General features: G+C 45.5%; 2 protein-coding genes and 1 pseudogene across 2 annotated transcripts; all 3 read left to right on the plus strand.

Annotated features, from left to right (window-relative positions):
• Positions 1–12,026: 12,026 nt before the first annotated feature.
• Positions 12,027–49,263, plus strand: POLRMT (RNA polymerase mitochondrial). Its single transcript, XM_066635971.1, has 21 exons — positions 12,027–12,065; positions 12,887–12,982; positions 13,863–14,542; positions 16,101–16,231; positions 16,893–17,082; positions 17,332–17,481; positions 19,647–19,808; positions 20,586–20,756; positions 22,790–23,029; positions 24,150–24,932; positions 28,067–28,189; positions 29,091–29,213; positions 30,365–30,544; positions 31,256–31,342; positions 33,859–33,972; positions 36,082–36,134; positions 38,016–38,114; positions 38,587–38,659; positions 40,089–40,180; positions 41,583–41,656; positions 46,580–49,263. Exons 1-21 carry the CDS (start codon positions 12,029–12,031, stop codon positions 46,627–46,629), a joined length of 3,708 nt encoding a protein of 1,235 aa, XP_066492068.1. The 5' UTR covers positions 12,027–12,028; the 3' UTR covers positions 46,630–49,263.
• Positions 44,067–44,182, plus strand: LOC136659658 (5S ribosomal RNA; annotated as a pseudogene).
• An 11,089-nt stretch (positions 49,264–60,352) lies between the features above and the next one.
• HCN2 (hyperpolarization activated cyclic nucleotide gated potassium and sodium channel 2) lies at positions 60,353–117,398 on the plus strand. The gene is made up of 8 exons (XM_066636403.1): positions 60,353–60,699; positions 91,657–92,080; positions 105,913–106,074; positions 110,212–110,430; positions 112,719–112,865; positions 113,488–113,728; positions 115,371–115,535; positions 116,350–117,398. Exons 1-8 carry the CDS (start codon positions 60,353–60,355, stop codon positions 117,396–117,398), a joined length of 2,754 nt encoding a protein of 917 aa, XP_066492500.1.
• The last annotated feature ends 20,458 nt before the right edge of the window (positions 117,399–137,856 follow it).

Raw genomic sequence — 137,856 nt, forward strand, 5'->3', positions numbered from 1 at the left:
TCCCAGGTGAGTGTGGATAGGATTGCAGTGAGGATAAAAGCAAGAGAATCATGTGTGTTATGCTGACGCACATACTCGGATATATAGGCAATTCACCTTCCTCTGTTGGCTCATGTTTGGTTTCTCTTGGCTTGGGACAGAGGCCTGTTTTCTCAGTCTTTGTAAAGCATCATGTACAATGATGGCAATAATAATAATAACATATATTCGCAGTGTAGCTACTGTAAGCACTGGAACAATGAGAGAAGCTGTGCCTGGCAAAATTCTCCCTCCCAAGCTCCTCTCAAATGATGCCAGAGCCCGAGACTATATGGAATGTGGCAGTTCCAGTCTGCTGTGCTACAGTCATCTCAGGCTATGACGAACCAATTTGCTCCCAGAAAGATGAGAAAGCCACAGGGGGGGGGGTAGAAACAACCCCCAGGCTGTGTTTGCAAACATTTCTGGGAGGGAAAACCCTCTGTAAGAGGTGCTGGCTTGAGGACTTGATGCAGTTCCGTTCATTTTATTGCAGTTTCTGAAGCATCATGACACACTGTCATGGAATGGTAGTTTGGCAGATGCTGGGAATCTAGCGAGACCAGAAGAACTTCAGGCAAGTCCTGCTGGATCAGGCCAGAGGTCCATCTAACCCAGTATCCTGCTTCCATTAGTGGTCAGCTAAAGGCCTCTGGGAAGTCCACAAGCTCTCCTGTTTGTTTGTCCCTAGTATGAGGTTATCAGAGCTAGACTGACGTATAACTGGGAGGTTCTATTTTTAGCTTCCATTGCTGGTAGGCATTGATAGAACTTCTGGTAGGCATTGATAGACCTTCTGTTAGATAGAATATTGGTCTGATCCAGATAGGCTGTTCTTCTAACAGCCTATCTGGATCAGACCAATATTCTATCTAGCCCAGTGTTCTGTTTCCAACAGTGTCCAACTAGATAGCTCTGGGAAGCTCACACACATAGCATGAAGACAATAGGAACTCTCCTATTGTTGGTCCTTTGTCTTCAGAGATAGACTGCTTCTAGACTTGGAGGTTCCATTTAACCATCAGCGCTAACAGCTGTTGACAGAAATCCTGTCTTCTTTTAAAGCCAGTGGTCATTGCCATAAGTTGTGGCACAGAGTTCCACAAATCAGTCACACATTGTTTTGAAGTACTTTCACACCCTCCAACATCGATGCTCTTGCTTATATCCCATGAGTTATTTTCTAGAAGCAGCCCTGTCTAGTCTAGTTTTTTTTTCCCCCTTGGTGAGTTTTTTTCTTTTCTTTTAAAATATCTCTTTGTATTTGTATTTGTGATTCAAATGAAACACCTTTCATGACTTTGGGAGTGGCTTAGTATGAAACAAGCTCACCTAGATTGGGCGCTGGGAACTGTTTTCAGTGCTGCCATGCTCTGCTTGCAGAATCAAAGTGCCTCTGAGTGTGCACCAAAGTCCTTTCCCCTCCTTCCTACATAACCACTCTGCCTTGCTATTCTTTCCTCCTCCACACTTCTTCTGACATTCTAGCCCACCACTCTCTTCTCCACTTCCTCTCCTGCTCCATTCCCCTCTTCTTTTTTGAATCCGGGAAGTGGAGGCTGGAGAAACAACAACAGCAGTGCCTGGTGTATTGCTACATAAGGGGGGGGGGGAGTAAACCATTTGGTGCAACACCTCAGGCTCTGGCACATCCTGAGCTAGCCCTGCATGACATGTATTCACCAAGACATTGGTGATGTATTCACCATCTCGGGAAAACAACACAAAAAATTACCAACTATTAGGCAACAGCACAGAACGGTTCACCTTCTATTTATAGCTACCTCATTGCAGTTCACCTTTCTGGAATTTGCTCTCATCACTGATTCAGTCCTGTTCAACCCATATTCATCCCCCAAATGTTGTAACAGGCATTCAGGTTTCATTGCAGCCTGTTATGAGGCACTTTTGTGTATCAGGAAGCAGCTGGTTCATTGTAATTTGTCCCTTTCCCCTCATACTGATCTTACTGGATCCAGCAATGAAGGGCCACACTAGGTGTGACTTTGGAGAACCATAATTGCAGCACTTGATTTTGGGAGGGGGCACTAAAATCAGGTATTGGGGTCTTGCTGTGGCATGAGGGAAGATGTTTTTTAAATCCTTTCTTCCCACCTTGACTCCTCACTGCAAGTTGAATGAAATCGGCCCTAGACCAGAAACGCACTATCATCATCATCATCATCATACCAGTATCTATATACCACTTTTCTTGTCATTGAATTTCTCCTCTGACTTTATTCGAGGCAGTTTACATAGGCAGGCTTACTAAATCCCCATAGGGATTTTTACAGTAACAAGTTCTGTCTTTCAAGAATGCCTTCATTCCAGGTGGAGTCCCTCATGGTCTGGTCTCCCTCTGGCTGTGTTTGCCTCCTCCGCATAGCTGATGGCACTCCACTCCACTCTTGGGGGGGGGGGGGGTCATCCTTCGCTTCTCTCACCAGCTGGGATGACTCATCTCGTCTGCACTTTCAGCAGTTCTTGGACACTTCTGGCTGTTTTGAACTGCATTCCCAGCTGTTCTTCCGGCTTCACAGGTGGCAGCTCTACCACTCAGCCAGACCTCCTGCCCTTACGCTGTGATAAGTGTGTTTAGTCCCTCCAGATTCTTTGTCATTTTTCCTGCAACAGACTAATGGGGCTATCCTCTGGAATCCATTGGCATGGAAGTATTAGGAGAGCAGGGCTGGACCCAGGACTGGCAGGACCAATGCAGGGCACTCACACAGGGCCCCCCATTCACCAGGCAGCTGTGGCAGCCAGAAGCTTGTGGTGCTGTGCATGGCACCCAGAAATAGTTGGTGGTGAATGATAATGTCACCACCAACTACTTCTGGGAGGCCCATTTCAGGCCAGTCCCAGGGAAGAGCAAGCAAGTCCACACTCCACTTGCTGTGCTGCCCTCCCAGGCTGCCAGATGCTGGTTGCATCAGTGGGAGATCTGCCCGCCACCCCAGACAGGCCCAACGTCACGGCATAAGCCCCATTGTCCTAAGGCCAGCTCTGTATGAGAGCATAAGGAATGGTTCCTTTGATCCACTCTTTCCTAACAACAGCTTTTGAGCTATATTCAGGAGAGTTCAACAAGGAGATAATGTAATGTAAGTTCAACAAGGAGATAATGTAATGTTCAACAATGAGTTCAACAAGGAGATAATGTAATGTAAAGTGTCCCTGAAAGACAGCACACCCATTGCTACAGACACAAGGGAGTGCTGAGTGAGTTTTAGAGCAGTGGTTCCCAAATGTTTTAGCACCGGGACCCACTTCTTAAAACCACACTGTCTCGGGACTCACCTAACTTTACGAGCCTTAAAAAAGTGTTTCACTTTACCAGCCACTCAAGTTTGTTTGTATTCTTTCTACTATAGTGTGGGGGGGGGGGGAGGTGCCTTCTGGAGCATTTGTTGAGCTCCATGTTCATTCCCCCTTGCATTCCCCCTCACCTGGCATTTGATAAGAGCAGAGGCACCTTCACCTTAAGGCTGCAGACGCCTGATATATGAATGCCAAGTGGTGTGGGTATAATAGTGATTTGGAAGCAGTGCTCTCCCAAGTAGCAGCTTGTTTAAGCCTTGATGCACATAGCCTAATCTGCCTTGTCAGTTCCATGACCCACCAAAAATTGGATCCCGACCCACAGTATGGGAACCACCGCTTTAGAGGGTAATCTCATAAGAACATCCCTGTTGATAAGATCCAGAAAACCAGCTAACCTAGCATCCTGTTTACCGCAATGGCCAGCCAGATGCCTTGAGACAGGCTTCCACCACTGTTGTTCCCCAGTAATTGGTAGCCAGAGATAGACTGCCTCTAAACATGGGGGTTCTGTGTCACCATCATGCCTAATACCTTTCACAGACTTCTTTTCCTTCACAGACTTGACTAATCTCTCTTTAAAGCCATCTAAGTTGGGCCATCACCACATCCTAGTGGCAGTCAGTTCCAGAATTAATTTATTCATTGTGTGAAGTCTCTATTTGGGGGAGGTTATCCTGCATCTCTGGTCATTCAGTTTCATTGTGTGACTCCCTGCATGCTAGAAAGAAAAGGGGGAAAAATATCTCCATACACTTGGTACAGACTTCGTAACCATTGTACAGACTTCTATCATGTCTCTCCCTTTTGAGTTGTTTCCAAACTTGGAAGGCCCCATATGCTTGACCTCTTCTCATACAGAAGATGCTCCAACCTTCTGATCTTTTTGGCTACTTTTTCTGTATCCTTCACAGCTCTACAGTCTCCATACAGGCCAGTGAACCTTAGGTCTGGTGCATGCCTGAGGTGTTATTTTCCATGCCGTCCCTTAATCATTCCTAACCGTTCTTGGGAGGGAGAGGAACTAGCCTCTACGAAAACAGGTATTTGCATATTTTTCCAGCTCATTCAGCTAAAGCCAGGTTTATAAACAGGAAGTGTCTTCCACTTCCACCTTTCTTTGCATAACAATTGGATAGGCAGGAATCCAGGGCAACAGTCAAAATGAGCTCATGTGTATTTGCTTTTCTCCCTGTAATTAAATCTTTTGCAGCCTCAGGCCTGCCTCTTCAATATGAGGATGGGATTTACAAAACATTTTCTCATGTCATCAGATCCCTGCCCCAATGAGCTTACAGTGTGGCAAACAGAACAATGTGATCACAGGAGATGGCATGCAGCCTAAACAGAGTGACTAATAAAGGTTCCTTAGGCCTTGCCTCAGATCTTGCATTAGCATCCATTTTGCATCTTGCCTGCTCTCTGAATTGTGTTGTATTCAGGTACAGTGTCTTGACCCTTTAAGAATCCAGGCTCCAGACTTGGCCTTCCTTCTCTTCCTTCAGGTTAGCAGGAAACCTGCTGCAGGTCTGTGTTAAAACCCATTTTTGCCCGGTCCACAGGTGTACACATTTGGTCCCTGTTGCCTATATGCAACGTTGAGCAAAAATGGCTTAAGCATCAGATAGGATTTCGAAAAGGATTTTCACCAATTGATCACTGTGCTGTTTTAGCTTATTTGATTGACAAGTACACAAGGCTAAAAAATCAAAAATTACATGTTGCTTTTCTGGATCTTAAAGGAGCCTTTGACTGTGTTAAAAGATCGCTGTTATGGGACAAATTAGTTAAACTTAATATAGACCCCAGTCTTCTGATTCTTATTCAGAAACTTTATAGAGGCACCACCTGTCAAATTAAATTTACATCTTCGGGGAAATTGACCCCCAAAATTCAGGTCGAAAGGGGAGTGAAACAGGGGTGCATTTTAGCACCCACCCTTTTAAATCTTTTTCTATACGATTTTACCCCCTTTTAGCTTCAGATAGACGGACATATTCCTAAACTAGGTTCACTGCATATTCCAGCATTGCTTTATGCGAATGATGCAGTGCTAGTTTCCTGTACACCTATTGGATTTAAGCAACTTTTAAATAGAACTTCTGACTATCTGAAATGTAACAAACTCGAACTCTCAGAAAACCAAAGTTATGGTCTTTTCAAAATCATGGAGCCCAGGCACTTGGTCTATTAGAGGGGAGAAACCAGTACAGGTCAAAATCTTTAAATATCTTGGAATTCACTTCCACTACAATCTTTGCTGGGGTACTCATCAAAAATTGGTTATAAACTTAGCCTGTGTTACTCTGCAGAGCACCAATTGATTCTTTTTTAGTCAGGGCAATCGTTATATACCAGCTGCTCTCAAGGTATTTAATGCCACGGTATCGGCACAGCTCCTGTACGGGTGCCCTATCTGGATTAGCGCTATAAATCACACTTTGAGAGTATCCAAGCTAAATTTTGGAGGGCTATCTTGGGTTTACCTAAATCTGTACCATACTCTGCATTATGTTTGGAGACCGGACAATCGCTCTTAGGAGGTCTGGTCTAGAGGGTAGAGCCTCCGTCTGCCTGAAGATAACACCCACAAGGTCACTAGTTCGAGGCCACCGGCACCGTGCGACCTTGAAGCAGCTGACAAGCTGAAGCCGAGCTATTCCATCTGCTCTGAGCGTGGGAGGATGGAGGCCAGAATGTGAAGCCAGATCGGAATGAAACACCTTGAATGTAGTCGTTCTTGAAAGAAAGAACCTTCTTTGAAATTGTAAAAATCCCTATTTAATAAGGGATTTAATAAAGCCTGCCTATGTAAACCGCCTTGAATAAAGTCTTGAATAAAGACCAAGAAAGGCGGTATATAAATACCTGTTGTTGTTGTTGTTGTTGTTATCATCATCAGTGCTCTTTTTGTAAAAAAAGGTGCAGGAACTCACGACTTGTTAATCTTTTATTTATTTATTTATTTATTTTCAAATTTATTTAAAATAAAATAAAATATTTTATATATATATATATATATATATATATATATATATATATATATATATATATATATATATATATATAATATTTTATTTTATAAATAAATTTTATAAATTTATATATATAAATTTAATATATATAATATGTATATATAAATATATAAAATATTTTTTTATTTAAAATAAAATAAATCTTTTATTTATTTATTTATTTATTTATTTATTTATTCATCTCATTTCTCTCTCTTTAAATCCCCATTCCCCAACTACTTAAGAACTAGAAAATGAGGGGAGATCTTCAAGAGAGAAGAACAAAAAGAGACGGACCACCTCGGGAGCGCACACCAAGGATTATATCATGGCTTGTTGCATGTATTTGCAAATATGTAACAACCAAAAAAATTAATTAAAACTTTTAAAACATTTAATAAATATTGGTTAAAACAATTGATGAAGGCAAAATATAAAAAATGATTACATTACATCACTCTACAGATTTGTTTGAACCCAAATCAATTGGCACACAGGGGAGAGGGGGCACAAAAGATGGGTTAATTAATTGATTAATAAACAAGTTATGGATCAAAAATCATGTGGTCACATACCCTCTATTGGCTCAAGACATTGAAACATGATTGGTGCAAAAAAAGAGAGAAATATGTGTTCAGATAACAATGAATGCGCAATATAAGCACACAAGGGGGGGAGCAGAAGAATAAACACAAAAGATGAATTGTAAAATAGATAAACGGGATTAGGACTGATTATGTTTGCTTTTATGGTTTCTTTATCTATGCCTAATAAAGGTTTATTCATTCATTCAAAATGGCTTAAGCACCCCACCAGGGATGTGTATATATCACTGTAATTCAACCTGTTATGTTATGTTGCCAAACACTTGTGTTAATCCTGGATTCTGTGGCCAAGGTCACTGGATGATGTATCAACCAGGCTCAGAAATCTCACTAAACTATAATTTAGCATTACTGTCACAAACCTGAGGCTGGCTCATTCCTCTCTCCCCTTTGCACACAAACAGGAAGATATTTGCAGAGGCTATTCTTTGTTTAAAACAAACAAGGACTTGTTGCATCTGAATCGGGCAGATCCCAGCTTGTTCTACCACAATTTGTGAACCATGGTTTGTGTACAATTATGGTTTTGTATACTGACTTTTTAGCAAACTGTGGTTGGAACAAGTTGGGAGATTCCAGATGTGGATACAATGATAAATCCTGGTTTGTTTTACTTGCTGCTCTTACACCCCAAAATGTTGCTTTGAGAATAAGTTTTTTTCCCTTAACTTAGAGCCTCAAACCCAAGTATGCTCCAGTCTTAGGACCACATTACACCAGCTTGGGTGGGATGCCAACACATGGCATTGATTCATTTATTCACTCATCTAAGTTCTGTCTCTAATTTATTTATTTAAATTTTATATTTAAGTTTTTTTTCCAGCCCTCAACACCATGTCAGATATTTGATGCGGCACTCTGGCCAAAAAGTTTGGAGACCCCTGCTCTAAGTAATGGGAGAAAGAAGGAGCACCCTAAGTCCCTCAAGATACATACTAGCTGCATTCCAGAGGTTTGTCTGGAAGTTGGAACGTACGTACAGCAAGTCCTCACTTAAAGTAATTCCATTTTAAGTCGTTTTGTTATAAAATTGATGAGGGAAAAAATGATTCCTGGCTGGGACCACTGTCTGTGTGCACATTCCTCTGATGTCTGCATGAGTTTTCTCCAACCAGGAAAGCTCACATTTAGTTCATTGTTTAATATTAGAAGTGTTTGGGGTCTTTATTTAGAAGTTTGGTGATGTTTTCGTGACCAGAAATATGCTGTAGGAACATAACTCTTGTTTACGTGTATCAATTAACCAATAATAAAATTGGTATCGTTATATGTTGTTTCACTTAAAGTTGCAGTTTCCAAGAAACTATTGAAAACTTTGAGGACTTGCTGTATGTCAAACCCAGAGCAATTGCACATGCACAAAAGTAACTCAGATGTCCATAAAATTAGATAGAATTTGGCCCCAAGATGGCTAACAATCAATCCCTTTTAAATTTAAAACAATACACAATTTAAAACAATTTAAATTTGTTTACAATTTAAAACAATAAATTTGAAACAATTTTACAATTTACAATTTAAATTTACAATTTACAATTTAAATTTAAATTGTAAACAATTTAAATTTAAATTTACAATTTAAAACAATTTAAAACAATAAAACAATTTAAACAATTGTTTAAATTTAAAACAATAAATTTAAAACAATTTAAATTTAAAACACAATTTAAAACAATTTAAAACAATAAAATACAACAACAAAATACAATAATATAAAAATATAAAAAATAACATGATAATCTAACAACAGAAGTAGCAAAAATAACAATTTATTCTAAAAATATCTGTAGGATTGGGCTGTGAACTATCTTCAGTGTGTGGGCTGAATAGCAGAATATTTTATGTAGCAAGAAAGTAACTAAAAATAGATGAAAGAAAGCAAAGCAGATCTGGGTTGCTGTTCTTTGTCGACTGGTTTATTCCAACCCACTCTGAATTCCCTCTTGTTCAAGGTAGGATAATGCTGTTACTGTAGTACCAAGTGACAAGGTATCAAACAGTGAGTTTTAGAATCCTATAGGACTCTTTATCAGACTCGACAGTAAGCAAAAGATAAGTGGTGGGAAAAATAGTGAGGACATGTTGTCATTTCCCCAGCAGGTTTATAAAATCAGAAGGTGCAGTTTAGGTAGTTTATATGCAGGAAGCAAGGAGAGAATGATATCTCTATAGTCTGGAGATATAAGTGAGGCTGTAAGGCTATACATACTCTCATTGGAGTAAGCCCCCTTGGACATAGTGGGACTTCTGAGTGGATCTGTCTGGGATTGCTCTGTAAGGTAGCCCAGTCAAGTGCCACCCTGAGGCTTGCCTTCCAAGGCAGACATAGATAAGGAAAAAAAAAAAGCAGAACAAGGTGAACTTTAGATCATCAAAGTAGGAGATACATTTAGGCTGCAATTCTACACACACTTAGCTAGGAGTAAGCCCCATTGAACACAGTGGGACTTACTTTTAGTAGACATTTATAGGATTGCACAGTCACACTAGGCTGGAAGTCAATGCAAATCAAATTGGGAGCATGTAATGTCGGTAGGGTTTTTGGGGGGGCATGCCTCAAAATCCTAGAAGATTTCAATGCTTCCTGTTTGACACCTTGTGGTTGGTTTTGGGTAGCTGGTCCTAATGAAGTTTTGGTTGGTCCTAATAAAGGCATGTCCCTATTTTGAATTGCGGGGCTTTCCCACAATGGACCACATACGATTTTATGTACTTATTTTTGTAGTGTTTCTTTTTTTCTGTCTCGTCCATTCTTTTGCACCTCCTGACCCACTGACAGTATTCGGCAACCGTAAATCAGGGGTGGGCAAACTTTCAACTTTAGGGATCCTGAACCTTTAACGATTGTATAGAAATGGGAATTTCAGCAGGTGCAGCTTCTCCTCTCAAAGATAACAAGCTGTACCTGCTGGAATTCTCTCTCCTGCACAATTGTTAAAGGTCCAGGATGCCTAAAGTTGAAAGTTTGCCCACCCCTGCCATAAATGATAGATCGATTCAATTGGAAACAAACAGATGATGTACAGAAAAGACTTTGGTCGCTGTTGAATTCCCACCTCTTGCCACTAGAGGGGGCTCAATCCATACAGTTCTATTCACAGCTCTCAGCTTCTTTGCATTGTCTTCTGGGAACAAGTCCCCAACACATAGAGAGAGAAAAAGGCTAGAAACTTTGTGAACCACTCACCCACATTCTGACCCCCCCCCATCCAACCAGCAATGTTAACAGTAGGCACGTGTGGTGGGTAGAGAGGCAGGTGAGGCAGAGCCTCCCTACTGGAGTCCTTTGAAAAGCAGTGCTGCTGCCATGTGAGGTGTGCAAGCACTCCATGCGCAGAGCGCAGAACGCTCCAGTAGGGAGGCTCTGCTTCACCTGCCTCTCCACCTGCTGCATCATCATGTTGGCAACCTTCAGTCTTGAAAGACTATGGTATCGCGCTCTGAATGGTGGTTCTGGAACAGCGTCTAGTGTGGCTGAAAAGGCCAATTCGGGAGTGACAATCCCTTCCACACTGGGAGCAAGTGCAGTCTGTCCCTGGTCTGTCTCCCTGGCTATGGGCCTTCCTTCTTTGCCTCTTTGCCTCAGACTGCTGGCCAAGTGTCTCTTCAAACTGGGAAAGGCCATGCTGCACAGCTTGCCTCCAAGCGGGCCGCTCAGAGGCCAGGGTTTCTCACTTGTTGAGGTCCACTCCTAAGGCCTTCAGATCCCTCTTGCAGCTGTCCTTGTATCGCAGCTGTGGTCTACCTGTAGGGCGCTTTCCTTGCACGAGTTCTCCATAGAGGAGATCCTTTGGGATCCGGCCATCATCCAATCTCACAACATGACCAAGCCAACGCAGACGTCTCTGTTTCAGCAGTGCATACATGCTAGGGATTCCAGCATGTTCCAGGACTGTGTTGTTTGGAACTTTGTCCTGCCAGGTGATGCCAAGAATGCGTCAGAGGCAGCGCATGTGGAAAGTGTTCAGTTTCCTCTCCTGTTGTGAGTGAAGAGTCCATGACGTCCCTGTTTAACAATGGACTACTTTGCAGGGTTGACATAAATCACTCTCCATTCTCATCTTCAGTTGGTCCACCACCTGCATTATGGAGATAATAGATTGTGTTGGCATTGAAAGGGCTAGTTAATTAAATGTCAGTTAAATAAAATGAAGTAAAATCACCCTTTAAAAATAAAAAATAAAAATGACTGACCAGGGTCAGAAACAGCAGAGATTCCTGTGGATTGCAGCTCTCTGGGGGAGGGGGGGTGGAATAGGAGGCAAACAGTATTGAAACAATCACAGGGATCTGTCTTCCAATGCTTTGTAAAGCGCCATGCTGTTTAAACGTTGTTAATTATAACAACAATGACAATAGCAACAACAATGTAAGAACTATTGTAGTAACTACTTTGAATTTTTCTATAAATTCCTGTGGCACCTGATTCCACTGTTTTGTGGGCACGCTTACAAAATTATTTCTCTAATAATGCAATGTTTCTCAAACTGTGGGTTGGGACCCACAAGGTGGATCACGAGCTGATTCCAGGTGGGTCCCCATTCATTTCAATGTTTTATTTTTAATATATGAGACTTGATGCTACCATGGTATGTGACTGTGTTTGGGGACTTGTTAACAGATCTATCTATCTATCTATCTATCTAGGCAGCCTGTTCTTTTAACAGGCTACTCTTATTCTCCCTCTCTCTCTCTCTCTCTAGAGAGCGAGAGCTTATACATAGATATATGTGCGTGCACGCACACACATATACACACACATATATGTGTCATGACATTGCTTCTGGTTGGTCCTGGCAGATTCTCATTCTAAAAAGCGAGCGCTGGTGCTAAAAGTTTGAGAACCACTTCTCTAATGACAACCAGGAACTTCCCCTAACAGACTAGGACATGAAGCCCTGTAGTCAGTTTCCAGACTCTGGCCTTGCGCAGTGCATTGTGGGAATGGTGGTTTTTATAGGAAAGCGAGTGAGAACGCGCATGCGTGGTGGCGAACACGGCCAATGTGGGATCCAGGTGCAGGAGCTGAGATGAGAGGGGCTTAGTGGGCATAGGAGGGAGGGGGATGTCATGCTGAAGCTGCGGGGGGCGCTGCTGCGGGGCACAGGTAGGCACTCTAACGAGGGGGGAAGGGAAATTTGTACCCCCCATTTGGAGGGGGGCTGAGTCTCCCCCCTTTTGACTGGGGGAGGAGTCCTTGGTGTGGAATGAGGGTCTGCCTGGGTCCTCAGGTCACAGAGCCCTGGAGGCTCTGGCAGAACCTCCAGGGTGGCATCCAGTAAGCACCTTGTTCAGATTCCTGGCAGGGACCTGCAGCGGGTGGGGAGGCAGTGCCTCCCCACCGGAGTGCTTTGAAAGGTGCTGCTGCCATGTGAAGTGACCAAGCACCCGCAACCCACTCGAGCTCGTGGGCTGTGCAAGCATGTGGGTTGTGGGTGCTTGGGCACCTCATGCGGTGGCGGCACTTTTCAAAAGACTCTGGTGGGGAGGCACTGCCTCACCTGTCTCCCCACCCACCACATGTCTCTGATTCCTGGAGAGTTCAGTCCAGTCCTGGAGGGTTTGCAGTTCGATTTGGGACTCAGTCCCCTCACTTCTACTTTCACTTAATTTGGGGTCACCCCCCCATCTCTTAACTGTGTGTGCATGTGCGTGCATGCTCCTTCCCTCTCCGAAATGCAGAGAGGATGAGATGTTCCTTCAGGCTGTTTCTAATTACAGTTTATTTGCCTCCTTTTTAAATGGGATCTGAATCCACAACTGGGGAGGGTATTAGACCCTTCCTCCTAAATTAGTGGGAGTGGGGTTCAGTCTTCTCCATTCCAGTTGTGGGGAGAGCGCTCTCTCTCTCTCTCTCTCTCTCTCTCTCTCTCTGTGTATCTTTCATACACACTCACTCAACTTTGGATTTCGTCTTTTGCACTGCAGAAAGCCTATGGATTGGAGTGCGGTGTTATTCCTCAGCCAGGACGAAGGAGGAAGCCAGGAAAAGATGGACATGTGAGCAGATGGAACTTTTAGAGGGTAACTTTTTTTTAAGTCTTCTTTATACAGTTGGGGGAAAAAATGACTCAAGGAAGTCTGCTTGCTCTTCCTCTTTGTAAGAATTTTTATATCTTGCACGAAGGATACAAAGGACATACATGGGCATAGTTTCTCTCTCTCTCTCTCTCTTTTTTTTTTTTTTTGCATAATTTCTTCTTTGCTTGTTGTTTTGTAAGCATGGCTGACTGGATTGGTCTTTCACTTCCCATCTGAAGTAATTTATAATCAGAGTTAAAATGACCAAGACAACAATCTGGGTCAAAGCTTAAATGCCAGGCATGGTAACAAAAAATAGCAGAATGGAAGAGTAAACAATCTAAGATATGTTGGAACAAAAGATCTGACTTTTTGCTGTTTGTTTTCGGTGTTGAAAATTTTTTAAAGTTAGTTTTAGTTAGTTAAAAAAAGTTTTAGTATGTTCTGCTTTTCTTGTGTATGATCCAAAATGAATTACCAGCAAGGGATAAAAAAAGCACGGGAAACAAACAGTAGTCCTCTAAAACAGATGCCAGTGTCTTAGTTTGACACCGAAATGTGTACCACATAGGGGTCATCTAGCTTCTTAATTTAATCATACTATTCATGTTTATAGTCTGCTCTTTTTCCAAAGAGCTTAGGGCCATGTACATAATTCTCCTCCTATTTTATCGTCACAACAGTCCTGTAAAGTAGGTTAGGATAAGGGTAACTAACCTAAGGTGAGCTTTGTGGCAGCGGGTGGATTTGAACCCAGGTCTTCCTGTCCTAGTCTCACACCACTACACCAAAGGAGCTTCCACTTGCAATAAGTTTGTGACTGTGATTTTCAGGACTTGGCTTGTGATTCCCTGCTTATCTCTTAACTCCCCCCCCCCCCCAGTGCTGGAGGCCAGGGTGAAACAGCTGCAAGCTGACAATGTATCAGAGTTGCTGATCAACAAGGTTCAGCTGACTGTATTGCGAAGAAGTGGGCTCCCGCAATCAACTCTACGGAAAGCTGCTGTGCCTAGGAAAGAACACATCCTGAAGCATGGTGAAAGGACTGCTATGCCGTCCAGCCGCTGGATGGAGAAGCTGTCCAAAGAGAAATCGATCAAACATAAGCGGCTCTTAAGACTGGAGGCCAAGCTCTCTGCATCTGTCTCGGGCCCCAGGACAAAGCCTATTCCCGATCAGAGTGGGAAGACCCAGGCTGACACCTCTAAACGCCAAGCAAAAGGCTCCAAAGCAGCTAAGAGCTCCAAAGCAGCCAAAGTCAAGGTTCCCTCTGCTGCAGAGGCTCCCGTTCCTTTGGAAAGCAGTCCTGGTCCCCCTGAAGCATTGGGAGAGCAGGTTCTGGCCTTGGAAGATACCACTGAGAACCTTCCCCTGGAAGGGGATGATGGAATCCAGCATGGGAACATCCAGCTTAGCATTCTGTCCTACCTGGACTGTTGTGTCTTTCTCCAGCAGCCTGAGAGAGCTCAGCAATGCCTGATGTTCTATCACCGCTCCCTTTCCCGGAAGAAACTGCTGGACGTCCGGATGTACAATCTGGTCATGCATGGATATGCCAAGAAGGTATGATATTTGTAGCCTGCCAGGAGTCTCAGGGCAGGCCCAAGACAACCTTATGAGGGAGGCTAGATTGAGGCATGTCCACTCACTCCCACATGCACGCACACGCGCTCGGGGATCTGCCTGAAGCTGCTCACCCCAGTAGCTGTATGGCTGAGGATATGGTTCCCCCAACCCAACAGTGCCTGCCAAACTGAGGCATAGTTGGTCCAGGGTCGGAATTCAAGGCAAAAGATTAGTTGCTGCTGTTCAGAGGTGCAGAGAGGGAGGAAGAGATGCGCTCTCTTTTTGTTTTCCGGCACAGCAGCTGTTGGCACAGGGGAGGATGGTTCAGATTGAGATGCAGCGTTGGGGGGGAGGGGGGATTGAGCCCTTTTCCCCCCAATGGCAGCTTCCTGCTCAGACAAATAGGCACAGTCAGTGCTCCACTGAATTGTCCTGATGATGCTGTCTCACTAGCAAAGGACTGTAGAAAAGGGGGGGGGGGGCTGACAGCCCAATCCTAGGGGCCCTGGAAAGCAGCAGAATGTGCTTTCTGTTGCTGGCCACTGCTGAAAAGGGGCCGGAAAGCATTTTATACCCTTGTCGCTGGAGTTCCAGCCACCCACAGGAGCAGGTAAGTCACTGTGGGGGGTGGAAAAGGGCAGGATGTGATGGGGCGGAGAGGCTGCAGGAAGGGGTGGATCTGGTGGTAATAGGGTGTGCTGGTTAGGGTGCCCTTCATTTCACTGCCTCCCTGCCACCTTTCTCTCCACGGACTAGCGCTAGCAAAATTGCTAGTGCAGTTCTGAGTAGACCAATTGCAGGTCAGGAAACTTATGTGAGGGAGTAAGAGGTTTAAATCTCCTTTGCCTGCTGAAGCCTCCTGATCCACCCTCCTCCCACTGGATACATTGCACCTGTTTTTGGCACTGCTGCACCAGCGGGGGCGGGAGGGTAGGATTGGGCTCTGAGGACTGTGAGGAAGGTAGGCTGATTGCAGGGAAGAGGAGAGTAAATTCATCTTTTGTTATCCATCTCTCTTCTCATTTTTATCCCCCCTATCATTCAGCAGCCCAAGCTGCCAACCCTTTGGAGGACTTACATGCAAGTTTTCCCTAGTGCAGTTGGTTGCGGTGTTTTGTAATTCCCTTTTATAGCTGTTTCAAGTGATACAGGCAGTTAGAAGTTGTGTGCATGTGGAGGGGCGCCATCCTGTGCAACAGATGGGCAGAAGATTTCAGACAGAGATGCTAACCTGTGGGACTCACTGCCACAAGATATGCCAACATCCAATAGCTTAGGTGGCTTCAAAAAGGTATTTGATGTGTTGATGGAAACAGCAGCAGCTTTTAACTGTGGCAGCTAAACAGACCCTCCATATTGCAAGGCAGTATATCACTGGGGAGCAATAGCAGGGAGGGGTCTGTTCATAGGCTTTCTAAGGGCCTCTGGTTGGCCTCCGTGGGATATAGGATGCTGGACGGACTAGCTGAATATTGGTTTGATCTGGCCTAGCTGTTCCATTGTTCCTGGTCCAAGAACTGAATATTACTAACTCTGAGTTTTGTCCTTCGCTTAGGGTGCCTTGAATCAGGTTGGTCGGCTCTTCCACCTGCTGGAGGAGGCCGGACTGAAGCCCAATCTGGACTCTTATGTTGCTGCGCTGCAGTGCATGGGCCGATCCTATGTCCACCCCCAAGTCATTGCCAGGTAGTCCATTCATTTGGGAATAGTGATAATGGGACCAAAACAAGAAAGGTGCAAGGCTGTGGGTGCCTTGCCTGTTGGGAAACAAGGAAGGTGTTGACATCTGATGGGGCAAAATGTCATCCTGTCTAAACAAATGCCTGTTATCAATTCTGATAGCCATGATGGCTTTGTTGAACCTCCATCTGATGTGCTGCATGCTACAGAATGAAATCCCTATTCACTGTCGGCACATCTCTGAATATCAGTTGCTGCCTTCCTGCCATGCTTATGGACTTTTGGTGACATCTGGTTGGCTGCTGTAGGAAATGGGATATAGGAAACCTTCAAATGGTGGACCATTAATTTTACCCAACAAAACTCTTCTAATTTTGTTGATTGAAATTCAGTCCACTTCACCTGGACTGCACCCATATACATGGGCAGTCTACTACAGATTGCTGTATGTTGGGGACAAGCAATGGGGAAGGGCTCTTGCCATTATGTCCTGCTTGTGAACTTCTTGGAAACATATGGTAGGCCACTGTGGGATGCAGGTTGCAGGATTAGATGGACCTTTGATCTGATCCAGCAAGGTGTTGCTTATATTCTTCACTGCCTTGAAGCCACCATGTGGTCTCTTAATCCACACGACGGTTTTGGTGCTTTCTCTTCTGTTCCACAGATGCCTCCGACAGCTGCAGGATGATGGCTTCTGCCTGGACGACCTCTTCTCCAACTCTGTGTATGAGGAAGATGAAGTTGAGAAGGCAGTGAAGGCCATCCGGAGGGTGGTGCCTGACTTCCAGCCACCGCCACCTCTTCACCAAGCTGAGGCCTGCACAATCCCCCTGCTCCAGAACTTTTATGCGCAAGTAAGATGCAACTGCTCAAGTGTGCCTTTAGGGCCTGTCAGTGACATGATACACCCTACAGAAGGAGACCCCCTTGCAAATGTTGAAAGTTCTTTTGAAAACTGCCTCCCCCTGAAGTGGCTCCATAGTTTGTGTCTTGCTCATACAGCCTGAATGCTTCTTGGTCTAATCTGCATGCACTGGGCCTTGTTGATGCTTCTTTCGCACAGTGGTTGTCTTTGTCATTGCTTCTCTTTCATCATACCGCAGGAGAGACCCAGTTCTTATCCCAAGCTGGATTTGACAGCAGAAGACCTGCGGGGCCGGTTTCGGAAGCAGCTGGAGTTGGAGGCATCTGACACGGTCACCATTGACTCAGTGGAGATAGCCAAGCCCCTGACGGATCGAGCAGTCAAAGCGGTAACAGTCACATGTACATTAGTGCTGTGAACACCTCATCCTCCATGATGGGTCGTGATCTGATGCTCAGTGCTTTTCCCACAAAACCTTTCTGGGGGCTCCAGGAAGTCACTTCTGGGTTTTGCCGGCCTGCAATCCACTCCATTGGCCTTTGCAGGTCCAGAACACCTCCTGGGAGCAACCGGAAGTTGTGGATGCAAACTGGAAGTAAAGCAGAAGTAACTTCTGATCGCTTCCAGGAGGCATTCTGGACCCGCAGAGGCCAATGCAGTGGATCATGGGCCAGCACAACCCAGAAGTGGCTTCCAGGAGCTCCCAGAAAGGCTTTGCGGGCAAAGCATTGAGCATTGGGTCGCAACCCACCACACATTAGGTTGTGACCCACAATGTGGAAAACACTGGTTTAGTGGTTGGTCATCAACAGAGTTCACTCACTTCACAACCTTTATTGGCATATAACAAATAAACAGGATAAACAAAACAAAATTATAACAATCACTAGATAAAAATATAGTGAGGCAGGGAAGAGGAAAGTGGTCCCTGGTTTAGTGTATAAGATCCCTTTCATGTACCTTATCTCAGTAATCCTATAAGACAGTGTTGTTGCTTCTCTTTGGCAGGCTAGGGGCTGAAGTGTGGGAAGGGCTTCTGCTTTTGCATGCAGAAGGTCCCCAGTTCAATCTCCAGGTGGGATAGAGAAAATCCCTGGGAAACCTTGAAGAGCTGCTGCCAGTTAGTGTCTGATAGTACTGAGCTAGATTGATTAAAGGTCTGACTTGGTCTAGCAATACCTTGTCTTTCATTGCTTTGCTACTTCAGCTGTTTTCATTTACAACCACATTTCAAATTTTGTCCACATGCTTTCCTCTTTTATCTGGTTTCATCCATCCTTCCATGATGTTCTAATGTATATTTTTCTTTTATTTTTGTTTGCAGGTGGGGCCTTGTTATCTGTGGGGGATCCATTTTTGGACCCCCCACAGATACAGAAAACCATGGATAATGAAATCTGCTGTTTTCTCCCTTTTTTGCCCTCTGGAGGTTACCAAAACTGTTCTCCAGTTGTGTCCGGAGGGCTTTCTGAAGCTCCCAGAGGCCATGCATGTCTGCCTGTAGCCTCTGCAGTCTTCAGAATGAACGTTTTGGCCAAAAACATTACTTTTATTATTATTAATTATTATTAACAGTATTTATTTACCGCTTTTCAACTAAAAGTTCACAAAGCGGTTTACAGAGAAAAATCAAATAACTAATGGCTCCCTGTCCCAAAAGGGCTCACAGTCTGAAAAGATGCAAAAAAATACCAGCATACAGCCACTAGAACAGACAGTGCTGGGGTGAGGTGGGCCACTTACTCTCCCCTGCTAAAAAGAGGAGCACCCACTTGAAAAAGTGCCTCTTACCCAATTAGCAGGGCTACTTTTGGTTTCCCAAGGAAAACTGGAAGTGATGTTTTTATGCCATATAAGGAATTCTGAGGCTCAGGGAAGCCCTCTGCTCACATTGGGCCAAGTCTGGCTCAACGCAGGTCCGGAGACCCACGTTGGGCCAGATACGTGGATGCACAATGCATGGATATGGAAGCCCACCTGTATTTAGGTTTTGCATGCAGTTACATGTGTTATATACTTATTTATATTTTTTTCAAGCTAGTTAATGCTGACATTTATCTGTTTTTGGCTTTCATCCATGCGCTGGTCCCTAACTAGATGAAAATGCAGGGTACTGCTGCACAAGGCAGCTTCCTATGTGTCTTTGAATCCCTGTGGGGGATGTGCCGCAGTGAGAATTGGCCATACTTTCTCTTTTTTGAAGAATATTTCATTCATCATTCTGCAAAAGGCAACATTTCCGAAAGAGATTTTCCCAAGAAAATTCTGTCTTTTCCATTGTGAAAAATAGTTTTTTGGGAACTGTTCCAACTTGCCTAGGCCTTCTCATCTCTAGCACGTCCTTTTGATCTGACATTTTCTCCGCTTTTGAAATCATGCCATTATGACATTGCAAGGAAACCCCAAACTCCTAGACTTTGCCAATCAATCCTTATTGCTTTTGACCAAAGGCCTTTGCAAAACCAAGCATAGGACTCTCCCATTTCCAAGAACATACAATTGCTGTCAAGGTGCTAGTTAGTTAATTTGCTGTTTGTTTTTGCTTTTGTTCAGCAAGAGCTCCTGACCGCTCTTCGATCTCGCTGGCGGACATCCCTCCTTCAGAGCCTCCGGGAGTCCAGGCTCCACATGGATCAGAGGAAATCGCCACAGCTAAACCTATACCCTTTCCTTTGTGTGCTGAAGGATGCAGAGTATGTGGATATTTTGCTGCAGGTAAGAGAGATTGGGAATTGCCTGGGGATGGGAGGCTGCAAATATAAGCCAGCATAATTGTTCTGTTTCTTAAACTGTGGTGTCAGATCTTGGTCTACTAATCACACTAAGAAAAAACCACAGTTTTCAGAGTACAGCTATAGCAGTAAACTGGTTTATTCAAAAGTGGAAGGTCTATTTGCCTCCCTTTCTCTCTGGGGGAAGAGGAGAGAACTTGTTAGCCCCCCAGTGGCTTATTGCCCAGAACTTGCCCCCCAAGTTCTCTCTGGGGGAAGAGGAGAGAACTTGTTAGCCCTCCAGTGGCTTATTCACAGTCATCTGAATCTATGGTCTGTCTGAACTGACCCTTAGCTGGTATAGCTTAGTGGGGAAGAAACTGAGCTGTGCTGAAGGACTTCCCTGGTTCAGATTCCAACTCTGTTGCACTCACAAACTGGCCTTAGCAAGCTGCTTCTTCTGAGCCTCATTCTTTCCTATCTGTGATATGGGGATAATAATATTGACCTTGCAGGGTTGTTGTAAAGTTCGTAATAAGAATATTCATATGAAGTTCTTTGCATACTCTAAAAGCACTACAGATGCTCAGTATTTTTGTTAAGAGTTGTTAATTTAAGCCTTAACACAAACTGGAGAAAGACATCTCTGCATGTCCCACCTGTTCTGGTTTCTCTCCCTCCCCTCCCCACTGGAATGTCATGTTCATTTTTTTTTAAAGCTCCAGCTGGTTGTGTCTTGCACTCCTGAGATATTATTTGCCCCTCTCCCTTCTCTTTTCAGAGCCTCTCCATCCTCCCTCCACAAGGGGAGTCCCTCCTGATCCTGGCCAGGGAGCTGGGCATCAAAGTGTACAACAAGTACATCATCCAGAGGAGATCCCGGAGCCGTTCAGTGCAGAGAATCCAACGGCTCTACGAGGGATATGTCCAGTTACTTGCAAAGGACACTCAGGTAATCATAGCTGTCGCAGAAGGGCACTAGTCTAACCATTGGCCCAAACCTCTCAGGTTTCTTGTGGAATTCCCCCCTCCCAACTCCATCTTTGGAGGTAGGTGCTGGTTTTGGGGATTTAACCTAAAGTTTCAGTGTTTGAGTTGCTTCTTTTTCTTCCATCTCCTGGGAAGGAATTGGGAAGGAGTTAAGTCGGGGGGGGGGGCTATTTTCTGCTAGGCACAAGAGTTTTTGCTGTTAATTTCACCTCCATGCCTATCGGACCTCATCCCTATGCTCTGCCCCACTCCACTAGGCTTCACCCATGATTGACACATGACTCATGATTCACTAAACACAATGCTTGTGATTTCAGGTACTACTGCCTGAATCTGGTGTGTGTGTGTGTGTGTGTGTGTGTGTGTGTGAGAAAACTGTATGTGGAGGGGTCTCTGCTTCCTCATTCTTGCAGCTGTAACTTACCCACTCTAATTGACTATATTCATTCAGAAGCCTCACACCCACATACCCCCTCCGGAGAGGAAATAATTGAAACCCTTGTGGTTTTCATGTGGAATTAGGCATCTCTCTATTATGTTAAAGGCCTCTTTAGACAGCCCTGCAACACCCAGACTCACCTGAATCAATCTGTATACTATGAAGAATATGATTCAGACAACAGTGTCCCTGTCAATAGGATCTTGACCTCTGCATCAGTGTACCGGGTTGCAAGTAACCATAGCATACTGAAACCCAACCCAACCCAAGCTGAAAGTCAACTGAACCTGAACCCAAGACTGGTTCAGGGAGGCTTTTCAGTGATTTGGAAATGACCCTGAGACTAAAATTTCCCCATTGCTTGGAATTAGAACCAAATTCATAAGCACACCAAGTGGTAGCAGATTCAAAATGAACAGTTCATTAATTGGCCTCTCTGCCTGCAGTAAAATTAGTGCTTATTTTCTTGAGGGTTTTGTTTGTCTTTTTTATTTTGCTCATGCATATATAGCAGTGTTTCTCAAACTGTGGATCGGGACCCACTAGGTGGGTTGTGAGCCAATTTCAGTTGGGTCCCCGTTCTTTTCAATATTTTATTTTTAATATGTTAGACTTGATGCTACCCTAGTATATGACTGCATTTGGGGAAATGTTACAGACTTGTACTTTTAACAAGCTACTATATATATTATTTTAACAGTGGTAGTAAATGGGACTTACTCCTGGGTAAGTGTGAGAAGGATTGCAGCCTAGGATTGTTAAAAATGTTCCTGCTTGATGATGTCACTTTCCGGTCATGACATCACTTCCGGTGGGTCCTGACAGATTCTGACAGATAAAAAGTGGGTCCCGTTGCTAAATGTGTGAGAACCACTGATATATAGTATTTTGTTTGTCAAAATATCTCAAAGCTGAAAAATTACTACAGATACTCAAGTATAAGTCAATTTCACAGATAAGGTGAGGGCAGGTTTGAGCCACAAATAATGGAATTTTTATGACTGGATAAGTCGGGTTTGTTTTTTTTAAGTGGGGGTGTCTGACTATAATTTTGTCTAATTTTACCTAAGGCCAGATCCTGAAAAATAACCTACCAGTAATAATTGCCTAAGAAGTGTACAGTCTCAGATTTATTAAAAATATAGTAAAAGATCATAAGATACATTTTTATTCATTAACATTTTATTCATTAACTTTTACATTCTGGTAAAAAGAAGATCCCAGGTTCAAGCCCTTGCAGTGGCCCCAGGTAGGGCTGGGAAAGACCTCTGTTGCAAACTCGGGGGAGCTGCTTGCATTCAGTGCTGATGATATTGAGCTAGGGAAGCCAAGGGACTGGCTCAGTAGACGGCAACTTCCTTTGTCCTAACCAGAAGCGATCCCAGTTGTTTCTGGAGCCCGGTTTTTAATAGTTCAGCTTTTTGATCATGAAGCAAGACTGTGTGGAACTCCAGGAAGGTGCCTGGTGTGCATTTATGGCTGGGCCAACCCTTCCTTTAAGCAAGCAAAGGAGTGGCTGGTTTTCATGACACTTGAGTCTTTTGTCTTGTCTGCAGCCGGACAATTACCTGCCGAGGGAGTACTGGGAGAAGCTGGAGGCGGAAGCAAGCTATGGCCCTTCTCTGGTCAGCAAAGAGTGCACCTGGTCTCACTCACTCCTGGTGCAGCTGGGCCTCCACTTGGTTGAGTTGCTTGTCCAGGTTCTCAAGATGGAGAGCAACCTCCTGACCCCGGGCTTGGAGCAGAAACTCATCCCTGTCCTTTATCATGTTTACTCCTTCCGTAGCGGCCGTCAGGTGAGGAACACTGTGCCAGGCTGGCCCATCCATGAAGTGCATGATGCCATTTTTATTGGCAGCTGCTGTGGGGGGGGGCAGTGAACAGACACCCGCTGCTTCCCCTCAGACCCCTGTGGATGGAGCTGGCCCCTTTCCATGCCTCTTCCTCTACACAGGCTCTTTAATGAAAGCAGGAAATGCAGAGTGGGCTGGGATTGTGCTCCACAATTACAGCTTCATTTAAAGAGGACCCCATCCATTGAGGGAGTGATCCTGCCTATTTTCTTGTCTTTCTCCCATGGCTGTTGAAACAGGATTGCTCCCAGCATGCTCAGTATCTCCTGTGGTTTAACAAGTTCTGTGGAGGAAGGAGCAAGATCACCCCATCCTCCTTGCAGGCTCTAAGAACAAAGCAGGAAGTGTGGAATGTTTGGGGAGTGATCCTAGCATTTCCTGCTTTGATTCAAGAGCCCTTGTGGAGGAAAGAACCAGGTGAGGGGTTGCACAGGAGTAGCATCAGCAGAATGGGGAGCAGCACTGTTGCAGTATGTGTGTAATAATAATTCTGGGTGCACAAGTGCAGCCCCCAGTAATTTAAGCAAATTTATTCAGAAATAATCAATTTCCATAATTTCTGTTGCTTGTCCTGATGCAGAACTTGGACTTGTTTTAAAGCACAAAAGATGCAAATGCTCTTGAGATGTTTGGGAAAACTTAACTGAGCTGTGGGGAGGGATTTCTGGAGCCATGCAGCAGCGCCTGAGAATGCCATTCTCTGCCCTCTTGCTGTACAAAGATAAGGCACAGGTGAGAACGTTAAGAGAGAGCCCTGTGAGCTGCTGGCAGCTGCTGTTCTGCAGAAGGGTTGACTACATAATTCAGTACTACCTGAGAAATTTGCCTGTTTCCCCGATCAGCAAAACTGATCTGGTGTGCTTATCTGGTGTGCTCCCTGGGGCATTTGGTGGGCCGCTGTGAGATACAGGAAGCTGGACTAGATGGGCCTATGGCCTGATCCAGTGGGGCTGTTCTTATGTTCTGATACCAGTTGGAGAATTGAATGCCTTTTTGGTACAGATGGGAAGATGGAGGACAAGTATGGTTTGAACCTGAGCTGAGTCTTTCTCTCCTCCTGCAGATTGGGTTCATCAGACCTCACCCCATCCTGACCCGGCTTCTCTTGGAAGCTTCAGAGACCACTCTAACCTTTGACTCCTTTGTCATTCCCATGCTGTGCCCACCAGTGCCCTGGGTCTCGCCCAACTTTGGCTCCTACATCCTCACCCCCACCAAGCTGATGCGGTGTGTGGATGGGGCCGTCCAACATCAGTTACTGCTGGAGAGGTGCCCCCACAGCAACCTCTACGCCGTCATGGACTCCCTAAACCAGTTGGGGAACTGCCCTTGGAAGGTCAACCAAGCTGTCCTGGACATTGTCATCTCCATCTTCAATGACAAGGGCAATGAGAAACTGGACATCCCTCCGCCACCTTCGGAGGCCCCCCAGCCTGTCAAGCACTTTCCCGAAGGGAACCCCCTGACCAAGGTGGCGCTGAAGCGCGAGATGGCCCGTTGCCGCAAAAAGGCAGTGGAAATGTACAGCCTACGCATGGATGTGCTCTACAAGCTCTCCATCGCTAAGCACATGGGGGACCGGGTCTTTTGGTTCCCCCACAACATGGACTTCCGTGGAAGAACATACCCTTGCCCTCCTCACTTCAACCACCTGGGCAGTGACCTCACGCGGGGCATCCTCCTTTTCGCTGAGGGGAAGCCTCTTGGTTCCCATGGCCTTGACTGGCTGAAGATCCATCTCATCAACCTCACTGGGCTGAAGAAGAAGAACTCCCTGCAGGAGAGGCTGGCCTATGCCAATGAGATCATGGCTGACATCTTGGATTCAGCAGACTATCCACTGACGGTGAGTGTCGGATTGTCTATACATCGAAAATGTGCTGCCTCCTGCTGTTGTTAAACTAAATCAGAATACCCTCCCCCCACATTGTGGTGAAAACCTCTGATTTTCTCCTTCTTTTCCACCCATTTTTGGTCCATCTTAGCCTTAGGAAGGTTTATGGGTTGCCTCAGTATCCTGAAGGGGCTACTAAGTCATTTGGATAAAGCGTTTTGTTTATTTTAAAAGATTTATATCCCACCTTTCTCTACACTTCAAGGCAGCTCACAACCTAATTTCAACCACAGTAAAAATTGCAATAAGAATCCTAAGAATTTTTTTAAAAAACCGTGTGCACTATCAATCACCACATCAGGAGCAATTAAAAGAGAGAAGGAAATATCATTGCCTCCAATCAAACATGACCAATGAAGTCCAGCTGAAACAAATATATTTTCAGTCTTCTCTGAGAAAGCAAGAGAGAGGGAGCAAAGCAAACCTCCCACAGGGGAGAATTTCACAGGGAGGGGACCACTACTGAATCTGTATTAGTCTGTATCTCCACAAGCCCCACCTCCGGCAAAGGGATGGGCAAGAGGGTCTCCCCAAACAATCTTAAGTGCAGGTAGACTTATATGGAGGAAGGCTGTCTGTCCAGTATTTTGGTCCCAAGCTACGTAAGGCTTTAAAGGTAAGAACCAGCACTTTGAATCCCAGACAGAAGCCAACCAATAGCTAGGACAGCCAGAAGAACAGAGGAATACCCTGATTATAAAGAACATCTTACTCTGTTCATCCTTTCTTGGCTTCATTGTGCGCCTACTGAAGCTTCCGAAAGATCTTCAAGGGCAGCTTCACGTAATGCATGTTGAGGTCATCCAAACAAGAGGTGGCTAAGGAGTGGATAACCAAAGCCAGAGCTGATTGAGCCAGAAATAGGCACAGCTGATGCAGCAACCAGGGCTGGGCAGGAACACCCCTGGCCACAGCTATCAGCTGGACGTCCCGGAGCAAGGCTGGGTCCAGAAGTACACCCAACCCGTGCTCCTGGTCTTTCAAGGGGAGTGCAAGGCTGTCCAGAACAGGGACACGCCACGGTTGTATCAGCAGATCTCCTGTATTTCCCCTGTTGTGATCTCTGCCCACCCCCTCCTCCCCCCTCCCCTCCAATGGCTGGTACAACAACTTTGATTTTGGAACCAGCTCATTGGACCACAAAGCACCCCTGATTCCCAGGAGTGGCAGAGTCAAGGGCTCAAGGGACCCTCTGCTATCCAATGCCACAGGTAAAACGTGGTTAATGCCCACAAGTTATACGAAGTGGGATTACACAGCCTCTTTTTGTGCTTTTGTCCTAGTTGCTTATCTATGCATCAGATGCATCTGCAGGGGTTGCCTGTCTGCCCGCTTTGGTGTGGATGTAAGGAACATGTTCTTGGACTAGTGTGAATACTTAGGGTAGGGAAATATCCTAAGCTGTCTTACTGTCTTACTTCAGCTTGCTTTTTTAGCCTCTGTGCCTGTTGTCTATTCCTTGAACGTGTCTTGTTCTCTCCTTTTTGTTCTTCTCCCCGTGATTTGTTTTCAACCCCTTTTAAAAAACTTCTTTTATTTTTACGTTTCACCTGTCTGGTCTCAGTTCTCTTGGGCAGGAACTGTTCTACACTGTCTTCCAAGACTGCCCATCTTCACTACTGTCTGACTTTTAAAGGGTCATCTAGGGATTTGGTGGATCTCCATTATACTGGGAGGGAGATTTCCCCAAGACAGTCTCCTTCGGTCTGGTTTCTCCTGGCCTTGTACAGTGGCAGCAATCTACTGTCCCAGTTTAAATCCCATTTCTGAATGAGACAGACTGAACATGAGTGCCAGTTGCTAGATGTTGATCCTGTCCATCTGCTACCACATGGTGGCACAATGATGGTATCTGATGCTCTGACAGCAGTTTCGTTTTCAAATTGTGGCAGGTTCATGTTCTTCGATGTTGATGTTTTTTTTCAGGGAAGGTGCATGAAGGGCATGTAAAAGACTAGAATTAAAAGCAAGCCACCTTTTGTTTTATTTCAGTTCTTTGGGGTTGGCGGGATAGCGAAGCTAGATAGGGAGAAAAGAACAGCACTCTCTGTGTGTTCCTGAGGGGCAGCAAAACCATATTAGAGATTCCACCACCCTCTGGATCTGAGTTTGGCAAGGTGCAACTCTAGATCACAAATAAATGAACCCAGTAACATGGAGGGGTCTGCCTCACCAGGTTTGGACTCCAGCAGCAGTGAGCAGGGCCCAATAACTCCAAACAGCTCAAACACTAACTAGAATGGAAGTATCCTGGAGCAGGAGGAAGAACAGCAAGAAACTGAAAGAGAGGAGTAGAAACAAAGACTGTGACATCCAGAAGGGGGGTTGTATGTGAAACACTTGGGGCCCCAACTTAGTGGAGCCTTCGTTTTAAATTTTAAACAGCCCCACACTGATTGAATTGTCTAAAATCAGACCACCCTCACATAAGATGTACATTTCTGGGGATTCACCAGACTCCAGAAGTTTAAAAACTTTTTTAAAAAGTTCTGGACTCCAGAACTTTAAAAAAAAAAATTCCGAAGGAGGCAAATAAGCCCCCAGATATTTTCCTGAGGAGGCTAAAGGAGGATCTAAGGCATCTTTATTTTTCAAGAAAGACCCATTCACACCATTGAGATGGCAGATGTGCATATTGCAATATTTTGTTGTGAGATCCTTTCATCAATACAATAGTAGGAAACGCATTATGACAACTCAGTATGATTGACAGCTATATAACAGTAAGCATTCAGCTCTCTCTCTCTGTCTCATTTTTGAAATAAGCACACTCAATAAAGAACAACTTACTGGTAATAGAATTTGAAATAGAGTGAGAAGGCAGTCAAAACCATTTTGCTCCCAAAGCAGAACACAGGTCAGCTGAATTCTGTTCTAGTATAAAATATAAGGACTGTATGAGCAAATGGAAAATGTAACACTGGGTTAGGAAAGTGAGATAATATGCTGCTGACATTTTAATAAGTTGTGCCTCAAGGACCCATTTAAAGATCTGCAGCAACCAACTATGATTTATCAGCATATCAGAAAATATGAATATAAATGAAATGCTTCATTTTAAATGTTACTCTTTTCTTTTTCTCCAGGGCAGGAAATGGTGGATGAGCACAGATGAGCCATGGCAAGCACTGGCATGTTGCATGGAGATTGCCAAGGCCATGCGGGCACCAGACCCTGCTGCGTACATCTCCCATTTTCCCGTCCATCAGGTGGGTGGGGGGGATGGTCGCCCCCCCATAGCTTCCTTTTCCTCCATTTTGTGTGTTGGTGATTGGAGTAAAGCAAATGCTTCTAGCAAGATCTGAAGAAATTCAAGGGTTTTAATTGTGGTCTATGGAAATCTTGGCAACCAAGCGCCGATTCTACTGGGGTCAGCTGGGGCTTGAATGTAGCTTTACAAAAATCTGCCTACTTGTGCCCTGAGCAATCAGCATCTCAGAGCCACAGAATGGAAGAAAAAGGGGGAGAATCTTGAGCCTATAGCGTGATTGATTAAAGAATGTTAAGCATGTTTTACACTATGATCTAAATCTACATAAATTTGCAGGTAAAAGAAAAACAGTTGCTATAATTTTATCTTGAAGACTCATGCCTCTGTCACAGCTTGTGCAGGCCACCAGAGGTCTTGCTGTTGAAAGAAAACAATACATTTGCATCATTATGTAATGACAGAGTAAAACAATAATTGTCAAACTCTGCATGTGCCTTTGTGCATACACACAGGTGTTTCCATCCATGCGAATGTATTTTTGGATGATATCTCAAGTTTTAAAAAAAGAGAACATTCCCTGCAAGACGAAAGCTAGCCAGGTCATCAGGAAGATAGACTTCAGCTCAGCCCATTTCCTACTGTGCTACTTGTAGAGAGATCTTTACATAGTGTGATCTCTTTCTACACCTGCAATGAAGTGTTGCAGCTCATCCTATTGCCCACTGCATGCATAGGCAGGGACTTGAGACATGGCAGTGAGGACCACGGGAAAGGTGATTCCCAAGGGCAGCAGCATGGGAGAAGGGAAGGAGATGGTCCAGAATCTCAAACTGGCCACTTTTTTTAAAAAAAAACATTTCGCCCCAGTCAATTTTTCTTGTGGCCTTTTCTCTTCCCAGGATGGTTCTTGCAACGGGCTCCAACACTATGCTGCGCTTGGGCGTGATGTTGTCGGCGCTGTCTCAGTGAACCTCACACCGTGTGACGTTCCTCAGGATGTCTACAGTGGGGTGGCTCAGCAGGTGAAGAAGGAGCGGTGGGAGGGTGTAGGTGCTGCTGAGGACTTGCAAGTTGTTGGTGTCCTTCCCCCAGCCCTGCAAAAAAAAAAAATTTTTTTCAGTGGAATTCCTGTGTTCAATAGCAGCCCACCTCAGAGTGCTGAATGCTGGGGGAAAATGGGGGGCAGCTTTTGCTAAACATCCTTTGGCTGCTGTCAAGAGCAGATCACTGGGCTAGGTTGACCTGATTAACAATTACTGGGCAAGTTCTTGAAAATGTGTTCACTTTGAGATCAGCACAAGTAATCAGCTTTGCTGTTGGTTTATTCATCGGAGTTTTCTAAGATCCTGATGGCCAGGCCAAAGTTTTATCTAGTACAGAATCTTGCTTCCCAATGTGGTCAACCAGCTGTCTTCAGGGTGTTCACATGAAGGCAATACTGCTGTTACTCATCACTTGCAACTGGTTTTCAGAGATGGACTGGAGGATTCCATGTACCCACCATGACTAATAGCTGATGATGGATCTCTCTTCCTCCCTGGAAGTGTCTAATACCTTCTTAAAGCCATCAAAGCCAGTGACCATCACTGTCTCTTGTGGCAGTGAATTCCATGAATGAATTCTGTGTTGTGTGAAAAAGAATTTTTGCCTGTCTGTCCTGAATCTCCCACCCATCAGTTCCTCGGGGCAGCTCCCAGCTCTGATATCATAAGAGAGGGAGAGAAAATGCCCCTTATTCACTTTCTTTACACTGTGCATTATTTTATAAACTCTCCAGTTAGTCATCTTTTTTTTCTCAACGAAAAGATCCCAAATGCTTCATCTTTTTCTCTCAAGGAAAGAACATCAACATCTTGCCCATTTTGGTTCTCCTTTTCTGTGGTCTCCTTTTTTGATTATCAGAGCTGCATACAATACTCCCAGTGTGGCTGCACCCTAAGTTTGGACCAGGGAATTGCAGTACTGGAAATCTCATTTTCGGTTCTCTTTTCTAATCACCCCTTGCATGAAATTTGCCATTTTCACAACTGCCGCCTGCAGCACCCAGAGTTGGTATTTTCTTTTAAGTTCTCTGCCACATTCCCATACTGCTGCCATCCGGGACAGGCACCCCTTGGCAAAACGTAGGAGGGGAGCACAAGTCTTTCTATCCCTTTCTGTTTGCCTACTGCAGGTAGAGGTGTTTCGGAAACAAGATGCCGAGCAGGGGGTCAGAATTGCTCAGTTATTGGAGGGCTTCATTGGGCGTAAGGTGGTGAAGCAGACAGTCATGACGGTGGTGTATGGAGTCACCCGGTATGGGGGGCGCCTCCAGATTGAGAAGCGCCTCAAGGAGATGGATGACTTCCCACAGGTTGGTAGTACCCCTTCTAGTGAATTCCTTTCTCTCTGCTATACTTTAGCGTTGTGGCTGGAGACAACATTCTGGAGTAGCAGTCAATGGCTATCCAGTCCATTGCATACAGCTTTCAACCACCAAGCCAGGGTATCAGAATGAGCAACGTCTATGACTGTGGGACTTGACTTCAGATCAATTTGGGGAGTGGAAACTATGCTGGGCCATCATGGCTGCTGCTGACAAAGGTCCTGAATTCCTCCATTATTTCCTGTGAGCAGCTGGCATTGGGATGTAGAGACACTCCCCCCTCCCCAAAAGTAGCTAAGAACCCTAATCCCCAGTCAATGGAACTAAAAATTTGCATTTTTATATGCTGAATCATCTGGCTCTTTCCCAGGGTTCCTAAGGTCTGACCTGCCCCAACACCCACAATTCCTCAGTGCCTTTAACTCTGCATTAGATGATACGGACAGGCTACAGTGCCAGGGAGAAGGTTTCAATCTAGCTGTTTTGCTGCCATATTGTTTTTCAAAGTGCAGGAGGATTCTTTGTGCAGGAATATTGAAATATGAGATTCCCCTGTGCAGAAGGTGTACAACCCTGAAATATATTTTCCCATTTTAATTCTACTGCTTGCCTAAAATGACTGAACAAAGTGATGTTGGGGATCTGAGATGCCCCACTTCTTTCCCTAACTGGATCTGTTTCATCTTCCTTCTGTTTTAGGAATGTGTCTGGGAAGCTTCTCATTATCTTGTCCAGCAGGTCTTCAACAGCCTCAAAGAAATGTTCTCTGGGACTCGAGAAATCCAGGTAAGTGGTATACTGTTATTAAAAAAAGAGTTGGTGCCATTTGGACTCCAGTGTGCCAGTTGTAACATCTCTTGGAGAAGGCAGATCTGGCCATGGTAATTCATGCCTTGGTCACATCCGTTAAAGTTCTAAATGGGTCTGTTCTTGAAAAGCATTAGAAAACTTCATCCAGCACAGGATGCTGTTTGTAAGATGGCTAGACGGTGACATTGTATACCTGTACAAAATGTGGAAATAAAAGGTGAAAGAAACAGAGATTGTTATGAACTATGATTGCTCACTTCCGGGGACGTGCCAGAGCCACAGTCTCTTGTTGAGGAGTCCCCACCCCCTTGACTCATGTTCGAGTCGTAAAGGGTGGCCTTGACGACTCATCCGGAGCCTTTTTTTGGACTTGTTTTGACTTGAGTCAGAGTGTTTGAGATAAACAAGTCAAGTCATGTTTTCTGGCTGCCGCTACCTTCCTCTGATTCCTCACCCAGCCTTGTTCAGCCTTCCTCTCTCCTTCCCTCCCCCCAGCTTTGCCTCCTGGAGCCAGTCCACCCTCCTCTCACCTGGTCCCAATCCAATGAACTCAAGCCCCAAAAACAATAAATGTATTTATTTATAAATGTGTTTAACTCTATGGAAAGCGAAACTGAGCTACACAGTTGTGTTTACTCATGAGTAAGAAATGTTTAATGGTTCCTTAGTTACCCCCCCCCGCACTTTAAAACCAGTTTGTTTCCATAGTAATTCAATGCTGTGTTCAATTCTGTTGGTCCGAGTTGCTATCTTCCCAATGTTTTAATTTGTTTGTGTTTGATAACGATAGGTTCATTGACACGCGTGAGATGTGTTTTATGCCTGTTTTATTCCTATGACTATGCCTGCTGACAGCCACAGACAAAAACATATATACAACCTGTATGACAGTAATTACACTTGATAAAAATGCTTCAAAATTGATTAAAACATTAATTTGGAATAAAAATACATAACACTGCTTTCAGCCCCTTTTTAGGATAACACCACCATCCATGAATAAATAAAACCATTTTAGACTGCCTCTACTAATCTGAAATCCAAAACGCCCCAAAATCCGAAACTTTTTTTAAGTGCAGTCATGTCACAAGTGGAAAATTCCACACCGGATGTGACGGGTCACTGTCTAAATGCAGGCACACAACAAACAGTTTATTCAGCATCCCCAAGGGAAAAGAAAGACCCTCCCAGCCCCACTTCAGCTGAAATATATCTTTTTCGTGGATGCCCCATCCCTAAGATATCTCATTATGTTATGCAAATATTCCAAAACTGAAAAAAATTCAAAACACTTTTGGTCCCAAACATTTCCCGTAAGGGATACTCAGCCTGTACATATACATTACATCAGGGTTTCTCAAACTGTGGGTCGGGACCCACTAGGTGGGTCGCTAGTCAATTTCAGGCAGATCCCCATTCATTTCAATATTCTATTTTTAATATCTTAGACTTGATACTACCATGGAATGAGACTACATTTGGGGAAATGTTACAGACCTGTACTTTTAACAAGCTACTATGTATACTTTAATAATGATAGTAAATGGTACTTACTCCTGGGTAAGTGTGGGTAGGATTGCAGTCTAGAATGGTTAAAAATGTTCCTGCCTGATTATGTCACTTCTGGTCATGACATCACTTCCGGTAGGTCTGGACAGATTCTCATTCTAAAAAGTGGGTCCCGGTGCTAAATGGTGAGGACCACTGCATTACATATTTGTATATGCACTGTAAATTTTTTAAGCTTTATTTTGTAAGCTGCTTTGAGTTGGCTGTCAGGGTTAGAAAAGCAGGTTGTAAATACTTCAACTAAAAGTAATGAGAAGGAAAAACAAAGCAGAACAAAAAAACCAGAAGTTATTCCTAATGCATTTGGAGACAAGAGCAGGCAATGCAGACATCCAGGAGAGAAATTCAAATGAAGGGAATTTTGGGGTCGTCCATAAGAGGACACTTTCAATGCTCTGCTCTTTGTCTCTGTTGTTAGCAGGACCGACTAATGTTTGGAGATCAATGCAAATGTACTTATTTGCCCATAGATACATAGATATATTTATCCATAGATACATGGATACATCTTTCTTTTTGTGTTGAAACTGTACTCTTTAATAAGTGTAGATTGTTTAAGATTTGATAACTAATTTTTGGTATGATTTTGTAGTAGACCAAAGAAATGTAGTTTGAGATCTCCACAGTTGCCACACAACTTGTAATATCTTTACTTTTTAATGTTTTTATTTGCTTTTAATAAAACAAAAAAAGTAATGTCAAAAAAAATTATCTATAACTTGAGTCCCCCAGATTTTGGAGGCAGAATCTGTTTTATTTTTTTAAGCTGCCTACAGCTCAGGCTACAGCTGTCAAGGAAGGCTTTTGACAGGAGAAATGCAGACATTACTTCTGGGCTGGAAGACTTTGCTGTTGAAAAATAGGATTCAAATCCCCCCCCCCCCCGATTGCTGTGTTCACCTCCCCTGCCTTCTTTCCCATAGAGCTGGCTGACTGAAAGTGCCCGGCTCATTGCCAAGTCTGGACGGACAGTGGAGTGGGTGACACCCTTGGGGCTCCCCATTGTTCAGCCTTACCATCGCTCCAAGATCATGTTGGTAAGCTGGGATTGGGAAGGACAGTGGCATTTGGGACCAGAAAATATGCACTTCAGAATTACATGGGCAGCTGTCAAGAAGGTGGAGTTATGTAGCTTGCGTACATACCTCCTTGCTTATTATTGGGACATGGTGATGTTCAGTTTGAGGGACCTCTTTTAGTTCAGGGGATGGGGTCAATGACTTATTGTACCCTGTGAGTCATACACTGCAATAAGTGTACCCTGTGAGAACAAGTCTGTATCTGAGATACTAAAGATCTGCAATTCTAACAGCCTAGGGGAGGGGAGTCCGAGGGGAGGGGAACAGTTTAGGGGAGGGGAGTCCTTTTGTTGTTGCTTTTTTTAAACCACTGAAAGTCAAAAGCCCTTAAACAACTGTAAATAATCTAGCAGACTACGAGTAGTTCCTGATGGCCAGTACCATACATTCTGGCAGTGAGTTCCACAAGCCTAGAGGGTGTGTGTGTGTGTGTGTGTGTGTGTGTGTGTGTGTGTGTGTACTGCAGTTCTGAATTATCTATCAATCTCACATTTTTATCCTGCCCTTCCTCTTAGGCACTCAGGGGTGGTGCACATGATCTTCATCCACCCACCCTTTCCTCACAACAGTAGGTTAGTCTGAGAGAGAGAGAGAGAGAGAGAGAGAGAGAGAGACTAATTCAAGGCTGCTAATGAGCATTGTAATTGAGTGGGGATTTGAACCTTGGTCCCTGGGTCCAGTGCTCTGATCAAACTAATTCTCTGCTTGATTGAGTGACCCTGAGTAGTCATCTTGTGCTCTAGTATTACACTAGAAGGAGATAAATTCTTTCTCTTACCACTTACCAATTGTATTGGCCTCTAGGCTCTATTTGACCACAGCTGTAGAAGAGGTAACAAGCACGATGATTCCCAGGCATCTGTTAGCAATGTATTCCTCTCTCTTGCAACCCTTTCAAGTTTTTTAGTTCCTGCAGCTGTTCCCAGGAGACAAGCTCCAGAACCTCACAACTCAAATTTACTTTAAAAAATGCCGCTCCATTTCAACCAAAATTCATGGAGGACCAATTTGTGGCTGTTCATTGTTGCCGCTGCAGACTTCTGCATTGTCTTCTGTGTGTCAAGATTTTTGTGGGCAGACAATTAACTTTTCTTGCTTTCCTGCCAATTTATGAGGTTAATGATCTTCCTCCTGCTGGGGAAGCCAGGCAGGCACAAGTCAAAAAGAGGTTAAGAAATGCTGCGATTCATACCTGTCTCTTTCACCCTTTTCCATTCTACTTGGGACTTTAGTTGGCTTCCTTCTGAGTAGCTTCCCTGCCATTCTCTGTTCTTCCAGGCTCACCAGTTAGCCAAAAAGGGGGGAAGGAATGAAAGTTCTTGCGGGGGGGGGGGGAAGTGTACACACACACACACTCTTTATAGAATCAGGGAGGCTGAGGACACTTGGTAGTGACTCAGCATTTTGCAGTGGCAAAAGCATGAGTCAGCAGCTGGAGCACAGTGAGTCAGTCAGCCAAAGGGAACTCAAGGTGACATTTGTTGAGAATAGTAATGAGATGCTTGCCGTGATTACCGTTGCCTAGCAGGAGAAGGCAGATCAAGCCCAAAATTCACCCCAGCCCCAATATGAGACTTCGATCATCTCCTCAAATAAATATGGTTGTGTTTTTTAAAAATAAATGAAATGTAAGCATTTGTAGGTCATATCCAGGGCTGGCTGCGTGCCACCATTTTGTTGAAGTGCAGGATATGGGCTGGGTCTAGGATCCAGCTTCCTGGGAATCTCTGATTTTTGCTTCTTCATTTTTAGCAAAATGACAATTGAGTAAGCGAGTATGAATGCTTTCTGATAGCGAGATGCTTTCATGAGTGTGAGGGAGCACTGAATAAGATTTCCAGGGGGGAGTTGATTGTGAGAGACTTTAGGGTGGAATTTATTAATAGAGTATGATTGTATCTCAGAGGTTGAGCAACAATTCTTAGTGCAAGAAAGCACCTGTCGCCATTCCTAGTTCTATCATGATTTCATGTTTTGCACCAAAGTTTTCAGATTCCTATCCCATTTTCAGTGATCTTGGTCCTCCAGTTTGGCCCCCCATAATTTGTTCTCTTCCTCAACACGCAGATTAGCAGCAGCATGCAGACAGTGAATTTGAAGTCGCGCCATGATGTCAGCCAGTGAGTATCAAATTTGGGGAATGCCTTTCCTCTTATACAGATAATTAATTTCCTCTGAGATAATTAGCACGATCACCTGATGAATGGAACTTCAGTCAATTTAATCAAAGTACTTTCAGTGTTTGTTTCAGCCACTGAGTCTACATTTGTTTGCATTACTAAAGCAATAATTTTGAAGAAAAATGCAGACTTCATTTTCTAATGCTGCACATGCTGTTTTAGAGTGAAGTTGCTGCATTTCCTCTTGTGTAAGAGTAAAAGTAGAAATGCCTCTTCCCAGCTGGTAGCATTCTATCTTGGGTGACAATGAAGTGGGAATGCCTCTTCCCAGCTGGTGCCTGCCATCAGCTGTTGGGACTGGATTTGAACAGCCCATTTAGCTTCTGACTTTATTTGCTTTTCTGTTCCATTTTTATCCCATTTTATTTCCACAAAGGAGCTGAGAATAGCATGGGTGGCTCTTCTCCCTCTCCCTCTTTTATCCTTCAAGATAAAAGTAGGTTAGACTGAGAACAACTTACTGACCAGAGATCTCCCAGGGAGCCTTGTGGTAAGGCTTGGGGATTTGAACTTGGGTCTCCCAGTTTGAAGTCCATCATTCTAACTACTACACCATGCTGGTTTTTGAATTGGCCTCTATGCGTAAATATGGAAGTCTTGTAATAAGTGGCTGATCTGATTGGCTGTCCTTCCACTTACATCAGTTTTAGATGGTTTGCTCCTTGGAGGTGAGAACCTGTCTTAGGGCCCAATCCTAAGGAGTGTGCACTGGCGTGCATTGTCGCAAACATGTCACTTTTGCGGGCCCTAGCACCGGTGCTAGCCCAGCGCTGTGGGGGCGCCAGAGCTCTGCCGCTCAGTGTGTGCACTGCTGGCGTGCATTGTTGCAAACATATCATTTTTGCAGGCCCTAGCACCGGTGCTCCACTGGTGCTAGCCTAGCACTGGAGGGGCACTGGAGCTCTACTGCTCAGCAGTCACACAGACTGCCTAGCAGTGCAGAGGTAGGAGAGGGCATTGGGGGGAGGGTAGGGAGGAGGCATTCTGGGGGAGGGAGCGGGGCAGGAGGGAAGTGGGACCTTTGGAGGATTCAGAGCCTCCATGTGTGGCTGGCCACCTGACGTGGAGGCTCTTGATTCTACTGTGACATTCAGGTCACTGTTGAATGAAGTAGCCCCATTGTGGGGCTACTCGGTTTATACAGCGGAAGGGGACAAAAGTCCCCTTCTACTGAGGAGAAGGTGGCAGCTGCCTGGAGCATGCCTGGAGCGTGCAGCCCTGGATTGGGCTGTTAATTTCTTGTAAGGCTCTGTGCATGTAGATGACCCTGTATTAATAATAATAATAAAATACTGTCACTATCAGGCATTGATATAAATAGATATGCTTTTTTAAGTTGCTCCCCCATTTATCTTTGCAGCAAGTAGCCCCTCCATTAGCTACTGCAATGGTTCTCAAACTGCTGGGTTGGGACCGACCAGCCTGAGAACCCCTGCCCTTTCTCCTTTAAGGGCTGGGGCAGGGAGATACAGCAACACAATCCCCAGGATTGTGCCACTGCGGGGGGGGGGGGCTGTTTCTTACCTTACTTACTTACTGCCAGGGTCTGGGGAGGTACAGGGACCCCTGCAGAGCCCTCTACAGGGCTCCTCCTGGCTTGTAGAATGTTTAAAAAAAAAAAAAAAAGATTGTCTGAGGGATCGCGTTGCTGCTTTCCACCCTGCCCCCTGCAATGACTTACCCTGGTTCTCAAACTCCCAGAGAGTTTGAAAACCAGTGAGCTATTGAATAAGTTGGATCTGGGATGTGAATTCAGGCCACTTTCAGACCACTAGTAGTCACTGTCTCTGTCTTGTCTCAGAATAATATATCTCCCCACAGAAAGCCTGACACAGTGAAGCAGAAAAATGCCTTCCCCCCAAACTTCATCCATTCTTTGGACTCCACCCATATGATGCTGACAGCTCTGCACTGCCACAGGTATGAACATGGGCAAAGGTGTCTTATATTCACCCAGAAACATTGGTTTGCTCTCTCTCAATGTGGGACTGGCATCATCTAAAAGAGCCATTTCCTAGACAGTTAATAGGCAAGTTCCACCTTTTATGCCCAACATAGCTGTAAAATTTTTGGATATTTTACACTGCAGTCAGCTGCTTCCACAGTTGGCCCAGTAAGGTTCAGTTTTTCTGCCACTCTCCTCTGTATGGACAGCCTTTGCCACTGGGTGGTGCCTCCACCCAAGGGATTAGGTTAGGCTGTTGAATCAGCTTGGAGTCTTCTTGGGAGAGACTCAAGTCTGACCCTCTAGAGGTGAAGAAAAAAACCTGGGGGACTTTGGAGGTTGGGTTACGCAAGGCTTTAAAAAGGTAAATTTTTGATGCTTCCTTGAAGGGGAGGCAGAGGTCGGAGATTCTGAGAATACAACTCCACCTGTTTCTGTATTTCCCAGGCGAGGGCTGACATTTGTCTCTGTGCATGACTGCTACTGGACTCATGCGCTCACTGTTGATGTAATGAATCAGGTAAGATCACTTCCCTTTCCTGAGGACACCTGTGTGTACATGTGACTATTTTTGCCTGGGCTGTGTAGGGGGGTCACAAGTGGAAGGAGCCTGGTCTGAACTGTTCTTGGCTAGCAGGGGATTCTCCCGCAGATTCTGCTGAGTCAGAGCTGGGCTTGCAAAGCTGTGCACTGCCCCACAGAAGCTGTTGCAGTAGCAGGGAACAGTGAGGGACAGATGGTGTTAAAGTGGGCCTCTTCCTGGGCTCCCCCTCTTTCTGGATTTTCTCAGATCTAGAGCATACATGGAGCTTCCTTCTCCCTCTGCCCCTCATATAAGCCAGATAGAGGGGAGGCCTCAAGCTGTCAAATAGGCCAAGAGTTGCCAGACCTGAGATTCTGCACGGGTCAGCATCGTCATGACTCTTGAGGTCCTGGGGGCGAGGTGGGAGGGCCCGGAGCTTGCAGGGTGAGGAGGTCCCAACAAGGAGTATAGGGTTCCTTGGAGTTGGAGCCAGTATCCTCATTCCCACTCATCTGTGGATTGTGACAATAAGGCACTCCTGTGGGCAGCACTTCAAAGGTCCTGAGCAGGGGATGGCCATGGCTCAGTGGCAGAGAAAATCTTCGCAAGCTCACACGCACCTGCTTGGCATGTGTCAAGTCCTAGATTCAGTCCTTGGTAGCATCTCCCAGTGATGCTGAGAAAGTCTGGTCTAAGAGCCCATAGGGCTGTTGAACTGTTAATTTAGCTCAATCATAGGCAGGTTCCTGTATTTCTAATTCAGCTTTCTGAATTTAATTTTGAAACAGAGAACAAGTTTCTAGTCCTTGTGGATGTGAACTTACACCTGACATTTTTCTTGAAAGCAAGGACTGCTTTCATCTCAGAAGCCAAAGGAGTGGCTGGTACATCAGTGGTGGCTGTGGGGTGGGGGTGGCTGCCCCACGCTGCCACCTGCCCCTCACTGTGACTGAAAAGCTCTACATGAATTGTGCACAACAGGAAGCATGCAAACTTGCACAATCTATGCAGGTTGCAGAATCACATTTTGCTTGGCGTCTAAGTTGGATAGCCTTAGTGCAGCATTTTTAACGGGCATAGTGCTGCTTTTGTGCTCATCAACTGGTGCAACTGTAAAGTGCAGGCCAGTTGCTCTGTTCTGCCGCTTAGTCAGTAGGTTAAATATTTTCTAGTGACATATCTGCAGTTGCTTTAATTTTGAAACTGTTGCAATCAACTAAACATAACCTGGAGCATTAAAGGCAGGTGTGGAGCACCAAATCTTGCATGCTTTTTCTTGCTCTCTGCCCCTCTTAGTGTATCCCACCAGAGGGACTGGTGAACTGAATGCCAGCTTGGGGAGGTGGGTCTTTTCCACCACCAGCTGCTGACCCCCTCAGTTTGCCTGGTAACTTGGCAGACCTCAGTTGTGCAGTTTCTGTCCTAGGTCTGTCGAGAACAGTTTGTGGAGCTACACAGCCAGCCCATCCTCGAGGACCTCTCCAAGTATATGCTGCGGAAATACTGTGTCAGCTGCCCGTGAGTGCCTTCTTGCCCCCTCTTTCCCGGGCTCCTTTTAAAACGTGTTTCGTTTGTATCTAACTGTTTCTCCAGGGTACTCAGAGAACAAGAACAGGTATTGGGGTCTCCAAACTTTTAAGCATGACAGCCACATCGTATATCTGACACTGCGCTGAAGGCCAGAAAATTAATAAATTTAAATAATAAAAACATACATTAGAGATGGAAGGGAGGGGAATGGATTTTGAAAAAGGATTTGGGGGAGCAGAAGGCCAAACCGATTTATACAAGAAGACAGGGGAATGGATTTTGAACAGGAAAATTAATTTTGGGAGGTTTAATATTTGAAAGGAGGAATATGCAGAGCAGTGGTTCTCAAATGTTTAGCACCAGGACCCACTTTTTAGAATGAGAATCTGTCAGGACTCACCGGAAGTAATGTTATGACCAGAAGTGACATCATCAAGCAGGAACATTTTTAACAATCCTAGGCTGCAATCCTACACACACTTACCCAGGAGTAAGTCCCATTGACTATCATTGTTAAAAGCATATACACAGTAGCCTGTTAAAAATAAAAATCTGTAACATTTTCCCAGATGTAGTCACATACCATAGTAACATCAAGTCTATATATGAAAAATAAAATATTGAAATGAATGGGCACCCACCTAAAATTGACTCGCAACCTACGTAGTGGGTCCTGACCAACAGTTTGAGAATCTATATTTTGGAAAGGTAGAGAATGAATATTTTGGGGGAAAAAATGTGATGGGGAATGATTTGGAGGGAATGGGGAGAGAATTAATGTGTTGGAGGGATAAAGAGTTGGGGAACAACTGAGTAATAAAGTTGGGAGAAATTAATTTGTAAAGAGAAAACATGCTTTCGATATGAATAGGATAGACAGGACTGATTGGCCAGCAGACTGATCAGGGTATTGAATGTATCTGGAACTCCTTATCTCAGGTTTCCAAAGAGTGTGTTATAATTTTGGGAGTTTAGATCAGGCAGAAGTTACTCTTGTGTTTGCCTTTCTCTCTCTCCACACACACACATGCTCCTCTCTCTCTTGGCCTTCTGGGATGATCTTTGGGCAGAAGCATCTCTGCACAAGGCTCTACATTTGTGGCCTGTCAGCAGGTTACAGTGGGTCAGAACAGTCATACTTCCCCACCACATGCCGTGGGCCACATCAAATCCTCCCACAGGCCAGATTTGGCCCCTGGGCTAAGATTTGGAGACCCATAGTATATATTGTTCTTTTCTCCCTGCCCTGCAAGGTTGGTCAGCTTGCAATCAATTGGAAGATTACACTGACTTCAGGGGAGCAAGGATTGTTTGTTATGCGTAGAGATGTAATTCTTTGTCTGATGCTATGCTTTATTTCATTTTCCTTCTCTTCCTTGCCATTCCCCAGGACTGATTGGAAGAACAAGAAGGCCCTTGAATACCGGAGGCTGGTGCAGCTGCTCTCTAATGTCCCTAAGAAAGGTATGTTTGGGGGAACAGGCTGTTCTAGAAATTTGGGGCAGGAATGACTGTGCAGGTACATAGGAATATATGAAGCTGCTTTATGATGAGATGGACCACGGATCCATTTAGCTCAGTATTTTACTACAGTATGCTGATCATCAGATGGCTCTCCAGGATTTGCAACAAAGGTCTTTCCCAGCACTACCTGGAGATGCTACCAGGGATGGAACCCGGGACCTTTTGTGTGCCAAGCCTTATGTGCTCTGTCACTGAACTACAGCCCATTCCCCAGGCCTGTTTGTGTATTATTTTTGTTGTATGTATTTGTAAACCACCTTAAAAATATCTGTTTTTCCTGAGATAAATATATTTATACAATCCTCAACTGAAAGGCAAAACTAGTAATTGAAAACAGATCAGCGTAACAATACAGCTTAACAAAAGAGTTAATAATCACACTTACCATTTGTATGATTCTTTTTGACTGTGCAAAGGAGTTTACCATGGGTCACTGTTACAACAGCCCTGTAAAGGAACTATCACTAATATCTCCACAAGCCAGCAAAAGCCAAGGAGGGGAGTGCCTTGCATAAGGCCACCCAAGTGAGTGTGTGGCAGAGGCAAGATTCAAACCAGGGAAGTCCTGACTTGTAGCTCAGTGTCTTAACCACTACACCTTACTGGCTGTTCAGCCTTCTACTGAGTCAGACCATTGGTCTGTATTGGCTCTACGTCAGTATTGTCAGGCAGCAGCTCTCAGATAGGGGCCTTTTTCAGCCCAATCTGGTTGCCAGGGAGTGAACCTGGGCCCTTCTGTATTAAAAGCATGTGCTCTACTGCTGAGGTGTGTCTCCCTAGGGCTCTGTGGGGATGGGTTGGAAGGAGGAACTGCAGTACCATGGACAACTCCAAGGGAGCTGCCATTGCTGAGAACCAGATGTCCAAGGAGTCCGGAGCTAGAACAACAGGCTCCAAACCGTGGTCTGCAGGCCGGATCTGGCATTCAGAAACTGGTGCCCCTGCGCAGTGTGGCACTCTCCGCCACAGTGTCTTATCCTTCAAGCCAGTCTTGTCAGAAAGTCATGCCGGGCAGCTGCTTCCACCCTGAAATTGGGGTGTGGAGCGTGCTAGGGTGACAGGCAGCAGAAGTGGCTGCCTGGCGTGAGTTTCTGAGCAGATTGGCTGGAAGGACACTGTGGCACAGAACACAGCAGTCTGCGGTTTGGAGACCGCTGAGCTAGAGGAAGAAATCAAGAGGCAGAACATACCAGGTATAAAGTCAAACAGTTAAGACATCTGCATTCAGTTCTGGTTTAGGTTCATTAGTGTATTTTTTTCACTCTCCGATTCAGATGCTGTCTTTTAAAAAGTCAACTGGTTCAGGGTCTATTTTGAATTGGTTTAGATCTATTTCATACAGAATAATATAGAACTCTGTTGCTTGAAGTGCATCACTAGAACACCAGCCAGTTTCTCAGAGCCCAGCCACACACCTGACACTTAGATGGTGACACTTCAAGGGAAAACTTCCAAAGCTGGAACCTGTGTGCCTGACGGCCCAATCCAATTGCTGTAGGCACTTCTGCTGTCACAAAATGACTGCTGATGGTGCACATGGTTTGCGTGGGGAAGGGGGTGAAACAGGGCAGGGAGGGGACATGATGTGGAGTGGGTAAGGCTGCAGATGGGGGTGGATCAAGCATTGGAGGTGCACCCTGGATCCTATCCCCTCCAGCAGCAGCCTCCCTTCCCTCTTTCACTTCTTGGACTTGTGCTGGCAAAATCACTAGCATAGGTCTGAGGAGACCCATTGCAAGGATTTGAATTCCCTTTCCCAGTTGGTCCTGATCCACCCACCCCCACCCCACTGAATACAGCTTGCCCATTTTGTGCAGGTGAACCAGTGGGGGGGGGGGTCGGGGAAAGGATAGGACTGGGCTCTAAATTACTCTTCCCCTCCATTCCTAGCCATCTCATAGCTCTCTTAATCTTATCTCTATTTTAAGCCTCTGTGTTCCCCTTGGCTGCCCTGGCAGCCTTTTCATTTGCTGGTCCGTTTACTGGTAAGACTTAGCCAACTTGGTAATTGCCCAGATCCAAGTAATACTCCATTAGCTGGATTAACTGCCCTTCCTGATCTCCACCATCTGCTCTTCCTACGTTGCCACAAATTGCAAAAGATAAGAAGAATGTGTAAAGTTTATATAGCGCTTGAGAATGCTCAGAGCGCTCATCTGTACACTGCACTCGTAATCCTGAAGCCGCCTGGTCAAAGTAAGCCAATATTATTAATGTTATCCCTTGCCTGGGCTGAAGCTGAGAGACCGGAAGCTCATCAAATGCATGCAGTGAGATTTAGACAGGGGACCCCAGGCTGGTGCTGTTTCTCGTTCACCTGTTTAGACTTTTGCAGCTTCATGCAGAATCAGTGTGGGGTATTACCCTGCACATGCCCGATCTCGTCTGTTCTCGGAAGCTAAGCAGGGTCAGGCCTGGTTAGTACTTGGATGGGAGACCGCCTGGGAATACTGGGTGCTGTAGGCTTATACCATAGTCTTTTGAGACTGAAGGTTGCCAACCATGAATCAGACGGATTTCTGGGAACAGACTTGAAATAAGCCCATTAGTAAGTTCCTAATACTAAGGTTCTGGTCTTTATGGAGGCAGCAATGTGTTTGTGTAGCTCCCTGTCCTCCTCCCATTGTCTGACAATCCTCTTCCATAACTATATGGTGTATTAGCAAAGGGCCTGTGTCTGTCCTGTGGATGGGGGAGAGTCTCTTGGCAACAAGATGTCACCCTGGTCCTTTAGCGAGCCATCACAGTAGCCTCTCCCAATCCCAGTCTCAGAATAGTGAATCTGCACTATTTGCAGGCAGTGTTAGAAGAGAATCTGCACTGGTTCTTCCTCACTCAGAGCCAGAGGTAGAACTTGAGCCCGTGTCTCCCACACCTTTCTCCCTTGCACTACACTATTCCCCTATGCAGATGTCTGCTCCTGCCCCCCAGTTACATCCCAGATCTTCTGGGAAGCCACTCCCACAGAAAATATGACTTAATCCCATGCAGGGGGACCCAGGACAATAATCTCTTTCCTGCTGCTGTATTGCTCCTCACCATGGAAAACGTCACACCAGATGATGGCACTCCAAACGGAATCCCCCCTGCTATTTTAATACTCTTCTGCAAAATAAGCAGCTTCCTGGAATTTTTTAAAAACTTATCTTCATTAATCAGTGATAAAAACTAATTCCATTCAGTAGCAATCGTGCCATTGTGTGCATCTTGCATATGAATTTTTCTTATAAGGGGTAAAAGGGGTATATGTAGTGTTTTGTGTTTTTTTGCAAATGCATTGTAAAGTCAATTGCTTCTTTTGCAAGTATTAATCACTGAGGCCTGGTGGGGTCTGCAGGGGGTCTTGATTTGGTTCTGAGGGTGAGTGATGTGATGGAATGCAGGCATTGGTCAAGTTCCAGAGATTGGCGGTCAGGTGGGCCAGAGGCAGAGAAGGTCAGGATTCCACAAATGTTGACTTGGTTTACTAGCCAGCTGTGATTGTGGCTGCCACCAGCCCCCCCTCCCCCCCCGTCTGCTGACATGCACAGCTGGCTTGGGAGAGGGTCAGATCCATTTCTCCTTTTTATCAGGACAGTACGGAGCCTGTTCAGACACAGCAGGGGCTTCCCAAGTTGCTCAGAAAAGATCCCTGCGCTTTCTTAATATCTCAAAGATAGCAGCAGAAACAACATCTCAGGGGAGGGGATTTGTGTAATGGGGCATCCTGCTCACCAGAAGGCTGGGAGCATGTGCCACTGGCCACTGAATTTATGATATTTGGAGAACCGCGGTCTAAGGCTGCAATCCTGTACACCATCAGTTCTCAAATGTTTTGATCTCCAGAGCCCTTTATGCTCCTTAGCAGAGTCTTGGGGAGCCCCGCTGGTGCATGCAGGGAGTCTGGGAGGGTCCCAGAGTGCTGGTGCATGCGCAGGGTGCTGCAGAACCAAACAGATAGTCACCACTTTTGGTGTGCTTGTGGAGCCCCTGGGCTCCTAGGAGCATACTTTGAGAAACACAGCTATACACACTTAGCTTGGTGTAAGTCCCATTGAGATTGTCCAGTGAGACTTATTCCTGAGCAGACACACGGGATTGTGCTGTAAGACAGGCAAGAGACCCAGTTCCAAAAAGGAAAGGCAGCAGGATCTTACCCACAAAATTTATTCAGCAGGATTAAAAAACAATAACAAAAAACAAAAATTAAAATATTAATCCACTGTTGATACATATTAGTCCTGTAGTGGCAAAAACAAGTGCCTGATTACCAACCTGCTTATTTTGCAGCAGTTACCACATTTTTTTGTGTGCTTAGGGATTCAGTTCCTGATCTGTCACTCTAGAGGAAGGTAGTGGCTCTCCAGTTGTTTCAGACACAGCATGCACAAACAAACGCACACGCACACCCCATGTCCCCGGTGTTTTCCACTGCTGCTCTCCAAAGCGTCCCTGCAGTCAAACACAGCCTCCTGAGGAATCAGTGGCTGGCTGCCCATTTCTCTGACATCCTTTTTAAAAATCCCTTTCCCCGTAACGTTTGCTTTTAAAGCCAAGGAACTGCGTTTTCCTCCAGGCACTAAAGTTGACTTTCCTACTCTATTTTTTCTTTTTTTTAAGAAAAGGTGGGGGGAAGAAAGAATGCTCTGGGGTAGCCATAGGCACATAAAATAGCCTTGCTCAAAAGAATGAGAAAACGGGAGGAGGAAAGTATGTGGAGGACGGGGCCTCTGGTGCATGTGAGCTTCTTCATGCAGCTCCATGCAGGGATGTCTTCTCAGAAGGAAGTCTTATGTTCAGCAAGGCTCACTCCCAGGTTTGCAGTCTTGGCTCTTCTAGTGGGCATCTTATTGCCTCCTGACCTCCCTTTCTTCCCTTTTCTAGGAGACTTTGACCTCCAGAAGGTGAAAGAATCAACCTACTTCTTCAGCTGACCCTGGCTGATAAGAACAGTTTCTGGAACTTTCTGCCTATTGTCCAATCTTGAGCACAATCAAGCCAGACTGCAGGACCGCTGGAGTGGGAAGCAGAGTGTGAGGCCTTGCTCTCTGGACCTGGTCTCTCTCCCTCTCTGTTCCCAGGAGGGACAAATCTCTGCACTTAAGGCCTGGTCCTTTCTATGAGCACCATCCTTGTGAAGGAGGGGCGTTGCTGCTGTCAAGGGTTGGTGGCCATCTCTGTGCTGCAAAGTGTGCAGGGTGTGCGTGAACAAAGTACATTCTGCATGCAGAGTGCAATGGAAAGTCAAACTGGAGGTCAGGGTTTCTTTTCTCCTTTCTGCCCTAAATGTAGAACCTGGCCTAGTGCCCTTCCCATAAGAGAGGTAATACAGTACTGAGGATTTGTTTTTCTGCCATTAACTATTTTTTTAAAGTCCAATACCCAGATGTGCTTAGAGAGATTTTCATCCTTGGGGAAGAATGCCCTTAGTAAAGGTGTAAGATGTGATCCAGAGCTGGGCAAAGGCCTTGGAAGCCTCTTTCCTCCTTCCACTGCCAAGGATGCAGCAACTGGAGACCATGTGGGCAAAAGCCACCCCCAGAGTGGTTCAAGTCTGTCTCCCTCCCCACTTGCCAGCTTTGTCTTGATTAAACACAGTGATATCTTTAGTACCAGAATTTGCCACTGAAGGAAGGGGCAGTGTGTCCCAATGGTCTTTTATGTTTTTTATATCAAAACGGCCCTCTAGAAAAGCTGGCTGCTCACCAGAAATCTAAGAATTCAAGCTTAAAGGTAGCAGCATGGAAGCGTCTTCCTACACCACTTTTGTATGGCAGGATATTTGTGATAGTACTTCCCACATCATTCCATTCATTACCAGAGTACTGTGGGAAGGAGCTTCTCCCCTGCCACCGGTAAGTATGGATCAGGCCTTTAGCTTCCCCTGTGGGGACATTGCTGTCTTTTCTTCTCCACCTCTCTCTCTCTCCTGTTATCTGTGTTCTGTTTTTTTAATAGGAATAGTTCAGTCTTCACTGAGCAGCCTCAACCACCGAGGCTGTTTAAAGGCATTGGAGAACTGTTAAACATGACTGTAAATAAAATACAGGCCATGCCTCTTCATCAGTAATTTCCAATCCATGTATGGTGAAAAAATAAAGGAATACAGGCTGTTGTAAATCTGTGCCACAGGCACCTGTCCAACTGACATAGGAGGCTGTGTGTTGTGTCTCTGCAGTGAGTCTCTGTGCTAGTCCTCCCTCTTTCCAATTAGCTTTATTACTAGTGCAGTTTGTCTCATGACATGAAGAAGGTAACCTCCCTTTTAATCTCACAATGCTGTAAGATAGGCTAGGCAGAGATAAACATCCAACCATGAGCTTCAAGCCGAAGTAGAGATTCAGAGCCAGCACTGCCTCTAGTCAATTACCATGTTGCTTCTCAGTGCCCTGGCCAAAGATATGGCAAATCTCTGTGGATGCAACCAGCTTATTCAGCAGGAGCTACGCAAAGGGACAGTGCAATTGTACATTCTCAGTTTCTGCCTGTCCCATCCCTCCATGAGGCAGGAATTATGCTCCAAACAGTGATACACAGAGGGCAGCCAATGCTTACTTTCGTGCACTCAAAAAGGAAATGTTTTCATGGGTAAGAGCAAAGTGTATGTCCAATTTTAACTCCTGGGGATAAAAGCTTCACTCTTGGAAATTTGGGAAACATCCCATGTAGTATGATTGCTCTCTCTGTATGGGTTATGTTAAAACTTGTGGCAACGTAACAGCACTCTGATGGGTTAGACACAGAGATCTTGAGCATGCAGAGTGAGAGAGAGCTGGTGCAGGAAGGGGAAATAGCTTCTGGGAAGCAGCATGGAAAGAGAAGTGGCCAATTCTTACAGGCTTGCCAATGGCAATATCCAGTGTTATTTGTGAGCTGTAAGCTCAAATTTCACAGCTAACACTTCGTACCACCTCAAGTAGGGGGCAGTTTTCACAGGCAACTGGTGTTCCCATTTCTAGGGCTGTGTGCACTATGACTGGGGGAGAACATATAAGGTACCATTTAGCAAAGTTTTCCACTTGCTGTCTACTTCCTGTGAAAATAAAACCTAGTTTCTAGTTCTTATGGAATACTTGCAAGAGTGTAGGCCAGGGGTGTCAAACTCATTTCATACAGAGGGCCGAATAGCATTCATGATGCCTGCTGAGGGCTGAAAGTGATGCCATGAAACAGGTCATGACCAAAAATAAGCACTTTTTCTCGCTTGGGAACTCATTAGCTGCAAATGACAGAAGAGAAAATATATATATCTTGATCGTATTCAAGATACGGGAGAGCTCAATTTTCAAGCGGGCTGCCCTTTCAGCAGTAACACCTCGGCATGGCTCCCCAGCTGAGAGCCTGAGGGCTGAATAAAAAAGCTTCCACGGGCCACATCCACCTCCCCCCCAGCCTTATGTTTGACACCCCTGGTGTAGGCAACACAAACTGTAACCCCAGAAGTATATCTGAATAAGATTTCTGAGCCCTGGGAGCACAGCTCTGTTGTCCTTCCCTATGAGGGGAAAAAAACCAGATGCAATGATGCAAACTAAGAACTGAGTAAGGCTGAAGAAATGTACAGTATTTGGATGACCTTGGTACAGAGTGTTAAAATGTTGAGCAAAAGGGTATATAAAAGATCTGGATATACCAAAGGGCTGGGTAGTCAGTGAATTGATGGTGTGATATCCAATAGATTCCCTGTCTGTCTGAGGGGACTAGAAGCTTGACTTATGATGCTGAAAGGATTCAAAGGAGCCGCACAATCACACCCTCCCTTTCCTATACATTCCCTTTTTCTGCCATATTACAGCCTTTGTTGAGATGGACAACCACCTGTGCTGCTTGTTCCTGCATGTAAGAAAGACCAGATATAAAGGTGATCAAGTGGGACAAATCCCTGCCCCTAGGAGCATACAATCTCAATTTCAGCATAGGGGAGGCAACAAAGAGAAAGGTGAAAGTAACAGCAGATACATGTCAGCAAATGCACTTCTTTGTGCTTAGGGGATTGTGTCCAGTGAGGGTTGGAAAGAAGATTAAGGAATTAAAACTCTCCATGCAAACAGTAAATTTTGAGGGGAAGCTGCAGAAAGAGTATGAGAGAGATGACTTAAATACGTTTGTAGTTCCTAATAGAACGTTGTTTTTCTGTGCCATGCAGAAATCCTCCACCTGCTAGGAGATAAGGATGCTAAAATGACAAGAGACTGCTGCATTTAATGCTTCAGTAGCAGCTAAAATTAGACTGGGGCTGGTTAGGGGAAATGCCAATTAGTTATCTGAGGGGAAGGTATTGTTTGTGCTATAATTAGGTGGTTTGAATTTTTTTTTTTTAATTTTATTTTGCTGCAGTCTTTGCTCTCAGGTTTATAGTATGAACTCCTGTGAATGCTTGTGGTTTAAAAAAGATTTGACTCTCTCCTAGAATTTGACTTCCAATATCTAGGCTGCCCTCAGTTCCTGATATTCTGTCACAGTCTAGCATCCCCCCCCTCCTCAAAAAAAGGAAAAAAAAAAAAAAAGGCAGGCCTGAGCGGTTTTGGAATCTAAATCTCATTTCCCTTTTTCATCCTAAAATAGTATCCTTGAGGTGGCTAACAGCAGTCATAAAAGCCTTTTTATGATCAGGGCTTTCCCACTTGTTTTTAAGTAGTGTACCACTTTTGTGAATGCCACTGGTACAAAAAATGGTTGCTGTCCACAGAAATGAGCAGTCACCCCATAGTTGTCTCCACAGCAAGGAAGACGCTTCTCTGGCTACTGCCACCACCTGATCTCTCCTCTGTTGTGCCGGCTCCTTGCCCATGTCTCGTCAGAAGGGCTGCACTGCAACTATAGTTGCCATGCAACTATACTTCACTGGCAGTGCACCACTGTCCCAACCATGGCCACATCCAGTGGTATCAGGCCAAGCAGAGAAATGTCATTCACAGCCTAATCCTATGCATGTCTACTGAGAAGTCTCATGAAAGTCAATGGGGTTTACTCTGAGGTTAGTGTGCATAAGATTGCATTTTCAGCCTTGCAAGTAGGATCAAGTGTCACGGGGCTGGAAAAAAAGCAAGGAGTTAGCACCTCTGACTTCCATATTCCCACTCCGACCCTCTCTCCCTTTCTGGATTCAAGAAGTGGTGGTGGAAATGGATTGATGGTTGGAGGCCTCAGTCAGCCTAATGGAAGGGCTGGCTATGAATGCAAATGATTTTATAAATCGATAAAAAGAATAACTGCATACATGCATACTCAAAGCACCAGATGTTCTGCTCCGTTTGTAGTCCTCCTGGTTTGGTGTTATTTCAGCTGCTTCTTCAGTCCCTTCCCCCCAGAAAAATTAAATGGAAAACACACATATGGGCTGTGACAGCTGCTCAGTTTTTCCAGGGGATTGCTGTCTCCTGGGTCCCACCTGTGGGTCAGACAATGCTGAATTTATTCAGAAGGATTCATCAAGAGAAAAGACTATGTTGCTGTATGGGTATGTTTGTTCCATGCTGTCCTCTGCAAGCAGCCTAGGGATACAGTTGAAATAACACCAGAGGGGAAGGTTTATAAGCTGCATTGAAAATCTGATGCTTTGGGTAACAATGAGCTTTGGGAAGAAGCATTTTTTAAAAAACAAATAACAAATGTGCTTCATTCCCTTTGGCTCAAATCAGAACAATTCAGCATTACGTTCACCAGTAGCAAGTGCATGAACAAACATCTCCTTGGACACTTGCACTCTAGCCTGGGCTGTAAATGGATTGTAAAATGAGGGGACCTTACCGGGTCAGTGAGGGATGTGGAAAAAGCCCTTTAGCCTCTCCTGTAGCTCGTGCTGCTGCTTTGGTATATTATGGTTAAGAACGTAAAACTTGCCTTGCTGCATCAGACCAAAGGTCCATCTAGTCCAGTATCCTGTTTCCAACAGTGGACAGCCAGATGATCTCAGAAAGCTCAGGGGCATGAAGGCAGCAACCCCGTCCGTTGTTTCTCCCCAGCATCCAGAGGTCTACTTCTTCTGGGGGGTTCCATTTAGCTAGACATGTTGATGATTATTGATAGCCTCATCTGCGTGACTGGTCCTTTCAAAGTATGACGCTAGGTCTCTGCCCTAAGAGACTTACAATTCATCATTCAACACAAGGGAAGTGAAATGGAGGCAGGAACAAACACCTGAGGCCTGGGAGAAAATTTCCATCATTCTCTCCCCAGAGCCTTTTATTGCTCATCATTGCCTTTATGTTTTTAAAACTGTTTGTTAATGTTGTCTTCTGGTTAGTAGCTGAGACAGAGGGCTCATGAGGGAGCCACCTTACTGAAGCCAAGCAGATCTGATCCGTACCTGGATGGAAGACTGCCTGGAAACCCCATCCTGCCCTGAGTTCTATTACCTGAGATAAAATATGGTATAAATGCAACACACATGGGAAGAATACCCTTTAATTGCATGCGTGTGCTTCTGAACTTGCAGCCCAAACCTATGCGTGTCTGCTCTAAAGTAAGTCCCATTATAGGCAATGGGACTTATTCCCTGGTAAGTGTGGATAGGATTGCAACCTTAGGTTACACTCTTGTAACACTCTCTTGAGAGGAAGCCCTACTGATCACAATTGGACTTAATTTTGAGCAGATATGCATAGGATTGTGCTGTTAGCTGTGACCTGATGGCCAGCTTTCATGAGTTTGTCTAGCCCTTTTTTTAAGCCATCACAATAACTTGTGAAGTGAGTTCCACAAGCCAGCTACACATCATGTGACACAGCACTTCCTTTTTGGCACCCTAGGCCTACTACCACTCAGAGCACAATTCTATGCTTGTCTAGCCATAAGTAACTCCCACTGTCTTCAGTGGGGCTTACTCTCAGGAAAGCATGCCTTGGGTTGGAGTCTCACTCTTGTGCACAGATAGATGCACCCAATGCTACATACATTCTTCTCTTTTATGTGCTGGTTTATGTTTTTTCCCCCCTTTCTTTCCCCCTCACTTGTGCAATATGCCCTGGGTGCAAAGTTTCATTCTTCTGTTTGTATGGGGGAACACAACCACACCCACACCCAGGAAGTGGCCAAATCCTCTTTTCAGAACCAACCTGCTATCTGCATCATAGCAAGACACCACAGTTTTCTCTTGTGCATGGAGAGGTCTGCCAAAGCGCCAGTGCTCCTGCCTGTCAGCTCATTATCCGCCAAGTCAGCCTCAGACACACACTCGAGGGACAGCCAACAAAAATAAAGGCAGACAGCAGGACGTGCTCCGCAAAGCCAAATAGATACTGGCTCAGAGGCCACCGGTAGCTCGACATGCTCTCTTGGGTGCCAAAAGCAGAAGGCTGCGGAGAAAGGAAAAATAAGGAAAGGCCCGGAATGATACCTGGACAAACCTAAGCCAAAATACAATGCGCAATTAATTTAGGAGTTCAGAAGGTACAGCAGTGGCTGCAACTTTAGATGGCTTTTGAAAAAGACGCACACCCAGTGAGAGAGAATCACAGCGGTGGCATAGCTGGAGGGGGGCAGAGCACTCAGGCTGCAGCGAGGTGGGCAAGCGGCCCCTCCCTTTGGAGCCATTCCCCCCACCTGGGCCTCCCCGCCAGACTGAGCACTCGGCCCCCGCAGTTACGCCACTGAATCATAGAGCTATACCGTACCTTGTGCAAAATATTCTCTAACTGAATTAGGCTGCAATTCAGTGCACCCTGAGATAAGCCGCAGTGAACAGAATTCATGTCTGAATAAACAAGAATAGGATTGTGTTCTTCAACTGTACTTTCCCCGTGATCATCGATAACTAGAGAAGGGCTTAGCATTTGGTTTTTCCCAAGTATGTTCTCAGGATTCCTGGAGTTCCAGTAATAGCAACCAACTTCTCTGATGAACAATGTGTTCATCATAACTGATCTCTCCTTCCCTGCTCCCCCGAACGCACAGGAGTGTTTCCTAGACACTTCTCTGTGCACAGCAGCTATGAAATCCAATAGATTTGGCCCATATTTATGGGTGTGCACAACCTAGAATGTTCACCTGGAATCCTTAGCAACACCCAAAGGTTCTATGGCTCAAGGATTTCTTAGTAGACAAAACGGAGACATTAGAGTACCACTGACTGAATTCTTTGCCTTTACCCAGAATCTAAATCAGTGTTTGGCATAAGGAAGACTTCTCAAAAACTGGTCTATCACACTGAATTCTAAATTGATCCTTATTTTATTTTTAGCCCACCCTTCTTCCAAGAGGCTCAGGGCCATGTATAAAAATTCCCTCCTAATTGCCAGTTGATCCTCTCAGCACCCTTGTGAGGTCAAATAGATTGCGCATAAATACTGGTTTAGACCCCTGCAATAAGTGTCACGGTCAAGGGAGGGATCTGAATCCAGATCTTTGTCCAGCATTGTAACCATTACACCACACTAGTTTCTTTAAAGAGGTATACTTTGGGTCAAAACACCATACCTTCACTGAATCTCAACAAAAGCCAGTGTAGGCTTTATGGAGAGAATGCAGGCCAAACATATATTGCAACACACTTTCTGCAAATCAGATACAGGCAGAAAGTAGCAATTATCTTGAAATGCAGATACAACACAGAAGAAATGGGCTTCTACAAATATTTGAGATGCTCCAATATTGCTACCTGAACTTTAAATTTGGAGTTAAACTCTACTTACTAAAGCATACCTCTTGTAAAACAAAGTATACTTCTTTGACTTCAAAATTAAAAATGCACACTTTGCATATAAAATTCTAAGTTGTTAGCAATCAACAGTCCAATGTTATGGATAACTTTTTGGGAGCTGTCTTAAGAGGCAGGTTCATATTTTTTCCAGTTGTTAAATTTGCTAAATTATTCCAGTTCTAGTTTTATTATTTACTGCACCCTCCCTCTAATGAGCTTGGGGTGGCATTCATAGTTCCCCACCCTCAAGTTAGGCCAAGAAAAAAATGACTAGTCTAATGTAAGCCAGATTGTTTTGTAGCTGACTGGGGGATTTGAACCTGCTTCTCCCTGTTCTTAGTCCGACACACTAACCACTACTCACCATACTGGCTCTAGGGCATATCCTCAATTTTATCACAGACTTGAGTGGTGGTGACTCACTGTCAAGTCTCTCCTTTGCTAACTATTTACCAAGCAGCCTTTGGCAAGTCACTTTCCCCTCAGTTGTGCATCAGTAAAAAGAGAGTTAGAACCAGAAAATAAAGAATTGCCTGCATTAAGAACAATAATAATAGTTACACATTTATTACATTAAAAGCGACACAATGAGACTACATGTTTTTCCAGAAGGAATTATCCTCTTTTATACCCAACTTTGGTTTTTCTTTTCTTCCATATTTTAAAAATGCCTTCATATTTGCATTTTAGAATTAGACTCCTCTGCATCTTGGAACTTGATCATTATGGGCTGTGACACAAATACTATTTCACCCTCTTTCTGGAGACCTGCGGTCAAAATCAGAAGAGGCAAAGGGATGCAAGTTGTTCTGCCAGCAAAGTCGAGCCACTAGGAAGCTGGTGGGGTCATCCCACTGCATTTGCTCCAAGAACTCTGCTTGAGGGGGGTCATGATTGGGACATATAAAATGATGCATTGGATGGATAGAGGAAAGTTTTTTTCCCCTCTTGCACAACATCAGAACCAGGGAACATCCACCAATCAATTTTAGTGGGAGAGACCAAAATAAATATTCAGCATGTAAATTAAAATGTGGAACTCCTTGCCACAGGATGCTGTGATGGCACCTCGCCTAGATGCCTTTAGGAGGGGATTGGACAGATTTACGGATGAAAAATCCGTCACAGGTTATAAGAACTGTCAGGTTTGAAAGATAGCCCATCTCTGAGTGTCAGATGCCAGGGAGTAGCAACAGGATCTAGGTATCTTTATGCCTTGTGTGTTCCCAGAGGCATCTAGTGAACAACTGTGAGATACCAGAAGCTGGACTGGATGATGGCCCTTGGCCTGCTCCAGCAGAGCTCCTTGTAGGTTCTTATCCTTTCCCAGAGAAGAAGTCATGCTTGTCTGCTGCCACAGCACCTGCTAACTCATTTGATCAGCTCCGATGTTCATTTGTGTGCTGCACAGGAATGTGAGTGGGACACTCCAACAGCCACATTGCTCACATTGCTTGTCTTGTGGGCCTCATTATGTGAAGGAGAAAAAAAATTGTTTTCCTTTCTCTCTCCCTCCATGGAGAAAAGAGGCTTCCCTCTTGAGGTGACCACGCCTCTGGCAAGGTGCTCTCTCTGATCACAGATGTTAATGCTGCAGCACTTGTGTTAGTCATCACGATGTCACAAGCCCATTTTGTTGGAGGCACTGCATGCTTATTAGAGAGTAAGTACTAATGAAGCAGCGGTGTTTACTTCTGAGTAAACAGAAAGGGCTGTATTGCTGCTGTTCTCTGCCTCTTCTTCATTCCTTCCTTCTGCTCCCTCTTTTTCCAGCTCTCCTCCCCCTTCACCCCCTTTCTCTGTCTCCTTCTCTTTATCTTTCTATCAAGACCTTCTTCCCCCCCCCCCTTTCTGGCCATTTTCTTTGCCTTTCCCTTGGCAATCTTTCTTCTGTCTCACTCCCTCCTCCCTACTGCTATGTTCTTCCTACTCTTTTCTTGTCCTGCTATTTCTGTTTGCAGAGATGCCAGTCCATTTCAGTTTAATATAGCTTACTCCCAAATAGTTCTGCACAGCCCTGGCTTCAGTCTTTGTTTTGCTTGCCTGACTTCTTCTGCTTCCTGGCAATTGCTCATTGTCTTTCCCACCCCCTCTCACCTCATGTTTTGTTTTTGTTTTTATAATTTTCTCTCCTTGCTATTTCCACCCTCTCTTGTTTTACGTAAGAAGAGCCCTGCTGGATCAGGTCAAGGGGCCATCTAGTTCAGCTTCCTATCAGCGCCCTCCTATAAATGTCTACTCAGAAATAAGTTCCATTGTGTTCAGTGGTGCTTACTCCCAGGAAAGTGTACAGTCTGTATCTCACAGTGGCTCCCCAGATGCTTCTGGGAGCACACAAGACACCTGTGTCTTGTTGCCACTCTGAGATAGCTTACCTCTTAAACTGAATGGTAGCTGCAGACAGTCATCATGACTTGTAACCTGTGATGGACTTTGCCTCCATAACTCTGCCCAATCTCCTTTTAAAAGCATTTAGGGCAGGTGCCATAACAACCTCTTGGGGCAAGGAGTTCCACAAATTGATTATCAACTGGCTAAAGAAATAGTCAGCCCTTTTGTCTGCTCTAACTCTGCTGCTGGTCAGTTTTAGGGGATGTCCCTAGTTCTGGTGCTATGTGAGAGGAAACAGAACTTCCCTCCATCCACCCCATGCATAATTTTATATGAGTCATAACATATTTTCTCCCCTCTGTAAATTTTGTCTGCCTTTGGTCCTTTTCTCCTAACTTTCTCCTTCCTCTTTCTTCCTGTCCTTCTTAGTTTGCTTTTTTTTTTTTTCTATTTTCTGCCCCTTCCCTTTCTAAGGCTACACACCCACCTGGGAGTAAGTCCCATTCTAACCAGTGGAAACTTACTTCTGAGTAGCCATACCTAGGGGTTACACTGTTTTAACTTTCATTCTCAGAGGTGGCCAGAAACCTTTGGGTGGGTTCTGAGATGGGTTGCTGAATGGTGCTGTTCCTGCCACTGCCCTCCTCCTGTTGGGAGGAGTGCATGCAAAAAGCACCACTTTATTCTGCTTGGCAAGCTCCATTTGCAAAAGAGGAGGATGGAACAGAAGAGGAAATGTGGAAGAGGATGGGCCAGAGAGTCTCTAGAGCAGTGATTTTCAACCTTTTTCATCTCATGGTAAACTGGAAAGGTGCTAAAATTGTCATAAGAACATAAGAACAGCCCCACTGGATCAGACCATAAGCCCATCTAGTCCAGCTTCCTGTATCTCACAGTGGCCCACCAAATGCCCCAGGGAGCACACAAGACAACAAAAGACCTGCATCCTGGTGCCCTCCCTTGCATCTGGCATTCTGACATAGCCCATTTCTAAAATCAAGAGGTTGCACATACACATCATGGCTTGTAACCCATAATGGAATTTTCCTCCAGAAACTTGTCCAGTCCTCTCTTAAAGGCATTCAGGCAAGATGCCATCACTACTTCTTGTGGCAAAGAGTTCCACAAACTAATTACATGCTGGGTAAAGAAATATTTTCTTTTGTCTGTCCTAACTCTCCCAACACTCAATTTTAGTGAGTGTCCCCTGGTTCTGGTGTTATGTGAGAGTGTAAAGAGCATCTCCCTATCCACTCTGTCCATCCCCTGCATAATTTTGTATGTCTCAATCATGTCCCCCCTCTTTTCTAGACTGAAGAGGCCCAAACACCTTAGCCTTTCCTCATAAGGAAGGTGCCCCAGCCCAGTAATTATCTTAGTTGCTCTCTTTTGCACCTTTTCCATTTCCACTATGTCCTTTCTGGGATGTGGTGACCAGAACTGGACACAATACTCCAGGTGTGGTCTTAGCACACTATCAGGTTTTTGACACTTGCCAAGGCACACCATGCTGCCAGTGGGGGCTCACATCCCCCATTGGGCCTAACAAATGACCTTCCCCCAAATTCCTGTGGCACACCTGTGGACCACTCATGGCACACTAATGTGCTAGGGTATAGTGGTTGAAAATGGCTGCTCTAGGGAGACACTCTAGCCCATATCTTGCCTCTCCTTCATGCCTCTTCTGTGAATGTGGCAGGAGGAATAGAACTGGCAGCAGGGATGGGCTGGCCTGGTTTGTTCTTTTATTTTGTCATTCTAGGACAGGAGTGTCCAAACTTTTTGGCAGGAGGGCCACATCATCTCTCTGACACTGTGTCGGGGGGGGGGGGGAGAATTAATTTACATTCACATAAATGAATATATTAGAGATGGAACTTATATGAATGAATAAAGATCTTGCAATAGCTCAATGCCTATAAAAGGACTTTCACAAAGCAAGGCTGGCCTTTCCTTCGCTGCTGCTAGTGCATCACAGATGTGAAGAGCAAGCAGTGGAGGAAGCCCTTGTCCCACAGCTCACACGAGAGGTTGCCCTATTGCTGAGAGCAGTTGCATTGGGCCAGCATGGGCTCTATCAAGTCTCTGGAAGGCCAGAGGCCCATTGGAGACTAGGGGCTCCCCGTGGGCCGGTATGGGAGTCCCCGAGGGCCGCAAGTGGCCCCTGGGCTGCAGTTTGGGCACCCCTGCTCTAGGAAAAGGAAGCTAACTTGGGTTCTCTTTTGCTGCTGTTGACCTTCCTATTTCTTTTCTCAGTCCCCCCTCCCGTTTTTGTTCTTCCTTGTCTCCTATGCTTGGTTTTCTTCTTCCTTTGCCCATCCCTGCCCCCTTCACTTCTCTTTTCTTTTCCTCTCCCCCCTTAGCAGCCATTATATCCTCATCTTTTCCACTCTCCTTCTTCCTTGTCTCCTTTTCTTCTTTAGGTGTTTCCAGACAGGAGCTTTTAGAGGTCACATTTTGTGCTCTTCCTCTTTCCTGGAGGGCTCACTCAACACTGCTGCCCATCTGTTGTCCACCTGTATTCTCCCACACGTTGACCACTGCTTTTTAAATGTGGAACATCTGGTTTTCTGCAAGAAGGGGGTAGAGCAGCCACACAGTCTCTGCAGGTGTGGCCTCTTGTTCACTGCTGGGGTCTTTTTCGAAAAGAGCCACCATCGTGTGAGGTGCCCAAGCATCCAAAACCCACGTGCTCTGTGGTTGTAAGTGGCTTGTGGGTGCTTGGATGCCTCACATGGCGATGGTGCGTTTCGAAGGACTCTGGTGGGGAGGCTCTGCCTCACCTGCAGAGTGTTTGGGTTGTGGGTCCTTGGATGCCTCACACAGCGGCAGTGTTTTTCAGAGAACTCGCCTGCCTCCCCATCCACTGCACATCCCCGGAGGAGTCGGCCCACTGTGTGCCAGCATGTTCCACTATGCGCTCTCGGCAACAGGGCACAGTAACATGGAAATGTGTCCAAATGCTGAGGGGTGGAAGGGACGTTGCCTGTAGAAAAGCAACACATCAAAGTGACCCTTATTTCCCTTGACCTTCATCCACCTTCCCTCCCTCTGTCCTGCTTAGACCTGGTCTGCTTGCCTTCTGGCTCCTCTTGACCGCTGTCCTCCCCCCCCCCCCCGGTCTTCCTTTTCTCCTCCCTTTCTCTCTCCCCAGATCCTTCTTTCTTCACTGGCTTCTTCCTCCCTCTCCCCCCCCCTTTTGCCTGTCCTTCTCCCCCCTTCCTTCCTCCTCTCCCCCTTTGCCTGTCCTTCTTTCCTTCCCCCCCTCTGGTTGGTTCCTTCCCTTCTTCCTTGTCCTTTCCTTCCTTCCTCTTTCCCCCCTCTGCCTGTCCTTCTTTCCTTCCCCCTCGACCTTTGCCTGTCCTTCCTCCCCAGCCTTGGACCTTCCTCCCCCCGTTTCCTTTCCTCCCGCTCGACCTTTCCCCGCCTCCCCCCTCCGCGGGCTCCTCCCCTTCTCCGTGGCTGCTGCTGCTGCTGCTCCTGCAGCAGCCGGGCGCGGGGGCTCGAGTCCGGGCTGCGGCTGCGGCGGCTGAGAGTCCAGCATGCGGACGGGCGGCGGCGGCGACGACGCCGGGGCAGCCACGGCGGCAGCCGGGGGCGGCGGCGGGGGGTCCCGCGGCTCGTCCTCGCAGCAGCCCGAGGAAGGCGCGGCGGGCACGCTGCTGGCGCTGCGGCGGGGCTGCAGCATGGGCGGCCGGGCCGGCAAAGGGGGCTCGCCCAACGGCGAGTGCCGCCGCGGGGACTCCGGAGGGGAGCCGCCGCCGCCGCCCAAGGTGTCCTTCTCCTGCAGCGCCGACGACGGCGGCGGCGGCTCCCCCAAGGCGGCCGAGGAAGGAGCCGCCGCCGAGGGCGGGCCGGGCGAGCCCCGCGGGAGCCAGGCGAGCTTCATGCAGCGCCAGTTCAGCGCCATGCTCCAGCCGGGCGTCAACAAGTTCTCGCTGCGGATGTTCGGCTCGCAGAAGGCGGTGGAGCGCGAGCAGGAGCGCGTCAAGTCCGCCGGCGCCTGGATCATCCACCCCTACAGCGACTTCAGGCAAGGGGGCGCGCGCGGGCGGGCTGGCGGGCGGGGTGAGGCAGCCGCTCAGGGTGCCTCCTCCGCGCCGGGCGGCGCTGAGCGGGAGTCCGGGGAAGGGGGAGAGGTGGCTGCTGCCTGCGGGCAGCCCCAGAGGCAGGCGTGACTCCGCAGCCACCCCACAGGTGATGTCGGGTACAGAGGCAATTCCGGGAGGGGGGAGTGACAGAGAGGGACGTGCAGTGGGTGGGGAGGCAGGTGAGGCAGAGCCTCCACACCAGAGTCCTTCAAAAAGCACTGCTGCCATGTGAGGCATCCAAGCACCCAGAACCCACACACTCTGCAGGTGAGGCAGAGCCTCCCCACCGGGGTCCTTTGAAAAGCACCCACAACCCATGCGTGCTGCATGTGGGTTGTGGGTGCTTGAGCACCTCACACCGCTCTCACCAGCCTCCCCACTCACGGCATGATCCTGGTCAGGAAGAGCTGGCTAACCAAGGTAACTTCTTGGTGATGTTGGTAACTAGTGGCAATGATGGGTAGAGCTTGCTACTCTTTCTCTCCAGCAGGTTTGGATGAGAGAAGAGAAACTCCGGGGTGCCTTGGTGGGATGGAGCTCATAGCAATTTGAGGTCATGATCTCTGGGATCCTGGGAGGGAAGGTCGCTCCTCCAAGTAAAGCTTCCTTCTGTGGAACTCCCAGAATCTTTTGGGAGTCAAGAACCAGCAATTCAAAGTAACTTCCTCAGGCGTTGCAAGGGAGATGAAAAAGCTGCCTTGGACAGTGTTGAGGGGAGAGAGCTTTGGAGCGATCCAGCTCTGTAGTGATTTTGGGTTCAAAGAATTCTACTCTGGGTTATTTGCAGGGGCGGGGCTGTGATCTTGTAGTGGAGGGGGGTACTGTGGATAAGGTTGGCCCACAGTCACCCTGATGATATATCCTTACCCAGTTGACACACCTCTCTTAGAGGGAGGCCACCCTGGAGTGGTTTGGGGCTTCAGAATCCTGCCTTTGAGTTTGGAGGGGTGTGCGCACGGCGCACATTCGTGATTGGAAGTTTCCACAGGGTAGCGAACTGGAAGAACGTGGTTCATTGTCTCATCCTCTAATAAGGAAATTTTATGGAAGAGTGAAGGCATTGCAAGGTGACCCTCAAGTATTTGTGAGGGCTTGTTGCGTGGGGTGTGTGAGTAAAACAGCTTTGCAGAAATAGTGAATCCCCCTCCCCCCAAGAGGAGTGGGGAGTTACAGGCAACTCTTGCAGCAATCCCAGATTGACTCCTGAGATGGTAGATACAAGAGGAAGGCATTTGGCAATTGGTGATAATCCTCTCTAGAGCAACAAGATAGGAACCTTAGATCAGCAATCATCTCTACTGCAATCTCTAATTCCAGAGCAATCCTAGAGGTAATGAGGTGGGAGGGAAGCAGGCTCCACCATACCTTCCAACATTGCCTTGTACCCCAGGCAGTCAGATTGTCCACTGCTGCTTGAAAAACCCAGTTTTTTTCTTCCACCTGCATCCCCTTCCCTACACTTCCCCCAGTGATTTCTGGTACCACTTGTGGGGTTTGTTGGGGAATTCTTAATTGTGAGTGAAGAGCCTATGCAAGAATCTTGGGTATTCCATGGGTTATTGGGGGGGGGGGGCATGTAGTTAGAATAACTACGATTTCTGCAATAATTTCAGATAAGCCAGGAGTTTGTATGGTTCTGTCCCAGGGCTTATAGATCTTGGGTAATTGGTATGTAAACTTCTTTGCAACAATTCCCAGGATCCCATGGTTGTGTGGGATCATCCATTGTGACTGCTAAATCCTCCGGTGTGTCAAATGGCTGGCAGGGCTTACACTTTTTTGCAGTAATTTGAAATGGCCTAGAGGTGGTGTGTGTAGGGAGAACAATTGTGCGCCCCATAGCTGTTTCAAGCCCCTAGGGACTAGTAGGAAGCTAGCAGGAGGTGTCGGGTTCCTGTTGTTGGAGTGCTATGCTGTTGTGTTTGTAAACAACCTTGGTCAACTTGCAAAAATACACGAGGTAGACATGCTTCAAAAGAACAATAAATGAAAAAAATCATAATCCTTAAAAATAAAGGGTCATTCATTCTTATAGCAAATCCAGATTAACCCAGCAGCTGTGGGCATATTGGATTATAATGAGTGCATCCGTTTTGGATAAAGTAGAGGTGGTGGCTTTTTTCTGGCAGAGGGCACTAGATCACCCCCCATATAGTACTTTGGGGGGCTGATCTCTTTCCCCCTCCAGGAAAGTGTGTGGTTAGTGTGTATGAATGAAAGATGGGTGTCCTTCGCCTTGATTGTCCACCCTAATAGCAGTTGTAAGTGGGTGATTGGGGGTAGCAAGAGGCTGTGTTGGAGTAGGACTAGACAGGCATGGGACAGCATGTCCTGACATTCTAAGTAAATTCAGTTGTGGAAAGGGATGGTGCTGAGTCAGTTTCTTTTATTCCTTATCTACCTGGTTAGAGTAGCATTGGAGAGATGTTGAAGATGCTTTATTCCATACTAGGAACCTGGGGAAAAACCTCAGAGGGTGGGGTAGTACTGTATGTGAGAATGTAGCAAAAGAACTTAGAGCCCAGTCCTATGCATGTCTACTCAGAAGTAAGTCCCATTATAGTCAATGGGGCTTACTTCTAGGTAAGTATGGGTAGGATTGCAGCCTAAGAAAAGTGGGATAGAGGGGTTGAATTGCCTCTTTAGTGACATTGGGGGCAGTGGGCATGACTGAGTATATCTCAAGATGAAGGGGAATAATTATTGGAACAGTGTTATTTACAGTGCATGAAATATGCCCTGATGATGTGTCTTGTTTTGGTTTTCAGATTCTTGAGTATTAAAGGCACGGTATGGTCCATGACCTCTGTTTTTTGGGTTCCTAAGAAATTATCTGGTGGGGTTTATTAACCATTCTCTGTGCTCACCTTCATACAAGGATTCTGGAGACAATGCATGACATGGGAATATTAGGATTAAAAAAGTACAATCAGGAATTAAACAGCAGAAGTAAAACAAGATGGTGTTTGTTAGGGAGGTGTGAATCAGGGGCCAGGCAGAGGGGAAGATAGGAGATAGGGCTCTCTAGAAATCTTCAGGAAATGGAAGTGTGTGTGTGGGGGTGGTGTGTGTTGTGGGTCTTGTAAGTTTTGGGCTGAATGACCCTCATGAGTTGGTTGAGGTCATTGAGAATGGATTGTCCAGCTTTGGAAGCTGTGGATACTCATTGACTGAGAATTAAAATAGGCACTTTAAAAAAATAGGGGAGGGTGGGATAAAGGCATGCCTCTCCAAAATCTGTGTGTTTCCCCTCCCCAAATTACCAAGTTGGGACCCACCTAGCTCCCAGTAAGTTGGAGGGAGAAGACATTTGAAGTTAGTGTCCAGAAGACACCTTGAAATCTGTGTAGGAAAGACAAGTTGCTGTTGCAATCACATTAAACAAATCAAGTGCCTCGTGTATATATTTTTGTCTTTTTCACTGCTGTGTGTATGTGTATGAGGGAATTGCTCCCCCTTTACTGGGTCTTAGAGAATCCCCCCACTGTGATGGATTTGGGAGGTGCAAGAACCTGTTCCCGCCCCCTAGTTCAAGGAAGAAAAAAATTCCGTTATGAGTTGGCCTTGAAGCAAGGACATCCCTCTTGCTTCCATCCTTGCAAGATAGCAGAGGCGGCATAAGAGACTAATAAAAATATAACTCATTCTGTTGCAAGGCTGAACAGAGCGAGAGGGAGGGAGAGTTGTTTTGGGGGAAGAGAAGTGCCCTTTGGATTCTAATTGGGAGTGCAGAAAAGCGGGGGGGGGTCATTCTGAATGCCCCCTTCCTCTTTCCTTAGATCGTTGAATTTTATTCAATTATATTGGAGTCTGTGTGAGTTGTGTAGAACATCAGTCCATGTGTAATCCATACAAGCCACAATCCTGCACCTGTTTGCCTGGGAGTAAATCCCCTTGAACCCCTTAGGGCTTGCTTCTGAGTAAACATGCCTGGACTTGCACTATGCTTTTCTTTGTTGGTCCACTTCTTAAAGATTCTACGTATTTTCTTTCCTTCTTGTTAATGCATACTTGTCCCACCTTGTAGGACTGTCTTCTCGATAGATGGCTGACTTGTTTTTAAGACACATAAAAGCTTCACCAGTCCATCATCATGATAACATAATGCCACTAGTAAGGCCAGGCAGTAAGACTGGTTTCGTAGCAAACACGTGGAAATGCATCTCGGCTTTGGTATGCTCTCTGGCTTTTATTTCTTTTTTCTTCCTTGCTCTTTCACCTGCAATGATCTAATGTGAAGGGGGACTGCATTCTTCCCCCATTCTGACTCCCTTGCACAACTGTATTTGTAAAGTGGATCCACCTGGTCTTCAATTTTTCAAGGGGATATCAGGGGTGATGCTACTCTGAGTGTGTGTGTTTTTATTTTTTGGAGGATGGGATTGTGTGTTCCTATTTGGCTGCTTAGAAACCTTGAGTGGTTTGAGTGAGAGATGGGTCTATTTACAAAGAATACCTTGCAAGTCCTATTGCAGTGTGGTATAGTACTATGATCAGGGAGGTCTAAATATTTGTTAGACCACAAACAATGACCTTGCACAATTTGCGCTCTCTCTCTCTCTCTCTCTCTCTCTCTCTCTCTCTCTCTCTCTCTCTCTCACCTACCTCACAGTATTGCTGTAAAGCTAAAAGGGAGATTTGAGCTCCTTAAAGTAAGAGTAGAATAAAATATTATCATTAAATCATAGCCAAAGGAAGTCAGTCATAACTAAACACCCTTGAAGCTGAGCACTCTGCAGAGGCTCAAAAGCCCTGTTCTTCAGTATGATTTTGCACTCTGACCTTGAGAGTGGGGAAGAGAAGGGGAGAGTGCCGCACCTGTGGTATTGGTGGTGTGAGATTCTGAGTTCAGATCTCAATTTGGCCACTGCCCTCCATAGCCCTCTTTGAAGCACAGTTCTATTTCTGTAAAATGGGCATAACATTGGGGAGGGGGGGGTTCCACCTTCCACCTTTGAAAGCTATCAATGTTAAGTGAGAAACATCATATTTTGGTGTTGAAATGTTGTCTCCTTTTATTAGGGACAGTGCCCTAAGACCGTGTGCTCTGATAGCATTTCCTGAAATGTCTTTGTTGGCTTATCCCATCGCTCCTCCATCTGCATGTTGAGAGATGTCTTGATAATGTTTCCTTAATTTGCATTTCATTGAAATTATTGGAAAGATGCTCCCCTCTGAGATCAATGTGTAATTCTTCAAAGATGTCTCATGTAGTCATTGTATTGTTGCCTCCTCTGAATCTCATGCAGTATTTGAATCGAACGCACTTTCAGTTCCTTGATTTGGAAACCAGCTTCTTGGTATCATGAACACACAAGGGTTCCTTGCTGTATCAGACCAAAGATTCATTTAGTCCAGTTATGACTTCATAACTCTGCTTGGGGGCATTCTGGAGACAGCAACTCTCTCCCTCTGTTGCTGTCCAACAAATCTTATTCAAAGTTAGCCTGCATCTGAACATGGAGGCCTCACCTGGCTATCATAGCTAATAGCTTTAGTTAAATCTCTCCTTTCTACAGTATGAATGTATTTAATCTGCTTTGAAAGTCTTTCTGCACAGTGTTCCTCGTCTTGTTACTAGGAGTACCATAAGTTAGCTGTTAATTGAGTGAAGAAGTCTTTTCTCTTGTGCGGGACCCAAATCAGCTGCCAGTCACCTTCACTTAGTGGTGCCTACGTTCTCATATTACAAAAAGAGGGTGAAAATGTTCTCTTTGAATAACAGAGCAGGAGGTATTTCAGTGTAGCCAGTTGAATGAACAGTTTTTGTTCTTTCTGAAATTGATATGGGGAACCTTTAAACATCCTGGCTGATGAAGTAGCCAAGAGGCTTGTGCCTTAGATTTTAGGCTAGATATAACACAACTAGGTCAATATGGTACAAGAGAGAGGTTGCAGTAACCCAAGAGATGAGAAGGCCTGGAAAAATACAGTGGAGGCTTTTCTCCCGTTCCTGTTTTATTTGGAGATGTAAACTGAAACAAAGCCCCCTAAACATAGGTGAAATTTTCTCATTTGGAATGGTGAGTGCCGTTCTCTTAAAGTCATATTTTTATAATACGCTTGCAGCCAGCAACATTGCAGCAAAATTCCTAAATCCAAAGGCAGTGATATTAGTGGCGATAACTTTGCTGAACAGCAACACTCTAAGGACTTGATGTCAGAAAAGTACTTTCAGATCTTGGCATAGTACAGAACATCTTTGGTATCTGGGGCCAGGAGTGCAGTCTGGAAGGCTGCCAAGCCTATCACTCTTGCAACAGAGTGGCAGAGCCTCTGTACCACACCACCTCTGGCTCCTTTCTGCTTGCTCTGGAGTCTTCATCTTTTGCATCAACGGAAGAAACTGATGGATGCTTGAAAAATGCACAGGTAGGGGACTTACACCCCCCAATTGCCCTATTAACAAGTGACCCTTCCCAAAACTCCCACAGCACCTGCAGACCATTTGCAGCATACCAATGTTTTGCGGCATGGTAGCTGAAAATAACTGGTCTAGATGCTGTGATAGGGGTTGTAGCTCAGTGGTACAGTCCCTGTTTGCCTTGCCTACAGTTCCCTGGCATCCTCAGAGAGGGTTGGGAAAGATCCCCACCTGATCCACTTGAGAGAGCTGCTGCCAGTCAGCGTAGATGGTACCTGGCCAGATAGGCGAAGGGCCTGACACAGTAGAAAGGAGACCTCTTCGTATATTCAGTGATGTGTCACTCTTAAAACGTGAAGCTCCATATCCACCACTGTAGCCTTGCATTCCATATGTTATACTTAAAATACTTTCTGTCTCACTTATTTCTACAGTACTTTCAAAATTGAATCAGAGTCTCAAAAACAAAAATCTGAGAGTTGGGAAAGGTACAGGGAAGGAAAACTAAAATGAATTGATGAACTTTCCTGTGTGAAAAAGCTAAACAGTTTTGGGCTTTTCACTTGTATGAAGGTAAAACTGAAAGGAAGAAAGAAAGAATACTTATTTCTCCCTCTCTTATAATACTAGGAGGTATTCAGTCATCTAATGAAGCTGATTGGTAGCAGGTTCAGAACCAGCTGAAGTGCTTCTTCACACAGTATGTGATTAGCCAAAGGAATAATTTAGATCAGTGTTTCTCGAACTGGGTTGGGACCAACTAGGTGGGTCCCCATTCATTTCAATATCTTATTTTAATATATTAGACTAGGTGCTACCATGGTATGTGACTGCAACTGGGGAAATGTTACAGCTTTGTACATTTAACAGGCTATTATGTATATGCCTTTACTCATGATAGTAAATGGGACTTTTACTGTGTGGGTAGGATTGCAGCCTAGGATTGTTAAAAATTTTCCTGCTTGATGATGTCACTTCTGGTGGGTCCTGACATATACTCATTCTAAAAAGTGGGTCCCTGTGCTAAAAGTTTGAGAACCACTGGTCTAGATGCCTTATTAAAAGAGTCATGGGCACATTCACAAAGGAGGCTGGTCTGCTGTTACAAGCTATGAGAAATAAATGGAGCCTCCATGCTAAGCAGCAGTCTGAATACCGTGTGCTGAGGCCTGCTTCTCAGCTTTCAGAGGTCTGCCTAGGTGGACCTCTGGCCTGATTGGGCATGGCAGTTCCTAAGTCTTTAAAATTCTCTTTCAGCTGTGCGAAGACTCAACACCAATTCTCTTTTTCTTCCTTGATGACAGGATGTAATGAAAGCAAGGGGAAAGTCTTTGTGTTCTGCAACACTGCTGCAGGGGGAGGAAGAAAACACTCTGTGGTGTGTCCTTAATTGATCTTGTTCTTGCTGCCTTAAAATCTCTCTGATTCTGATGGTGGGTGTTTTATCTTGTGCCCCCACCTGTCTTTAAAGACCCTGCCCAGTGGGAAAGGTAGCAGAAAATGAAACTGGACAGCTATGCTTATAGGGAAGGGCTATAACTTAGTGGTATTGGTGCAGAAGGTCCCCAGTTTCAGTCCCAGGCAGCATCTATTTAATTCCCAGTTTCTCCAGTTAAAGGACTTGGGAAGACTTTCCTTCTACCTGAGACAGGAGCGTGGCACGAAAGGGAGCAAAGGCACAGGAAATATATTTCATTTAAAGTCTTCATCACCAAATATAGAACCACAATAACAATATTGGTTCTGTTTTTACCACCCTCCTTGATTGAAAATTTTAATTGCAGTGGATTGAGCAGGACAACGTGATAACCTATGCACCTTCACAGGTTTTCATCCATCTTCTTCTTTTGAGGGAAGGCCACAGCTACCTGGAAGAGCATTTGCCTTCTTGCATGAGGAGGTCTCAGGTTCAACCCCTGGCATCTCTGGTGAAAAGGATCACAAGAGCAAAGCTGAGAATAAAGGCCTTGGGGTATCAGTAGAAAATACTGAGTTAGATGGATCAAAGGTCTGACTCCATAGAAGGCAGCTTAATATGTTTAGAAGTGATCAATTCCAAATTTTTGCATTACCCTGCCAGGGACTTTCCTGTTTCTATGGCTCTACTTTACAGAACTATGTCGTGGTGACAAAGGATGATGTACTCTGAGTACAGTGGAAACTTGAAGTGGGCTATATCAGTGCAAAGCATTCTCTTGCAGCCATAAAGGGTTCATGCTTGGCTCTCTTTCTCCCCCACTCTCATCCTGCCCATTTTCAAAATCTGATCAGCGTAATGGAATCTGTATTCGGTGGTTTTCTGCTTTTAAGATTAAAACAAAAACAAAAAATTATAAAACATCTGCCTTGATGCAGTTGCTGGTTAAAACCTGACCAATAAGCAGCTGACTTTTCTCAGCATGCAAGAGAGTGCTATAATTATTTGAGCACAAATAATCTCATGGGATGGGGGGGGGGGAAGGAGTGCCCTGAGCTCCAGGAATTAAACTTCTTATTTATTAATATAAAATATTGCATTATTAGGAAGCAACTGGGATAAGCAGCTGCATCTTGTTAGAGACTGCAAATTCAATTGACAAAGAAGAGAGAGGGGGATAAAAATGGTCTTTGCAGATTTCCTTAGGAAATCTACAGTGCAGATCCTGCAACAGCTAGCTTCTAAAGCAACCCTGGTGCTCACTGTCTTCACTCATCCTGCATTGTTATGTTAAGAAAAAACAGCTCAAGGGACATCTGAAGTGGGAAACAAATGCACACCTTGCCCCCCCCCCAAACATTCTATTTAAATACTTGTAGGCTGATCTTTCTCAGCAGCAGGAGATGAGTGAAGACTTCTGTAATGTCCATGCAGCAATGAGATTGTTTTCAAAGCATTCGCACTAGTACAGTAGACCTCTTCCTCTCCTTGGTTTGAACTCTGGAGGAGAAAAAAAAAATCCCAGCTCTGCAAGATTGCAGCAAATACCAGCTGCAGCTGGTGCGAATTGGCTAATACCCATGCTATCGAAAACCCTCAAACCCTGAAGCAATTTTTCAACTATTTTTAATGATTAAAAAAACAACAACTAAATAAGAAGAACAAGAGTTGGTGTAATGCCATGGCTAAGAGACTGAGCTGCAATTGGGACTTCTCTGATTCAAATCTCACTTTTGCCATGAATTCCTCACATGGCCTTGGGCAAGTCATTCTTTCCCAGCCATTATATGGGCATAGTAATCATTATTAATAATATAATATTATTATTACTACCACCACTACCACTGTAATGGATTAACTGGAAAGGGAATGGACACACATCCACAGCTTTAAAATAAATAACACTCTTTCAAAGGTGAACAGCTTGACAAATGAAATACTTAAGTTCATTTACTTTTGGATCCAAAGAGGTGCTTACGGAGCCATCTTAAAGGATATTTGGGATCAAGATACTCTCTTGTTCAGATGATCTTTAGCCGCTACAATCACATATATGAGGGACTGGAAGCCTATGGATATTCTGAGGGACTGGTTATTAGATTATGGTATGTGGTTGAATTGAATAAGATAATTCAGTGTCTTGTATTGAAAAAGATATTGATATCGGTTATATTGCATAAGATAACTCAGTGTGTTAGAGAAAGTGTTATGCATTCCAGAGGTCTCTAAAACATCAATCAGGTCAGATGCAATCCAGGGCCGAAGGCATGGTCTGGTGGTTGAGCTGAAGGCTGCCTGTAGAATGCTAAGCAGGAGTGGTTGAATTCTGGATGGGAGACTGAAAGCTGACAGCTGTCTTGAGAGGACAGAACCAGGAGGAGTCGCTGTTGTAACCTCACTGTGAGAAGGTGACAGACTCGCAAGTGATGCCACAGGAATGCAGAGGAGTGTGGGAAGTCAACTTCCAAGAACGATTTGCAGCTTGGCTGAGCTGAAGCTGCTCCTGCTGAAAGCTCAGAAGGCATCCCAGATGCCGGATATGATGACCACACTGTGAAGGATTTCATCTGGAAGAGAAGGGTTCTGTGAGTTGCCCATAGAACAATGATTGTAAAAACTCACTTGTAAAAATGTGTTTAGTATAACCTGTCTATGTGAACCACCTTGAGTCTCTACGACTCTCACAATGTGTTGTGACAGTCAGTGAGAAAGGTGGTATACAAATGCTGTTAATAATAAATCCATTTCCTTGTTTCAACTTCTTGAAAACTTATTGCCATTGTTGTGATTGTCTTTAGTACAGGCGTGCCCCTGTGTCCGCGGGAGTTCAGAACCCCCCACAGTTAAGTGAAATCATGGATATGAGGGAACACCCCCTCTACCCTCTGGAGGCAAGGGGAACCGAGCTCCCCTTACCTCCAGAGGGTCTTCTGAGCCCAGCAGAGGCCGCACAGATATGGGATCAGCGGATGGCAGGCTGGGGGCCCTGAACTGTACGCATTTTCTTAGTCTGTGTTGAAGTTTGTATTTTGAACAATACATGATTTTCCGATTTAGAGAATGCCCCTTTGGATTTGGAGAGGAAGGATCTTGTCTTTATCCTTTGCATTGTTCAAATGTAATTTAAAAGGTAGATAGCTCAATTTGATGTCTAAACAAGCATTTGGACATGTTATGTCTGTCGTCCAAACTGTGAAACTGGGCACCTGTTGCTCTTTCTCTTTAAAATGTTTAGTCTTCCTTTCCTTTCAGCCTCAGAGGGTTGGTAATTCCCATGCTCTGTGGTACTGATTGACTGAATGCTCCAATTGCTGTAGAGATGGGGTGTTAACAGCTTATTAGTAGAGGCAAATGAGGAAGAGGCCTAACCAGGGCAGTGGAGCTTGCAGAGACATACTGGGCAGCCTCATCTGCAGGCAGGGGGATTCTGCTGTGACTCTGGGTGGTCAGTGGTGGAGAGAGCCACTGGCTTCTGAAGCAGAGAGAGAGAGAGCGAGAGCGCGAGCGAGCAGCAGAATTGCCCTGCCTCCCAACCAGCATCTGCTGAAGAAAGGCGGTGAAACCAGAGAGGTGGATCATGAAGAAAAGCAACAGGCTGCCTTGTCTGTGGGTGGCTGCTGTGGACTCATAGGAGCCCTTCTGCCTTTTCTCCTTGTTTTCTATTAAGCTGCCTTTATAAGAGTCAGACTTTTAGGGCACAATCCTAACCAGGTCTACTCAGAAGCAAGTCCTATTTTGTTCAATGGGGCTTACTCTCAGGAAAGTATGGTTAGGATTGCAGCCGTAGTTTGTGTAGGTCAGCATTGTCTGCAGTGACTGGTAGCAGTTCTCTGGGGTCTGTCATTGCCCCATTTAGAGATGCTGGGGTTTGAACCTGGGGCCTTCTGCATGCAGAGTGAGTGTGCTACCACTGGGCTACAGTCTCATCCTCAAACCGGCACTTGAGCATATCTCTTTCAGTGCCCCACTGACATGCTGTTTGGGAATTACAGCCTGACAGAACAGCTGATTAGAAGTCTAGAAGGGATTTCCTTCCCTCCCTTCAAAAATGGTCTGTTGAGCATGTGTTCTCCTCACCTCCACTTCCTTGTGGTTATATTCTGACCTGTTGGGACCTTGTGGGAATTCCTTCTACAACTTATCGAAGGTTGGGATGTTTTAAAAATACAACTTGATAGCTTTTTTATTATAAGCTCTGAGATACCTGTACTGATAAAGAGGCAATTGCTGCTATCTCTGGCTGAACCGATGTGGATTACTGTTGAAGCTGTCTCGTTTGATAGATGGGGGAATTCATCTTGTTTGTTGGTCAGGAGAATTGGATTGTGGCTTTTGGCATACAAGTTACATTCCCTTTTAAAATCATAGCATCCAGCTTCCAGAGGAGTGTGTGTGTTTTCTTGATATTGAAAAACCATTGGCACCTATGGGTGCCAAAAAAAGGGACAGTGTGTATTCTGTCCAGTGCACAGGTGCTTGGTTTTTTTTTGGGGGGGGGGGGGGAAATGGTTGCAGAATTCATTCCCTTGAGAATCTTGGATTAAAAAAAAATCAATTTTCTAGCACAGTGCTTCCTAAACCTTTTAGTATTGGGACCCACTTTTAAAAACGACCATCTGTTGTGACCCACTAGACAAAAAAAGAGATATAGAACGAATTTTATTCATTACTACTAATAATTATAAATTATAAGTTAATAATCAGGATATGGCACTCCCAAGGTTGCTAGAGACCTTACATATAGTATGTGTGTGTAAGACGTTTGCTAGATTCTCCCTAGAAATGGAGTTCAAGGACTGTTCCTCAAAACCTTTACAGTCATTCCAGGATACTCATAAGGCTGAGTTGGAGAGTAAGATGTGCAGTTAGGGACTTCCAGACCAGACAAAGTGCTGAAACTGGGTTCACATGGCATGTCAATCACTAGATAAAATGGGAAAATGTGGCATTTTAATTTGGGGGGTATGAAGAGTACCTCATATCACAAGTTAATGTTCCAGCTGATCATTTTCTTCTGCAAATAGTGCAAGGGTGCTTTCCACAGATGTGTGTGTGTGTGTGTGTGTGTTTCAAAAACTTTTTGCGAATCACCAAAAATTGGCTTGTGATCCCCTGGTGAGTCCCAACCCCCAGTTTGGGAAACACTATTCTAGCCCATCAGACCACTGGAAGAAGGAATGGACACTGAATTTTCAGAAAGCAGAGTGAGGTACTATGTGGACATTCTTGTGGCCAAGGAAGGAAATGTGGAACTCTGGTTTAGTGATCTTTAACATTACCCTTCGATGGGAGGTCAATTTTATCCCCATTGTACAGAAAGACAAGCAAGTATGAGAAGCCATAATACTTGCTGAAGCCCAAATAATGAGTCCTTGTCAGAAAGGCAGGAGAGGCCTGCCACCAAAGCTTCTAGTCCCAAGTCCACATTCTTAATTTATGAAAAGTGCTGTGTCTTACTCTTGCCCTGAGCTGGGTTTGGGGAAGGGTCAGGATTCCAGAACCATACCTACCAGTCAAGGAGGTCAAAAACAAGTTCATGATCCCCAAAAGGGCAGGGGTTAAAAGAGCCAAGGGAACAAACAGGAGACAGATGGGGATGTTCCCATTATTATTTATGCAGCACTATCCACCTGTGTGGCATTTTACTGAGAAAATGCAGGGACATGTCCATTCCCTGAGAATCTTGCAATCTATTGTTGGTCAGAATGAGGGAGTCAAGGGAGAAAAAGAGGGAAATTGCTGTTACAGTGAACAGAGAAAGAATCTCTAGTTACAGTTGACCCTTGGTATGGACCCTCCACAGATACTGAATTCCACGGATAATGAAATTTCACGGGGGGGGAGGGGAGACCTGGTGCAGTGCCACAGTTACTTACTTGGGGGCTGCTGCCATCACTCCGGAGGTTGATCCCAGCTCCTCAAGCCTCGTGGATGCGACCGGAAGTCACTTCTTGTTCACGTCTGCAACTTCTGGCGCAGAGACCTTCTGAGGCCTGTCAACTGTGGGCTTGGCATCTGTAGATACTCAAATCCATGGATACCAAGCTCATGAATAAGGGGGCCCACTGTATTTCAGCACAAGAGGCGGTCCCTGCCCCAAGGAGCTTTCAGTCTAGAAAATTGATGCAGGGAAAACAAACGAGAAAGGGAAGGGATATGTAAAGCAGAGAGTAAATGGGAGATGAATATGCGATAATGTACTTATCTCCCTTATTCTCATCTTATCTCTCTAACTGGTGATCTGATCTTCAGGCAGAGGTTCAGAAGCACCTGTTGGAGATGGTCTAGTAGGATTTCCTGCTACAGGCAGGGGGTTGGACTCGATCACTATTAGGCCACTTCCAACTTTATGATTTTATGATACTTAAATGTAATTTTGGAATTAATTGAACCTTGAAGGCTCACATGACATCCCCACCATTGCTGTTAAGACTTTTTCTGGTTCATCAAAGGTTTTGTTTCAATGGAAATATTGTTTTGGTGTGCTCTGGTAAGCACAGAGACTTTGGTATGTTTTGTTGAGCCACTTTGAGGATTTTTGTGGGTTGAAAAGCAGCCTCGTTTTTGTTTTGTTTTGTTTTTTGGTAGTATTTGTGTACAGTTGCAAAAAATGAGAGGATGGGTCTTTTCCCTGAAGTGCTAACAATCTGGATATTGATACAAGGTGGACAAGAGAGGGATGGGCAGGAAGATAAAGGAGTAAATAGGCAGAGGATAAGCTATTGTTTCAATTACACTTTCTTAAGCTGCCTTACACTTGAAAATGGGGATTGCAATGGACCGTAGACAGAGCGTAGCCTGGGGAACTGTCTGTGGTGCTGAAAGTGACAGAAAGTACCCCTTGCTTCTAACCCTTTGTATGATTTGTTGTTTATGTATCATCAGACTACAAGTGGTGGTGGTTGTTCACATACTCCCCCACAAAAGTAACTAACTAAGTGTGGACATCTCTGCAGTGATCTCCCCTCCCTTCTGTAACCCCCACCCTCTAGCAACATTTGAATATAGGACACTGTATTTTGGTCCATCTACATCAGTATGTTCTATGCTAACTAGCAGTTTTCCAGTTTTTTAGGGAGGTAGTTTCTCATTCTTACCTGGAGATGCCAGGATTTGAATCTGGGTCCTTTGCTGCACAAAGAAGTGCACTACTCTGAAACTAGAGTAGAGTAGTAGGTTGCCAACAAAATCTGAAACTATGCCTTTTTACCTGGCTTGCTGCCTGCCCCAGCGTGTTCAGCTATACACCTCCCTCTTGGGGTGGCTTCCCTAAGGAAGAGTTGGAAGTGATGGTCAGAGAACAGGAGCCATACCTCATTTATTGGCACCCAGAGTGTTCCATGATGCTCATTCAGGTCGTCCCATGGTAACTTAGAGGCAGGTTATTTCTGTTTGCAGCTTTACCTATAAGAATACAGCCTGGGCTTTAATTGATATGGCAGATCTTAGGGGAATAAAGCACTAAATTCACAAGGCTGCAACTTTTCCTAGAAATTGTAGTATTGGGGGGGGGGGAATATTGTTAAGCCACCATTCTGGGGTGTTTCTTATACATCTTTCGCGCAGGGGCTGCTTCCTGTTGCTTAGTTGAGAGCAAAATGGTCTCAAGGTAGAATAATAAAGCTACATAAGAAGAGCTTTGCTGGATCAGGCTAAAGTGTTATCTAACCCAGCATCCTGTGGCCAATCAGTTGCTGCCAGGAAGTCCACATGCATAAAGCATTCTGTATGAAGGCATCAACCCTCGCTTGTTCTTTGTCCTCGACATTAAGTAACAGGAGGCAGACTTCCTCTGTGGGTGATGGTTTTAATAGTCATTGATAGACCTGCATAAGAAGAACCCTGCTGGATCAGGCTGAAAGTACATCTCATTCTGTATCCTAAATGTGGCCAATTGGGTGCTTTGGGTAGCCCATGAGTGGGGCTTGATTACCACAGCTCTCCCCTGCTGCTACACCCCCCAGCAAATGGTGCTCTGTGTTTTGATCTATCTTAGATTTTTACTGACAGCCTTTTGCAAGCAAGCCAAAACTCTCCCCTTTCCCTTTTCTTTCCCTTTTCTCCATCCTATTTTTATTTTTTGAAATCTGTCTTTAGCAGGCACTATTTCCAGTCATCGAGACCAATCTGTCATTCTCCTCAGATTCGTGTTTTTCTGCTCATGGCTTGGAAGGAGCACATAAAGGTCTTTTCTAAAACACAGCTGGGGCTTCAGCTCTGGCTTGGAAGCCGCCCTCTTCTCCCAGTCTGGGTGTTGGCACTCTATACATGCTCTTGAATTCTGATTTAAAATATTAAAGCAATTAATATTAAAGCAATTAAATATGTACTAAGCAATTTAGGAATACTTAAATTAAAAATATCCTTATCAGTTCCATTACCTTAATTGTAGCTGTGAATGTGAAATAATCACATTATCCTTTCCTTGTTTATCCAGATATCACCTCCCCATGTTATGTCCCTTACTTCTATTTCTTGACTGTGAACTCCTCGGGGCAGGAGCCTGAGTGTGCATGACGTTGTGAAATGTCTTGCATACTGATGACATAAGAATAATGAATGTTTATTTAAAATCAGTGCCAATGAGAGTATCTTTTTACTTCCTGGGTGGAATAGCAGCTGTGAGAAGGCCAAGTCCAGACTGGGAGCATGGTGGATGTAGAGGCGTCACCCTCTTCTCCCCATTCTGCAGCACTTTTCTGGATCAACCTGCATATCAACCTGTTTACTCTAAAACAAGAACAACAAATTTCAAACTTGGAAGCACTAGTTGTGTGCTTCTTACAACAAGTAGTTTGACTCTGTGTTCCTTTCAGGCCTTTGATTCATGTTTGAGCAGAAGTTTTTCTAAACTTCCTTCCCTATCTGTTGGCCTCCTTTATGTTGTCCATTCATCCATCCCTTCTTCCTTTCAATACTGAGGAGCCTTGCTGGTGAGTGTGCCAATGAGAGGGACAGACCCTTTTCTTGCTGGTGTCCTCTGGGCTCTCCCTCTCTTCCAAGTGGGGCCAGAATTCCAGCCCTGACTGAAAATTCTGCAACCTCTGTCAAGGAAACCCTGGCTGGTGCCCTATTAGCAGCTGCTTGTGCAATTAGGAACTAGGAGGAGGAAGAGGAGCACATGTGGGAGTAGGGGAAAGCGCTTAACATTCACTTCAGCATCTCATGTGCCAGGACCAAATTTGGAGGCCTGTATCATCCATCCACAGGGCTGAACAGTTTACTTAATTTCTACATTTCCTTCCTTTCATCTTCTCTATTATTTTATCTAATTCTTTATGCAGTGTCTGTCATCCTTGTTTCCTTCCTTCCACCCCTAGCAATTACTTCCTTTCTTCCATCCATCTGCCCAGTCTCTTCTGTCTATCAATCATCCCTTCCTTTGCTGTCCATCTCTCCATTCCTCATCCATCTCTCACTTTCTTCCTTCTGTCCATCACTGGTCCCTTCGTTCCTGCAGTTTTCTCTCCTTTTCATCAGTGGTCACTCTCCTTTCCCCATCTCTCTCCAGTGAAAACTCTTTTGTCTTTTATTCTGTCCTGCTTCCAAATGCCCACAAGGAACTGCAGCAAGCAAAATCAGGGTCAGTTTACAAATGGGGGGGGGGCAGGGAAGGGAGAGACAGACTGCAGCACTCCAAGGACAAACCGTAGCTATTATGAGTGACCCCTGCAAAGCTGCTGGCTGCTATTTTTTGCTCTGGCCTGGTGCAGTGGGACATTATATTAAATAACAAAGCGTTCATTTGGATTGGCTGCCTTTTTTTTTTTTTTAAAAGAAAGAAATACAGCCTTGGCTTGAAATAGACAAGGGAGAAGAGAGGGAGTGAGAGAGATGGAAATCTGCATGGAGGTTTTGTTTTTGGTTTTTTGCGTAGCACCTCAGTTTTGCTCATCTGTGAAATGGGATTGAGGCCTGTGTCTCAGAATGAGGGCATGGTGCAGAAAATGCTGATGATTTGATGGCATAATGTAATCTGCCAAACTGAAATTAGATTACCTGCCTTGTGCTGTGACCACCAATAATTTTTATTTTTCAAAGGCAAGTTTTTACTCCTTGAAAAGCAGCTCGTAAAATCTCAGAAGGCAGAGTTATGATGGGTGAGGCAATGAGGACTAGCTTATGTATCTCTGCTTGTGTGGTTCCCCTCTTCGCAATCACCAGAAGCAAAATAAATTATGTCAAATTATGTGTTTTTCTGCTAGTTGTAGGGAGATCGAAATCTGTCCTCCCCTAAACACTAATTTGAGCACACAGCAAGAGGGTGGTAAGATTCACCTCCTAGTCTGGCAAAATGAGGCAAGAGTCAAGTATTTTGGGCTTTTTGGCTTTTAAAAAAAAAAAGCTGTAAAAATTTAAAGGTTTAAAAATTTTGCAAAGTGTGGAGAAAGTGAAGATTTTCTCTCTTGAATTATACTTTACTCGAATTTTGGGGTTCATTAGTGACACTGCTTCAAAGCAAAGTCCTTTTTCCCCACACTGCCTAATTAACTAGGACACTGGCTGCCAAAAGATGGGCTGAAGGCCCCACTAGCTGAGAAATCACTGCATTTTAAAAATGCAAGTTGATGTTTGAAGCTGAATGTCAAGCCCAGTGGCACAAACCTGTGAGTTTTTCCCCCCCTGTTTATCATCTGTGGAATGTAACAGACCTCTTATGCATAATCTACCTGCGGAACTCACTGTCACAAGAAACCTTTGATGGTAGCTGACTTGCAAGACTCATTAGAAAAGGTATAGAGAACAAAACAGCTAATATTATAATGCCGTTGTACAAATCCATGGTAAGGCCACACCTGGAGTATTGCGTCCAGTTCTGGTCGCCACATCTCAAAAAGGATATAGTGGAAATGGAAAAGGTGCAAAAGAGAGCAACTAAGAGGATTGCTGGGATGGGGCACCTTCCTTATGAGGAAAGACTGGAAAGAGACTGTTTGGGCCACTTCAGCCTAGAAAAGAGATGCCTGAGGGGGGACATGATTGAAACATACAAAATTATGCATGGGAAGGATATAGAGAGATGCTCTTTACACTCTCACATAACACCAGAACCAGGGGACATCCACTAAAATTGAGTGTTGGGAGGGTTAGGACAAACAAAAGAAAATATTTCTTTACTCAGCGTGTGGTTGATCTGTGGAACTCCTTGCCACAGGATGTGGTGACAGCATCTGGCCTGGATTCCTTTAAAAGGGGATTGGACAAGTTTCTAGAAGAAAAATCCATTATGGGTTACAAGCCATGATGTGTATGTGCATCCTCTTGATTTTAGAAATGGGCTATGTCAGATGCAAGGGAGGGCACCGGGATGCAGGTTTCTTATTATCTGGTGTGCTCTCTGGGGCATTTGGTGGGCCGCTGTGAGATACAGGAAGCTGGACTAGATAGGCCTATGGCCTGATCCAGTGGGCTGTTCTTATGTTCTTAAGGCTTTAAAGAGATTAGACAAATTTGCTGTAGAAAAGACTTTCAGTGCCTACTTGCCATAATCAGTGGTCACCAACTCCATGAACAGAGGGAGCATGCCACTGAAGGGCAGTCACTGGGAAGCAAAAGTGAAAGAAGGTTGTTGCATTTGAGACCTGCTTGTGGACTTCCAGAAGGCATCTTCTGACCACTGTGGCTAGGAGAATCCTGGACTTGATTGATTTTTTGTTTGATCCAGCAGAGCTTCTCTTTTGTTCTTATGATGGCACAAGTGTCTGCACCTGTGCCCCACAGTAAGTTAGATGCATTCTTAGTTTGTCCAGAGCAACGGTGAAGTCAGGCTTGCGCTGCCAGTGAACTTGAATGCCTCTTTGAAAGTGCATTGAGATGTTTGCAGTGCTTAGGGTCTGCTCAGATGAACGGGTGAGTCAGGGTGTTGTAGCAGCTTGAGTGTCCATCTGGGACTTGGAAGAGCAGGATTTGAATTTCTGCTCAACCATGAGGTTTACTAGGTGACCTTGAGCCACTCACCATCTCTCACCCTAGACCCCCCCCCCTCGAGCCAATCCCATCTCTCAAACAAGCCCAGGATAACTGTGAGAATTTCAAGGGTAGGTGGGAACCATGTGTGTTGCCATGTGCTGATTGGGAGACTGGCTGGCTAAGAGTGGAATTAAATGCATTGACTGTGCAAAGTGTTTCCTGAGGAAAGGAAGTTGGATAAGTATCCCTTTGGAGGAGGGCTGTTAGCGTCATAGTAGAGCAGTTCATCCCCTGGCAGTTCCAGGAAGGTTAGGGAAAGATCCCCTGCTCCAGAGAGTCTGATCCCTGACTCCAGAGAGTCAGTGCCAGTCACTTTTGCTAATTCTGAATTGGGGTCTGACCAGAGTACAAAATACAACAGCTTTTTGTCATCTCTCCGCAATCCCCTGGGGATAGCTGAAGGGTACCTGGGCGCTGATGCAGCATCTCTCCCAGCCCCCTGAAGTTGTAATTGTGCAAGTGTGATGTCACCAGCCATCACCGTAGCAACCCCTCAGGTGCACACAATATCTTTGGAGGAAGGTCGGGATACAAACTCAGTGCACTCATTTTGCCCACACTGCCTTCTGCTGATGGCTTTCTTGAACCATGAATGAAGCCTCCAATGTGTTGCCTTCTCCTTTCTTTCTGAATACAGTATGTAAACATCCAGGCTGCTGGGGCTGTCTGAGAGAGAGGGTTCTTTACAGCAAAATCAAACAGTGCAGTATGTGCTCCTGGGTGTCAAGTTCAGCTGTGGAGAATTTCAGCTTTTATTTTTAAAGTCAAGTTTCTAGTGCTCAGGGTTGCATGGTTAATAATGCGTTTGTTAGCAGCAGGGAGAGAGAGAAGATTGAAATGTCAGAGGACTGGATGCTTCTGTGCCGTGCACATTCTCTTCCCTTTTTCCAGCAAAATCAGACTGCGTTATACCCTGACTTGCATTGCTGCATCTGCTTTTGTATCCACTTTGGGATCCTGCACAAGTTTCTCAAAATCTTGGAAACTTAGGACCTTGCCCCATTTATTGCTCCACTCCTGTATCCCAACACAGCCATAGCCTGAGACCTCTGCCTGTCAACTCTGCCACTTTTGGCTACCTTAAAGTCTCTCGAACGACTGTCCCCTCCACTCCCCTCCTTGCTTCCCCTTATGCCTGGGACTATATCCCGGGGCACCTCTTTGATGCCATCCTCTTCCTTCAGCTCTCTCAACAAACCCCACATTTTCCATGAAGGTATTGGCACAAGCCCATAGTCCCTGTACCCTGCTATAACCAAACCTAAGTGCGCATAATTAAAATAAGGACTTCCTCTCCTTCTCTTAGATGATGGAGATTCTCAATCTCCTTCTCCTGCTGTCTACCTTCTGTCAGTCTGTATCCTGTTCATTTCCCAGGGTAGGGGTCTGTCCTCTCATTCTCTGGAAAGTGCCATGTATGCAGATGGTGCTATACAAATTGAGAATAAGCTGCATTAAATACATTTTCTCTTTTGCATAATATATTCTGGCTTTGCTATGTCTGAGGAGGGGCAGGAAGTGTGTGAGGGGAGTGTTGCACCCTATCTCTTGAATTCTTCTTCTTGGGAGGCTTGTGTGATACTAAGGCTGCAATCCTAGCCACACTTTCCTGACAGTAAGCCCCATTGAATAAAATAGGACTTCTGGGTAGTGTAGACCTGGTTAGGATTGTGCCCTAAGTTTGTCCTTTCAGCTCCAACAACTTTATGCCCACCCTCCTTTTAACTCTGGCTTTAATTTAGGGACAAATCCTTTCCAGTTTTCCGGCACTGATGCAGCCATGCCCGCAGGATGTGGATTGCATCTTGCAGTGTGTGTGTGTGTGGGGGGGGGCAGTCATGGACACATCCTCAAACTAAGGGAATGTTTGTTCCTTTACTTTGGGGTGGCTGCACTGGTTGGATAAAATTGGGCCTTTATTTTATTTTGCCTTGTACTGCTACTTGGTTTCACTGTATAATTTTTTAATTGCTGTTTTATGTAAGTTGATTTGAGAGATTCTGTGTTGTTGTTTTTTGTAACCCTGAAAGGTGGGACATTTGGTCCTATGAAAAATTCGCACACAAACTTTGCTCACAGAAAAAATGCCCTAGCCCTTACCTTAACTCCTTGAATCCCCTGCACGCTAATCCATGTGGGCAATGTTTATGTTGGCTTTTTTCTGGTTACCAAATTCATTCACTCAGTATATTAAAATATCAATTCACAGGCTTGAGAACTTGAGTGTGTGTGTATTTAAACTAAAACACTACCCACCACCACTACAACCCCGAGATTCTTAATAAGGTGAATTCTGCATGCAGTACCAGATTCTCTCTGTGTGTGTGTTTCTTCCACTCCCCCAGAATCTCAGTGTGTGCCCAACCCTTGTGACAGCAGCAGGGGGGCATTAGGATTGAGACTTCCTCTGCTGGAAAATATGCCATTGTCTCCTCTACATCAGCTTGCGAGCATACCCCCTCCCCTTTTAACTTGGGCTCCAGAACCCAGCCTGTTAGGATGGTACCATATCTTTCTATATTTGAGCAGTTTTAAATAATGGTGGGCAAGATGCACGAGAGATGCCAGAACAAGAACTGTTGGGTGAAGAAACGAGCTCCATGATGCCTGCTGCCTCTTTGTGACCTTGAAGGCTTTCGAGGAAGGTCATTGCTGCCCCTGGCAGTAAGGAAAAGAAGGCTCTGCAGACTAGTTTGGGACAAAGGGAACCAAATTTCCTGCTCTTCCCCTTTTGTCTGAGAAGTGTTCAGGGAGTGCTTTTTGTTTTTGTTGTTGCTTTTGTCACAAGGAGAAACTGGTGTTAGGTTTCAAGAGCTGTGGGAGCTGCAGCTGCTGTCTTGTGTGCCTGGATTTTTAAAATCACTGCAGAGTTGACATTTGCACAGCCTCGCTTAGCAGTAGATGGAGGGGGGTGTTTGTGCCATCTGTGCATGGTGCTTTACAGAGAATAAGAGGATAGGACTCTGCCCTGAGGTGCTTACAGTCTATAAAACAAAACACAATGCAGGGGGTAGAAACGGGAGGCAGGAAGTAAATCAGGAAAGAAGATGTGATTATTGTAGCGACATGTGTTTAGGCTTAATTAGAACACATATGGAGATTGTGTTAAGACGTTCATGGAAAACGTGGATTTTTGAGAAGGAATTTGAAGGAAGTAAGAGATGACATCACAGAGGCATTCTGGGCAGCAGTGCTCGATGTCAGGGGAAGCAAGGAGATCTGTGGAGTTTAGGGAGAGAGTATAAGGGACAGCAGGGGAGACAGGGCAGAGACTTTCAGGGAAGCAGAACATCTGGGGTGCTGTTTTGGTATAAGAAGACCTTGTTTTGGAACTTGGGATTGTCCCATAACAAAACTCAAGTTAGTGGCCACCCTTCCAGTTACCAGATCTGCTTAACTTCAGCATCCCATGCTCACAGCTCTGGGTCTACATGCAGATGGAGCTGTTTTGCACATATCTGTTAACAAGTCATGGGTCTGTTTCCCACATTCACTGAGTTCTGATTCACTTGATCACACTGAACATATGAATGGGAACCATTGGAAAGCAATTGCATGGGGGTGTAATGTAAACTCTGCAAAGGTGTTTATTTCCCAGTTGTGTATGTAAACCTTCCTATGATGTCTCAGTTGTTGAGTGATGAATGTGTGAAGGAACTGTAATGGTGTGATGGTCTTGTGAATGTGTGTCTACATTCTAAATTTTGGAATTTCAATTGTGCCGTTTTTTTCTTTTGACTGATGGTCTTGGAAACATCAGCTTGGTGTGCAGCAGTACTGGAAAAGGCAAATTTCATACTAGGGATTGTTAATAAAACTGCCAGGATGTCTTAATAGAATGTCTTAATAGCAGTCTGTAGTTTGGCTACACTTGAAAAAGCCTGCTAGATCAGGCCAACAGCCCATCTAGTCCACCATCCTGCTTCCAACAGTGTGCCTCTGGGACACACACAAGCAGGAGAGTCATCCCTCTGGCCCACTGCTGCTCCCTTGCAGCTGGGGTCCCGCGGTATGTAAGGTAGCATGTAGCTATCGGCAGACACCCATCTGTGAACTTGTCCGATCCCCTTTTAAAGCCATCCAAGCTAGTGGCCATCACCACAAATTCGACAGACCAATCATGCCTTTTATGAATAAGTTCTTCCTTTTGTCTCTCCTGCATCTGCCATCAGCCCATTTCATTAGCTGACCCCTGGTTCTAAAACTATGGAAGAGGGAGGAAAACTTTGCACAAGATGCATAATTTTTAGTCTTATCTCCCCCTTCCACCTTTTTCCAAGCTAAAAAGCCTCCAGCATGGCAGTCTTTCCTTGTACGGAAGCTGTTTCAGCTCTCTGATCATGCTGGTTGCTCTCTTTTGCACCTTTTCCTGCTGTGCAATATCCTAGTTGAGGTCAGTCAGATATCCTAGTTGGCAGTCAGAACTATGTGCAACATTCCAAATGTAGCCACATCATTGACTTGTCCAGGGCCAGTGTAATGTTAGCAGTCTTTTTCACTATCCCTTTTGTAAGGATCCCTAGCACGGAATTGACCGCCTACAAAGTTTCTTTCCTAGTATGCCACGCACAGTGCCTATGGAATTTTTTGCCCCATTGTGTAGCAATTTCAATATCAATGTGTAGCACTTTACATGGACATTGACTGTTGGGTTGCCAGTGACATGGACATTGACATGGACGTTGGGTTGCCTGTTCTTGCAGTTTGGAGAGGTCCCTCTGGGGCTCATCACACTTTGTTTTTGTTTTTAACTATCCTGAATTGTCTAGTGTTGTCTGCAAATTTGGCCACCTCGCTGTTTACCCTGAACTCCAGAGTTATGGAGAAGCCCTGGTCCCAATACAAATCTTTGGCGAATACAATTTCTGGTTTCCTTCCACTATAAAAATTGTGGGGGAAATTTTTTCCCCCTCTCTACTTCCTGCTCTGTAACCAGTTATCAGTTCATAAAAGACTTGTCTTATTCCATGACTGCCAAGTTGACTCAAAATCCTTTGGTGAGGGACTTTGTCGAAAAGCTTTTTGAAAGTCTAACAGCTCAATTCTATCTGCCCCAGCATGCAGAGGAACAGCGATGCTGAAATGGCAGGCACTGAGACGGCCGCCAGAGTCTCCTTGGGGTATGGGAGCATCCCTTACCGTGGGTAGAATGCAACCAGTGGTAATGGGTCTCCTCAGATCTGCACCTGCTATTGAGCACCTGCTATTGAGCAGGTGCAGAATTGAGGAGTCCCGTGTCAGGCTTTCCAGGCAGGGAGGGAGCACAGGATATGGTAGCAAAAGCTGCCACCATGTCTACTCCCCCTCCTGGGCCCAATCCTTTCCTCCCCTCACCCAGTTCCATCCTCCCCTGTGCCAAAAAGCTGCTCTACTGACTAGCAGTAATACATACCACTGGCTGCTCCATGCTATTGTCCCCCTGGTGCTGAGCCCAGCACTGCCACTCCTTGTTCCTGGGGTGCGGCAAATGTGCTTTACAGAATATTTGTGATACCTAGAGCCAGCCTTACATGCATACCACTGGCAGTAAGGCCCATAGGATTGGGCAGTATGCGTATAGTGTCAACTATATGACTGTAAACCAGTGGTTCTCAAACTTCTTAGCACTGGGACCCACTTTTTAGAATGGCAATCTGTTGGACCCACTGGAAGTGATGTCATGGACGGAAGTGACATCATCAAGCAGGAAAAGTTTTAACACCTCTCATATGACAAAAACAAATCAAGTAAGTCAAAAATTTACTATAAGTTTAAAAGTTTATTTAAAATAAAGAACCTTTCATAAGTAGTTGCTAATCTGTTTAAAAAATTCCCCCAACAGCTGCAGTCCTATTCACACTTATCTGGGAGTAAGCCCCATTGACTATCATTGTTAAAAGCATATATGTAAGTACCCTGTGAAAAGTACAGATCTGTAACATTTCCCCAAATGCAGTCACATCCCGTGATAGCATCAAGTCTAATACTTGAAAAATAAATACACATTGAAATGAATGCCCCCCCCCACTTGAAATTGGCTCGTAACCCACCTAGTGAATTGCAGCCTTTGGGGATGTTTGGGGAATTATTATTTAAAACAAACCATTAACTGTTTGGGAGGGTTAGGAGGGTTTTTCTTTATTTTAAATAAATGTTTAAATTAATATTTACTGTAAGCTTTTTGATTTACTTATTTGATTTTGTTGTTTGGGAGATGTCAAAAATTTTGCTATTTGCTGATGTCACTTCCAGCTATGACATCACTTCTAGGTTAATGACATCACTTTTGGTGGTTCTGACAGGGTCATTCTAAGAAGTGGGTCCTGGTGCTGAAAGGTTTCAGAACCGCTGTTCTAGGGCAGTGGTTCTCAGACTTCTTAGCACTGGGATCCACTTTTTAAAAAAAATTATTATTTTTTATTTTTTAACACACACAAGCATACAAACATATAACGTACATTTAGGAGTGCTAAATACCATATACCATTACTAATTAATCATACTATATCTCCTAATCTACTTATTCATCTATTTCTACCTCTTATTGATTTATCCATTTTTTTTATATATGTATGTTGGCAACCTTCAGTCTCCGAAGACTATGGTATCGGGCTCTGGATGGTGGTTCTGGCACAGCGTCTAGTGTGGCTGAAAAGGCCAATTTGGGAGTGACAATCCCTTCTGCACTAGGAGCAAGTGTAGTGTGTCCCTGGTCTGTCTCCCTGGCTATGGGCCTTCCTTCTTTGCCTCTTTGTCTCAGTCTGTTGACCAAGTGTCCCTTCGAACTGGGAGAGGCCATGCTGCACAGCCTGCCTCCAAGTGGGCCACTCAGAGGACAGGGTTTCCCACCTGTTGAGGTCCACTCCTAAGGCCTTCAGATCCCTCTTGCAGATGTCCTTGTATCGCAGCTGTGGTCTACCTGTAGGGCGCTTTCCTTGCCCAAGTTCTCCAAGTTCTTGTATATTTATATAATATACAATAAATTGTATATTTTTAGAATGACCCACTTTTTAAAACGACAATTTATTGGAACCTGTCTGGCTTTATGAGACTTTAAAGAAAGTTGATTGAAAAGGAAATATTTGTCTTTATTTACAAGTAATATTTTATTTTTTCATTTATTTGCAAAAAAAATGCAAACCAATTCTTGTAATGAGGCAGCCCTAATGAATAGCCTCAAGGCTTGAGGGGTTAGTTAGCTGACCAGCCTTTACCTGTTCTCGCTACCTGTCATTGGAAAAAAACCACATCAGAAAAAAGACACTCAAACATTTATCTCTTTATATTTAGCCAAACTTGCAAACTGCAGGAGCTCAGCTGTTTGCAGGGCAGTTAGCAGCCATCTGATTTTGAATAGCTTCATGGCTTGAGGCAATTAGTTATCTGATCCTTCCATCACCAGTGTTTTCATTGGAGACTCTGCAGAACCCATCAGAAATCAGGTCACGACCCACCAAATGAGTCCCAATCTACAGTTTCAGAAACTCTGCTCTAGAGCAGTGGTTTTCAAACTGTGGGTTGGAATGCACTGGGTGGGTCGCGAACCAATTTCAGGTGGGTCCCCATTCATTTCAATATTTTATTTTTAATATATTAGACTTGATGCCACCATGGTGTGTGACTGCATTTGGGAAAATATTACAGACCTGTACTTTTAACAAGCTACTACGTATATTCTTTTAACAATGATAGTAAACGGGACTTACTCCTGGCTAAATGTGGGTAGGATTGCAGCCCAGGGTTGTGAAAAATGTTCCTTCTTGATAATGTCACTTCCGGTCATGACATCACTTCCGGTGGGTCCTGACAGATTCTCATTCTAAAAAGTGGGTCCTGGTGCTAAAAGTGTGAGAACCACTGCTCTAGAGGACTTAATCTCTTGTCCCTTCTATTAATAGTTCTTCCAATTCCCTCCCTGAGAAGATTAGTTCAGGCACAGATATCTGCCCTAAGTCTTCTGTAATGAAAGTAGATGCAAAGAATTCATTTGGCTTCTCTGCAAACTCCATTCCTCTTTTATTCCCTCATTATCTTAATGATCCAACTGCCTCCCTGGCAGGGTTCCTGTTGATGTACTTAAAGAAGTTTTATTGCCTTCTTGTCTGTTCTAACTTCCTTGACTCCACCCATGAGCCATGCTGGCCTCCTCCTGGATGGGGTGGTGCTTTTCCTGCACAGTGGTGTATGATCTTCGTTCTGCCTCTGTTTTTATGGTTCTAAATCGCCTCTGTGCACACTGGAAATATTTGACCCTCTGCCTTTTTACTAGTCCCCTCATTTTTGAGGAGTCCCCGCTTTTGAAGTCAAAAGGTTGACCTTCCATGGAACCTTTTCAGTCACATGTAGGTTGACTTGGGTGGCACTGTGATCAGTGTTCCCAATCGGTTCAACAACTCTTATATTTTGTGCTATGTCCTGGGTGCCAAACAGGATTAAGTCTAGGCTTGTCTTTCCTCTGGTTGGTTTTGAGGCCAGCTGTTGTTGGCCACATCACAGGCAGTCCAATCCAAACTAGGATTGTGCTGCTCTTACAACAGCAGAACATAGTTCTTCTTTCATAAGTGGCCATATCGTGGCATGTGCTGGTGACCCTTTTAGGTCCACTGCCACAAATGTCAGCCTGCTACCAGCTACATCTGGCAGTGCAGGTAAGCTGGTGGCAGGAGTTGGGTAGGCAGAATGAGGGAGGGGAGGGGGAATGAGGGAGTTTCTGGATGGGAAGTTGAACAGGGGACGGAAGGGGTGGATCTTGGCAGCACCAGAATGTGCTAGATCCCAACTCTCTTCCCTGTCCCCTTCATCTCCTCGGATTTGTGCCAGCAAATTAACTGGTGTGTGCAGATCTGAGGAGTCCCATTGGGACCATGTTAGCTTGTCCTGGGGTAAGGGTTACCTCAAGAGATGAGGTCATCAGAAGTTACCTCAAAGAGGCCTCCAGTCTGCCCCACCCTGGCAGAATACAATGCAGGATCCATTGGTGCAACTACATCTGCACCGGGGGGGGGGGATTTGTCAGGATTGGGCTGTTAGTGTGGCCAGCTGTTTTATCTCTTTGTTACGTCCTGAATGTGAATTTAGTCCATGTGAGAGTAACTGAAATGCCCCATTACTCCGTATTCTCTTTTGGATACCTCCCTGATCAATTTCTCCAAGTCAAGGTTAACCTGAGTGTTTTGGTCAGGAGGGTGATAGTGTATCGCCAGCACTAAATTATTATTTGAACCTGGTGCTTCCTCCCACAATGATTCTAAGTGTTCTAAACCTTCTTTAATGCACAGAGCTACACCACCTCCACTACAGCCCTGCCTGTCCTTTTTACAGGCTGTGAATCCTGGAATAACCGCTTTCCACTGGTTCTTTCTGTTCTGCCAGGTTTCTCTTGTGCCCCCTATATCTATAGTTTCCGTTGCAACCAAGCACTTCAGCTTTGTCATATTAGCTTGGGGCATTTTGTGTTGAAACGCCTATACATTGTGTCCTGTTCCGAATTGTGCATTGTGTCCTGTTTCCCCCTGCAGCTTTCTCCTCTCTTTGACCAGCTGTCCTGTCTTGCCATATGCTGGTTTCCATCTCTTCCTCCTGGGCGATCAAGAACATTTGCACTCTCATCCCTTATGGATGCGTGGTCCCAAACCGGATGCTGCCCGGCTCCTGTCCAATATTCCTCCAGGGGCTAGTTCACAAACTGCTCTGCAGCCTTTTTGATATTTGGGGCCCACATTTGGTTCCGTTTCTGTTTGAATGGCGCCTGCTTCTGTTCGTCCAAGCTCGACTGATCCCAAAACAATTCCCTAGGGTCTAACAAGAATCCCCCTCCTCCTGACACCACCATCTTTATCCACACATTTTGAGCCCACAGCTCTCCCTTTGTAGCAGGCACTGCATGTGGACCAGGTGGCACTTCAGAACATGCTACCCTGGGTGTCTTGGACTTCAGCATCCTCCCTAGCACTGAAATGCCTGGTGTTTGCAGCCTTTGCATCCAGCAAGCAAGTCACCCTGTGGTCTATGCTCCGATCACAAACCCATCTCTATGATCCCAGTGGCTGAATCACCCAGTACTAGGAGCCCTCTGTCCTGTCCTGTCCCTCTGGACTCTGCTTGGCATGGAAGGATATGGGTTCATCAGAGTTCACCAGTTTAGAGTTCTCTCTAAAGGCTCATTACCCTTATACTTTTAATGAGGCCGTCCTTTCCTGAGGCTCTGCTCTCCGGGGCATTCTAGGCAACACACTGGAAAGCATTCACCTCCTACTGGCTTTCTACCTTCTCAACTAGTTTGTTTGGTTTTCAGATTGGGATCGGAATCCTCTTGGTCTGCAGAGTGGACTGAGACGCATTCACCTACTTGCGAGTAAATGCATGTGTGTGGCTCAGTTTCACTTTCCATTGGGCTCAGTATGTTTTCCTTATCAGCTTACCACTGCCAATCAGGTTGCAACCCACAGTTTGGGAAACACTGCTTTAAATGAAGTTAATGATGCCATCAAATCCTTTTCAATCACAGATTTTCAATCTTTTTCATCTCAGGGCACACTGATAAGGTCAAGGCACACCAACAGCTTTTTGATAATTGACAAGGCGCACCATGCTGCTGTTGGGTGGGGCTAACATCCCTCAGTGGTCCCAATAATAAATGAACCTCCCCCAAATTCCTGCAGCACACCTGCAGATCATTCATGGCACACCAGGTTGAAAATTGCTGATTTAAATGGAGGATTCAGGAATTCAATAGCTACTAGTCATAAGGGCTAAATGGAACTTCCATGTTCAGAGGCAGTCTACACTTCACTGCTGGATGCTAGGGTGCAGAGGAAGGCTGCTGCCTTCATGTCCTGTTTAAGGGCTGCCTAGAGTCATCTGGCTGGCCACTGTGAGAAGCAGGATGCTGGATGAGATGGGTCTTTGATCTGATCTCATAGCATCTCATAGGGATCTTCTCTTCTTAAGCTGCATGACTGTGAGCAATGACAGCTAAGCAGAACCTCTGTATTCAGCAGTAGTCTACTTCAGATTATCAGTTACTGGGGGACAATAAGAGAGGGGAGTTGCCTTCAGCCTTGCAGCCTTCCTGACCACTGGCCGCTGTGGGAAGCAGGATATATGATTAGATGTGCCTTTGGTTTGATCCCAGCAGAGCTCTTCTTATGTGTTCTCTTCCCCCTCCAGGTTCTACTGGGACTTCACTATGCTCCTCTTCATGGTGGGAAACCTGATCATCATCCCTGTTGGCATCACCTTCTTCAAAGAGGAGACCACGGCCCCCTGGATTGTGTTCAACGTGGTGTCGGATACTTTCTTCCTCATGGACCTGGTGATGAATTTCCGGACAGGCATTGTCATTGAGGACAACACGGAGATCATCTTGGATCCCGAGCGGATCAAGAAGAAGTACCTGAAGACCTGGTTTGTGGTAGACTTTGTCTCCTCTATCCCTGTGGATTATATCTTCCTCATTGTGGAGAAGGGCATGGATTCAGAGGTCTACAAGACTGCCCGGGCCTTGCGCATTGTCCGGTTCACGAAAATCCTGAGCCTCCTGCGATTGCTTCGTCTCTCTCGGCTTATTCGCTACATCCATCAGTGGGAGGAGGTGAGACGAGTCCCTTATTTGTTCTTCGTGTTGATTGTTTAAGAGTTCCATAATAGCTTATGTTTTTCATTTCACTCTTCCAGTTGTGCATGGGGTACTTCCACTTTTATCCTTTCAAAAGCCCTGTGAGGTAGGTCAGATAATGTGTGAGTCACACTGGCTCAGGGTCACCCAGTGGACTTCAAGGCCAGGCAGGGGTTTGAACCTGGGTCTCCCCAGTCCAAGTCCTGGGCTCTAACCACTGCACCACACTGGCTGTCAGTGTTTCCGAAGGAACTTTTGGTGAGATTACACCCCGTCCCCAAGTAGTCAGGTTGTGGAGTCCATGAAAAAAGCACCAGAATTCAGCTTTCACCCTGGTGGCCATGACCTATTATTAGTAAGCTTGCATTCAGTAAGCTTGTATGTTCCTGCCTGCCATTTGACCTCTTTCTAATTAATATGTAGACTATGAAAAGGTCTGAAGGGAAAACCCGACACATGCTCTGTGTGGTGCTGACAACAATTAGGCAATACAACTTCATTCTGCAAGCATTGATATGTTTCTATCTACTACCAGAATCCTCCTTCTCAAAATGAGGGCTCTGGAAGGATGTGAGATGATAGTCCCACATGTGCACCATTTTCCTGTTTTCAGTCTTATGTTCCTGGCTGCTACTGTGCAGGTACTCCCTTGTCCCAAACCTTGAATTGGTTACAAACATGCAATGCAAAGGGGTTCCACATGGCACATCCCACCCCTATTTGCATCTTAGGCTTGATTGGTGCTTGAGAGCTGGTGGCTGTGATTAGGCAGACATCACATCTCAAGTGTTCTTGTGGGGGGGGGGGGATGGAGGTGTTGGTTTAAATGTGACACCTCTCTTTCCATTTGTCATGGAAGTACCTTAACAGTTTTGATGCTGCTGTTAGCTGCTGAGAGAAAACCCAGGATCTTTATGCAAATTTAAAAAAGGCCTATGCACAGATCTGCATATGCTTTGTATCAAGAGACTACCAAAACAAGCCATCAGAATTCTGTGCCACCAGAACCCAAATTCTGTGACAGAAAAATGTGAAATTATGAAAATTACAAACAATAATTCGTCTTTGAGTAGTGCAGCAGCATTGCATTTTTTCCCTATGATTTCTATAATGGTTCTGCATCGGTTATGGGCAATGTGGGCATCAAAGCTCTTCGCTCGAGCTCCCTGGGGCTCTTGATTCAACACCCAACTTCACAAAATGCAGACTCAATTGTGGAACTCCCTGCCAAAAGGTTTCTCAAATTGTAATTGTGTAGCCAACCCAATCCTATTCTCCCCGGAAACACTGGGTACAGCAGCATCAAAATGGCTACCACTGTATCCAATGGAGCTGCTGGAGCTCTTCAGGGGAAAGGGACTTAAATCCACTTACAACAGATAAAGTCCCGGTCCTCACAATGAGGCTGCTCAAGTCTGCGCCAGCTATTTTGCTGGCGCAGGCTTGAGAAACCCCATTTTCGGTTTTGCAACCTGACATGGTGCATAGGACCCAGCAGAGGCTTTCGCTGGTCCCCTCTCCTGTTCTGCTCTCAGTCCACCCCAGAACGCCTCCCCCATACCCTGAAAAGTCACACCGCTGTCTGGAGGTACTACTCGCCATCTGTGGCTCCTGAGCGGCATCCTCCTGGTGCTGAAGCCCAACACCGGTGCTCCCTTTTTGCTGGGTGCTGCAGACCTGCTTTTGTGACATATTTGTGACACCCTGAGCTGGCAGTACGTGTGTATCACCGGTGCAACGGCCCATAGGATTGGGTCCTGTTGCTGTTGTTTTTGAGCAGCTAAACTCCGCTTTACTGCCAGTACCACCACTATTTCTACTTTCTACTGTTCTATTTCCACTGCAAGCCTTGCAATGTGACTTCTGTGCCTCAAAAGTGCCATCTAAGATACAGTACTAAGCTGCTCAAGCATTGTCAGCTGACACCCAAGGGCCAATCCTGGTTTTCCACACTCTATAAAGCCACCAGTTCAGAGCTGACTCCTCAGTCTGCCTAGCTTTTCTCTGGTGCAAGGACAGTGCCTCAAAGCACCTATTCTCTCTGCTTTTGACTCCTGCCTCTAACCTTCACATCTTTTTTGCTGCTCTGGGCCTCCATTCTTGCCTGTTGTGGGCCATGTGCCCCTTTTCTGGTCTACTTAGGCTGGCATACCCAGAACCAAACCTCCTGAAGCCTGACCCTTGCTGAGGCCTGCCAGTTCCAATGTTTGGGTGCCACAACCCTCCAGGCCCTAATTCTAACTACTGACAACCTTGCTTGTCACAAGGACGGAGCAGCAAGTGATGCCAGCTGGCCAGACCTCGAGCAATAGAGGTTTGCAGCCCACGAAGAAACGACACATTGCATTAAATCTGTTATTAAGAGGATACTTAAGGCTGGCAGAGTCTCGCTGGAAAAATACAAACAAAGCAACTGTGATGGTCCTCTTCCAGATTAAGAGTGCATGTGTGGTGGGGTGGAGTTGACCCATCTACCTGCATTGCTTTCCAGTCATCTTCCCCCTCCCCTCAAAGCTGCTATTTATTGCATCTAGTTCTTGTGGCTAAGAGTACCGCCATCTATGCAACCATCACAAACAGTTGCAAGCTGTTGCCACTCCCACCAGGATAAGGCCCTCTGAGTGTTAATCATCCACCCAGCACACAGTTAGTCTGTGGAACTTGTTTCTACAAGATGTGATGATGCTTTTCTCTCTTGCTTGTGGACATCTGGTGGACCAACAAGATGCTGGACTAGATGGGCCTTTGGCCTTGTCAGAGAAGGTATCAGAAGAAAGGCAGGTTGGCAAAGGGGAGCAGCATCTAGCGGACAGCACAGGGATCTCCAAACTTTTCAGTATGAGGGCCACATTGCATATGTTAGACATGTTCAGGGACTTTAAAACGTCACTTTTATATAAAATAAGTAATGAATAAAACTTAAGTGAATGAATGTATAGTACGTGAATCTTGTTGTAATCAGCATGATACGATTTTACAAATACCAACCTTTCCGCCCCACTCCATACATACCAGCTCCTTCCTGGTGGACACGTCAGCAAGTTGCTAGTATTTTGCTACCCAGTGAACTTTGTTAACTTTTTTGTTAAGTGGGAATTAAATAAGAATTTCAAGATATCTGCCCACAGTTTGATTTTAATGTGTTTTTTCTTTTGCCAGAGATGCTTCAACCCCACCCCTCTGCCCAAATTTCACCTCATTGAGTGAGATGGTGAAGTGCCTGCTAAGAACATAAGAAGAGCCCTGCTGGATCAAGCATAGGGACATCTAGTCCAGTTTCCCATATCTCACAGTGGCTCACCAAATGCCCCAGGGAGCACACCAGATAACAAGAGACCTCATTCTGGTGCCCTCCCTTGCACCTGGCATTCTGACATAGCCCATTTCTAAAATCAGGAGGTTGCGCATACACATCATGGCTTGTACCCCGTAATGGATTTTTCCTCCAGAAACTTGTCCAATCCCCTTTTAAAGGCATCTAGGCCAGATACCATCACCATATGCTATGGCAAGGAGTTCCACAGACCAACTTCATGCTGAGTAAGAAATATTTTCTTTTGTCTGTCCTAACTCTCCCAATACCCAATTTTAGTGGATGTCCCTTGGTTTTGGTGTTGTGTGAGAGGGTAAAGAGCATCTCTCTATCCACTCTGTCCATCCCCTGCATAACTGTGTATGTCTCAATCATGTCCCCCCTCAGATGCCTTTTTTCTAGACTGAAGAGTCCCAAACGCTATAGCCTTTCCTCGTAAGGAAGTGCCCCAGTCCAGTAATCATTTTGGTTGCTCTCTTCTACACCTTTTCCATTTTTGCTGTAATCTTTTTGAGATGCAGTGACCAGAACTGGATGCAATACTCCAGGTGTGGCCTTACCATCAATTTGTATAACTGCATTATAATGTTAGCCATTTTGTTCTCAATACCTTTTCAAGTGATCCCAAGCATAGACTTAACCTTCTTCATTTGACACTCTCATCAAGCAGTCTACCAGCACCCCAAAATCCCTCTCCTGATCTGTCACAGACAGCTCAGAACCAATTAGATTAGACTATATGTGAAGTTTTGATTTTTTACTCCAGTGTGCATTACTTTACACTTGCTTACATTGAAACACATTGCCATTTTGCTGCCCATTCTCCCAGTTTAGAGAGAATCTTATGGAGCTCCTCACAAGCTCTTCTGGTCATCACAACTTGGAAAAATTTAGTGTCATCCGCAAACTGGCCACCTTGCTGCTTAACCCTATCTCCCACTCATTTATGAACAGATTGAAAAGCACTGGTCCCAGGACAGATCCTTGGGGAACACTGCTTTTCACCTGTCCATTATGAAGATTGTCCATTGTCACCCATTCTCTGTTTCCTGGTCCTCAACCAGTTCCTAATCCATGAGAGGACCTGCCTTCTAATTCCCTGACTGTGGGGTTTTTTCAGCAGCCTTTGGTGAGGTACTGTGTCAAATGCCTTCTGAAAATCCAGATATATAATATCCACAGGTTCTCCCACATCCACATGCCTGATGACTTTTTCAAAGAATTCTAAAAGGTTTGTGAGGCAAGACTTACCCTTTCAGAAGCCATGCTAATTCTCCCTCTGCAGGACTTGTTCGTCTATGTGTTTTAAGAATTTATTTTTGATGAGGCATTCCACCATCTTACCTGGAACAGATGTTAGGCTGACCAGCCTATAGTTTTCCCCTCTCCCTCCCTTTTTGAAGATCGGTGTGACATTTGCTATCCTCCAATCCTCTAGTACTGTGGCTATTTAAGGGACAAGTTGCATGTTTTAGTCCAGAGATCAGCAACCTCATTCTTCAGTTCCTTAATAACTTAATAACTGTCTGGGCCTGATGACTTCTTGATCTTTAATCTGTCAATTTGATCTTAAGTCACATAGAGCTTAAAAGAGAAGATGTTTAATTCCTTCGTCAGGAGGAGGTGTTTGGGCAATGGTATCTGCCCGAGGTCTTCTGCCATGAAGACAGATGCAAAGAACTCACTTAATTTTTCTGCCCTCTCCAAGTCCTTTTATCTTCCCTTTTCCTCCCTCACCATCCAGAGGACCAACCACTTCTCTGGCAGGTTTTCTGCTTCTAATATATTTGAAGAAGCTTTTATTATTCCCCTTAATGTTACTGGCCATGTGTTCCTCATCGTCTTTCTTGGCCTCCCGTATCTTCTTAAATTTCTTTTGCCACAGTTTGTTCTCTTTTATTCTCCTCATTCTGGCAAGACTTCCATTTATGGAAGGAAGCTTCCTTTCCCTTTACAATCACTCTAACTTTTCCCATTAGCCATGTGGGCACCCTCCTGGACTTATCAAGTCCTTCTTCCTTTGTGGTATACACTTCCGCTGCGCCTCTATTACCATTGTTTTAAGCAGCCTCCATGCACTCTGGAGAGATTGGGCTCTCCCTTTCAACTTCTTTCTAACTAGCCTTCTCATTTGAGGGAAGTTAACCCTTCGGAAGTTAAGGGTTTTTGTGTCAGATTTGCTTGGTTCTCTTCCCCCATCTTGCATGGTGAAATGAATTGCAGCATGGTCACTGTTCCCCAATGGCTCAGTAACATTTACATCTCTAAGCAGGTCCTGAGTACCACACAATATTAAATCCAGAGTCATTTGTCCTCTGGTGGGCTCCATGACTAGCTGCTCTAAGGCACAGTTATTGAGCATGTCAAGAAATCTGGTCTCTCTTGACCAGAGTACAAATTGACCCTGTCAATACGAGGTTATGAAGTCCCCCATAATTACAACCCTATCTCTTCTTGACACCTCTCTGATCTGTTTCTTCATTTCAAGGTCCCCTTCAGGTTAGCATGCCCCCAGTATTACATTGCTGATCACTGCTGCCCGCCGCCTCCTTCACCACTGCTGCTCGTGCTGAACGTTTTGCTTTGGGGACTTGGTGAGTGGTAGCACTTTGGCAGAATGAGGACGAGCATTGGCTGGACTATGACCAGGAGACCCTGCTGGGAGGCCAGGTGGGCGGGCATGGTGGTGGTTGAACATTCTGGCCCACAGCAACCTTGTGATGCAGATCCTTGAGCCGGGGAGATGCTTCTCGGAAGATTGCCCCAGAAGGCTCTGCGCTTGTGGGAATAAGGGAATCCCCACAGGTGTAGAGCCTTCTGGGGCTATCTTCCATGGAAGCATGTCTCTAGCACAAGGCTCTGCGGTCAGAAGGTTGCAGTGGGCCGAAACATTAAGGCTACCCCACTACCATGTAAAATCTTCTGGGTAAAATCTTCCGAGGGGCCACAGTTTAGATTCCCCTGGGTTAGCATTCACAAATCCTTCCTGCTTTCCCTTTTTACCAGGTCAACAGCTGAATAAAGAGGGGAAACCGGTAGTTCTGTCTGTTGCTGCCGTTGCAGGCTAAATAAACCAGGCAAGGAGTCAAAATGGAACTAGTTTTTATCAAAAATCCAATTTCTGATTTAAAAAAATAAAATGCTACTTACGAGCAAAGTGCACAAAACCCCCAAAGCTTCTGTAACTATAGTGGGGAAATTTGCAGGCTGACTTGGAGTGAAAAAGAACAAATACAGTAAAATTTCCTAAATGCATCTAACTAGAAATATAGTCCCTCTAGCTAGCTACTTACCTTGTCCCAAGCATCCCAGTCCCTGCACTTACTGAAGAGTAAGCGGCTGCCCTTCTGCAAACATGCACTAGGTATGATAGCAGACCTGACAGTAACACACATGAGCATCCCTTTGCTTGAGCTTAAGTCACCTAGTTCGATGATGTCATATCGTTACCTGATTGGAGGAGTGAACCCCACCTAGCCTCCCTCCCACTCCTTTTCCTGTAGACAGATTTGATTGACCAGTGGTAGGCATGTGTCCATATCAGTAGGAGGCTTAGCTACTCCAAATGTGAATAAGGTCCCCCAGGCCTGTGGGGTAATAGCATTTCAAACAAAGGACAGGTGGTTGCTAGACCAGCATAGAGCTTTATGGGAGGGGTTGGTTGGTAGTGTCCAGGAAAAATAGGTGAAAAGCAGGGCATTTATCACAGGCCAGACCTAGTAGCTCCTTTCTTACTTTCTTAAGTTGGGATGCTCACCACCATGTAGGAGGGCAATTACTGAAGGCACTGTGCTGAGTTCCCTGGAACCAGCCCATTGGGGAGTGATTTTCAAGTCTGGTGATTACATACCTTTGTTAATGAGTTTTGGAGGCAAAGAAGGGAAGCTATTGAAAAATTCACTCTTGAGAGAATACAGTGATCTATTGTTTCTGGTACCCTTTCAGCAAACTCACCTGTGCTTTAGTGAGAATTGATCTCTTACACAATCGCTGCTGCAAACTCATTATGGCCAACTGGAAAAAGGAAGGCAAGAGGCACAGCAGACTTATTTTTCACAGCTGGAAATTCCTTTATTGATTTTTGCTGGTAGAAGTCCCCCACCACCACCACCACCACCACCACCACTGACCCAGTAACTGGTTCATTATTTTTCAGTCTTGAAGCTGGCTGTTGGCAGAAAATAGTCATGAAAAAATGACTGTGTTTAAAATGGGATTTATTTAAAAGATTTATATTCCACCACCCCATGTGCTCTTTACTTAAAACAAACAAAAAACCCAGGAACTCAATTCTGGGTTTAGGATCAGTTAGTTTGAGTCTAAAAGAAATGCAAGGGGGAAGCGAAACAGATGCAGGGAAAGACATGGGGAAAGTATCATGTTGCTGTGTAGCAGTTGGAGAGGATTCCATTTTGCAGGTTTGGGTTCAAGGTGGATCTAAAAAGATTGAGGATGGCTGTAATTGGCTGGGGCACTTTGGATGTGGGTAGGCAGGTGAGTGGGTGTGGAGATTTTGGACAAAGGCTGAGAATTCCAGTGTCTTTATGTTATCAGTCTGTGTTGTGGCCATGAGTGGAACACCATGTTCATTTCTAGCTTCCCCATCTGAAAAAGGATGCTGCAGACTGGACCAAAGGGCCTGCAGCCCAGTGGAACAGCATCTGCTTTACAAGCAAAGAGATCCCAGTTTCAGTTCCTTGCACCTGCAAATTGAGAGGCTCTTGGGTAGCAGATGATAGGAGAGACCCCTCTTTTCCTAAAGGCAGGTAGAGAAGATGAGCTTGGACTTGATGGGTCATTGGCCAGGTTCAGCATAAGGAGCTTTATATGTCAATATACCAAGAAAACAACAATATAACCCTTACCGTGCTCCTTTTGTGCTGCCATGAAACCCAGAAGTCCTGCACTTCCAGTTTTCACGGCAGCGTGTGAGGAACACGGTAAGGACGAGAGAGACGTGGCCTGTGGTAGAAGCACATGGGGCCGTTTCTTCTTTACCTGTGAGTTGGTTGCCCTTCTCCCCCAGTGTTCTGCATGCATCAGGATGCACATCTTGTGTTTTGTGTTTTTGCTGCAGAGCCAGTTGCCATGTGTGGAAGGAAGGGTGGCAGTGAGGCTGTAGGCGGGTTGGGGAGAGGGTGAAGTGGGACCTGCCTTGGCTTCTCAGTCCCCTGTTGTCACTATGCCCCCTCCTCCAAAAGAGAATTGGATGTGTTGGGGGAGAAGAGGTGGCATAGCTTTGGACTTGCAGGTCACTTTCTGCCTCTGCTGCCAGCTAGGTTGGCACTGGGTAGTGTTGTGCACAATATTCTGCAATGCAGAAGGAAGACTTCAGCTCTGGAGGTCACCGAGATGCTCCATCAAGTAATTTCTCTGCCCTGATGTCAGATTTTGAACTTATTCCCCATCCTCTACTATAACTATGCTTAAGGGACTCTGTTTGCTCACATTCCTCTTTGGTTCCCCCTCTGTTGTTGTTGTTGTTGTTGTTGATTTTTCTTTGCTGTTGGCTGTAGTTTGGGAACAGAGACCTGTCTTCTTTTTCTTGCAAAACATATGAAGTTCCATGAACACTGATAGTACTGTGTTGTTAACTGTCCTTATTACAGGTGTTCTAAAAATGTGTAGTGAAATATTCCTATAATGCTTTTTCCTAAGGTCTGGAGAGTGTAGACATTGTTCTTATAACACAGTGGCAGTTAGGTGAAAGGCAAGGAAGAACACAAACAGAAACCTGACTCAAGTTCCTAAACCTGCAGTGCAATCTTATGCATGTCTATCCAGAAGTAAGTGCCTTTGAGTTCAATGGAAATTATTCCTAGGTAAGCATATATACAGTAAGATTTCAGCCTTAGTTCCTGGATCTTTTACTCTAGACCAGGGGTGTTCAAACTTTTTGGCAGGAGGGCTACGTTATCTCTCTGACACTGTATAGAGGGCTGGAGAAAAAGAATCAATATACATTTCAAATTTGAATAAATTTACATAAATGAATATATTAGAGGTGGAACTTGTATGAATGAATGTGGGCCTTGCAATAGCTCAAGGCCTATAAAAGGCTTTGCACAAAGCAAGGCTGGCCTTTCTTTCACTGCCACTGCTGCATCACAGACATGAAACAGCAAGCAGTGGAGGGGGCCCTCAGCCCACAGCTCCTGCAAGAGGTCAAACAGTCACCCTCAAGCTAAGAGCAGTTGCGTTGGGCCAGCTTGGGCTCCAACAAGTCTCTGGAGGGCCAGAGGCTCATTGGAGACTGGGGGCTTCCCATGGGCCAGATTAGGAGTCCTTGAGGGCCGCAAATGGCCCCTGGGCCGGGCATCCTGCACCCCGGGGTTTGGGCATCCTTTGTCCTGGAAGGTGGGTTGGATCTTGATAGTGCACTGATTACTTAGAGTTGGGGTCAAGTGCCAAGAGCTTTCCTTCAGCTTGACCTTATACGCCCTTTGTTTGATGATGATGTTGCTGTTCTGCCTCCTTGGTCCAAGGCATGGCCACCTGGCTATCCTTGCCTGACTTCAGACCCTGGTCAGATGTACAATGATGTCCAGTCTGGGCTCATACCTGCTCCAGGAGGAGGGGTGTACTAAATTGATGCCTTCTGGGATGGAGGAGTTGTTCAGTCCTACTTCTTTTCTCCTCTTAAAATAGAAAGTATCCCCTTCCTTAAAAACTCCTTTCATATTCCTCATTCTGTTGTTAATTAGTCTTATCTTCACCGCTTGCCTTAGATATGCAAAGTTAACTTCGGGAAGGCTTGGTTTTGTTTTGTTGTCCTCACCAAGAGTTGAGCTGATGTTTACCCCTTCATACACCCAAACTGTGTCACATTCCAGCAGCCTCCACTGCTAGAGTCTGACACAGGAGTGAAAAATGAAGAGTGGGGGTTCTGCCGTGCTCCCTTTTAAATCCAGGGAACATAAATTCTCATCAGCAGGGGCTGGTTCCAAGGTAGCTTGGAACAGCCTGTTAACCCACCACTCCCTCAGCAGGAAGTGACCCTAGGTCTGGTGTTGAGGGCTCTAACCCTGCCCTTGTGCATGGCTCAGCAGAAGTCCTCTTACGTCCTCTGGTGGCTGACCAGGGGAATGCACAGAAGGAATTGCAATGAGATGGAATTGGAGATTGAAGGAATGTTGCAATGAGGTGGAGTTGGAGATAGAGTCTACAGAGTAAATACAAGGATTGCAAGGTTGAGAAAGCTTCCAAGAGATATATTAGTGCATTTCATAAGAAAAAGGACAAGACATAGGGTTTTACAGCAACATGCAAAGATGAAGCTTACAGTAGAAGGAGTACAGATTATTGTGATGAAGGAGGTTCCACTTAGAATTCTAAAGAAAAGGAAAGAATATGGCTTTCTGGTGGATGTTTTGAAACAGAAGAAAATTATCTTTAGATGGTGTGAATTGGAAGGAGTTACCTCTAGATTTCGGAGTAGAATGTATAGAATAGATTCAGTTCAGAAAGCTAAAGATTTTATGAAGGAATTCGAAGGAGGAGGAGAAAGAAGAGAACAGGAAAATCTAAAGGATATGCAACAAGCCCAAATAGACTTTCAAATAATTAGTTCAGAAGATTAGCTATGGAGTATAAGTTTTTATCTTGGAACATTAATGGAGCTAATGCTCCAAATAAGAGGAAAAAAATACTTTATTATTTGAAGAAACTTAAAAAAGATGTGATTTGCCATTTAGAGACGCATATTTAAAAAGGTCATACAAATTACTTAATACAGAGAAAGTTAGGACAAGAATTTTTTTCAACAAATTCAAAGAAGAAAAATGGTGTGGTTATGTATGTTAAAGATTATTTAAAACCAAAACTTGTGTTTGCAGATGAAAAAGGCAGGTGGTTGGCTGTGGAAGTTATAATTTCGGGAGTAAGAACTTTACTTTTGGGTTTGTATGCTCCAAATCAAGAAAGAGGAGGGTTTTTTTGGCAATTATTGGATGTACTCTTAAATTACTCATATTCAAGTTATTGTTTGATGGGAGATTGGAATGCAGTTGTCACCACAAAGGGACAAAAAGTCTCTTGAATGTCTCCTGACCATACTCTGAACATGCAGTTTGGAGTCCTGATGGGAGTGCAAAGCATGGATTTGTAGGGGTTGGAAGGGCAGTTAGGGAAGCCTGGCTGAAGGAGACTCAACACTACCAGATGACTGTTGCTGTCTGGACTTAGCAGTGAAGAACTGTTTTCCCTTCATCTTGCCTGGAACCCTTTCTTCCTTGCCCCATGAGTAAACATTGGCATTGGAACTGGTTGAGGACCAGGAAACATAGAGAGTGGATACCAATGTACAATTTTCACAGTGGAGAGAGGTGTAAATGGTGTGCCCCACTTTTTTGTCCTGGGACTGGTTCTTTTCAACCTGTTCATAAATGATTGGGAGACAGAGTTAAGCAGCAAGGTGGCCAAGTTTACGGATGACACTAAACTTTTCCAAGTGATTAAGACCATAAGAGATTGTGAGGAGCTCCATGAGGATCTCTCTAAACTGGGAGAATGGGCAGCAAAATGGCAGGTGCATTTCAATGTAAGTAAGTGTAAAGTAATGCACACTGGGGCCAAAAATCAAAACTTCACATATAGTCTAATTCAGTGTTTCTCAAACTATGGGTAGGGAGGGACCCACTTGGTGGATCACGAACCAATTTCAGGTGGATCCCCATTCATGGGAATTGCATGGTATGCAAATAGGAACTACTAATTCCCCCCAATTCAGCTGCTGACTTGGAAAATTGAGGAGCAGGAAAGGGTTTGTGCATGCTAACCACTAACCACCATTCCTTTGATCAGCAATGCCTTCTCCCAGTACCTTTCCTGACAGGGTCCTTCTTACTCTAAGCTCAACCTGGATTGGGACTGCAGTGCAGAAAGTAAGGAGAGCCATTGCCTCTGTGTTGTTTTCCTTCCAAAATGCCCCCAGGCTTCAAAGCTGCCATGGGCCCCAAGAATCCCGTTTGCTCTTGTTCCTTTTTGTGTCTTAAATTGAAGCTCTTCCTCCTCACTCAAGTAATCATGTACCTCCTAGATACAAAGATGTCTGCTTCTAATTTTCTGTAGTCACTGTTCTTCTCTCCCTTGTTTATTTCCTGATCTGCAGCTATTACTCATTGGGATAGTTTTTAATGCCAAAAGGAGCCCTTCTCCTCTCATTAACAACAGCAAGTGTTTGTGTAGCACTTTTTGAATGTTCTTTGCCCTGCACATGTATTACCTTCTTGTAATCCTTGCAACAACCCAGCAAGGTAAGATGGCATTATCCCCATATTTTCACTGGGGAAGACTGAGTCTGAGGAGTGGCTTGCATATGACTGCTTGGTGAGTTTCAAGGCAGAGGCAAGATTCAAAGTGGGGCAGTCTGAATTTACAATTCACACTTGTTGCCATTATGCTGTACTAACACCTACCTTATTATTTGCTGCTTTTCTGTTTGGGGTGTGTGTATAAATAAACAGTGATGTGTTCAACATCACATCTAGTTTGGCCTGGAGCATGCCCAGTGCCAGGAAACTGGCTAGGCTTGGCATTCAGACTTAGGTCTGTAAGGTGCCCAGTTTGAATCCTGACATTTCTGGCACGCTGGTTCTAGAAATAAACCTTTTCAGAGCAAACAGATAGTGGAGGTGAGCCTTGACAGGAATGAAACCAAAGTGCACAGAACTCAGAATCTGCAAGTGGCCATGAGTGGGTTCAGACCGGGGCAGAATTGGCAACTGTTCTGTTTGGCTCAAGGCTGGCACAGCTGGGCAGCAGTAGGGGAGGGTTTATAGCATCCCTGCTGAAAAGGGAAATGCTTGAGTTTGCACGGCACAATGATCAAGCAGATGAGTAATGTTCAGGACTGATTTCTGCATAAAACTAACTCAAGCTTTGTATTTGCTCCAGATTTCTGTGGGTGCCCCCAAAGGTCACAGGGCAGGTAGCAATTTGTGAAGCATATTATTGTATTTGTGTGTTTGTGTGTGATGTGCCATGAAAAATAAGGTAGGCAGCCAGTCTTCTGGTGTTGAATAGAGACTCAGTAGCCTGACATCCTCACCCACAGAAGTGTGTGTTGCATCTCTGGATGATTCATAATTCTTAACTAGCCTCCTCCTAGTTGGCCTGATGCTTCTCTGGGCTGGATACAGTTGCTCTTCATACAGGTAAACCGGACAATTGCTCACCCTGCAAAGGAGGGTGCATGTTGTTTCTCTCTGTGAATCACTGGACTTGGTGTTCTATCTGTTCGGAGGCTATTCGAACAATGACTCATGCAAAAACATGGAAGGATGGGCTACTTTGGGGCTGAAAGGACAGTGGCTTCCCAATGGCCACCAGGCGAGTTTGTGGCAGGAGGGGAATGTTGAACCAGGAGTTTCCTCATTCTTGCACCTTTTGATCTGAATGCTTAGACTCCTCCTCCTTTCACCTTCAAGCTGTCTTTCTTAGGGATCCTTCTTGTTTTTTAACATGTTTCCCGTTGTCTTTTTCTCCAACATTGCAGATCTTTCACATGACCTATGACTTGGCGAGTGCTGTGATGCGGATTATCAACCTCATTGGTATGATGCTTCTCCTCTGTCACTGGGATGGCTGCCTTCAGTTCCTTGTGCCGATGCTCCAGGATTTCCCCAGTGATTGCTGGGTCTCCATCAATGGCATGGTGGTGAGTAAGAGGTGTTTGTTCCCAGGCACCCTGGCACCACTTGGTAGTGGAGTATGTTGAGGACCTCAGTGAGGACTAACCTCTCTCTCTACCCTCACATCTTAATACTTCCTTGCCATTGCTCCTTCAGCTCTGTCGCCTTGGATGGTTCAGGTCTCCTCTCTCAACATGATTTTCCCTTGTGTTAGAGCTTCTTCTGGAGATGTTTTGGTGACACACCCATGCGCTGTTCTGTAGTTCTCATCTCAAAACATGTGAACATAAGAAGCTGCCTTTTATTGATTAATCTAGCGAGCCTAGTACTCTTGATGCTGATAGGCAATGACTCTCTAGGGTGGCAATTTTCTGCATTTTTCTTCTCACAGTCCTCTCTATAGAGGACTTCTTCTTCTTCTTCTTCTATAGAGGTCTTCTCTGTAGTATTTGCCTCTTATGATGTCACTTCCCACTTCTAACTTTTCCAGGTTCTGCGGTTCTGTGTCAAGGGCAATTGTTTGTTACAGATGTTTGCCCTAGAAACAGAGCCACAGAACCTGGAAGAGTTCTTCAGCAATTTTCGATCGCTGCGCTCCAAACTCCAGTGGCACACCTTGTCGAACTTTTGCAGTTGAAAATTGCTGCTCCAAGGTTTCAGAGTTGGGGCTCTTTTCCAACCCTACTTGGAGATGCATAGGATTGGACTTGGGACCTTCTGCATACAAAGCAGGGCATTCCCTGCTGAGCTCTAGTTCCCATCCCAAAAAACCTATTTCTTCTCTAGAACTGTATGTTCACTTTAATCGAAAGTTCAGGAGTAAATAAGTCAAATGGACAATAATGAAATGGATCAATGACGAAACAAATGAGGGAATAAATGAAGAACATGCTCTGAGCGGGAAAAGAGTGTGCTTTCGTGCACACCCCTCCTCCTTAGCCCTCCACCGACCCGAAGCCTTCAACCGGTGTAACTGCATTTGCATGACTTCACTTCTTAACTTTGTAATAATGATTCTATCCTGGTTCTGAGCCAAGACTGTCTCTCAAAGTGGCTCCACATAAAGGGTTCCTGGGGCATAATTCTAATAGAACTTCTGGCCCCAAAAGATGAGCATTCTTGATAGCAGCTGGCACCTCCATTTTATTGGCATTTTAAATTTTATATAAACCAGGTGTCCTCTCAGAATGAAATGGCACCATTGAGTAGCGTTATTCTGAGGGGGGCTGTGTTTTTGAGGGAGGGGAAATGGTGACTGCCGGGAGGAGCGCTACTGAATTTTCATCATTCCCCCTCCCCTACTCCTGAAAACTGCTGAAGCGAGGGGTAAATCAAATGAAGGAGTCGGAGCACTTAAAACAGGAGTTTTGAAACAACATCTTTGCCAGTCACTGCTGGGTTCAGAGACATTGTGCACTGCTTCAAACAGCAGTAAAGAGGTCAGAGCAGGGGGGAGGGCTTTTCCCAGCTTTTCTGGCCTCACTGAATGTCCAACCACTGTTTGGAGCAGTGTGGCATGGTCTCCCTGCTGGGTCAGTGGGTGGCCCATGATACCCCAGCAAGTGCCTCATGATGCCCCAGAGTGTTGTGACGCACAGGTTGGGAACCATTGTCTTACAGTAGGATGGCCAATCTATGAGGCCGACTGAAGGGAAGATCACCTCAGACAGCAGATTAGTGGGGGGGGGGCAACCATCTCCACTCACTCCCACCTCCACGGCCACTACTCTTCCCACTTTCTGGATTGGAAAAGGAAGAGAGGGGTGGAGCAGAAGAGGAAGTGTGGAGGAAACAAGAGGAGAGTGGTGGGCTAGAGCCTCCCTGCAGTGTTTTCCTGGGGAAACTCCATTTTGTCAGTAGCACTATTTAAACCACGTGGAGACACTATTACCATAACTCTCTGAAGCAGTGGTTCCCAAAGTCCTCCTCGAACTTTAGGATCACACTAAGTTGTTGCAGATGCGGGGTTGGGAGCAGGGGGAGTGGAGGGTCTGGGAGGCTTGCAGCCACCTCTGTGACTCTCCATGCAGCTGCAATGAGCACCAATCTGATTTTGGAGCTTACTTCTGGCTCGTGATCACACATTCTGGAAGTGAGCTCCGAAAGCAGATTGGAGCTCATTGTAGCCGCTTGGAGGGGTCACAGAGGCAGCTGCAAGCCTCCAGGAGGCTCCAGGATACCCCCAGGTACATTAGGATGTCCCTGGGTCCCCGTGGCTCCGCAATCGCTGTGGTACCGTTGGGGACCCATTCCTGGGCCACTCCCTTTAAGGGGGAATGGCCCATTTCCGATTTCCCTGGTGGGTTGTGACCTACCAGTTTGGGAATCACTGATCTGAAGGGAGAGCTAAGAAGACACTGTACTCCTCCTTCCTCTTACCTGCATGGGGATAGGCCAGCAACTTGTTAAGGCATCCACATTACTTTCCTACCAATTTTAGCTTTGCCTACATAGGCCGATCATCCCCTTGTGTGATACATCTCTGGGCTGGAAGCAAAAATGGTAAACCAAATCAAGGAGACAAAACACTGAAAACTGTGGTTCCAAGTTCATCAGGAGTTTTTTTTAATTCTTTAGTTCACGAACTCTGTTTAAAAAGTGATTCGGTGTCAAGGTCAAGTGCTTTGAACCAGTTTAGATAACATTTTGTGAAGGATAATGTCAGGCTCCCTTGTGTGCTGTGTAACTCTATGAGATGAATACAATAATAGCTGTTTCACTTAAGGTAAAAAGAGAAATGATTATTTTTTTACCAGTATGGGGTGAAATTTTTAAATGTTTTAAAAAAACCTAAAATATATATCACAAGAATTAAAATTACTGGAACCACCAGGAAAAGAAACCATATAATCATACTCTTTCAAGCTGAGTGTGTGATAATTGAACCACTCATTTTGAAGCAGTTGCCTCTCTTTGCCTTTAGGGGTTTGATTTAAGTGAAAGGTCACTAAGTGATTTTAAGGGGCCAGTTCAGTTCACTCATAAAGGACCCTCCCTTGAGGGGAACAAACAAACAGAAAAAACACCAATTTTGGGGTTGGGTTCAGGTTTGGTTCACCTCCCTTGTACCAAGCTAGAACTCTCACCTGGATACTTGGCAGTTCGAGATGGTGATTCCTGCTCTGCAACAAGTCTAGGGGCTCTTTACATGCTTGCTTGATAGTGTGGCATGAGTTTGTTAAGTGGAGGGAAGCGTTTGTAAGGGTGTGTCATAATCCTAGGGATGGCCTGTGCATGAGCTGACTTAAGGTGAGTTGCCACAACTAGCAGAGCTTATCTGGATCTGACCCCTTCCTGCATCCATGTTTGTTCTCCCACTGCTCCCTAGATCTGAGAAGAAGGAATGGAGCAAAATTGGGGAGGGGAGGAGGGCTAGAGCAGGGGTGGGCAAACATTTTGGCAAGACCATATCATCTCTCTGTGTTGGGAGCCTGAAAAAAATTTACATTTACATTTCAAATTTGAATCGGTTTACATAAATGAATACATTAGAGATAAAAAAAGTATATGAATGAATGAATTTTACTGAGCTTATTTATAATATACATGAGAACTGTAATACTGGTATGTAAAACCACATGAGAACTATGAACTGTTTATCACAAACCTCTTACACAGTGAAAACATACAAACCAAGCCAGATACATATGGTAACACAAGTTGTTCAGAGGCAATTGAGGGGGGTTATAAAATAATGCCCAGGGTAAAGCAGAAAACACATGGAGATTGTAAAAGGTCTTACTCTAACTTGACCCACAGCTTGCGTCTGGTAGTCACAGCTGGCAGTTGTGGGCCAGTGTGGGCTCCAACAGTCATCAAAGGGCCAGAGGCTAATTGGAGACTGGAGGGTCTCTGTGGGCCTGATTGGGGGACCCTGAGGATTGCAAATGAGCCCTGGGCCAGGGTTTGCCCACCCCTGGGCTAGAGTGTTGCTCTAGCCCAACTCTCTCCTCTTCTCCTTCCCACTTCCTCTTCTGTTCCATTCTTCTCTTCCTTTCCAAACTCGGGGTAGAGGAGTGGCAGAGGCAGCAGACGGTGTGTTGCCAGCATTTGGCATCTTTCCTCAAGAGGTGTCGGCTGACCCTGTGTAATGCTGTTGGCCTGCATACTAAACACGTGCATACAGCAAAGCCATTCAGCGGTTGTCTCTCTTTCCATTCTAGAACGACTCCTGGAGTGAACTGTACTCCTTTGCCCTCTTCAAGTCTATGAGCCACATGCTGTGCATCGGGTATGGGCGTCAAGCGCCAGAGAGCATGACAGACATCTGGCTGACCATGCTGAGCATGATTGTGGGTGCCACCTGTTATGCCATGTTCATCGGACATGCCACAGCCCTCATCCAGTCTCTAGATTCCTCCCGGCGCCAATATCAGGAGAAGGTATGAAGGGGGAAGCAAGGGTATTACAAATGTCTCTGTGAGCAATTCATATTTTGTTTAATGTATAAACAACACAAGTAGTCATTCTCTTGGCCCTCACTGTGAAGGAACCTGTCTGCTCCTAAAATCCTTGCCGGGGACCTTGCACCAAGTGCCACCCCCCAACACAGGAGAATTGGCTGGCACCTGATGACAGGGCCGTGTTAGTGGTGATGCCCAGTTCTAGAATATTCTCCCAAAAGACACTCAGCTAGGGCCAACTTCTAACTATTTTACATTTGCTGAAAGCTGTTGTAGTCTCCCAAGTGTTTAATGAAGAGTGGATTTTATTTTCTTAACAATGGTTTTCAGTCTTTTATTATTTTACCCTTTGAACTGAATGTTCATGTTTCTGAATTCTTTTAAATGTTTATCATTAGCTGCCCTAGAAGCTTTTGCTGAAAGGTGACATAGAATATTTCAGATCAAATGAAATACTGTGCATTACAAGAATATACCTGAAACAGACTCCCCCTTTTCACATACGTCTCTCTCATTCATGCAGAGTCAGACCACAATTGACTACTGATTTTCTGCCCCTTCTTTTCTCATCACCCCATCCTATTACCAGCTTTGCCTGTCTGTCGGCTTTGGGCGCTGACAGTTTACTTTAAAAAACAAAACGCAACTGCAACACTTTCAAGCTGTGCACAGAGCCAAGGGCGGGGGGGGGGGTTTGTTTGCAAGCATTGCATAACATTTCAGCAACTGATGCGGTGGCCAGGGAATGTTCATGGGCACCTACTGAAGCCAGAGCTCTTTCAGACCATATCTATAATGATTCAAAGTCTGTAGCCCGCTTGCCTCCAGGTTTTTTAAGCCAATGACAATCACTACATGTTGTAGCCATAAATTCTGACAATGAATTCTGCAATGTGTGAGAAGCAGCATTCTGTTCTGCTGGTCCTGGGTCTTGATTTCATTTAGAAGATGTGGAGTTCGTGTATTATAAGAGGGAGAAAGAGAAGTGTTCATTCTAGCTCTGTGCTCCATACCCTACCTCATTTTAGAAACCTCAGTCATCTTCTTCCTTTTAGTCCTCTTTTTCTGTCACCAAGTGCTTGAACCTTTCCTCACAAGGAAGATAGCCCAAAGCCCCTGATTGCTTTCATGGTTTTTCACTGCAACTTTTCCAGCTCTATAGTATTTGGGGATAGAGTAACCAGAACAGAGCACAGCATTCCAAATGTAATGGAACACAGAGTTGGATAAGGGGATCCTTGTTTGTGAATGTAGCAGCTATGGGAGGAGGCCTGTCGTTGGGGGTTGACAGCTGGACCCTGTGGAAAGCGGCTCTCCCTCCACCCTGCGTTGGTTTTTGACACATTGCCATGGTTATGCGGAGGCCAAAAAGCATCCAAGTGACAAGCCTTGGAAATACCCGTCACCAGCCTGGTGCTTGCAGAAGGTCTCCTGGGGTTGTGAGCCTTTGCTGCATGATGGGGAGAGAGAGGAGGCTTCCAGATCTCCACCATTTCCTGACATTTTGACACTTGTCTTCTGGGACAGGTGGATCTACAGAGGCCACCGACTCTCATCTGTCAAGATCTCCTGACAACAGCAACTCCACGCCTGCCAATTATATCACTGACTTTCTTTGTGCCATTTGCAACCTGATGGAGAGATATCTGAATCTGTAATTCAGGAGTGGTGAGGTGGAGGGAAAATGGCTCTTTTTCCTGGGCCCATATGATGGGAAAAAATTTTCTTTCCTTTGGGCACTTTACAGATTGAAGGACTTTTTCACGTCAATTTGTTAGTAATTTGTCACCTAAAACGGACTTTTTAAACTACCTGACAAATTGATTGGTTGAAGTGCTTGAAAGGCAGATTAAAAAAAACACAACATTCTGCATGAAGTCTCATCCATGTTCATGGTGCTTTACAGAACACAGGAGGACAGATCTCTGCCTGAAGAAGATTACAGGCTAACCTGTGGCCTTCTGTCATTTGTCCCCAGCAGCTGGTAGTCAGAGTTGTACTTCCAATAGACACTCCAACTGTTAGCAGCTCTCCAGGGTTCAGATACACCATCTTTCCTAGCCTATGATTGCATGAACAGAACCTGGAATTCTCTGTATGCAAAGCAGGATTGCCACTGAGCCATGTTCCTTTTCCACATCTCTTTATTTTCATTTGATATTTTCATTTGAGTGTTCAGTGATTACCAGATCCCAGAGTCCTCTGAGTCTCAAAACCGTTTCTGTTGGCCGCTGGCACCTAGTCCACTGCCTTTTCTCTTCTTACAGTACAAACAAGTGGAGCAGTACATGTCCTTCCATAAACTACCTGCCGACTTCCGACAGAAGATCCACGATTATTATGAGCATCGCTATCAGGGCAAGATGTTTGACGAAGACAGCATCCTTGGGGAACTCAACGAGCCTCTGCGAGAGGTAAATGTTCCATGCTGGGATTGCAACAAGGAGAGTATGGGGACTCCTGCCTGATCAGCCAGTCCAAAGAGGAGCAGGTATTGGGGATGGAGACTAGGCAGACAGAGGAGCAATATGGGGAACTATTTAACCTATGTTTAGCAGGCATTTTTTTCTCTGACTTCTACCAAGTCTGTCTCTTGATTCATAACTGTGCAGGTTTTAGTCTGTTCTTAAATTTGCTTTCATTGGAATATATGGGGAAACAATAGTTTTGAAGAGAAAAATTATTTTGTGTTAAGGAGGTTTTTGAATTAGTACCTGTATCCCTTTAGGGAGCATCATTTTTAATTATCCTCTCCATTAGAAATATATCTACAGGTTAAAGAAAAAAGCCTAGTACTTTAGGCATCTCTTGTGATAGTTTTTTTTTTTTTCTTCCCCTTTCAGGGAGATTTTCACAGAGGGGACTAGTCCAGAATATGGTCCTGTAGTTTAAAGTGGTAGAGTCCTTTCCATCACAAGGACTCTACCACTTCCTTCTGCATTGTATACAAACTGGACTTCTCCTAGGTTGAGGAGGACCTGTCTCTCTGTCTCTGATTTAAATCATCCTCCTACTCCTTTGTCTGTTCCTTGCCAGGAGATTGTCAATTTCAACTGCCGCAAGCTGGTAGCCTCTATGCCGCTCTTTGCCAATGCTGACCCCAATTTTGTCACCGCCATGCTCACCAAGCTGAAGTTTGAAGTATTCCAGCCGGGTGACTACATCATCCGGGAAGGCACTATTGGCAAGAAGATGTACTTCATCCAGCATGGGGTGGTCAGTGTCCTCACCAAGGGCAATAAAGAGATGAAGCTGTCAGATGGCTCCTACTTTGGAGGTGAGACTGGCAAAAGTGCTGTCTTAACACCTGTACAATCAGTGGGTTATGGTGCTTTGTGAGCTGATTGTGTGAAGTTACCTTCTGAGCTAGATCCTTGTTCCATCGAGCCCAGTAATATCAGGTCTGACTGGGGGTGGCTCACCATATCTCTGGCAGGGAGAGGTCCTTCCTAGCAGTGCTACTTAAGGCCCTTTTAATTAGAGGTTCTTGAGCTAGGGTGGCCAACCTTTCAACTTCAGGGCTCCTGGACTGTTAACAATTGTGTAGAGAAGGAAATTTCAGCAGATGTGACTTGTCATCTGTGAGATGCAAAAAGGACAGGCCCGTTACCCATGGAGCTTACAAGTCCAACATTTTCCCCATTGGGGGATAGGAAGAGGCAAGAGTAGCAGGAGCAAACTAATGAGCAAGCAAGAAGTTCAGTAACTGGAATGATTTGGAGTCTTCGTGTTTGTTTCTTTTTTTCATTGTAGCCATGAAAAGCAACCCAAGTACATTGTGCGGCAGGTTGGCTTATGCTGGCAATTGACAGTTTTATGGGTAAATCACAGTTTATGATGTGAGGTTTATGAGGTTTGCCAGCCAAATGGCACGAGCTTGCCAGGTCCTAGAAAGGTGGCTCTGAAGCCTGTCTGGGAAGCTTTTAAAACTATCTGGGTGGATGGACAGGCATGCAAATGGCTTTCAGTTTTCTATACTTCTGATGCCAGAGCTGTGTGTGTGTGTGTTTCTGAATTAAATTGGGAGAAGCACATCACTCTTCCATTCAGACAGAGAGAGAATCTCTTGACTCATTTCCTGAAGAATCGGCAGGTATCTTTCTTGCATCTGTAGGACAGAAGAACTTTCCTGCAGAATCTGATCAAATGCCCGCCCAGCCCAGCATCCTCTTTCCAGCAGTGGGCTGCCAAATGCTGGTGTTGGCCCCAGTGCCTGGTATTCAGGCTTTTTCCAGGGGTTCCTTTTAGCTAGAATTGCCAATAGGTAGGAGTGTTTGAAAATGGATTTTTTTTCTCTTTGAAAATTTGTTGGCTAAAAATGCAAAATATGGTGTTTTATGTTTTTATTCAGATACCACTTACATTTTTTAAAAAACTACCAATTACTGGCAAAGTAATGTATTTTAATCAGATGCAGTCCATAACCAGCAGAGAGTTCCAGATTTGGTTCCAAATCTTAAAAAACAGGAAAACATATACATTGCTGGCATGGTAGTGGGGTGAGGTCTGGAGCTACCTGATGGCACCTGTAGAGTTGCACCTAAGCTTGCTGGCTCTTGATCATTCTTGCTGGCTTGGTGGCAGGGTGAGGATGGCCCGTCCACAACCTTCTGAAGCTACGATTGCTTACAGTCTGAACTGGAAATTGCACTTTCTGCAACCTTCCTTTCCTGTTCTTGTTGGCATGGTGTGGCCTCAGGGTGAGGAAGGCCTTCTAGTCCAGGCCAGAGCCAGAAGCTGCACCTGCAGCCTGTGCAAGGAGTATTCCAGGAGTATTTTGTTATCCTTTGTGGGGAAACAGGATGCTGGATGAGATGGCAACTTTGGCCTGGTCCCCAAAAGCCATTCTTGAGTCCTGAAGGGGAAGTTAAAATAGAATCTCATTTTCGTTTGCTTCACTGCTTTCCTGCCTCCACCAGAGATCTGCCTCTTGACGAGGGGTCGGCGAACTGCAAGCGTCCGAGCAGATACCTATTGCAGGTTGTATTCTCTGTCGGTGGACAACTTCAACGAAGTCCTGGAGGAGTACCCCATGATGAGAAGGGCTTTCGAAACAGTGGCCATCGATCGCCTTGACCGCATCGGTATGTATGGAGTTGTGTTTGAGTGAGGGGAAGAGGGACCCCCTCCCCAGGGCTCGGAGTGTTTTGTGCCGTAAGGCAAGGGAGGTACTGCCCCAAGGAAAATCCTGATTCTGCAGTCAGGCACCTCTGACCAATTTGCAATTTGCAAATAACTGGTGCAGTTACTCAAAACTCTGTATGTGTTCCAGAAAAAAATGTTAGGGCTTTTATTTACCAGGACAGTGGAAGGAGGGATCACTAGGCTGTGTTTCAAGTAAGGTGGGAAAGCTAGAGAGAGAGAGAGAGTGTGGCAAATGGAAACCCAGGCTTGCTGTCCAGTGCTCTTTTCTGGCTGCCAATTCCCAGAGTGGAAGGACCGCTGGGAAGCTACCCTGGCTGCCCCCACCAATCTTAATGGCCCTGGAGAGAAAGCTGAGATAGACCTCTAGTCCTGTTCAACTGTAGCTTTTTATACAACCTTTTAATTTTGGGGCAGAGCTGCAATTTATATTGAGCAAGTCTGGTAGAATTAGCTTCACCCACTGACCCATTCCAGCAGCAGAAACATTTGGAAGAGACCTCCCTTTTTCTGAATCTCAGCAGGTCTTTCAGATGAGCTTAGACGCTTGCAGGTAGGAGTGAGCAGATGAAACACCTCTTCTCAGATAGCACTTGGCACCTGCCCAGTTAATGGGAGTCACATTTTCAATTAAGAGGTTTTAAGTGATCTCATTGTGTTTCTGCAGTTGCTCTTGTCCTCTCTCTGTGGGAAGAAAAGGGCATGGAATGGGCTTGTGAGGCTGGGTGGTCACTAACTCTGAGCCCTGCCCCACAGGCAAGAAGAACTCCATCCTGCTGCACAAAGTCCAGCATGACCTCAACTCAGGTGTCTTCAATAACCAGGAGAATGAGATCATCCAGGAGATTGTCAAGTATGACCGGGAGATGGTCCAGCAGGCAGAATTCCAGCAGCATGCGGCCATGTATGCCCCAGCCCAGCCCCAGGTGACCTCAGCCATTGCCACCCTCCAGCAAGCTGTGGCCATGAGCTTCTGCCCGCAGATGGCCAGCCCACTGGTCGGCAGTGTGGGCTTGGGGTCGCCCCGGATGGTGCGCCGGCTGCAATACCAGGGGGGTGTCCCTGGCCCCTTCGCTATCTCACCAGCTTTGCTGCAGCAGCACCACCAGCAGCAGCAGCAGCAGCAGCAGCAGTTCAACGTGCAGCAGCAGCAGCAGCAGGCTGGCCCGCAGCAGCCACATCATGTGCTACAGCAAGCACAGCAGAACACCACCCTGTCACAACAGCAGCAGCAGCCCCCAGCTGCACAACCAGCTCCGGCTTCCTCCACCAGCCCTTTCCCCTCAGTAGTGTCCAGCTCACCCTCCCAAAGCCCCCTCGCTAGCCGGACGTTCCCGTACAGGGGTGCCAAGGGCCAGTCTGGTTCCCAGCTCTCTCTAACTCAGCAGAAGCCACCCGGCTCGCCTCAGCGGCTTGCGGCCCACAAGAGCACGCAGGCCCTCCACACCAGCAGCCTGAGCCAGGAGTCCAGGCCGCTGTCAGCCTCACAGCCCTCCCTCCCGCATGGTGTGTCTCAGACCATGAGCCAGAGCCCCCCCTCTTCAGCTCATGAGTCCACCACTTCGATTGCGGGGGGGCAGGCAGCCCCCTCATCATCACCAGCTCCCTCGACACAGAGTTCTGATGGCACCCCTCAAGCTACACCACGAGCAGCTGCCCCGCTACCCCGTGTGGGCTTGCCCCATCAGATGTCCACAGCCGCAGTCTACACCGGGGCGGCTGCTGGCATCCAGCAGGACTCGGATTCCATAGTTAGTGCCCCTGATACGGACCAGGCAAAATCGCGGCTTCCTTCCAACTTGTGACCTTTGACCTGAGCAGCTGGGGGCATTGTTGTGGAGAGAGGAGGGGCACGCCGATGGCCCTAGCAACACAGCAGCATGAGTTGGCGGTGGGCAGCACCGTACAAATTCATTGTGGCTCTTTATCTCTCATGCTATTTCTTGCTCCACCAAACCGGCTGTGGGAAGGGGGCGCTCTGGACCATTGAGGCTGTCTGTCACCTGCCACTCAATTAGGTGGGACCCTGTGAAGCTTTTGAATCCTACATTGGGGGTGTGGGGAGGCACAGTACATGAATTCTGCCTCTTACAGAAGCCAGAAGATGGATGGCACAGGTGTGTGTGTTCTCCGGCCAGGAGGGGGAAGTATGTTTGAGCACGCTTGAGAGAGACTCCTATACCACGTAGATTCTGACCAAAGTTTTGGCTCCCATCTCCTGCAACCATCTCCATCCCGCCTCACCCTGCTGTGACTGTACCACCGAAAGCCATATCTAGAGTACCGCGCAATTTATTCTAATATGTGTAAAATATATACATATATACATATCTCTAAAAAAGAAAAGAAAATTATATCTATCTATCTATAATGCGTGTGTGCAGCGCCTTATCCACCATGGTCCATGTTGAGTCCAAAGGAAGGGCATTTGGTGGGGCGAGAGGGCGTCAGGGAAGTGAAGTGGCTGAGAGAGGCTGTTTAGAAGAGAGAATTCTCAGGGAGGAGCTGTTGCGCCCAGCCTGCCTGCTGGCTGTTGGCCATTCTGGTCTGTGAAACTAGGTTCCTGCCTACATCCTAGTGAGAGACATGTTTTTGGGGGGTGTTCAACTGGGAGGCACCTCTACCTTCTGTGGAGGTGTCTAATACACAGAGATCAGTTTGTAAGTATTTTGTCCGCCTAGAACCTCTTTCCTCCTTTTTTCCCCCCTCTTTCCAGTGCCTTCCTTCATGTGGCCCATGTTTAACTTGCAGAACTCACTGCCACAAGATGTGGTAATGGCTGTTGGCCTAAGATGTCCTTTAAAAAAGTTTTAAACAAATTCAGGGAGGATAGTTCTATCAACAACATTGCATTTTGTTTTGATTTTAGAAGCAACATAGGGCCTCTTCTAGGGCCACAAGATTTGGTTATGGCCATAGGCTTAAGAGGGGACTAGACAGTTTAATAGAGGTAAGGCCTGACATGAAACCTACATGTTCAGAGACAGCCTGTTGCCGAATATCAAGTGTTAATGGTGAACAGGGGAAGGCTGTTGATTTCATTCATGCTCTGCTTGTGAGTTAAGAATATAAGCCAGCCGGATCAGGCCAAAGGCCCATCCAGTCCAGCTTCCTTATTTCACAGTGGCCCATCAGAGAGGCCACAGGGAACACACGAAACAACAAGATAACTGTATCCTATCTGCATTTATCCTAACAGGATGACTGTATCTATCCTACAGGATAACTGTATCCTAACTGCATCTATCTGGCTGACCACTACTATATGCCAGGAATAAGTGGTCTTATCCTGCAGGGCTTAATGCTTGAGGCAGCTTACAGGGTTTGGGTTATTAGTAAATGGAGCATCCATGCACAGGGGAAGTATACCTCTGAGTGAGATGTGCTTGGGAGCAACAGTGGGGAAAGGCTGTTGCCTTCATGCCCTGCTTGTGGGCTTCCTGGTTGGGGGGGGGGAGGAATCTGGCTGTCCACTGTTGGAGGCAGGATGCTGCACCAGGAGGATTTTTGGTCTGATCCAGTAAAGCAGGTCTTAGATTCTTACACTGTTCTCTTTAATTCTAGCCTCATTGTGCATCACCTTGTGCCGGCTCCTCTCCTCCCCCCATTCCTTTTTTATCCTAATCTCAAAGCCTTCATTGCCGTTCTTCCCCATACTGAGAAGTGTTAAATGGTTTTGCAATACAGAATCCTTTGAGATCAGCATTTGGAGACCAGGAATTTTGCTGTGGAATTAGTGTTGTTTTTTGTTTTTGTTTTTTTTTTGAAAGGCAGATATTGAGCCATTGGAGCTGGGAGGCATTTTTTCTGTCTAGAAAACTGGCATTGTTGGCAGGATTTTTAAAAAAAATGGAAATCTTGGTGAAACTTAAAAAGTGGCAGCCGCCATCATCACTTCTAATCTCATTAGTGTTATCTTGATTCTCCACCCTCCATAGGCTTGAAGCTGCAAAGTGACAATTCCAAAGCTTTAGGCTGGTTGCCATCCACTTGGTGGATGGAAGTTCACAATGGTTTTTTCTCTTTCATACCCCATTTCCCTTTCCCACTAGGTCAGTGTTTTCCTACATGAGTTGGGGAAAATTAGCTCTCTGGTGGCTCAGGGACCCTTCTCTTTTCTTGGCTTTTCTGGTTCTGCTTAATTTAGCTGGAAAGCGTAGAGGACATTGCTGTGTCCCCTTCCCCTCACCCTTCTCTCACCTGATGCTATATGGGCGCAGGGGGAACCGTCGCTTCACCTTTTTGTGCCTCAGTTTTCCCCATTTGTGAAATGGGGGTAATAATACTTAACCTACCTCAAGGCCTTTGGAAACAGGCGATATGGGCTAAGAGCTTCCAGACAGAGAAAGGCAAAGTATTATTATACTTTTGTTTTAGCCCTTTACTTGCACTCTGTCTCCCCTCTCCCCCCTTCTTTAATTTGGAACTAAGGTTTTCAGAATTTGGGAGGGGGCACACTGAGGTTTCAGTTTCAGAAATCCATCTCAGAACCTGGCTGTTCCTGCACCTCACATCACCTGGCTGAACACCTGCCGAGTTCTCTCCCTTTGCCACCAAGTAAAACCCCTGCAATTTGATGTTCTAGAGGTGGAGAGCTTCTCTGAGGCCTGATGGGCTGGGGCAGCACTTCAGAGGAAAAGAAAATGAAGCACTGATTTCCTTCCCACTCTGGTGTATTGATAATCTGCAGATGTTACAATATCTTCTGTGGCTGCTCTTTGGTTAATCTTGGTAAGAAAAACCTTAACACTTGAGTCAGGGAGGGAGAGAAGTTAGGACACAGCATTTAATGACTGAAATTTTATTTCTCTACTATGCTCAATTTTGCAATTTACTTCTAGATGCCCATTGATTGGGGGAAGGGAGAGCATCCTTTCAGTGATGATTAACCGTGATCGCTGAATAGAGCCTCCATGTTTGGGGATAGTCTATCTCTGAATGCCAGTTCTGGGGACAAAGTGACAGAAGAGGGCTTTCTCCTTAATGCTCTGAAGCATTGGGCTGCCCAGAGTTGAAGAACAGCAGCTTTGGACCAGATGGATCTTAGTCTGCTCTTATTTTCTTCATCCTTAGACACAGTCCGCTGGTCTTTCCTTACTCTGGGTTCAGCTGGGTAAGTGCTGATCCAAGGAAATTGATTTTGCATGTGCAGCAGGTGCACCTGATTAGACTGTAGATCATGCATTCAGGAAATAGAAAGCCAATAGGGCAATACTGTACTTTTATTTGGACAAATGAAAAGACCACAAACCAGCAAGCTTCCGAGTTTCACAGATCTCTTGGTTGGGTTGAAAGATGTTTTGGCAAAGGGGGAAAAAAAGGCTTGGGGGTGGGAAGGGAGGCAACATGGGGCAAGATGGAAAAGCTCAGAGTTTTGTAACTGAAGGACTTTATGCAGTCTTTGATTCGAGGGCTGCTGGGACGAAGGCACAAATTGTGGTCATTGGTCGTCGTCCCCCCCCCACCTTTTTGAAAAAGAGAAAATGAAGCTGTGATTAAGATCCATCTCCAGTACTAATTAGAATGCAAAGCAGAAAGTGTTGCTGATATTGCAACAGGGGCCCAAATATTCATTGTAACTGCAGCTGCTTTGGCTAAGGCTGTGGGCAGATTTTGAGGCAGAAAAGATTTGGCACCCTTGCAGAGGGCATGGATGGAGTCATGTCGTCATCCCCCCGCCCTTCCTATGCATGTTTAAGCATTCTGTTGGAGTATTCCCCCCCCCACGTGCAATAGGGAACTCCAAATGCGCTCTCAGTGGGCCTCTGTGCTTCCTCTGTTTCTTCAGGGCAATAAACATATCAAGCTAACCAGCCAGAGATTGGGCATCAGGGAACCCCTTGGAGGCAATGTTGGGTGGGCAATGATTTGGGTGGGAAGCCTTTTGGCATCTCCTCTGCAGACTTTAAAGAGAGAGAAAAACAGCTCAAATCATTCTTTGTTTTATTATTGTTTGCGGAGTGCAGTCCACATATTTTACAAAGAATGGCAGAACAGACCCTGAGGAGGCGCAGAGAAATGGAGGTGGGGGTAAACAGGAGACTAAGCCATGCAGGGTATGGGCACATTGTAGCAAAGGGAGCTTCCCCATTGTGCAAGGGATGATGACTAACCAGGAAGAGCCTTTCTGAGCTTAGTTCTTGTTCCATAAAATAGGGTGGGCAGGACAGTCATTTTAAGGAGGCCATTTTCAGTCATTAAAAAAAAAAATAAGTTGGATTATTGACTTTATTTAATTTCTCGGAGAATAATTCTGTTTTTTTTGTTTGCATCAGGAGCGATTGAAATAATCCATTTGCATGCACTGCAGACATGCAGCCAAATTCCCCCCCCCCAGCTGAAGCTAAGTGGGAAGGGGAAATGTCCATAGCTGAAAGTCATGCAGAGGTGCATTGTGCCATCACTTGTGAGGACAGGTAACTTCACTGGACCACAGAGAGAGAGAGAGATTGGAGGATTCAGTTGCTCCTGATCCAGAAATGCAGCCAAAATATATGCCCCTCCTCAGCAGGGGAAGGGGCTGAGGCTGGAACAGCAAGTGCTAGACATGGCAAGTGGCCGCCTCTGCGGGCCAGTACTTTGGACTCCCAAGAGCCTTGAACCGAATGTCTTTGTGGTGGCAAGTGACAGTGCCTTAGGCACAAAATTTGGGAATTGATTTCAAGATGTGCAAAAAAGCAAATGGACTGTGACTCATGCCAGGTGTGTTTGCGTTCATGCCAGTGTGTGTGACTTCATCTCCTTTCCAAGCTCACTCTTCCATGCCTTGAACAGAGGGAAAGAACTACAGTGCCATGATGATCCCGCTCCCCAAAGCGTACCTGTACCCTGGCCAAATCCTGCAAGACCCTGCCCAGGATGACCTCCTCACCCTTGTGTAGCCAGCCTGTTCTTGTGCCTCTTGCTCTCTCTTGGAGCCTCCGTGTTTGCCTGTGTGAGGTGTCGCAGGTGTGTGTCTGTTGCGCGTTTGTGTGTGACTATGTCTTGCTGTCTGGCTGTTGCATATCTGGAAGCACATGTTAATGTGTCTGCATGTCCAGTGGTGCGCATGGGTTTGGGAGGTATGGAGGCTTTGTACCACTGGGCCGTGAGGATGGACAAACCTGCTCTCTAATCTTCACTTTTCTCTCTAGAGATCCGGTGCCCCCCTGCCATATCTTCACAATTGTCATGATTTGGCTTTTGTTTACATTTTTTTTGCATAAGGTCATAATTTACCATTGTGGGCGGGTCAGGGTCTGCTTCAATCTGCTTCTGGTCAGATCATCCTGGTTTCTGAGACTTTCCCTGGGGGAGGTTGTTGCCCAAATGCTTACCTTTGTATCCATGAGATCTAGAAACTTGATTGATATAAATAAAAACCGATTCTTTCCATGCTGAATTCTGCGCTGAAAACAATTCTGGGTGTGGTCATAGAAGCACAGAACCTGCGTAGCCTTGTCTGTTCTCTCTCCCCCCACCCTTTTTAATTTGGGTTTATTCTGGTTGAGGTATTATGGTCATCAGGATGTGTCCAGAATAAATTATATGGGGTGGGCAAGCTCTTGAATGTGTGTGATTTGATCTCTGACTTGGTGGCCAAAATTAAATATGCAACTTGGACAAATATTTTTAAATATGGTCCTTTAGGGGGTTGGGGGGGGGGGGTGACAGCACTTGTTGATTCACAAGTATTGTATGTCTGTAGTTGGTGCTGAGTTTGGCACTGTTGCTAGTTAGTTTGAAAGGCAACTGTAGTGTAAAGTTAAAGAGTTGCAGAATCATTGGAAAAATGAGAAAGGGGGCAGTGTGAATACATTGTGCTGGAGGCAGAGGTCCTGTCTTTCACCATTCTGTTTTTTCATTCTTTTAAAAGATACAGTCCACTTTCTTCCAGGCACAATGACATTTGGAAATTATTTAAAAGAAAATGGAGTGTCTGTGCTTCTGAGATGCTGCTTGTCTTATGGGGGGAAATTTCCCCCACTTCCACAGAAAAATAGGAAAAGTGTTTTTAATGCATCCTCGCCTCTGTTGAAGCCTTAAAGTCCCCACCACAAGAGGGAATGCCTTCTCCAAAATGAAAGTTTAAGTCTCTTTCTTTCCTGCTATCAGGGCTGACACTTCAACTGTATGAGTGATGCATTTGGTCCTGAAAACTAGCTTTGTAAGGTGACCTTTGGACTGCTAAGAAGGGGAATGGCGTCACCAGGTCAGGAGGGGAAGAAGGGGAGGCGAAAGTCAAATGGTTCCAGTCCCTTGGTTGCCTCATTCATTTTTCTTTGGTTTTTGCACAAATCTGTAGGGGTTTTGGAACCAATATTTCCCAAGCTGTTTCCAGATCAAAATGAGATCGAGGAACGAGAACCTTTCAAGAAAAGCTCAAGCCTGCATTTTGAGGATGAATAAGCTTTTTGGAAATGTTTGTGACTTTGGAAAGAAAGCTGCAGGCAACTACAATGCTGGCGTTTTGACTTGGGGGTGCATGCATGCAAACTTGCACTTAGGCACACGGCAGGTTTAAAAAAACAACCCAGAGAGCTTTTCACAGCATTAGTTGGGGTCTCTGTATCTCATAACAACAATTCCAGGGAATGTTAAATAACTTCCTCTCTCCTACTTCCAAACAGTCCCTCCTTCCCTGCACTGCTTTGCATTAGTTGTATTGCACATGGCCTGTCATGTGTGCTTTCAGCTTTGGACAGTTAAAGCCTAGAAGTTAAGAAGAAAGGGTCAAAATCCAGTGGGCTCTAGTGCACAGGGGTACATGCTGATCTCTTCCCCATAAGATAGAACAGGGACAGCAGAATTGTACTCCAAAAATACAGTTGGAATGTCTGGTGCCCGATGAGCATTACTTATACTGGATCACATGATGCCTTAAGAGAGTTACATAGATGACATCCAGATCCCTCTTCCCAAGGTGTTTACAGTGTCTAAAAACCAGCAATGGGGCATTCGTAGCATTGCAGCATTACTTACAGGTAGTAAACTCTTTGGAATCCTGTTGGGGCTTGCTTATGAGACTGCATGGCCACTTGTCAGGGTGGTCATAGCAGACACTTGTACTGAGCAGGGGGCTGGACTAGATGATCTTCAAGGTATCTTTCAACTCTTAATATCCCATGATGAGTAAACATTGTTGAGAGGATGCACTGAATGATTGTGGTCCTCTGTTCACTTAATGGAGAGTCAAATCCTACTGAACTCTGCTGAGGCTTCTGCATAAACAGGGTGGTGGTTATTTTCATACAGCTCCAATAGTGTGCACTGTACCTGTGTGTACATAGGTAGGTCCTTGCCCCTCCCCTCCCCAGAGCATACAATCTAAAATTATCAGTGAAGGAAGAACCAGGGGAAGGAGGGAGAGACAAGGGAAGGGAAGGAAGTGTGCAGGAAAGAGCTCTTATGCATACTTAGAGCTTTAATTACATTTGGAAATGAGAAAATGGAAAGGAACCATTTTTAATGCTCTTAAAATGTGCTCTTTTTTGCAATTTAATCTTGGATCTGAGTGCCAGCCTTTGAACTTCGCTGTGCATCTTAACTAGCCCCCTCCCAAGCCTGAAAAAACCCCTTTCAACCCCCCCTCCCCCATGTACTTTGCATCATGTCCAGTTGGTATTATGTGTTTCTTCTGATCTATGGAGAAAAGCTTTGCCTTTTGCAATGATTTTTCCCTGAAATGACACCTGAATCATAGAAAAGTCTCAATGTCAAATGACTGTTGCCTCCAACAGTTGATATGATTGACAGCCAATTGCTAATGTTCGTATTCTGCTAATGGATGAACTGGTAGCTTTCAGAAAAACTGGGGGGAGGGCAAGCTATGTGTGTTTTAAAGCAATCCCTTGCAATATAATCCTTTGCCAACCTTGCGCCTTTATGTTGAATGTACAACCGATTTTATGGCTAAACTGACCAAATATTTTGGACAGAGGAGATGGTGGAATTCTGCTAACCGAAATGGGCTGCTTTCTGTCCCTTGGACAAAGTCCACCTTTTCATCTGGACCCATCCTGTGTAATAAACCTGGCAAAACTGAGCTGTGCCTTCTGTGTCCTTTTTCTCCCCCAAATAGAAAGGAAGTGCAGTTGCCATTAGAAGGAGAGTGTTACCCTCGGGCTGTGTGTGTGTTAAAACTGACTGCAGAGAGAAGCCTGCATTATTTTAAAAACTGTTCATAATTCCATAACTTTTCTAATTTTTTTATGATTTAGTTTATTACATTTTAATATCTGTCTTCCAAGGAGCTGAGGATGATTGACATCTCTTCCCCTTTGCCTGTAATCTTCCAAAAAGCCCTGTGAAATCAATTACAGTATGTCCAGAGAGTGTGACTAGCCAAGGTGATCCACTTTGTGCTTCATGGCGAAGCAAGGATACAAACCCGCTCTCTTCCATTCTAGTCCAACTCGCTAATTGCTACACAAGGTGAGGAACACTGAGGCTGCTCCAGTCATGGTAGAATTTTTTAAATGTACAATTTTGAGGAATAAGAAACTGTCAATACTCTGGTTGGCTAAAGTCCATTTTACACTCGGATACAGAGGCTCAAAGCTCTACAACATGCCCAGGTGTCTTGCAAGTAAATGTTCTAGGATTGCAGGCTTTTTGCTGTCCCTGCCCTCAAACAATTGGGAATCAGAAATGCTTGCTGATCTACTACAGAGATTTACTAGTAGATCCCAATCTGCTTTCTGCTAACCCAGGGCTGTCAAACTTTCATACAGTGGGCCGAATAGCATTTATGACACCTGCTGAGGGCCAGAAGTGATGTCATTAGGCAGGAAGTGATGTCATTAAATAGGTCACAACCAAAAATAAGTGCTTTTTCTCACTTAGGAACTCATTAGCTGCATATGACAGAAGAGAAAATATGCAGATCATATTTCAAGTTACAGGAGAACCATATTTTCATGTGGGCTGCCATTTCAGCAGTAGCACCTCAGTACTGCTCAGCAGCTGAGAGCCTGAGGACCAGATAAAAAGTTTCCGTGCATCTGGCCCCCAGGCCTTATGTTTGACAGCCCTGTGCTAACCCTTGCCCAACATCACTCCTAGATTCTTGGCTTAAACTGAAATGAATCTCCCCCCTCCCTTTTTTTGTATGAGAGGGAACACTTTATTCCAAGGCAATTAACTTGTGGCAAAGTGGATGCTTGCTTCTCTCAATCTGACTGGTAGATAATTAACACAGGATCTTAGTCTTAACAGCTTCCAATTAATACCAGCCTGTATTACTGTTCCCTTTCTCCTACTCCCCCCCCTTTCCACTTAGCAAACCGCTCTGCCTAGAGAGTTTTATATCTGCTAAAGGGATGCTAATTAATTTCCCACCCTTGCATCTCATGTGGCTCATAGAAGGAGCTTGTCATATTTTTCATTCCTGAAAGGGAGATTGAAAAGCTTCTCTCTTCACCTGCAACTTGGTCAAGACTTCCCTCCACCCTAGCCTGCCTTAGTACGGGGATCTCTTTTAATGAGCAGGCAAAATGTGTCAATAGATTGTTGTCACACGTGTCCTAGGCTGCACATGGTTGGAGTGAGTTTCAAAGCCCCTTAGACCTTTGATCTACTCCAACCCAATATTGTCCACTTTGGGAGTGAACAGGATGTCTATTTCGATCGACTATGGACCGGCAGTAGGTTCAGGACAGGCCAAACCAAAGGACATCTTTATACAGCACCTCATTATTGTAGGGAGACAAGACTTCCACAAGTTGTGGCCACTTTAAAAGAGGATGAGACAAATTAATAGGGGAAGACATTGCAGCTAGTCATGGTGCCTGTATGGAACCTCCATGTGCAAGGGCAGTCTGCTACTGAATACTAGTTTCATGCCATCCCTGAATACTAGTTGCTTTCATGCCATTCCTGCTGGTGGGCTTCCTAGAGGCATCTGGTTGGTCACTGTAGGAAGCTGGATTCTGGACTCAGCAGCTCTTTGATGTGAGCCCCAAGTTTTTCTTATGTAGTTCTATTACTGGATTTTATATGTGATAGTGAAATGGAACTTGCATGAACAGGGACAGGTTACCCCTAGCGTAGCTATTTATTTAAAATATTTATACCCCATCTTTCCCCTCCCAGCCAATGCTTGAAGGATTTAGACCTTGTTATATTTTACATGTTCAGGAGAAACTCTGGTTAAGGCTAAGCATTTGATTCCTTGGAGGTGATAAGTTGTCCAGTCTGTAGCTTTAGAGGATCTTTATTTAGTCTACCACTGACCAAGAAGGAAGCCATTTGCTCATAATAGCTGCAAGGAATGTCTCGAATTTTATTAATAAGAATGAAGGTTCCAGTTAAATTAGAATGGTTCTGCTTATTGTGCAAACCAGTGGCGTCACTAGGGTTTGCGTCACCCAGTACGGGAGGCCAGCACGTCACCCCCATGCAGTAGGTGGGGCAACACTCCAGGTTGTGGATGTGGTAATCTACCATCACCCTGTCCCCACTGGTTTTCTGGCTGTAACTTTTGATAGAATAAAGATATTTCAACGCAGTTTGTTTCATTGCATTCTGCATCAAATTATACATTGATATATAACATGATGGCATTATTTTTACAAACTGTGATTTTAGTGATTTTGGTCACTAGTGGTGTCACCTACCCCCAGGGTGTCAACTTACTAACACCTTATTGGAGCAGTTCTCAGACTTTTAGCCCTGGGACCCACTTTTTAGAATGACAATCTGCCCAGGACCCATCATAAAGCAAATTAAAACAAATAATTATAATTAAAGTAAAACCAATAATTAAATAAGGAGAAACCAACCCTGTTCCACTAAGTGAATTTTCTCTGTAGCCTGCCTGCAATAAAACCCCTGGCCCCCAAAAAGAATCAGTAAGATTTTCACTCAGTTCAAGTTAAGTTCTTATATTTCAAGCATATCAGGACCAACCTGGCTTTACAAGTCTGAGAGCCCAAGCCTGTCTACTCAGAAGTAAGTCCCATTATAGTCAATGGAGCTTACTCCCAGGAAAGTGTGGATAGGATTGCAGAAAAAATTGAACCTTACCTTGTCAAGCGTCTGTTTCATTCTTTTTATTGGGGGGGGGGGGCTGCCTTCTGGAGCTCCAGTTGCATCAGTTCATTTGTTGAGCTCCAGTTGCATCAAATCAGGACCATTCTGGTGGTCTCATATTTTCCTTTGCCTGACCTGCCCAGGAGCCAAGGCATGTTTGCTTACTCATGAGTAAACGCGACCATGTGACTGAGTTTGGCTTTCCATAGGGCTGAATACATCCTCCAGCTTGGAGGGAGGGACCTCCTTTTTGGGTGTTTTGGGGGGGGGGCTACATTCATTGGATCAGGACCGTTCTGGTGTTGTTGGATTCTTCTCAGCCTGCCCTTTCTGATGGACTAAGGCAAGTTCACATACTCATGAGTAAATGAGTGATACAGCTGTTTCACTTTCCATTGGGCTCCATGCATTTTTGTTTTCCGGTTTTTTGCCAATAACTTTTGATAGAAAGCAGACATTTCACTCTGGTTTTTTGCATTGCATTCTGATGGAAATTCCCCATCCAACGGTATACAGTGGTACCTCGCATAACGAATGCCCTGCGCAGCGAAAAACCCGCAGAATGAAAGCGGTGTGCGAAGTTTGGTAACTCGCATAACAAATTTTTATGACTTATGCTTCGCATAACGAATTTTTTTTTTATTGTCCTGGTTTGTCTTAAGGGGGGGATCTTCATGTCCCTTTATGATCCCGTCCATCCTAGTAAGGGGCGGATCTTCATGTCAGCTTGCTCCCAGGAAAGTGTGCACAGGATTACAGCCTTCAAACTCCCCACTCAGCATCCCCCCATCGCTGATTCACTCTCTCACTGCCCCATTTCCTTCACGTTTCCCCCCATGATCACGGCAAAAGCAAGCAATTGAGTGCAGCTGCTGTGTCCTCCCCAGTTTAGAGCACAATCCTGTGCGTGTCTCCTCAGAAGTAAGTCCCATTGTGCTTACTCCCAGGAAAGTGTGCACAGGATTATAGCCTTCAGGCTCCCCACTCAGCATCCTCCCCCCCCCCCGTTTTTGAAATCCTCTGTATGTACAGTATGTATGCCTCTTTAAAGAGCACTTAATAAACACTTTGTAAACCAAATTTGACTTTGTTCTGACTTTTCTTGCCCATAGGAACGCATTAATTAAATTTCAACGCATTCCTATGGGAAAACGCGCTTCGCAAAACAAAAAACTCACATAACGAAAGGACTCGCAGAATGGATTAATTTCATTATGCGAGGCACCACTGTATAACATGATGGTGTTACTCCTAACCACCACAATTTTAGCTTGTCACCCCCCTGTGCACGTCACCCATAAGAACAGCCCCACTGGATCAGGCCATAGGCCCATCTAGTCCAGCTTCCTGTATCTCACAGCAGCCCCACCAAATGCCCCAGGGAGCACACCTGATAACAAGAGACCTGCATCCTGGTGCCCTTCCTTGCATCTGACACAGATCATTTCTAAAATCAGGAGGTTGCATATACGCATCATGGCTTGTACCCAGTAATGGATTTTTCCTCCAGAAACTTGTCCAATCCCCTTTTAAAGGCATCCAGGCCAGACGCCATCACCACATCCTGTGGCAAGGAGTTCCACAGACCAACCACATGCTGTGTAAAGAAATATTTTCTCTTGTCTGTCCTAACTCTCCCAACACTCAGTTTTAGTAGATGTCCCCTGGTTGTGGTGTTATGTGAGAATGTAAAGAGCATCTCTCTATCCACTTTATCCTTCCCATGCATAATTTTGTATGTCTCAATCATGTTCCCCCCCTCAGGCGCTTCTTTTCTAGGCTGAAGAGGCCCAAAGCCGTAGCCTTTCCTCATAAGGAAGGTGCCCCAGCCCAGTAATCGTCTTAGTCGCTCTCTTTTGCACCTTTTCCATTTCCACTATATCCTTTTTGAGATGCGGCAACCAGACACCTGGACACACTACTCCAGGTGTGGCCTTACCATTGATTTGTACAACGGCATTATAATATTAGCCGTTTTGTTCTCAATACCTTTCCTAATGATCCCAAGCATAGAATTGGCCTTCTTCACTGCTGCCGCACATTGGGTCGACACTTTCATCGACCTGTCCACCACCACCCCAAGATGTCTCTCCTGATCTGTCACAGACAGCTCAGAACCCGGGGCATCCCACACCACCCGCACCTCCGTAATGACGCCAATGGTGCAAACAATGAAGGGCATTTCACAACCTCACAGGGTTATAAACAGTATCCTATAGTACCTGAAGAATGAGTTTGAAATGGGATCACAAAAGAATAGCCACAATACAGTTGTGGAGCTCAGGGCATTTTTTGTTTGTGTGATCATAGTTGTGGCCTTGTTTTCTTTGGTTTATTTCCATGTGGTCAGAGACATAGCAAAAAGTTAAATGGGGGCTGCATTGGCCCCTTGCAGTGGACTGGTGGTTTTCTGCCATGTATACTGAGGGGGGTGCGTTACTGTGCTTACCTTGGCTATGTGTGAAATGCACAAAATCAACCCACCCAGCCTCAACTCCATTCGGCTCCAAATGGAGCTGTTTTCAGAGGCGAGAGCCACACATGCGCTGCGGAGGGCATTGACAGTGCAGGAGTGTGGGGTGGTACCATGCTTCTCGGTGGCATCACCTGACCCTGGAAGCCACCAGGCCTGGTGACAGCACCCTGCTTTAAACTGTATTTAAGGCTGAGACTGAAAGACTAAGGATGTGGTGATGGCCACCAGCTTAGAGAGAGACCTTTAAAAAGAAATCAGATACTTTTCTGGAGGATGTGTTTATCACCTTAAGTGAATAACAAAGGGTGCAATCCTAACTTGTGCTGGAGCAGGCAGGCTGGCAGGCATGTTTGGGGCCAGAATCACCACAGCCTGAGGCAAGGGGAAAACTTTCCCCTTACCCTTTGTCATGCTGCACTGGTGCCAGTGGGTCTACTTGGATCTGAGGTGGAGCAAATCCCGAGTAGAATGGAGCAGTCAGAGGCTGCTCCAGGCCATCCAGGAATGGGGTCAGGATCCAGCATAACTGCCAGATCCTGGCCCCACTGCCTGTCCAGGAACACCCACTGCCTACCCTCCCCTACCCCAAATGCTTCCTCCCTGCCCTCCCCCCCAGGACACCTGCATCAGCTGAGCTTGGCCAATGCAAACTTACCCTGCCAGGCCTGGATCCAGTGGGTGACTCTAAAGTTGGTGTAAGCATGACTTTGCAACACCCCGGGTCAGCACAAAGGACTTGTGCTGGCTTCACTCAGAGGTTAGGATTGTGCTGTAAGGTAACTAAGTGGAACCTCCATGTTCAGGGTCACTCTATCAACAAATGTCAATTTCGGATGAACAGCAGTAGGAGTGGCTTGGTTGCCTTGTGATCTGCTTGTGGTATCTCTGTGGCCAAGGTGGGGAGTGAGATACTAAACTACAAACATGTTTTAGTTTGGTCCAGTACTCCTTTTCTTTTGTTCCTAATCCTGTTGTCCAGGTTAGGTAGGAATTGAGCCTCGATGTACATCTACCTCTGTATACCAGTTGGTGCAAGCAAATGACAGAGGAAGGCCATTGCTTCCCTGCCCTGCCTGCGTGGACTTTGGCTGATGTGGAAACAGGAGGCTGAACTAGATGGCTCTTTGGTCTGATCTAACAGGGTTACTCTGCATCTGGGACTGGCCCATCCAGGAGACTGATTGAAACAGTTGCTCCAGACAGCAGATTGGTGAGAGGCATCTGCCCCCACTGTTCCTTCTCCTTCTGCTCCCAGGATTCCAGAAAGAAGGGATTGGAAGAGGAAGTGTGGAGATGTGGTGAGCTAGCCTACGGCAACACTTCAGCCCACAAGTCTCCTGTCCTCCACACTTCCTTTTCTTCGCTGTTCCCTGTTTCCTTTATCAATTCAGGGAGCAGAGTGAAGAAAAGCAGTGGAAGTGGCAGCTGGTGCACTGTTTGATTAGGGGGCACTATTTGGTGCATCACTGTCAGGCCCCAGATCTTGGACAGCCCCGACAGTAGCCCTCTAAACTCTCAGATGAGAGTATCCCCACTCCGCTCCCTGTGATCTTTTTCTCTGATGCCAGAAAATGAATTTTCCATTTATCTTCAGCACAATGCAGCTTCAGCCCAGATTATGCCTAGCTGGAGTGAAAAATATTCATGGTAAAAGGGGGAATATTGTATATAAATAGACAGGGCCTGCATTTCTTTGGGGAAGTTAAAAGTCATGCATCAGTAGAAGTTTAATTGCCATTAAAGAACAATGTTTTTTAAAAAATTTCCATCTGGAGTGTCTGGTGTTTGCCACACAGAGAAGCAACCATTAAATAACTGGTGCAGGATGGGAAAGGAAAGACAGGATGAAGCTTTCCAGAGGTATTTTGTTCTGTAAATTGAAATGTGGAGTGTTTTTTATTATCAACACAGGGTTGGGAAGATTAGGGCATGGAGTGCATGGCTGAGAAGTTGTGTTTGCAGCAAGAAGATGTTAGTCGCTGTTGTGCTGCACTGACACCCTTGTTGCTGATCTGCAGCGATTGGAGGTAAGCTGCCCATGTACATGGAGGGTCTGCTTAGCTATCCTGATTATCAACAGATACTGGAATGTGTTCTTACAGAGATTGGGTCTGTCTCTTTCCTTCCTTTCATGTCAAGTTCTTACTGCTCCAAGCAGCAGCTCCAAAATTGTGCAGAGGGCAATTCTAGTTTATCTTATCAAGCCACAATCCTCTTTGCCCAGACCCCTCTCACTTTTGCAATCCCCTTTTATGAGGTATGAAAAAATGCATTTAAAATTGAATGTTTACACTCTTGTTTAGTAGTGAGGCTTTTTCCCGTCAGTGTCCAAAGGAACCGTTATCCAGGTACAGCTGTCAACAAACTGGTAACATACTAGTCAAACTGTAATTAGCATGGGAGTAGAGACTGGATATGTCCCTCTAGTGTAGTGTCCTAATTGCCACAAGGGCCACCGGCTGCCTCCAGGAAGTCACAAAGCAGGGGATGACAGCATCAGCCCTTTCCATTGCTGTTCCCCTACCAACTGGTAGTCTTAGACTGGCTCTGGAATGGAGGTTCCACCTTGCCATCACAAGTAGCTATTGCTAGTACTCTCCTCCAGACTATGTCTTAACTCTCTTTTAAAGGCATCTAAAGTTGAAAGGAATTGCTTTGAATAAACTCCATAAATGACTTAGACACACTTTCAATATATGATTGCCACCCAATTATTCTAACATGGAAAAGACTGACAGGAGAGTTGAGGTGCAACAGTAAGGGAATCTCATGTGATAACTCAGCCCCCTAATATTAATGCATTATCTACTCACCATGTGGTATTGTTTAGACTGGGTCTTACATATTGTTTCTCAGCTCTGCTGATCATGTGCATGATCTGAGGACTATCTGCCTATGCATTATTTTTATCAACTTCTCTTATGTCCCCCCTTGAATCCATGTTGAATGAAAAATGTCTGATGGGTTCAGCTTTGCCTGGCAGGAAAGATGGTTTAGAGCTCCCTGATTTGAAAAGAAAAATGAATTAAGATGAAACAAAATGGGGGTATGCACATTGTAGTGGATCAGCTAACAGCAGATCCATTTCAAACTTCACTAGTGACCCACTGTACCCTACTTGTTTTGTGTGCTAGTAGATTTTGTCCAGCTGTTAAAAGATCCTGCCAGGTGCCCTTCCTGGCCTTCCAGATCATTTTTCTAAGGGCTATTAGGTTCTGGCTTGGTGCGGGTGGATTTTAGAAATCAGTGTAGCAATCCTAAAGGGCTAGTCACTGAGATAGGTTTAGTCCCATAACCTTTAACTACCTGCAAGGCTTTTACTATATGTTCTTGGGCAAGCATACCAAGTTTGGGAGGGGGGGGGGCGAGGGAGAGCTGAACATAACTCCCAGCATTTCTAATGGAACCTCCTGTTTTTGCCAACCCTGCCCCCCCCAAGCTGGGATGAGTCAACAGCAGTACCTGTAGGCGCACTAGAATGCTGCATTTGTCTGAGTCATGGGTGACAGTGCAGTGAGTGGCAGATACAGGCTTTGCTGGCAAGGGCCTGTGGACAGCTAGCAGAGCTCCTGTTCCTGTGAAGTATTGAGCTTCCTTTCTCCCCCCCCCCCCCCAGGAAAGTCTTAAGCCTCTCAACCAGCTATGTTGTGCCTAGGCAAGAGTGTAGGTTATTTTGGAACAGTTTCCTTGTCTGTCTTACAAGGACTTGTCCTCCTTGTCTATATCCCAGTAATAATTTCGGTCACTCTCTTCGGCACTTTTTCTGATCCATCTAGGCCAGAATTAGTGCTCTTCAAGATCACAAGCCTGCTCTCCCCTCCCCCCCCCCCGCAAGATTCACAGCACTGTAGAATGCAACCCAGGCTCTTCAGCATGCAACACAGCTACTCTATGCTGCACTTCAAATTGCTGTCTAGAATTAATGGCAGCCACTATGATGCTGGAAATTTCTCTCTCCCCCCCCCCCCATCATTTAAGTACAACATGATTTTTTTGATTGGTGCAGCTAACTACAAGGCCCCCACTTTAAGATGTTGCACAGGGATTCCAGGACAGCTACAGAGCCTGTTTGCAGTAGTGCATTAAGGAGGTCAGAAATATACAGAAAAGGGAAAGAGCACCCTCTAGCGGCTCCAGAGGATATTTCCACTACCAAACTGTGATTCTCTAGTAAGCCAGCTAGCACTGTGAAAAAATTAGTAAGTGACCTATTTCTAAACTAGAAGTGAAAAGAATCCACAGGGCTGCTACAGTAACTAAGTACTTGATTGGGTAAACAAAAGTAGAACATCTGGGGAAGTTTCATACCTAGCTAAAGGGATAGGTTTAGTACTTCCACATGCTCTGTCAGACTAAAAGTCACAAAACAGCATCCTAACTTCAGTGTTAATTAAATCGGAACATTTGTTTTGGCTGCTTTAGAAGTTCTGCACCACCCTAAGCCAACTTCTGGGCCCTTCAATTATGTACATAAGTAATTTGCTATTTGTATAGCATGCATTTTTGTCATTTTACATAAACTTGGATAAACTTGTAAGGACAGAATTGCGTACACTCCCCCAATCCAAGAACCAGCCTAGTACAGAAGTTAGAGACATGGATGAAAAGCAACATTCAGAATCTCCAGACAACCATGAAATTCACTGACACTTCAGGTTAGTCAGTCTCTCTTCTGCATAACCCACCTTGCAGTATTGTTGAGGAAGGGGTGAGAACTGTGTGTCCTGCTCTGCGGAAGTAAAGCAGAATGCAAACCTACTATCTTATTCACAAGGACTAGAAACTTCCTAGTTGACTTATTTTTTTTAATGAAAAGCCAAGGCATTAGTGAAGCAGAATTCTGCACCTCAACTACAATGGGGCTTTTCTGCACTCCCAGTATGTCACTGCCTTGGCCAATGCTTATAAGTTACAAAGCTATAGTTCTACTAACACTGCAGGGGGCAGCACCAACCACAGAAGCCATTCCCTTTTTGAAACCAAGTGACCTTGTTTGCCCCCTTGCTTGATTGCTTCTGCCCTCCCCACTTGTAGATTTAATCTCCTCTCTCACATGCACCAGGAATAGATGGTGCTTTTGTACTTGCAAGCAAAGGCAGCCACAGGCAGCCCAAGGACATCAACTCTGGAGTAGCTTAGGCTGGTTTCACACACACAAACACCCCCCACCCACCCCTGAGTACATAAATGGGAGCTGCAAAGACAGCTGTAGCTGTGAAGCCCTACGGGGCATGTATGCATGGAGCCACACTAAGAAATTTGGTGGAGGAACCACACTGGCTCTTAATACACATTTCTAGTTCAGAAAGATGGTTTAGACCAGGGCTTTTCAAACTGGGGTGTCGTAGCCCTGGCCCCTGCCCCCTTAAGAGGCAGGGGCAGCCTGGAGGCAGGGAGGAGGCAGCGGTGTGATCCCAAGGATCATGCTGGGGGGGGGGCTGCAGGGGCTTGGGTGCACTTACCCAAGCCTCCTGCAGCCTCCCGTGGGTGCAGGGAGCCCAGTGCTTTAGTGGAGGTGGGGTGAGATCGCTCCACTTTTATTTTCACAGCTGCTGGGAGCCCTGCAGAAGGTTGCACCAGGCTTCCCACATCCCTGGGAGGCTCCAGGAGGCTTGGGTAAGTGCTGCCTCCCCCACACGCACTTACAGTGGCGCAAACTCTCCACGAGTTTGAAAACCACTGGTTTAGACTCAGAAGCAAGACAAATAGTTGGGGGGGGGGGATTAAGCCTGCCAAGTTGTAGGATAAGAGCAGAGCTGGCAGATATGACTGAAGGGGGAGGGGTTGAAGGACCCAACTATATCTGATGAAGTGGCTGCCTGCTCCAAGACAGACCTGTGAACCATTCAGAGACAAGCAGGGTAACCTCCTGTTGGTGGGGATACTTGGAGCACATAGAAGCCTAATTGGGTGCCATTGGTGGAGAAAAGTGGGATAAATAGATAAATTCATTTATTTCTCAGCTCTCATCTGTTCTAGCAAGTCCTGCTGTAAAGTTTGGCAACAACTGGTTTAAGGGATCAAACAACTGGCATGCAGTTTGAAAGGTTACAGGAACTGACCTTTGGGGATCTTATCCTCTCACTAGGATAAATTTGGTTCTCATTTAGAAACAAGAATCAAGCTTCTATTATGGACAAGTTCACCACATTTCAAAAAGGATATAGTGGAGATGGAAAAGGTGCAAAAGAGAGCAACCAAAATGATTACTGGGCTGGGGCACCTTCCCTATGAGGAAGTTTGGGCCTCTTCAGTCTAGAAAAGAGGCGGCTGAGGGGGACATGACTGAGACATACAAAATCACGAGGGGATGGACAGAGTGGATAGAGAGACACTCTTTTTTCCTCTCACATAACACCAGAACCAGGGGACATCTACGAAAGTTGAGTGCTGGGAGAGTTAGGACAGACAAAAGAAAATATTTCTTTACCCAGCGTGTAATTAGTTTGTGGAACTCTTTGCCACAGGAAGTAGTGATGGCATCTTGCCTGGATGCCTTTAAGAAGGGATTGGACAAATTTCTGGTGAAAATGTTCATTACAGGGCAGAAGTCAGAAAGTATGTTCAAGCTCTTGGTTTTAGAGGCAAGCTGCCTTTGATTGCCAGATGCAGGGGAGGGCACAGGTTGTGTCTGTTGTCTTGTGTGCTCCCTGGGGTATTTGGTGGGCCACTGTGAGATACAGGAAGCTGGACTAGATGGGCCTTGGTCTGATCCAGCGGGGCTCTTCTTAGTAAGCTCAGAAGGGTATGGATAAATGCCTTCTGAAACCTCAGAA

The sequence above is a fragment of the Tiliqua scincoides genome, chromosome 8 (assembly GCF_035046505.1).
Source record: "Tiliqua scincoides isolate rTilSci1 chromosome 8, rTilSci1.hap2, whole genome shotgun sequence".
Taxonomy (NCBI): domain Eukaryota; kingdom Metazoa; phylum Chordata; class Lepidosauria; order Squamata; family Scincidae; genus Tiliqua; species Tiliqua scincoides.

Excerpts from the sequence above, each read along its gene's own strand:
- HCN2 (XM_066636403.1), top strand. The coding sequence starts at position 60,353 with ATGGGCGGCCGGGCCGGCAAAGGGGGCTCGCCCAACGGCGAGTGCCGC. Across the intron at positions 113,729-115,370 it reads AGATGGCTCCTACTTTGGAG|AGATCTGCCTCTTGACGAGG; the intron begins GTGAGACTGGCA and ends TGCCTCCACCAG. Across the intron at positions 115,536-116,349 it reads CGATCGCCTTGACCGCATCG|GCAAGAAGAACTCCATCCTG; the intron begins GTATGTATGGAG and ends CCTGCCCCACAG.
- POLRMT (XM_066635971.1), top strand. The coding sequence starts at position 12,029 with ATGCTGAAGCTGCGGGGGGCGCTGCTGCGGGGCACAG. Across the intron at positions 16,232-16,892 it reads CACCCCCAAGTCATTGCCAG|ATGCCTCCGACAGCTGCAGG; the intron begins GTAGTCCATTCA and ends TCTGTTCCACAG. Across the intron at positions 19,809-20,585 it reads ATGTGGATATTTTGCTGCAG|AGCCTCTCCATCCTCCCTCC; the intron begins GTAAGAGAGATT and ends TTCTCTTTTCAG.